This window comes from Antrostomus carolinensis, unplaced genomic scaffold (genome assembly GCF_000700745.2).
Source record: "Antrostomus carolinensis isolate BGI_N321 unplaced genomic scaffold, ASM70074v2 scaffold5623, whole genome shotgun sequence".
Taxonomy (NCBI): domain Eukaryota; kingdom Metazoa; phylum Chordata; class Aves; order Caprimulgiformes; family Caprimulgidae; genus Antrostomus; species Antrostomus carolinensis.
The window spans coordinates 1-144,179 of record NW_010303049.1 but is presented as its reverse complement, the minus strand read 5'-3'; the positions used below and the strand labels follow the sequence as shown (position 1 = coordinate 144,179).

At 36.5% G+C, this 144,179-nt stretch overlaps 1 protein-coding gene across 1 annotated transcript; it reads right to left on the bottom strand.

The window, feature by feature from the left end:
* Window positions 1-67,881: 67,881 nt before the first annotated feature.
* Window positions 67,882-139,435, bottom strand: LOC104521840 (WD repeat-containing protein 72-like; the record flags this gene model as incomplete). Its single annotated transcript, XM_010163958.1, has 7 exons — window positions 67,882-67,937; window positions 73,799-73,897; window positions 108,552-108,663; window positions 112,793-112,875; window positions 115,028-115,119; window positions 119,426-120,243; window positions 139,230-139,435. Coding segments are annotated over 7 exons (1,466 nt in total), but the record flags the coding sequence as incomplete, so codon positions are not given.
* Between the last annotated feature and the right edge of the window lie 4,744 nt (window positions 139,436-144,179).

Genomic DNA, 144,179 nt, shown 5'->3' with positions numbered 1-144,179 from the left:
AAACACATTATTAGCAATAGTCTATTGGGTTTAAAGGAAATGTTGAAAAAAGTTGATGATATGTAGAACACAGCCTCATACGCTGTTTGTGGTATAGCATAATATTTGTTGTATGAAATTGGAGAGAAAAATCTAGCCTCAAGTGGAACTGAGATAAGTTTAGACTAAAATATTTAACTGCAGAAACAACATCAGCACACATTTTCCAGAACCTGAACTTCAGTTCCTAGTACCTTTGATCAACACTAGTATTATTCTAACAGTCAAATTCTCAGCAGTAGTGTACCCAGCTCATTATTAAGAAGCCTGGTTAGATCTTGGCATTTGATGCAGCCAGGATGTAAAAACTACATTTGCAAGATGTATAAATTCAAAATACTGGACCTTAATTGGAAATGTAGCAGTCCTTTTGATGAAGATACACTGCATACAGTCTAGTAGCTTGAACAAGCTTTTAAATAGTGAACTATTGAGATACAGCTCTGAAGTTGTACCATTTCTGTAAACAGATGCTGAACGGGATTGCCTGAAACAAGTACTAATCCTTCAAGGACAACGAATGAATATGGTGGCTCTTGGAAAGCTTGATGTCAGAAGTAATGACATAATACAGGACAATATAGATAAATCAGTCTTAGCCCCACTGTGACTTTCCAGTGACATTTTTACTGCTCAGATGAACAGTAATCTGAAATGCAACAGTTAGCTGAGCAGCAAACATTCATTAACTGAAATATGAAGGTTTTCAAACAGATCCTAAAAGGTACAGAGAAAGTTAGATACAACTCATGAGTTTTAGTAGTCCTTCATATTTTACCTAGTGCATATGGTTCCTGGAGAATACTTGACTATCAAACATACTTGTATTCAGCTGTAACTCATTGTTCAGAGAGGTACACACTCATATCTAAAGGCAAGATTCCCTCCCAAGAATAAGTCCTCCAGCATACAGTAGTGAAGCAAAAGGTACTGTACCTGTATTACATAACAGAACAAACTATACTTAGTTGAACATATCTTCAGGTTAGGAGTGACACTTGTTAAGCCACTTGCCGGAAAACTCACGTCAGGCTTTTTTATTGGCAGTGTCAGCTACATTTCGTATAGTGTAATAATTTCTGCTGGTGCAGGATTGTCTTAATGTTCCACAATAGCTGTGTTTGCTTGCATAAGCACATCCCACATGAAGAGATGATAGCCAAGAAATTACTCTAAGTTAAAGATACAGAAAAAAGAAAAGCAGAAACTTTACTCCTAAAATATTCAGCTTCTCTAAAGAACTACGCAACTGAGAAAGAGGCATGCACCTCTATCTTTCCATTCTGGGACATCAAGTTAGGAAGGCCTTGGACAAAGGATGAGATACAACATGAAGCATATTTCTTACAATCTGGGAGGAGAATCAAACCAAAAACTTAACTGCAGATAGGCTTTTCAATACAGGTACAATTTAACAGTGTGTTCAGGAAAACAGGAAGTACAAGCAGATGACTGCTAAGAGCAGATTTACAATACATAAGGAAGTAAGAATATTTGTATGGCAAATTTTGGAAGAGAAATGTCACAGGATAACTGTTTCTCAGGATAGTGGTTCTTCAAGAGGAGGAAAACTTCAAACTTCAGAGAATGAAAGCTTCCTCCTGCCCCTCCTCCCCCAGTGAATTCTTATTTGCAGTCACTTTTATTTGCAGTGAATTCTTGTATTATTTTCACATCCTAACTGTTGGAAAGAGGTCAGAAAGAAGCAAGATATAACATTTAAATTAAATTTGTCACTTGAAAGAGATGTGTATAAACATTTATAAAGAAATATACATCTGCTATTTAATATTAGATAGAAACACACTAACAATTTCCTGTAAATTCAATAATTACAATGAATAACCACTATTGTGGGAAACAGATAAATATATAGCCAGAATTAGATCATTCTTAGATTGGAGATTTTTCTTGTGAATTTTAAAAAATACCTGGAATTAGTTTCTCTTTTTTTCCCTCCCCTCCATTTAATTAAAGTGTTATCTCTTGGTTTATGCAATTGGTTTACTAAAGAAAAATAGTAGTGTCTATGTAATGTAATTTAGGATAAATTAGAAACTTTGAAATATGCTTTTCTGTTGTGCAAATCATCTTAATCAAGGTTTACCACTAGTATATTGACAATAATAATGTCTGAAATGTTTTCCTGGAATGAAAGAGAAAAATTCTCATTTTGATAATGTATCATGTGACAAAAAAAAAAAAAAAAAAAAAAAAAAAGAAAAAGAAAAAAGAGATTTAATTGCACTACCATTTCTGACCATCACAGTTGTTGTTGTGACTTCTGGAGAAAGTCATCTACATTCATTAGCTTTCCAGAGGCCCTAGTTCCTGATCTCAGTAATGATTACAGTCCTGTTGCTGTGAGAAGGCTGATTAAGGAGCATTATGGAGCTCACCTGGAAGTGTCAGAGCCCCTTCCCTGTCCAGCCAGCACAGGCAGAGCCACTTGCACACTCTGAGGTTATGAGCACACGCTTTCAGAAAACCTTGTTCAAGTTTTCAAATTGGTACAATTTATAAAAGTGAGTTCCTACTCAAGGGCAGAAGAGGCACTGAGTAGCTGTCTAGCAAATAAGAGCTAAACTCAATCTTCAGAGTAACTTTTTTCCCTTAAGAATTAATTAACTTAAAACCTTGTTCCTGCAGCCAAAACTTGATACACTGATGCAGAAAGATTAATACAGCTAAGCATCATAGAGATGAGGAATTTCCTTCTAATTAAAACTTTCTGGCAAGATAGCTGAATTGCCTTTGTATTAAAGATTAATGCTTTTGATGGGTTTGATTGCTCAATATTCCCTATAAATCATAACAGAAAGATGCTTAAAGAATTGATTCAAGCTTATTAATTGCAGAAATAAATAAATATCACAGCATCTGCAGCAAGTACAAAAAGCTGAGTACTAATAATTTATTTATTTATTTATTTTAACACTGCATTAGTGGAGTAACTAAAGCATTGCTGCCTCAAGGCTGCATGTTGCAGCTTCCCCTTACATATTAGACAAACACTCATTGACCCATGTGACGTTATGGAAATGCTGTGTTTACAATAATAAGCTTCTTCCTTTCCCTTTGGCAGGTCTGCAGCTGGGCATCAATCTGTCCTTACTCAGTACAGCTCTGAGAGGGTATATGCCAACTGGAAAATCATCCTCCAGCGGGTGGTGACACAGAACCTCTCCAAGGCTAAGCCCCAAGGATCTCCTGTGCTCTCATTCCAGACTTTACTCCTTGCCCCCATTTATTTTGTATTTATGGATTTTTCTGCCAACTAACTGCTAAAAGCAAGCCCTTACCCCACATAAAGGTCCCTTTATTTGAATGTGAGCAATACAATTTATTTCAACATGAATTCAGACATTGTTAGTTTTTATATATGGCTCTGCCAGAAGCCCCATGTTAGAAGTGCTTGAGTTTGTGTTTATGTTGAGTTTTCAATGATATTGACCTTGAACTCTAAGAGACTATTGACTGGAAAATATTACACACTTTAGAGATATGTGATTGTTTTTTTTATTATTATTATTCTTCAAGACATGAATGACAAATTGGCTGAAGATCTGAGCATAATAAAATTCAAGCTAGAACTTTTTAAAAGTAATATATTTGTCATTCCCAATTTCCTGCCTCTGGACAGACTTAGTTTAAGAAACAATAGAAAGTGTAGAGTTATTATCTACCTAGGTATATTTCCAGTTCACAGTCATTAAGAAGCTTCCTAGAATTCAAACTTTTTCAACAAAGCAAGTGGAAATTTTGTCCTCCTGAAGCAGGTGGCATAGAACACTTCCAGTCTTTTACAAGTGCCACTGGCTGATTTTAGAAATTGAAATTTAATTTTAACAGGAAAGATTTTGGTATTCCCTCATATTTATCATATTTATTAAGTCTTCTCATGGAAAACTTCCAGAAGCAATGTCAGAAATACAGTAAAACAGTTCATATTTCATTACATAAACACTGCCTGGAGATATTTTTTAACCAAACTGCTTTCTGTTTATTCAGGCTCATTTTAGTACTTATTTTCTTTTCCTATTCCAGTGTGCATTATGTTTGCAGTCTTTTACATTAGTAGGCATTAGAGGTAAAATAGAGCAAGATTTAATTATGTATGCTAAAGAACAGTACAGGAGGCATTGCAAAACATTTTCTCCTGCAGGATCTGGAGAAGTGACAGTAGCTTATGTGCATCAAGTCAAATTATGATTCCACAACTCATAAGGAAACTAAAGTTGATTGCACATACAAGAACTAGCCCATCACTTTTACTTATAGAAAACCTGACTAGCTTTTGTTACTGTTTCTCCAGTTAAGTTAACACAAAGTATCTCATTTATTTGTCTGAAGAACTAGTTGCTTTATTTTAAAACTAACCAGTAATACAGAAGATAGGAAGTATTCTTGGAGTCAAGTTTCTGGTCTCTTGTTAAGAGACCTGGGGGCCTGAGACAAAGAAAACCAATGAAAGTCTTCAAAATTGAGCCCAGTAACAGGCACTGATATTTATTTGTACTGTTATTTGAGCACTTCATGTTCACGACCATTTCTACATCAGCTATTATAAGCTTGAATTTGAAGGCTGTCTGTACTTAATTGCAGAACAAACAATAACCTATAGCCTGATCCAATACAGGTGACATTTGCCCTGTTCACTAGGGAGCATCTCTTTAGTGTTTGGAGGAGCAACTGCCTCCTGCACTAATTTAATGCTTGCTTTGGAATAAATCTGCAGATACAGTTCTGTACACCCTGGTGCAGGAAAGGAAAAGAAAAAAAAAAAGTCAAGAGGTTAACACTAAACACTGAGTATGGGGAACAACAAAAGCATCTGTGTCATTGTGAAGCTGGTGTGAATGGGTCCAGTTCCCTAAAAGTTGTGCTGCAATGCTGTCTCTGCAAATGGCTCAAGGTCTTAAATATGTAAGCACAAAAAAATTGCATTAACATTTCAATTGTCATCTGAAAAGAGAGACTGCAAATAGCTTGCAGTGAATATTTTCTTACATTTTCTCTCAAATACAGATGGGATTCAGCATAGCCCACTTAAATAAAAACCCAACCCAGTCTTGTTTTTCTTTTATTTTTAAAAATTTCTGTACTTGCTTTCACATACAGGCGTCCCCAGGCACTTCAAAGGTACTGGAGAAACAGGCTACATAATTTAACTTAAAGTGAGTGAAGAACAGCTGAAAGAATCTAGAGTACTGTCTTAACTTCTGAAGTTCAGGAATACTTTCTTTAGCTTTTTAAATTTATAGGAGGCCTACCACAGCCCTTGGAGATTCAGATTCTACACTCATTGAACTGACTGAAAAAGACTATTTCCTTAGTGGTGACTGTGTATGCTTAAAACTGTGGCAAACACTACCCCAAGAGTACACCTTGCAGGACAGCTCTTATTCTAATAAGAATTTAATCTTCCTATTGCCTATTTTAAAACTGAGTTTTTCCTGTTCTGGATGTGATCATACTGCTATTACAGAGCATACCTGAAAGAACATTAAAAGTCAAAGGAGTAACTCCTACTGAATTCACTGGGCTTCAATGTCTTTACATTGATTTCAAATGGAGCTGAAAAAGGACTTGTGTGTGCTTATGAAGTTGGAACTGAGGAAGAAATATTGCATTTCCTATTATTATTAATAAGATTAACCAATTAAAACTGCATCATTTCTGCAGCCAATAGCTCAGACAGGATACTATCAGCAGAGATTTACTTATTTGAAATGTAGGTCAGCAATGAACATGTTTAGTTGTCTGAAATTCTATATTCCAAACAAATACATGTAAAGAAGAAACTGAGATTAACTTTACTGTTCATCTTTTTTTATGAGTTCAGTATTTGAATTCATTGCACGAGTTGCAGATTGTGATTATGAAGCAAGGCTTCTTGAGAACAAACTTGGTAGGGCCCTGCAGGGAGTGGGACTTTTCTCCTTGTAAAATTCTCTCTCCTGGGAGATGTTGCATGGATACGCATCACCCACTGAGAAGCAGGGAGATCATTAGAGCCAACGACATACAAGGTACCACTGCTGCCCATGCATTTGTCTAAATTTTTGCTTCTCTCTCAGTGTATTCTTAAGGAATAACAACCCTTAAGGATCTCTTATTTGGGCTGGTCCTTCTTGGGTTCAGACACCTCTCTGTTTTCTAGACATTGCCACCCTTGCATCTTTACAAACCCCTTCTTTACCATTGTCTGAAACTGCCAAATTAAAAAAGAGATTATGTATAATCACTACATTTCCTGATTTAGAGGTGTTTGTCAAAGAAGATGATAAAAACAGATGAAAGAACCTTGAAAAGTGAAGACAGTCTTTTATAATGTGATCATTAAAGAGGGAATGAGGAATACTCCTTGTTTAGTGCTTTGAATCACACAGAAGGTATCCCCAGTCTACTCATGAGGCTGAAGATTATGACAAGGATGATATGGGCTCAGCTAGGGAGCAGAGCTCAAACAGCAGGGACTATGAAGGAGAGCATTCCCCATTATCCTGGCTTTCCAAGGATGGAAAGTTTTTATAAGAAGTGAAACAGTTCTCTTAGCAACTAGGCACCAGAAAAGGTAGAAAAGCACAGTTTTCCATTTTAACAAAGTGAAACAACCAAGGCATCTCAAATTTCTTTATAATTCACAATTAGGATATAAAATTAAAAAAAAAAATATTTTCAGCAAAGTGTTCTCAATTGGTTGTAGGAATCAGAAAAGTTAGCATTGCTGCCTTTTATAGAAACACCAAGGAATGGTAAAGATTCAAGTGAAGCTCATATACTGGGCTGACAATGTTTTCTTTTAAAATATAGGCTATTCAGTCTGTAAGAATAAACCCCAGAGACTATATTATTTTGTGACAGAAGGATTATTATTGCTTCATCTTTATTTCTTTCTAGGATACAGCCAAAATTAAAGTAGTGAGGAAAAGCAGTCTGTGTCTAAAGTAGTAAGCCAAGTAAGGCAAACAGAAATCCTTACAATAAAAGTGAACTTTCCCAGACTGTAGACATGAAAGCCTTCAGTGTCTTCAGTCAGACAAAACCCTGAAGACAAGTGGCTTTAAGCCTATGGGGAATCTGGAGAGCTCTGGGGAAGCAACCAGCTTTGTAGACCGACAGCAGAGCTCTGGGGAAGCATCACTCTCCTCAGACAAGAAACTGGACCTGAGGGAATCAGCAAGATTCTACATAGGCAGAAACTTCTGTAGGCAGCTAACAAAAATCAGGTGTATATACATGAGCACACATACACAAAATCTATTGTGTGAAAAGGACTCATTAAAAATAGTATTAGTCAAAACTCTTGAAATAGGATTTTTAGATGCTTAAAAAAACCCCAATTCCCTGGAATTCTTTCCTCTGTTTTTCTTGTAAACATGTTTTTCCTTAGAAACAATTAATTCAAGGTGACTTCCTCTAGTTTCTAAAATATATCAAAGTTTCCACAGAATAAAAAGCATTATAGACTGAAATGTTCCATGTCTTCCAATTATGGTGTCCTCTGCTTATTTCTACGCTTTACTAGTATTCAATTACACACAAAAATGTAATGTTTATTTACCTATTTCAAAATTGTTCAATAGTTATGCTTGCATAGCACTGTCTCTCCAGTACTGGAGAACAATTCAGAGGCAGACAGTATGAGGATCCAACCTCCCTGGATCTCTGCTCCATGGATATTGCTAGTAAGGTACAGTTCAGTTGTTAAAAAAATAATCAACATTTCTTTTCAGATGGACTAAATTCAATAATTATATAGCAGATTTCATCTGGATTTAACACAGATTAAGAAATTGAGTTTATTAGCTAGCAATGGGTACACAGGGGCAAAATGCAACAAGGCAAATTAATGGAAGGAAAATCCATTGAGAGCTACTGAATAGAAAAGGTACCACATCAGCCTTTCTCAGCTACAAATCACAGCAGGATAGATCAATTTGGTGAAATATCACTATGTGCTTGCCCTGTTCTGGTACTATTTCTTAGGTATCTGCTTTTGGTTTCTCTCAGAGACCAGATAATTGACTCCGAATCACCTCAAGGCCATCTTGGGGTGGCCATTCTTACATTTCACCATGTTACAGTTAATCTAAATTAAATACACAAGAAAACAGTATGTTCTTTGCTTCCAGATTGCAAAGAACCATTTCTTCAGTACATAGTTGTGCAAACGAATCACTTTTGCTGGAAAAGCACTAGTAAGCTTTTTGGTATTATTCACATGACTACTATCTAAGGTGAATAATTGTGGAATTGGGCCATCTGCCAGCTGAGAAATTCTGTCACTTTTACTTTTACTGAGTATTACTTTACTTTGCAAGTTGACCTGTAATGAGATTCTGATGGGGATAGATAGAAGCTTTTCAGCCAGCATAATTCAATGATGAAAAATGATGGGTATGAAATTACATTTCTTTCCTATCATTCTTCTGCTCCTTCTACTGCATTCCTGTAGCTTTTTTTTTTTTTTTTTTTTTTTTAAGCTATAGATAAGGATTACATTGCAACTTAGGGTAATAACAAGCAGCAAAGAAATAACTAGCTAAACAATAAGACTTGTGGCACTCAATAACACAGGAAGATTCCCCTCCAAGCTTTCCTCAGAATGCATTTTCTGAAAGGGTGTTGTGTTCCATTGCCCAGAGCTTCACAAAGCTCCCTTACCCGAAGTCCTACCTGACATCACTGCCCAGTGCACAAAAAGTAGAAGCACACACAGTGAAACTCAGGGACTTTTCAGAGAAGTGCTTGTGTTGGATGCTGCCCGTTCTGTTTCTGCACAGGGTCTTGTGGATCTTGATGTACCCCAGCAACTAACACAGATCAGGATGAGCAATGTCAGATCAGCTCAGCACAAGCTTTGTGTTAGCAAGGAGTCATCTGAATAAGCACCTAACACAACTATCACACTTGCTTTCCTAAGGCACAGCTGACTCAAAGGCCAGCTACACGTTTATTGTCAAGGTGGTTTAAAACTGGGGAAGGCATTTCATTTTCAGTCGCACCACAATGTTAAGTAATGCAGAGGAGAAACATGATTATCAGCAAGAGGCCAAATTCATTTTCTTCTAACCATTACCAAGCTACAGAAGAAGTTGGCTTTGAAATGAACTGGTAATTTATTTCCAGTTCTCTCCCAAAACCTAAAATTATACATACAAACAAGAAAGTTTTATTTCCATAGATCTGAAACCCACAAATTCTATCCTTTTTCTCCTCATACGAAAAGAGAAAAGATGTACCATAGACCACAACACACAGCAGGAGATGACCTATCAGTTCTCATAAAGTACCTGCAACAAGCAGTGGTTTTTGCTGCTTTGCTGGAGTTGTGGTCAGGGCACCCTCTTTCCCGGGCAGTGTTCCCTCTACTAGAAGCTGACTAGCACAGGGAGCCATGTACCTTTCTCCTTAGGAGTCAGATTCTAAAAAACACAATAAAAAAAAGTGCAAGAAATGAATGTATCTGGTAAGAGGAAACAGGGAAGATGTTATGGAAACAAGCTTACTCAGGTACAGTTTTCCAGAAACAGGAATACAGATAATGGGTCAGTGAAGGTGCTACCATTTCCATTAATAATTGCACAAACAACAGCTACAACTGCCTGGTTGTCAACTGGGTCGTTATTAGATTTTTGTTTCAGAGCAAAGTGAGTCTCCAGAAAAGACAGAGTATGACAGCAGCGTGGCGTTTTGTAGGAGGGGAAAAACATAAGGAAATTTTGGAGAGAAGATGATTTTTTAACTGTTACTACTACTTTTTAAAAAAATAAATAGATCATCTTGGGTCCCTTGGTTATTTCAGGGTAGTTCCCATATTCCATTCTTTGTCGAAAACCCATATTTCATTCTTTGTCCAAAAGGAACTCGTTTGGGCTGGCTGCCTCTACATCTGTTCATCCTCAGCTCTGCCAAAAGTTAGTTTTGTGCTGCAAGCAATTGACCACAGAGGAATAGGCTATCAAATAATTGATTTCTCAGAGCTTGTGTGGCCTCAAACAGGTTTAGAGAGTGCTGAAGCAAGACAGAGTTTAAGGCTGTCCCTAATTCTGCAGCTCAAGTCAAGATGAGAGGCAGCTTTATGAGCATTTACAAACGTATGGCTCTGCATGCAGTCAAACGTGTGGGGACTCATAGCTGAGGCCTTGAGGAACATACTCAGTACTGTCATTCTCCACCTGTGTTGGACATAGTTTCTGGCACAACTTTTGTTGTCTGGGCATTTTCTACTTCCTTTCAAAACTGAATAAACCGCATGTTTTTTCCTACAATCTCATTTCTTTTTCAAAAGGAAGTCTGATTTTTTTAAAAACACTAATACAAAGCACATTATCATTCTGTCTCCAAGACCACTGAGTTCTGTGAATGATTTTAATTGTCTCCAGGAAAACATGACAGAGCCAGTTCTAAAAATTTCTCAGTAAAGGAAAAAGTGATAGATATCCTGACAAAGCAACTATTTTGAAATCTACCAGTTGATTTAGCTAAGTCCTTCAAAGTGTTCAGTTAAAAGCTCTGTGGTTTAAGTTGTGGATTTTTTTTGTTTGTTTTTTTTAAAAAAATCATGCCACCAGCACAATGCTGTGTTATTACACTTGCTAGCAACACTGTTAGAGGATGCTCAGACAGTACTGGCACCAATGACCTAAAGGTACATTAGCTCATGAGCTTGTCTTTACTATTCTGCACAGCAGAGGAATGCTAAAGATTCACCTAAGGAAGCATTTCTGCGTCTTGCTCAGAGGCATTTCAGAGTCCCTATCTCAGTATCTCTAGGCTCTTTTTCAGCTATTAATGATTTCAGTAAAACATGAAAAAAATCTGCAAGAGCTCAAGGCTCTTGTGATGGGTAGAAATTTTGTTAATGTACAAATTAACTATACATGTGGTTTTTAAATTCAATTTAAGACTGAAAATCTAACCTTGGGGGTTTGAAATAATGGGACATTAACTTCACTGCCTTTTACAAACTACCATGAAACATAAGTAAATGACAAAGATGAATAAAATCAGAATGATAAATGTTTCATAGTTGGTATTTTTTTAAAATAATGTTATTGCCATTGAGAACCTAAGTGAAATGAATTTGATCATTTCAGCTTAGTCCCTGGTGGACAATAGTCCACATCTCAAAAGCATCTCACATAATTTGGCAAAATTGGCAGCTTCAGCTCAGATGTGGCTTAGGGCTGAGTAAGCATGCAATTCCCCTAGTGAGAGTGCCCCGTTCCTTCAGGGTTAAGGTCAACGGCTAGTCACCGTGGGGTAGAAAGGCTGATATTGTCTGCCTGTCATCTCAACTAGACACGGAATTTCAGCTGCTGGTGATGCAGTCTTCCAGTGCCAGCAAATATATTATACTCTTCCCTTAAATATACATGCACCTTCACTCTCTTCCACTCTCCCAGATAAAACACATACCTTCCCTTTCCAGGACAGGCAGCCCTCCAGTCAGTTTTATAATCCTTGTCTTCCCCCTCCTCCCTTTCCCATTCCACAGTCATATTTCACCTTATACTAAATTTAAAAGATTGCCCATTCTTGACCCAGAATACAGCTGGGCAATATACTAGTTTAATGGCAGGAAAACAGGGGCATCAATGGAAATTATAGAAAATCAAATTGAACAGATGTCAGGAAGCACATCAGGCATTGTAAATGTGAGGGATGCCCATCAGACAAGGTTATGGAGGTGAAAAAACAGAACACGTAAAAAAAGCAGAGCAAGAACAAGAAAACCAGCCCTCCCCCCAGCTGCCCGCGACATGCTTTAACTGATGCATTGGGAAGGTTATTCTGTACCACCCTTCAAAGTGACAATGGAATCTACTGGATTATGTGATTATAAAATGAGACAAACAAGTGACTCAATAAGATACTAACGGTACAAAAAATAGTTTCAAAAAAACCTTAGTCTCATTAAAAGTTAATGGAGATTTATGCCCAACCCTAAAAGTATGAAGACATCTTAGATTTCACAGGAATTTTCTCCTGATTGTAACCTACATATTTTTATTTTTTTTTTTAAGGTATTCAGACATTTAACACAGTAGATTGTGCCCAGTGGGATTTTTAAAGTTCTAGACATGTAATTCCCATTAGTGACAGAATTTTGAAAAGCCTGCTGTCATCTCATCAGCATTCTCAGCATTTTGATAACTTTACAGTCCCAGATCAGACTGGAGATTTTTCTGCCTTTATTGCTACGTTTAAGGAAAACAGTAGAACAAGTTTTGAATGCTAGCAGGACACATGAACTTCTGCTTTCCTTCAGATCAGGCAACTCCGTTCATTGAAATAGTCCCACACAATAGGACAAGTTTTGCTTTCCTTTATCCTACTAAGTCAAACTTAACTGGAACAGTGGGGTTTTTTAGGTCTTGAGAAAGAACAAATAAACCTTGCTCTATCTTTTGAGATAACAACTCTCTCACCGAAAGGATTGTTTAATTCACAAGGTACCTTTTTTCCTAAGGTTGTCAAATCACATATTATTGTATAGAACTTTCTGTTAACACTTTTTATGCTTTTTTAAAAAGTATGCAATGCACATGAGACTATTTTATTCAGTCTGTGTCAAGAACTGCATTAATACATATATATGGCAGACAGATAATTTAGAAGTTGCTTTAACAAGAAACAATACATTGGTCAAGTAGCTTTTAAAACTTCTGTTTTAAAAGCTTCTTCTGTTTGTCCAGATATTTACTTGTCTAAAAATAAATAAATAAACATTGTAAGGTTTTCCTGCTTTGCGCTGGCTGTTAAAACCTGAACAACCTGTTCCACAGCAGTGGGCCATAAGGGACTGGGAAAGCCACCATGCCACCCCACACATGAGCCACAGAGTGACCAGCTAGAATGCAGGTAGACATGCAGAACTGATGGCCCTGATGAGCTGAAAGCAGGCAGGGTCAAGGCATCCCTCTGCCTACACAGGTCAGGGCTGTGTAAATAGATCAGAAAAATCTATGTTTATTTTAGACTAATTTTGTACCTGGAATCAGTGGCATAGAACTACCTGTTGCTTGCAATGAACTTCAGGCACAAGAGTTTAGAAGGGTCCTGTGGCACTGGGCACAGAATAAGACAAACTGTTTGAAAGCAATGTCACTTATCTACATGTGCTTAAAAACACACACAAATCATACTTCTGCCTGGAAAGGTATGGTTTATTATCAGCCACTCATTAAACTGATTACTAACACGGTTCTTATTGACTAAAGACACAACTGGACTTTATATAACAATATTACTATTGCTGAAAAGGTATTTTAGTGTCTTCACATATCGAGTAGCACTAAGTGCATGCTCCTTGTTTCCACAGCATATAGTCAGCTGCCCTTGACTGTGACTCAGACAGCTGTAACCAAGACAACAGTTCAACAAAATACATACTTACTTACTTTCAGATGTTCCAGAGTAATGAGAGAAAGAAAATTAAAGGAAAAGGAAAAACACCACAAGAAAACTTGGCCAGCAGGCTCTGAAGCCAACCATTTCAAACTTTTTATTTAAAGCCAAAACGTTTTGAAATTACTAACAAAAGTTTCCCTTAACTGAAGAGGTAAAGTCAAGTACTGTGAAACTCAGACCTCAGTAGGAAGTGATAGTGCAGAGAATATCAGAGTTTAAGTGAACGAAGTTATCCCAGAACACTTCCCTTTCTACCTGCTTGCAGCCAGAATTACCTTCTTGCTACAAATGAGACTTGCCAAAACCAGGACGTCTGACAGATCTTATCTCAGAGACCAGCTTGAGGAAAAGGATTCTCAGGAACTTAACTTTTTCTCCCTACCAGGTTCAAAATCTGCAATAACACCTGTTTACTATCACAGGGTTGAATGTTGCTATGAAACCACCTTGCCCATCATTTTGTTCATTACTTCCAGTTCTTAATTGCTTGGACCAAGCTAGGCCAGCTCATCTTTAATTGGAATAAAGAGTTAATCTTTTATACAAAGGACCCAGCTGAGTCTTTGTATGTGTTTGAATGTGTAAAGGGCTTTTGGCAGTTTAGAGTGTGTGTGGTGTTAGCAGGATTTAGCTCATTAGCAAACCACAAAGGCTCTGCTGACACTGTACTCTGGGTAAAATACATGAGGCCAGCCTACACCCTGTGGACATGTACAGCATAACTACATAATAAATAGGCATTTATTAATAATTTTGTCTGTCACACATGCAGAAGGAGAGGGTGAGAAGTCAAAAGCTGTCATATGTTGCAACTAAAGAGGCATAATTAAAATGATAAGTGTCATGTGATTATAACCCTTGAAGAATTAATCTAGCATGAAACAACAATGGTATAAATACAACAGCATATGTTCCAAAAATTAATTTCATGTAATAGGCAGCTGATGTAAGCACTTAGACCCAATTATGTATGGTCATACAATAGCAGCTGATGCATGGAAAATCCCTTCTATAGTGTACACTAGAATAATCCCATTATAAATGAATGAATAGAAAGACTCCTTTAAAGTCTTTGCACTGTGTATTTACAGACAAATTAGAATTTATGGAAATATTATGTAGCTTTAACTTCTCCACTTTTTTTTTCCACCCAAGGTTTAACTTTTCAAACCAAATATTGCCTCCTTAGTATCTCAAACCATTAGCTGTTCTGCATAAGTAGGATTTGTGGTGACAGCAGTTACAACCTACAGATTTGTTTAACCTCAATTTTAAATAATTTTTAAGGTATTTGTTTCATTTCAGAATTTCTACTTTTCTCAAATAGGACTTGATTCCTAGTATTATTCTCTCTGGTTCTCCCTCTGAAATTAAATGAAATGGAATACTGAATACTGCAGAGATCAGAATTGAAGAGATTTATCCTATAACATTCACTAGTTGTTAGTCTTGAATGTTTTGGATTTACTTATATTAACATTCATTATAATACCCTGATTAATATTTTTCTCATAGTTAAAGCGTGAATAGTTTATACATAAATGAAGCATGTTGGTGTTTCAGTATACACTGATCATGTGCACATGAGCTTTGCTCTGTTTATCTATTGACCTCAACTCTGGTTGCGTGCAACGCGATGTCACATCCCAAGTTTCAGCTTGAGAGCACAATGTGCATCCAAAATCTTAAACCTGGAAGTACTGATAAGAATTCAGATGCGCACAGATTGCCTCCTGACAATGACAGAAATAAACTTATTCTAGAAAGAAACTGCATTTATTGATTAAGGTTTGGCCCTGAAATCACTTCAGATGCTTGTAAGGTCAATCAGAATGACCTACCATATGTTTCAATAGCCTTCTGTTCTCTTTCAAATTATGTAACTTTTAGTGATGAAGCTGTGAACTTATCTTACTACTACTGACCAGTGGCACTTCATATGTTTCTGCTTAGAAAAGCTAGAAGCAAATTTCATTCACTGCATCTCTAGAGTCAATATACTAAAAAAAAAAAAAAAAAAAAAAAAAAAAAAAAAAAAAAAAAGAAAAACAATGAAAGTACTACAGCTCTGTGACAAGAAAACAATATTATCTACTCCCTGAAATTAATGTTGAACTTTAAAACAATGGTATTCTGGGTGCCATGCTAGGCAAAACAAATTCAGAGGTAGAAGCAAACATGTAATTGCCAATTCAGCTGATCACATAAAAGTATATCTGACAAAAAACATTTAATGTTTGCTGGTAGGACTTTTTACTTAGGTACATATTTTATTATTTCAGTGTGCAGAAGAATGAGAAGGAATACATACAGCTCATTAAACGGATTACTAACACAGTTCTTATGGACTAAAGACACATCTGGACTTTATATAGAAACAGCAAGAGGTGGCCAAGATTTTTAACAGCAAACAGTGTTTGTTTAGTAGACAAATTATTTTATGGCAGCAATTAACCAATAACAGAGTTACAAGTCCTTTTTGGGAAAGTAAATAAAGCGTTATCTCTGAAGAACACAATGTTTTGTTGGCATCTAATGAATTTCCAGGTGGAAGCAGCAGCCAGGACCCAGATGTGCTTTTGCCTCTTACCCAAGTAGGGCTAACCCTTAAAGTTTCACAAGGAGGAAGCAATAGCCATCGCACCCAGGGCATGCACTGCACCACAGGGGAGTGGCTTAGTAGCTTAGGGACCAGTGGATTGAGAGTGAAATGAGCAAAATGAAGTAAAACTTCACCCAAATATCATGGCTCTATTTTTTCAAACCGTTATATATTTCCTATCAGTCAGAAGAGGAACAAAACATTTTAGGGGGGTATAAAAACACCAGGAAGAAAAACAAAATTAGAGAAGGCCAACACTAGTTGCTGACTTGAAATGGGAAAGGAGAGCTTCTGTTTAAAGTTAATGCATTTACCCAGATTTTGAAATTTCACTTGACATTTAATTCCAGTCATTTGTAAACTATCGATTAAATTAAAGTTCTGAAAACATTGACACACAGGCAAATGACAAAATACTACTTTAAGAGACTACTAGTTACAAAACCAATTTTGCTTCCTGAAGGCAACCATTAGCACTACATTCTTTGGGGAAAAGCACTGTACAAATGCCACTTGCTTCCCTTATAAAACTGTTCCAACATACCACTTCTGACAAACTGTGCAAGTTACTGCAAGGCAAGAAGCCACACAAGGTCTGTACTCCAAGACAAGGTGTTCACAAAAGTAGCCCTTTAAGACTTCATTTGTCTTTGCACAGGAATAGAATGTCCCCATGAGTGAGATGAGAAAATTCACTTCAGCCAAGGATCCTTCTCAAGTTGTTCAATTTTCAGCTAGTTATAGTTCAGTAGACTCAAAATAGTTCATTACCAAAGGGCAAAGGAGTTTTTCCGATTCTACCCTGCCCTGCCCAGGATTCTATATATGCGACGGTGCACTGGATGGCTGCGTACACACAGTGCATGCAAGTGACCTGGCTATTGGTTTGATCATTTAGTGCTTCAGCTACAAAGTTAAGGAGAAACTGCACATAGGCTGTCCTGAATGAAATCTTATCTTTATCAAACAAGGCCACACGTTTAGTCCTGGAAGTAGTAACAGCTGTAACTAAGCGAATGTTATTAAGAAAGGAAATAACAAATTGGGAAGTATTTGAAGTTCTGACCTTTCACCCCCAGCACTATGACTCAAGCTAACCCTGAAGACCTGACCATGATCTATCAATGATTTCTGGTTTAGATCCCCAATAGTTAATTTGTTTCATGCTGGGAGAAGTTCCTTGATATGTTTAAAAAGTAGGCTCTTAGTAATGGTACATTACCTATTTGTGCAAAATTATGCACACAAGCTTGCTTTAAGCACTGAATAAAATAGCAATATATACACATATTACAAGATTCTGGAAACACTAAATTGAAAAACAGATTTGAATTTTGAGATTATAAATTATGCTAATTTATTTTTCTCTCAGTAAAAGTCTTGAGTGAATCAGCAACAGAGTATTACTGGACTTCATGCCATTAAAATTAAAATAATATCTGATGAATTTACAAGTACTGGATACTTCAAAGGCTACTTCATTATATCTTTCAAAAATATTGCTCCATTACAGATGCATTTCATCAGTTAGAGGGTAACATTTCTCAATATTAATGAAATATAGCAGACACCTGAGGATGCACATATCTAATTTAAAATGAAATAATTTTTTATGTTTTCATGGATAATAAAAAAATATTCCCTCTGAGTAAGGAAAAATGCTAAGGAGACAGAGGTTATGGGAGGGATATTCAGTAATGTTATAAAATCCAAGCAGCACCAAGTTGATACCAAGTAACACACCTTTCTTTCTTTCTTAATAATTGTAGAAGGGCTACACAGTAGAGCTTTATTCATGCAGTTCTCTTGATCTCCATTTAAACTGAACAGATTTTCTTCCTTGCTTTTCCTCCAGTTTTGGTGTCAAGAAAATATTTAAACTTTTCTTTGGCCTTGTCACACTAAATTCACAAAAGATCTAAACACAGAAACCAAGATGAAGGGATAATGTTTTATCAGCAGTTTTCCCCTTTTAACTGTTGTTTGAGAACAATCCTGAGATAAAAAGGAAAGGTTATTACACTCAGACAACCTTAATTCTTCAGGGTAAGATGCACAGTTTAATAACAACAGCCAGCCATCTGCTGCTCCTGAGGTTTGCATGCAGATGGAGCAGCCTTGCAATTGTATCACCCTCTGTGCCAGCTCAGAGGCAGCAGATATCCCTTCCAGGGCTGTAAAAAATCCCTGCCAGGACATAATCCCTTCTCACCAGCAGCATGAGCTCAGGAAGCAGTGGGACTCTGGGTGCCACCGCTGTGAATCCCTAGTGTTCACTTCACTAGTGTGGCTGCATCCAGGCTGTATTTTCACATTTTAAAAGTCAGAATAAATTGGATTTTCTTTTTAATGCCACGAGTTTAAAGATAAATTAACAGATTAAAGGTTCTCACTACACGTTTAAGTTTAGCAAGTAAGTGTTCACGTAGCTGAGTGCATAGTACGTAGCATGACAGCTGGGAATGGAGAGTTGCAGGAGACACATGTACCTGTTTTCCTACGATTTTATTAGTCACTACAAGGAAAGGAGGGGGCAAGCTGGAAGTCCAAACATGCTGTACAAGCACAGATCTTGGACAAGGGTCCAGGAATCGACGAGTTAACACTGTGGAGAGACATAAACATATTGGAGATAGTCCAAAGAAGGGCCACGAAGATAACTGAGGGATTAGAGCATCTCTCCTTTGAGGAAAGGCTGAAAGAGCTGGGGTTGTTTAGTCTAGAGAAGAGAATGTATATAAATACCTGAAGGGAAGGTGCAAAGAGGACTGAGCCAGGCTCTTTCAGTGGTGCCCAGTGACAGGACAAGATGCAAGGGGCACAAACAGAAACACAGGAGGTTCTGTCTGAACATCGGGAAATATTTTTTTTACTGTGAGAGTGACCAAGCACTGGCACAGATTGCCCAGGGAGGTTATGGAGTCTCCATTCTCTGAGATATTCGAAAGCCATCTAGACAGTGTCCTGGGCAACTGGCTCTAGGTGGCCTTGCTTGAGCAGGTGGGTTGGACCAGGTGACCTCCAGAGGTCTCTTCCAACCTCAACCATTCTATGATGCTAAGAGTAATAAATCAAATTGTTAAGCCAGCTTTAAGTTTAGCTTCATTAGGAAGCCTAGCCACCTATAGAACAGCAAGCACAGGGGTCCAGGGATTAACAGAGGCTAGTGAAAAGTTGCAATCAAGTGCTTCTCTAAACCCATGACAAAGCACTGGAACAGCATCTCCCTGTATAGTTAGGAAAAAACTAAATAAAACCTCTCTTCATATTGTGCTGTTGCTCTGCTACAAAGTGCTGATGATTACCATTGCCTCCTGTAGACTGGAGCATATGGAATTCAACTGACATTCTGAGATAGCTTTCTAAGTCATTTTTATCATTGAATGGGACCCATTGATCAACCAAGTGAAGCAGTAAAAAAATGGATTCCAGCTTGAGGAAAAATTCACTTGGGAAGCTGCAAGCCCAGCTTGACTTGGCTTGGCAAAGCTGAATTCTTTGCACTTTGATTAGGTTATAACTGCAGCCTGCACAGCCAAATAAACACCAGGCAATTACAGCCTAGATTAAGCAGCATGCTGCAGTTAAAACAGCTTCCAGACCAAGACTTCACTTAGTGAGGTCAGCAGATGAAGCTTGACCTGGCTTGAGCAGACTAAGACAATGACATGGTTTGATATAGTTATGTGGTGAAACAAAACCCTATTTAGTTACAGCCTTGCCAGGAACTTGACTTTCTAATGAGAGGTTGGTTGTAGCAGTACTGTTTCCCTAACCTCTCTTGCCTTTTGGCTTATCACACTTTACTGGAGAAGAATAATAGATGAGAAGGAAGGAGGGGAAAGGGTGTGAAGCAAAGGATGGGACTACATCCCAGCTGGTCCAACAGAGCTCACAGTGGCAGAAGTATCTCTGAACAAGAGCTGATCTTTGTAACAAGTAAGATCTGCCTTGCAGACAACACTGTAAAGCTTTTTATCATACCTTTATGGCACACAGATGGCTTGTTCCTTCAAGCAGCAGCGGAAAAGGTCTATAATAAATTGGCACACAAAGCCCCTTTAAGGTGAGTATGTGATAAGTATGGTGAACTAAGGCTGAATTCTGGATAACGGTAGCAAGCCAGGAAACACAAGTAATAGTTACATAGCTCAAATTATTGCATCACTTTCTGTAAACAGAAGTGCCTTATAATAATTCATTAGAAACATGGATATTTCTTTTTATTGTTTTCCTGCTGGAGCTAACTTTGAAGATGACTACTAATAACCAAGAGCTGTTCTCAGGTGAAGCTATTTATTCATATCCCACTGAAAAGCATTGTAGGCCATTTATTATCAGTTAATCAAAGGAACTTTTCTAAATCTCCTGTAATTTTAGCCCTAACTAAAAAAAAACCTCAGAAGTGTTCTACTTTTCAGCTTTCATTTGACTTCACTACACAGCAGAGGGAGATTTCAAGCATTATCAATACTGTAGGTCCCTAACTATAAGTGTTTTATCAAGATTATATCACATTAAAATCTTAGCTTTAGAAACACACAGAAAATTCAACCACAGTTTCTAATCATGATCACTGTTTTAAAGAAATTCACCAAAAATTTAACTGGCTCCTTAGAGTTAGCAGAGGTGTCCTAGATTCATCTTTAGATGTTTATTGTACTGTAATAATTGCAGTAACAATCTCTACAGAGAGGAGAGTGTTATTCACATCTACGGGCTATTTAAACATTGCCAACAGCAGATAAATGGCACTGTGTGCTCACTGCTGTACAAGAGCCCCAGCCCTACATAAGGGGCCCAAGTCCCACTGTCTAATTTGGCTTCAAGTCAAAGCGTTGCTGCACTGACTTCATCCAGAAAAATATTTAAAACACACATTTCAATTTTGGACACTTTATTCAAATCTGAAGGCAACTAGTGACAGAAACACCCTAGAAGATTGATATGGTTTGAAGCATGTTATGTATGGCTTTGCTGTTCAACTTGCAAGTAATTTGTAAAGCGGGTCTGTCCTGACTATGAAACATTGTATCAGTGTGATTGGAATCAATAGTTCCTGCACTGTCATTTGTCACATATTTACAAGCCTGAAAAATAGTTCATTTTGTCTTGATCCTATAACTCAAAAGATTGAATCAGAACCCTGGAGGGATCTTCGAGTGCGACACATTCATTACTGGTCACTAGTCTTTGGTGACGCTATGATCACCACTGCACCAAGAAGGGAACGCGACTTCAAATTAAAACAAGGGTGCTACCACATGTGTTTTCTGCTCAAATATATTTAAAACATGTTGGTAAGTTGTATCTGTGCTAATTTATTGTGGTCAACTTAAAATAAAAAAAAAACCCCACAACTTATTTGTATTGTAATTTGCCTTTCAGTTTTAATTGCCCTTTTTAGGGGAGCTGAGGAGCTGTCAGAATTTTTGCCTCAGCTTTTTAACACCTAACTACAGCAATAGATTTCAGGAACAAATTTGAGCCATGGAATTGTCAAACTCATTTACATTTTCTCTTTAGACTTCCCTTCCCCCCTTCAAATCAACTTTTATGGAAAAAATTTAGTTCAAAATCTTCTTTCTTGTAAGATTTTTACTGCAAACCATACATCTCCTCCTAATGCTGTACTCTGAAAGCATGGCCCAGCAGCTGAACTTCCCGTTACCTGTCCAAGACCAAAAATCATTTATAGCATTAAAGCAGACTGTAGTCCAAGTTAGCAGATCATTGCCATGAGGTAACACTCACTTTCCTATGGGAACAACCTCAGATTCACTTTCACAGACCATCTCTGTGCTCTATGAACTGCCAGGATCTCTACACCATAACTCTGAACAGCAGGCAGAGAGATTCCACAGCAGCCCTAGGTTAAAAAGTGAAGACAAATACCCCCTTGACCGTCTTTTCCTCCTTCTGCTGCTGCTGCTGCTGTTCAGGCCTGGAAGCCACCCTCTGCCCTCCTCTAGCCCCTGGAACAGCAGGGATGGGTAAGTGGTCCCGACACAGCTTCCCACAAGCTCCCACATTTATCCAGCTAAACCAGCATCCAGCACAGAGGAAACGGGACTCAATTTCCCCTAGTCCTCTCTCACACTGCATATTTGGCAAAATATTGCTTGTTTGGCAAAAGACCCCTCAGCATGGTCAGTAATGCTAATACCAAGGTTATCAAAGTACAAAAGGCAATACTGAGAACCTGTGCTCCACCACTGCATACACATATGGTCTGCACGTGCACAGGTGGCCCAGGGTGAAAACCCTTCACTGTTACGTAGTTTTCTGGTAAACCACTTTCTGATAAAATGGTAATTACTTTTAAAACATTTCAACGATGCTTAGTAACTTGGGTATAATGCAACAAGCCAAGGTGTCACCTATACCTAGGCAAAATGCAGAGTATTAGCTCTTGGATGAGAGATGTATCTACAAAGAATTCCGTCACAATTTCAGCAGAAAGTTCCCTTAAAACTGTTATCTCTGCAAATTAACATTTCCTCCTTCTGCTGTTTGCAGGGTATGTAGTTTTGCAGGGTATGTAAGACTTTATAAGAATCTCAGTTACAGTAATTATCTTTCTCAGCTAACGTGTCACACAAGTATGAAAAGAGGTAATATACCTGAAGAAGCTGGATTAACAGAACCAAAAATACAATTTCAGAAGAAAAAAAAAGAAAGTGTTACTTCACTTCTGACTCATGACTGACAGCCTACAAAAATGAAGCAACATTTCCAAAGGTCTCTCAGGAGAAAAAACCCTTTGATCTGATCTGTGAGCCAGGACTCCCTCATGGTCACTGCTTGGGACCTGCTCAAGTTAGGTAACACCAGGGGAGAAACCAGCCCTTTATCTTTCAGGCTGTAATTGTTAGAATACATTGAGAATTGTAGTACTTTTTAAACACTGCCTTGAAAAGGTTTGTGAATTCAGTTGTAACAATCACCCCGATTTTCAATTTTTATTTGTTGTAATCAAGGGGTACATAAAGCTGTACAACATTTTTACAGTATACTATATCCCTGTAGTAGTATTTAGAGTGCAAAAAGGAAAAAGCAGGCAGAAGTTTCCACATGAAAGCTAGCAAACAAGAGGACAACACCCCTGACGACTGCTCATACAAATTTCATTCACTTCACATTTCACAGGCACAAAAGGACTCTTCAGGGATGTGTGGAGGGGCACTGAGCAAAAGTAAAGGAGTCCAAAGAAACAAGCTTATGACTAGAGAAAGAGTGGAAAGAAGCCAGTGCAGCTCTTGGGCCCTTATCAAGTAAGACAGGCTATCCAGCCTGGGAAACAAGAGAGGAAAAGAAAGCATCAGGAAAACTGGATTTGCCATTTTACCCCCCTTTCCCTCCCATGAGGGCAGGGGAGGGTGCACTCCTCCATTTCCTCCTACCTCGGCATTTCACCCTGACCTAGCATAGTTTATTCTCTCACCAAAATATCCCTCTCCATCATATCTCAATATTTTTCATACAACAGCCCAGAATTTACTGCACCTCCAGCCCTGACACAGGGCTTCTCCCTTCCTCTCTTCTCAGCAACATTGCTGACTGATGCCAGCACTACACTGGTGCCAACTCCTTCCCAGTTTCCCCACAATAGTTACCAGCTCACTATTTGCAGCTGCCTTTTTTTCTTACCTTTACAGTCTTTATCTCCAGGCTTGGTGGACAGTAGATGAAACTCCTCTTGCCGCATATCTTCTATTTCTCTCCTTTATGTCAGGCCTTTTATCTCCAAGCACATGTGCTTGCCCATCTCCCTCCCCCAAAACTTTAGAAACTCTTTTTTCTTACAGCTCCTTCTATTTTTTGGCAAATTTCAAACAAGCTCCTCTTGTATTCACCCTCCCCTCCCCTCCCCTCTCCTCTCCTGAGGCCATCTGTGTGTTGAGCCTTCTTTTACTTTCCCCAGAAGTGATAGAGCACATTAGAGAAAAAAGGTGGGATGACCGTTACCAATGATAGTTGTAAGAGTTCTCAGATGCTAAGATGCTTCTAGCTCAATAGGGTAAAAGTGCCATTTTCAAACACAGAAATCCTTCTATTTCTGTTAGTTCTGTAAAACTTCTGCCATACTTTTATATTTTACAGTGACAACACTGCTTTCTTCAGAAACACATTATGTCCACATTATAAGTCCTTCTTTTTTTTTTTTAACATCTGAAGTAAGAACGGAGTGCCAGGACAGGGCCTATTATTTAGAAGCCATATTACCCAGGTTTACCTTTTAAGTCTGGGTTTAATTTTATCCTTGCAATGATGTTCAGGGCCCAAAATCCAAACAAGCAGCCTTGCTCTCCCTGTTTCCATGCCCCTACAAATCACATTTGTGCATATCCTTCTTGTATCACTTGTCATTCGTCAGAAACATTAATAGGGTTTAGAGTCTGTAAGCTTTACTTAATCATCACTCGTGTTAATCTGTACACTTACTAATTCTTCATCTGTAGTCCTTACACATCTGATGCAGTTTAAGTAAATCTCCACCATCTTAATTTGTAAAACTAGATGCAAAACAGTTAATATCTCTTGCTGTTTAATATCTTAACCCTTAATCTGTACCATAGCATCAACCTCTAAGAAGATCAGGAGGTTTTTTAGCATTTGTCTCCTGACTTTACAGTGAACAAGAATTCTAGCAACAGGTGAAATGCCTCACTTTAATTATACACCATTGCTTCTGAATTTCCTAGCCTTTGCTTTTCATAAACAAACATCCAAGAATGCAAAACAAAGAAACCAAAGCATGAGAATGGTAATGGAGCGAGAGATGTGGCAACAAAGTCCTGCTCCATGTATTTCCACTACATTCCCTGTATTCTTAAATATTTTCTGTCATTGCTTGCCTCCCTGCTTATAGCTTTTCACCATGGAGCTGCACAGTCCTTCAGTCCCAGGGGATTTGATTATATGAACCAAAGCAGAGGTGAGCACCCACAGCACCCAACAGGTCTCTTACCTGTGTCTCAACCACTCTCTCCAGACAGCCCAGCAGGTACTGCACACACTCCAGCTTTCAAGTGTCCTTAGGCAGTCTTCCATGGAAAGGCATAAAATGCCTCTTATCTGTCCTCTTTTGTCAGTGCAGCTCCTTGAAGTATTTCTTTTTCTGTCATGGAGTCATTATGGCCACTATTGCAAGTTCATAAGTTACACAGAGAGAGCTCTGTCTGCAGGACAGAGGAGAGAAGAGGCTGCTGCTCACTTCAGTCACAATGGTCTCACAGGGAGATGAATAACCTGGGCCCCACTGGGGCCCCATGATCTGGCAGGAGCAAGCAGGAAAAGCTGGGCTTGTACAGCCCTCCAGAGCAAGCCCTTCAGCTTATTCACCTAAGGGCACAGCAGCCACCCCTCGCTCTGGGAAACCACTGAGGCAGGACCCACACAGCTGCAGCAGCAGCCCTGCAGCGAGAGCCTGCTGCATGCTGTGCACACAAGTCATTTTTCCATGGCACAAACCAGCACCCCAAGGCCACCATCAGCCATCCTCTGGCAGCACAGCAGCACCCTCACAAATTCCAGCACCTTCAGGAGCCCACAACTCTCCTCACACCTCTGCCTCAGCCCCCTGACAGGGCTCCTCCTTGTAGCTTCCCCCAGCTGCTCAGGGGAGGCCTGACGAGGTCCATTAGCTCCTTTGCACTTCCTAACAACTTCTGCAGAAGCAGGGTGTTACCCCAGTGTCACCTGAGGGAAAGAAGGGGTTCCTGTCACTGAGAGCGATTGGGGTTTTCTGTCACAGTTCAGACAGGACTTGCTGCCGTGCTTATGCAACCTTTCTCAAATCCAGCAGCCGGCCTGGCCCTGGCATTTGGATGTTGGGATCCTTTTCTCCACGTCTGAGGTGACCTGAGGCCCGCACAGCACGCACACCAGGCAGGCACCGGATTTCACCGCAGTGGGTTGGAACTTTGTCCCCTCAGGCAAGGCTGTGTCGAGGAGGCAGCCTGAAGTTGAGGCGGGAAGGCAAGCCTGAGGGCGGCGGGAGTCTCGCGGCTGAGACGGGGCCAGGCTGCTGTGGAGCTGTGGGACCTCCTGGGCAGGGTGTGGGGAGGCCCCAGCTGGGGCTGGCTGATGCCACAGGGGCCTGATAGTGCCCTGGCACTGCTGTGCCCAAACCCCAAGGGGACTCATGACATGTTCTGGGGCAGCCCTGGGCCTCACGGTGAGCGTGGGCCTTGGTTCTGTGCCCCCAGTAACGTGTTGTAGCAGCATGTTTGTATCATGTACCAATATGACACATAAGCTCTGTTTTAGATTAACACAGTTGATTCACCAGGGAAATATTTCCATATTTGTAATAGTGACAATATATTTAGCTAACTTTAATGTATTTTTTTTTTCTAATTTTGCTTTTAAGAAATGCGTCTTTGCAAAACATTTGAAATGTAGAAGTGTGTTAATGGAGGGGCTCCAGCTGCACCTACAGGTGAGGCTGATCAGCACTTAGCAAGTGCTGGCTGTCTCACCAAGGCACACTTTATCCTGCACATACCTTTCATGATATAAAATTATCTGTTCCACCTTCCTTGAGAGTGTGAATTTTTTTAAGGCACCATTTGTCAGCATTGTAGGATAATATGAGTAGCTGTTGCAAAACCATTATAAAATTTGTTGAAGATGGTTGCTGATATTCTCCTTGCACATTCATAAATAATTTCCTTTTCCATAGATTCCTGTCTCTTATTTGAGATCACTCAATAGTACACTAAGCAAGTGGAAAAGAACATTAGATGTGTCTGAAATTGCCAAAAAGCATGGAGGCTCGTGACATGAGAAGTGGTATAATAGAGATGCACACATACACACACTCACACATATACACTCCCTAGCCCCATGACTTTATGCAGTCATGCATAAAAAATATCATCCATTCTTGACACAGGAAGTATTAGTATTGTTGGTTACAAATAGCTTCTTGGACTTATTGTAGACATAGAAATCACCTACTACATTTTTTTCTCCCGATAAAAATTGTGTTTTCACTAATGCCTGATTTGGTGTTTTGGACAGGAGATGCTTGCACCAGCGGAACAGCCTAGCAATGATCTTCTATGGCACTGATGTATCTGCATAAGATTTCATTTTATGGAGAAGTAAAGCACTCACATAATTCATCAAATCACAAATAGTTGACAGATTTTAACAATGGCAATCATACAGCCAGACAGTCAACACCTCCAAGCAAGCTAACAGCAACCTGTGAGTAAGATGTATTACTTACATTAGTGCTTTCTCTCAGTGTGAACTATTTTCATTTACTAGCTCTAACCATGACTTCCTGTTCTTCACATCTGTGGAAGATTTTACAGAATATTAAATGATATCAGAAACAGTGGCATTGCTGTCCCCTCCTCATGCTCAGTTGGGGAAGAGAGGGAGATTTTGACTAGACTGGGATGATGGGAGGAAGTTGTGACCACTCCTTCCTCAGTCCACTGTAGGCCTTCCTGACTTTAGATTCCGGTCACAAGCATCTCCTAAGGGTGCCAGCAAGGGGTATTTTGTTTGCACTTACTGAACATCCATTATTTTCTTGTGACCACAGTGGTAAAGCTGTGATCACTGTGATCATGGTGTAATTACAAATGGCATGATACATGCTATGAGATGTCTAGTATTTGCAGAGGTAAAGAAAGGGTTTTCTCAAAATGACCAGATAGGCTAAAACCAGTCCGGTGTTTTTTCTTTCTTTGTAACATCAATAAAAACAAAGCAAATGGGACTCAAAAGCTACATTTTGTAATGTGTCCCAATTAAATTACATGTTTTAATGAGTAAAGGTCATTTTCAGTAACAAAGGCCAATGCGACTGAGTGGCTTATGACTACCTGGGTAGATAAGAAGCTGTGGTCAAGGGCCATTGCCACAGTGCTAAATGGTGAAGGTGAACTTTGAGGTTTGGGAAAAGGGATAGGTAGCTCCAAGGCTCCATCCACCCTAGGTCAGAATATGCTATAAAGCTCTCGATTCAACCAGCCTAAGGAGTGGTACCTGCTGAAATATGAGGAGCATTTTCTACTTTTATCTGCCTTCCAGACAAGGCCAAGCTTCATGGCAAAGCCTCACACTATATATTGCCTTAGCACTTAACAAATTCCCAGTCACTGCTTCCAAACTGTGGATTTAATTAGAGAATACAAGCAGTCCAATGAAGGGGGCATTCTCTCTTGGGTTTTTACAGCAGGAGAGGAGGTGACTGGGTGTATGAATATCAGGACTCAGAAAGCAGTTTTTCTTCACATGTGGTAAACCAGAGGGGGAAAAAACCCCAGAGAACAAAGCAAGCAGCAGTGCACTCCACAGCAAGAACACATTTTATGAGGAGGAACCACAACACCTTGGAAAGCAAAACAGGTATGCCACCTCCTGATCATCACTCAGTAACACACATAAAATTTGTAAGACAGGTGATAGACATGAGCCAACAGGATGCTGATCACTGATTGAGAAAGGGAAAGATTTGCCTACCACACAGAGGACACAGCAAAGAATTTTATAGGTTGTTTTTGAGACTGGCATGTGCATAACCCCATTCAGCTTCTATTTACCTATTAGTAAACAGAGGTTTCCAGAGCTTAAACACTTAGTTCTTAGAAAGGTTTTTGATATGAAAAGCTCTCCAAGGAAGTAAGCAGAAAACAGAAGAAGGTATTAAGAAAAAGGGGTTCATGCAAAGTGTCATTACAGGAGCTGAATGAAAGATGGACAAAGCTTTATCAACTGTAAGAATTATTCCTACTCTTGTGGCCATCATTCTTCTATTATTTAGGGATTGCTACTTTGCAACTTGAAACAGGAAAAAGTAACTCCCTGTGGTAGGTGGGTTTATTAACTCCAAGACCTCAGGAGTAAGTTGTGTCAGAGCCAGCATTTGCATCAAGACTTGCTTAGCTCCCAAGCAATGTTTTTTTTTCTCAAGATTATGTTTCTAATGCCAGTGAAGGAAGAAAACCTGATACTTACCTTCCTGTTTCTCTCTGCTTTGCAGCCTTCTTTGGGAGTTTGCATTTCCCATGTACTCATCTCACTTGCACAGTAGCTTGCATTTTGTACAGCAGGGAGACATGAAAACTATTTTTGCAATGCTGGCAGTCTGTTAGTCAAACTGCCTCTTTGAGTCAGAACTTTGGGAAATGGTATGTCTGTTACTGATGAGACACTTCTCACAACTAGGTCAATTATGAAGGTGAGATTGATCCTTGGATTGTAAAGTTCATAATGTGAAAGAAGCCTTAGATGGAGGAGTTAATGGATTAGTTTTCATGTAGAGTTAATGCATCTGCAATACTGGGGTGTTCATTAATAACACACATTATTAGGTTTCTCCTGAATAAACAACATATGGGAGAGGTAAGGTATCTCTTCCCTTCCATGAGGTATATCTTCCCCCTACACTCTATTTAACATTCTCCAAACACATTCAAAGGGGCCTAGCACTCCTGTTTATACACAGTTCCCCACTTTAATATTTGTCACTTGACTATTCACAGTGGGGATTTTGATACAAATAGCGATGCTAAACAACACACGTGTTTTAATAGAGACGTGCTCCCAACAGAGTTGCAGCTAGGAAACTGCAGAGAGCATGTTAACTGAATTTTTATAAGCACATATCTCAGCTGAACAAAAAATACAAGGTCAGTTATCTACTGTTTCTGAATGTGCGCAGTCTTCAAGTTAACCATTTACTGCTCAGATCACAGCAGTTCCAGCATCTGTAGGCACCACAGCTATTTCTCTCCTCATGTGTATCAGATTTCAGCACAGTGATACTCATTCAACTGTGTCTTTCCACATGAAAGTGGACTAAACATTCTAATAAAAACATTCTTTCTCCTCAAAATGTGTGAAGCATTTAATGAATTTATAACAATTTTAGCAAATTAATTGGAAAGAAAAAAAATAGGTTTTGTAAAAATTAAAATGTTAAAAAACCTGAAAGCCAAATACTTCAGTTTAGATTAAAAAATATTCAGTGAGCAGAAAAGGGGCAATAGCCTGCGAATCTCCTGAATAAAAAAAGTGCTTCACGTTTTCACTGAAAAAAAAATAAAAATGTCCAAACCAGTATATCTTTTTCATCCCAATTCTTGTTTTGTTGTCTCCAGTCTACAATGATGTAACGCTTCAGTGTACTAGCTCAGTCCTGGGCCTCTCCTAATAGGAACTGCCAAATATGCCAAATAGTGGCAATTACATGATGGCTTTGTGATGTGGACCATTGCCCATTAGGGACTCATCTTTGACAACCAAACTGATTTAACTTAGGACCTGAGGATGTATTATACAGTGCTTCCAAATACAAAGGCCTCTGCTGTTAACACAGTTTAATCGCTACTATAAACATAAATACAGGTTTAAAAATGGTTTTATCTTTGTAGGGTTGATATACAGGACACAAAATATTTTGGATACCATGACTACTGGCTTATACTTGCAAAAGAACCAAACTGACTGTTAATGTTAAAATTGTTATATTTAGTAACAATGGAAAATGAATAAAAAAATGGTAAATGGGCAAGATATTTACTACTTGCCCACTTTAATCAACCTGTTATTAAAACTATAGACTTATATTTTCTTCTCACTTGCAAAACCCCTGAACATCCCAGAACTCAGCCACAGACTTCTAAATGGATGTTCCTCACAGAATGCACCCTGGGTTTTCCAGTTGTCGCATATATTTAATTTAATTACAATTAATGAGTTACGATTTACCCTAAGGGAAAACTAGCTTTTGTTGACAAAGAGGTGTTTAGTGAATGGCATTCAAATTCATGACCTAGACCTCAAATTAACAGGCTGTCCATTAAGAATGCATGAGTAGCTTTAAAGACTGCATTTGTCTGTTGTGGTCCTCTAAGTCCTCTGTGATGTCTTAAAAAAGACAATCAAAACTGCAATATTGTAAAAAAAGATTCAAACATTAATTTTGATGGTACTTTTTTCACTGCAAAATATTATTGAGTTCTGTTGGATCATAGTCCATAAAGAGACCACAGTGAATTAAGGTCTTGCTTTTAAACCCTGTTCTGCTTCTAATGCAGCACACCTAAATACTGATGCCACTTTCCTTCAATCAAGCGATAAAATATTAGGACAAAATAAATTATCAGATACACTCTTCCCTGTTACCTAAGCAGGAGGAAACTGCACTGATGTGTTTGGAAGAGAAAGTGTAGGCTCAAGTGCAATAAAAAGGAGAGTCAAATTTCACAGCTAAATTATGCAAATAGTTAAAATAACATGTCCTTGGAGACTTTCATTCTAACTACTGGACCACAAAACTATTTTCAGATCCATTTTTTTAGATGTTACCAGGTTATAAAAGGTAAGAATACCAATTCCAAATGAAATGGGAAAATGTTTTTTTCAGAAATATATATGATAAAATAAAGACGTCCAAAAGTCTTTATATGATGCAGTAAAAATTACAGTCTAGTTTTGAGAGTTCAGCTTACATTTAGCTGACCAATGCCTGTGTCATTCATGTAGTACTTTCTTATTTCAGAACTGGTTGAAGCAACCTGTAGGATCACATTCATCCTACAGAAAGGAAGCACAGCTGGAGGTACCCTCAGACTGTGTAGATAATTTCGCAAAATCTTATGGATTAAACTGTTATAAATACTAGATTAAGGTTTTTAAAATGTAGATTCATGCAGTTTAACAGAAACTGCAAAATCAGTGCAAAATGGCCAGCCATGTACCATTTTTTTTATCCCTCTAACCTATATCTAGGGCTGGCATACACTGTCAATTTTCTCAGAAACACTTATGTGTTTCTGAATTTTTTTTTAAATATTAGTTTATTAGCTTGTGCTGTTCAGTGGTTTCTCAGAGGCAAAATTTCTGACAGATTTCTGCTTCATTCTGCATCTTATTTCTCAGTCAAATACAGTAGTAATATATAAAAATAAAAATCATCCTTAACACAACACAAATACCTATGTAGATTCAAGCTGCTAATGTAGTATGGCAAATGAAAATTTCAAAGGGTTGCTGTATGTGTCCAAATTTGCCTGAATTTCCCCGAGAAAATATCCCAGACCCTGCTGGTGAGGCTCACTGTTATTTGATTGTTAGAAAACTAGAAAGTTAAGTACTGTTATAAGTAAAGGCTTGCAGGGAACAGCCATGGAGCGTTATCACCACAAGTGGGATGCACGCTTTTCCTATATCGTGCCACAAGAACAGATCCTAGCTGGTTGAACTGAGAGTGGCTTTGCTCTTTGTTTCTGCTCTTTCAAAGAATTCAAGCTGATCTGGTGCTGGGTTCTTGCCTGTGCATGCTGGCTAGGACAGGTGTCAGCAGAGGTGAGGGCAGGAGGCATCGCAAGGAGGTGGCGTGTTGACATCTCTGAGAGTAGTGTTCTGGATGGGCACTGTCCGTGTTACAACATCAACTGGACACAGATTATCACAGAGTCTTGACATGGAAGTTGTTTATTCAGTCTGGATCAGGGGTATTTCTGGAATTCAGTGACAGTAGATGTACATGTGACACAACATGCCTGATTATGCTTGGTATAAAGTTGATCCTGTATTTTCAGAAAAGAAAAAAACACTTTGGGAAGCAGATGGATCTTTTCACTGGTATTAAAGTTCCTTTAATTGGACTACTTTCAAATGGTTTTACAATTTAATAATTCAATCATGAAACTCAGATATATTCAAGTCAAATTTTCTAAACAAGGAAATCTAAGATGCTTCTATATCCAAGTGCTCAATAGAAGATAATTTTGCCCTGACTTTTATCCATAAGTATCCATAATTTTCCTTTACTTTGAAATTACTATAAGTTAACAGCATTAACTGTAAGTTAGTTTTTGGTGGTAAAAATCAGGCTAATGATGGATGAAAGTAAGAATCCAAAAACTGGAACATTTCTGAAAAATATGGTGAAGTGTAAAGCCTTAAGAGTAGAAAACAGATCTTCTATCAATATGTAGACTGACAAGTACTTTGCTAAGCCTATGTGAATGCCAGCTAATAATAATGCAGGAAAATGTAATTATAATCACCCTGGGCTAACAGGAAAGAGCCAGGCAAGAAAACAGAGCAAATGTTGATGCACAGCATCCAGGAATTCATGTTCAGCAAACTCATAAAGCTATGTCAAACCTTTCACGCTTTTGTGAACTGGAAATTACCTCGGTTTTTATTGGCTTGTTAAAATACATTCTCTGATTTGGATATTGCAGAGTATTTGGTAAAAAGTTTTAGTGAACAAAATTCCATCAGTTCACTCTTATTCCCTACATAATCTTGCTTAGAGTACTACAAATTAAAAAGGCAGATCAGAAATTGCTCAATGTGAATTTAACAATCTGCAAGAGTGTATTTTGTTTTAACCATTCCAAGAAAGCTCGGGTTAACTGTTCTCTGAAGATATCCACTAAGAATCTGTAAGTGTCTGAATGGGAGCCCTTTGCTATTTAGATAGCAAGAGATAAGATTTCTTCTTTAAATATTAGCTGTCAAACTGTGTTATGTCTTATTATGTTTCATCAGATTGGCATTCAGCATGATGAGGTTTAACAGCACATGCTGATAACGCACAAATAGTGTAACATAACTTAGGAATAAAATTAAAGGCCAGAAGACTATTTTCAGCTCAGATATCCGCTTATCAATGCTTTGAGAGAGAACACAATTCAACCACAACAGGAAATGTAATTCATGTTCACAAAACTGGCAAGTTCTTCTTTTCACAAGATAACTAAATTAGAACAGCAGCTGTGTAGACTGCAGTGGGGTTTGTGACTATTTTCAATTACCATAATATTTGCACAGTACTTTCAAGGTATGTAAGTTTTGTAGTTCCCGGAAGAAAAGAACTGCCTTTTCAGAAGTGTTCTTTGGATTACATGTTTGAGATGACTGTATAAGGGACATGTGTTCTGTGTCCAGTACAAATAACATCAGCTTGAGAAGCAGCAAAGGGCAGTTTCTGAACAGTTCAACCAGCCTACAGAATCTCTCTCTTATTAAACATGCTGAGTTCATTCTGTGCATCACAGATTACGTGCCTCCAAACCCCTTTCACCAAGAAGAAAGGTTAGCACTCCACTGAGATACCTTTTGAAAGTGAAAAAGAGACTGCTGATTTTAATAGGTTACTCAAGTATGTAGTCAAATTCTGTCACCTAAATGTGGGTTCCAGACTTGGAAGAACTCAGTTGGACTCAATTTTGAGTACGCTTCTTCCACGCAGAGTTTTATTTTCTCCTAATTTTGATTCCTAATGTATTAATGTCAGATAATTTTTTATCTCCCTCCCTTTCTCCCCTTAGCCTCAATTACAGGTTGCATTCCAAAAGATGAATATTTGTGCATGGTTGGGAATTAAAACGCTGACCTTCGGTACACTTTTTTTTCCTCAGTATTTTTCTGACTATCTGCTCTGTACCTGACAAATGAGGCAGTGAGGTCCCTCCATATTCTGTTTGGGGTCTATTGGCTGAGGAACTCTTGGTCATCCTACCTGCCTGACGTCTAGGATCATGATGAATTGTCTCCAACTCTAGCCTCAGATTGTTTTTTAACATTTAATTTAGTTTCTTCCTGTGCTTGGATGAACATGGCCATGTTATGGATTTCTGCTCTAATGTACACCAGCAGGTTGGAAGAACAAGCCTCAGCAAGCTGTGGAAATAAGAGAGGCTGGATCAATAGTCAAGGTCATGACCCTGGCTCTGATTTTGTACACTGTCCTGAGATTTTCTCCCCTTAAAAGCCTCCAACTGCTTCTAATGTGGATCCAAGTGCATATTGAGAGAGAAATTCTTAACAATCAACCCCCCCCCCCCCTCCAAAGGGTAGGTGTAGCTGGATCCTCTTACCTTTTGCATCTTACATACAGAGCTGACAAGGCAACCTTTTTGATAAAGAGATAGGACATGGAAAATTTTGTCATCTGGTGCTGTAAAAACATTCGTTCATTCCTTCATTCAGAGAGTAATTCAGACACTGCTAGAAACAATTGAAGGTAGATATTAACTTCAATATCCCATGTTAACGACGATGCATAATTGTTATACAAACTAAAGAGCAAAAAAATATTACTTTCACAAAAATACCTTGATTATAACAAGTAGAAAATGATGCCATAAAGTGTTGTGATAAAGGAACAAAGATGCCAAGTCATTTGTTGAGCCTGCCTTTGTACTGCAGATAGAGCTTTAAGTCTTCAAATATACGACTGTAATGCAACAAGGCACATTTCTGAATGGGTAGTAATTTTCCACTGCAGGATACAGTCATGCTGAGATTTAGTGCTTAAAAAAAAGGAAGGAAGAAAGAAAGAAAGGAAGAAAAAAAAATGATTGCAAAGGTATTTAATGTATCAAAACTGCCCTCCCCCCACCCCCAATCTTTGGTACAGATAAATTGTCATATCTGTTAAAACCCAGCCCACAATGATGTGCAGTCAATATAATAAACAATTCAGTCTCCAGTAGAGAGGAGCAAAATAATTTCTCACATAAAGTAGAAACCCTTTTTTTTTTTTGTTTCTGCAAAAGAGTGGAAAAAAAAACCTTTTCACTTGGCCCCTGTTTCTGGCTTTCACTTGGTAGAACAGAAAGCTGTATATCGCAAAAGACAGAGCGAGCTGAAAGTCAATCAAGAAATTCAGCTTGTTGCATCACACTGTCTTGATCTGAATCTGATCCGCAAGCTCAGCAGTGAGATGGCTGCAGAGAACTGCAACGAATATTAATAGAAAAGAAAGCATTGCTTACAAAGGTTTCCCATAATAGCTGAAATTGTTTACATGTTAAATTGGCCTCCTAATTAAGGGAACAGCAATTTGTAGTGTTTCACATTGTAAAAATCAGGAGTTTGCAAAATGTGAAAAAGAGGAAGTGAGCTGTGTGAACTGACACAATAAAGTTGTCCAGAGGTATTTAGGTGTCTCATGGGATCTTCAGTCAATGTAAATTAGATGTGCAGTGGTTTTGAAAAATCTCACTCTATGCCCATTGCATGTTTAGGTGCCAAATCGCTTCCAATAATAGTCATTGAACCCTGTTACCCATTAAAAAGTAAAGGCAGACAATTTTGCTTTAGCTTTGGAATTGTCCCTTTGGGTTCCAACCTCCGGCTTTTAATTTAGGTATTTCTCTTCTATATGATGAGGACTGAGCTATCAGACTCCTCTCTTGAATAAAAATTTGTACCTACATACCTGATGGTAGGACAACCCCTCTAAGTTCCTCAGCCAATGATCTGACATTTTACTTGCCCCAGATACGCCGTGTCTGTCTGCAATCTGTAGGACAAATATGCAATAATATTTCAGTAAATCTGATGTTACATAATTATGAGATATGGCTGGATGAGGTGACTGAGGAGAAACAGAAGAATCAGTTAAAAATAATGAAAGAAATAAAGTCTTATTCTTATAAAATGTACTAAGTTCTGCACTGTTTAAAACAGGTAAAGAAGAAAGTATATGGTATGTAGTACTACAGCAGAATACAGAGACAGAGGTATAACATTATTACTGCTATGGGGTTAAATTTTCTCTTCCATTATGTCCCATTTACACTGCTCCATCAGCAGAAAGGGCTTAGTAACCTAATAGATATTATTAGCTGAGATACAAAGGAAATAATTTACATGGGTGTGCAACACAGTGTACTGCATTGGTTCACACTTACTATATAGTACCATGATGTTCCACAACTTCCAAGAGAAGGATGAGAGGAAGGGGACCTGTGTCACAGATGGAGTACTCTACTGAAGTAAAGTACACCCCTGCCAGAGATCTGGAAAAAACTTTGCCCCAGCCTTTCAAATATTTTCTGATTTTTTTCTTGATTCTTACTTTGGCTGTGCCAACCACTTCCTCACCGTTGTTCAGGGTAGCTGTTGTGTTGCCTGATGGTTTGTTTATCATTTGCCAATGTATTTTGTTTCAGTGATTCACTTGGCTACTAAGAGAAATAATATTTTCTGGTAACATTATCCCATGCTGGTAAACTGCCCACCAAGAAATATATCTGGATGAACTGAGCATAAAACACAGAAGTAGGAAATTCTGCTCCTTGATTCTGGCTTGGATGATCTATGTTTAGTCAGACCCAAACTTTCAGAACCCTCTTGGGTGGGGCTTATTATTGCATATGCTATGTTTGATTTTCAGGACTTAATTTCCAAAATGACAGAATGCCTTGGCAGAAGGAATCTGGAAAAGATATACTGCTATCTCTTTCTAAATATATTGTTTCCCATTATGTAAGTTTAATTTAGGGAAGTAAGCCTTGCAAATAAAAAGAAAAATATTCTATCATACTAGCTAAAAGTTTTACTGTAAACGTGGCCCTGAAAATCTAGGCTATTTGCAACAAAACATTTATGTTATCAAATTTCTATATAATTTATATCAAACTTATCATAACTTTCTGGGTAAAATCTACCTCTGTATGGAGAACTGCAAGGGCCCAAGAATTACTTGCATCCTAAATAGAATTGTTTCTATATGGGGTGCTGTCTAGCTAGGTTTTTAGTGAAAAGCTGTTCAGATTTGTCATTTTCGGCTATTCTTGAAAATTTAAAAATACCTGCGGCTGTTAGTAAAGCAGTCTCAGCTGTCTGTTCATGGGTTTCTCAAAGTATCACCATGTAGGTGTGGATTTGATCCTCAATAAATAACATTTTTTATTTTGATGATGGAAAAATGTCTGAGAGAGAAAGTGGGATCTACTAAATTCGAAATCTGTAGAGATCCAGGGAAATAAACAGGAAAGGAAAGACAAGGAAGGACAAATGACAGTCTAGTAGAAATGATCCAGGATTTAAGAATGCAAATTCTCTGAGGAAAGTAGCAGGCAAATATTAAGGATTGTAATGGCAAATATTTTTACTTTCTTTCATGGAGACAGCGTAGGATGTGAACTAAAGCATTGGAAAGCAGCACTTTCACAAATAGTTTTTGCATTGATATGTAGCAAAATGGATTTTTACTTTTCCGGCATGTCCATTTCTTACCTTTTCAATTCAGACTTTTTTTTTCAATGCATTTGTCCTATTATGACTATGAATACCAGCTATTTATATCACAGTTATATTCAAAGAAACAATGCCTTTTGTCAATATTTGCTCGTTGAAATTTTGTTCCTGTAAGGGCTGTTGGAATTTGGCCAGACAAATCTGGGATCTAGGTGACTACAGGTGGTAAATTTGAGCTGAATGAGGAATAACCAAAAACCTTGTTATTATTTAATAAGGAACATATTCATCAGCTTATTTTAAAAAAAATAATCTGCTTGCTGGGTGAACCTGGGTAGTCTATAGTACTCCAAGGAACCCTAAAGAGTTGCACTTTGACAACTACATTCCCTGTCTTTTGGAAAAATCTCTAGGAAATTGTTTAATGAAGAAATGATCTGCTAAAGATCATTTCTCCAGAATCCAACTGGATCACAAACATGTTTATCGATTTCCATACACAAGGTGGTCCAGGTTGCATTCTCAGTTATGTGTGTGAGCTCATGGAAGTGAATAGAATTGCTCAGATGCAACTGATGGTAGAACCTGGCTTAGTCAGCACTGAAAACCATTTCACAATACTATATGCTATCTCAAAATGGTTTTGCATTTACACAACAAGAACAGAAGCTGCAGGAGTCTCCCTTAAAATGTTTGGGGAATAGGAGGATAGGGAGTATGGACTATGCGTAGCCATGTAACCCTGAGATTTCGGCCTCCCTGGCTCCTGTGTACTCTTTTTCTGGCTGGTTTCAGCATCCCAGCAGACACAGTTTTTCTCCCTTTTGCCATCTCATTTCCCATCATCCACTTCCACCTGTAATGGGTGATTTCTCCCAATGTACCATAGACTCTAATTCACATTTCCAAACAGTTAACTGAGAGTGGAAAAACATAGTCCACGTGAAACACATTTGCTGAAATCAAATTAGGCTGCTATTGGCTATCCAGGAACCTTCCAGTGTGTTTGAGACCTTCCTTTCTCCAAAGGAGGGCAGCAAAAGTCACCAGTATTGCCTGCTGGTATCAATGTCATCTCAGAGCCAACCTTTTTTTTTCTTGTACTATTTTCTGAAGTAATAGTTAAGAGGAGAGCTCAAGAGTATGTCTATTCTAGGAAGAAAAGGAAAAGCTTCATTCTAGCATCTGTTTCTGCCTCTTAAGTGCCTTCTTTTTATGCTACAGAGCTTGCTCTATCCGAGACGTAATGTCATATTAAACCCGTCTACCTCTCTCTTTTACTCACTCCACCAGGAAGTGTTTTTGCTTTTGATTGCACATGGTCTTTCCATTTTTATTGGTGACTCTTTGCCAACACTTCTAAACACAGTACAGAATTCTTTTTGTCCTTAAGGTGTACTTCCCTTGACTTTGTATATTCTCCACTAGTTCAGCACATGAAAATCATGCAGAGGGAAACCTGTGTGCTGTACCTCCATAAAAAAGCAAAAATCAGCAGCAACTTGTACAACTGGTACATCTATCCTCTCAGATACCATGCAGAGAACACAAAATGCAAAAGTCCTCTTATAACTAAGCCCTCCCACACTAGCTATGTAAAAGATATGGTCTTTCTTCTTTTTCAGTGCTTGCTGCAATGTAATCCACTGATGTTAAAGAAAATTAAGAGAACTATGATTTTATTAATGTGGTCTTAATCAAAAAGTACCTTCCAAGTCAAAAAGAAAGAAGAATTACTTTTCTTGGCTCAGTGAAAATTGCTGTCTCCAAAAAAAATCTCTTGTGACTTTTTTTTCAACATTACTCTTGTTTCATGATTTACTGCCTCCTGTTTATGTCCCTGGTGAAATGATCACAACCTACCCGTCTGAACTGACCTCCATCTCTCTCCCCTCTGAGTACAGAGGAAATAAGCAAAGAGATCACAAGATTAGCTCTTCTGTCAAATACACGTATTCTGGATGTTGCGAACAATACATACATAACATGCAAGGATGGGACAGACTTCCAAACCGCTATTCTCTCTAGATGTTAGCAGCACCTCAGCATCTTAATTAATTTTTGCACTCCCGTGTTCCTTATATGCTGGGTTCTGGCATATATTGTCCCTGTCTATAAGCAGAGGTGAGTCTGAAAAAAATCTGTTTTAAAAGATATCAACCACTTCAGTTTCCACCAGCTTTTGAAAACGTGGAGTATCATAAATCTATGAAGAAATGCAGTGAAGTAAAAACCATCAAGCCATCAAACTGCATAAACTCTCTCTCACTTATATGGAAGCAAGAGAAAACTTCATATTTATCTGATAGTGTGTTTCAGTCAAAATAATGGCTATTCTTTATACCTGGCTCCAGGTTCTAGACTTAGATCCGACTCATAGGGAAAGGATTGTTCACGCTTTGTGTCTTTTCAAACACTTCTTCACTGTAAATTCTGGGAAGACAGCTTTGATTGGGCACAATTCCCTTGCCACTCCACAAACCAAACTGAGATGAGGCCAATTACAGGAATCTTTCATCCTGCAGAAGTGAGGTATCAAAGAGTGTAGTTTTATAGAGGCAAAAACTTCTAGTGAGACATTATCACATGCATTATACTCACACATGGGACTATGGACATAAAAGATCAATGCAGTAAAGTATCAAAAGGTCAGTTTTCATGATTTTGTGAATATTCAAGGATTTAGTATATATTTTGTTCAGACTGTTGAACAAATCCAGGTTAAATGAAAAAACCCTGCTTGTGAACTGCCTTGTCAACTTCCCAGACCTTCTCTACTTGCCAGTGCAGAGAGTCAAAAAAGAAACAAACATTTTTAAAAAGTCTATTAGGTATTTCAAGATTTTTTTTAACAAAAAATGATAGGGCAAGGAGCAATGGGTGTAAGCTGGAACACAGGAGGTTCCGCTTAAACTTGAGAAAAAACTACTTTACAGTGAGGGTGACAGAGCCCTGGAACAGGCTGCCCAGGGAGGTTGTGGAGTCTCCTTCTCTGGAGACATTCAAGACCCACCTGGACACCTTCCTGTGTAATTTCGTTTAGGTTCCTGCTCCGGCAGGGGGATTGGACTAGATGATCTTTTGAGGTCCCTTCCAATCCCCAACATTCTGTGATTCTGTGATTCTGTGATTCTGTGAAAAGAATCAGCCTTAAGTAGCTTTTAGTCTCATCAGCCAATAGGTCCTGTATTTTACCAGTAATGGTAATTTAATAGATGTAGCTACAGGACTGCTTAAGGATAGAAGAGATCCTCCTTCAGGAAAAAAATAATTAAAAAAAAATTTAAAAAGTTATTTTTTAAATGGTGTACTGTGATTATGTCTGTTAAGAACAGAGTCATAGATTTTCCCTGAAAAAAAACACTTTTGTGTCCAGGAAGGATCTGTAGAGCAGAACTTCTTAAAGCAACTTCAGTCTTTCCAAAAGCTATTTTTTGCCTCCTTTCTCTCTCCTTTTCTCACCCCCATGTACTCCCCAGAAACACGCATATGCACAGAACAGACAGGAGAAATGTTTGCCAAAACTGCAGTTTCCGCAATCAAAAGTACAACATTTACTATGGCTTTTATCAAAGATTTCAATTCCCTCATCTTAAGGAAAATGACCCTTTTATTTTGTTGTGGACATAAAATTATGGCCCAGGGAAAATTGGAAGCATTTCTGTTGAGGGAAATCAATTTTCTCACTGCCATATATGATCAACATGTCACAGCCATCACCTAGATAATAATAGTAAAGTACAAGTAAAATGGCTGATAATACTGGCTTCAGGGAAAAAAAAAAAAAGAGCAAGATAACACCTTTTTTTTTTTCCCCCAAACATGTTTGCAATAAAAAAAAAGAAGAAAGAATGCAAAGGTTTCTCCTGTGATCGTAGCCTTTCAGAACAAGAGTGTTTTATTTTGTATATTGATAATCTGAAGTGTTGATGAAGCTGATGATAAATTTGGTCTTCCTGGAAAATAGTCAGCACTTTGTGTAAGCTGTGCTGAGTCCTTTTCAATCAGCTTGATAATGGGTGGCTAATAGTAAGGAGATGTGACCAGCCTCAGATTACCCAGGAGTATGTTTATGTAGAGGCAACACTCAGAGCACAGAAGCATCATCTTAATTTGGATACTACAAACAAAGGAAACATCAAATCTGACCTTGCTGGGGAAATGTTAATGGCTTCTACTCATCCGCCTTCTGCCACTTAGCATCTCTTTTGCCCCACCTTGGGAAGCTTCCTGGCAGAAGTGTGCATTAGCAGAACTCTACCCTTACAAAACCCTGGCCCAGACAAGGAGAAAACATTACAAGTGATTAAATGTTCTTTTGATGTTCACTTCAACAGACTTAATATGTCACCACAGTTAAGCACATCTCCAGTGATGCTACAACAGTATATACCAGGTAAATCAGGACTCTGTTAAACAAAAGGAAATTGTTTAGTTTTTCAGGCTAAAATTTAAATGGTGCCAGGAAACTACAGCTGAAATGGCTAAGGACTGCAATACTAGAAATGAAAACAGATACCAGTGCTAATTTTAATTCATTAAAGAAATCTAAATGGGATGGAATCCTTCAAGCCTTGGTAGTAAATAGTTTATAGGACATAAAACTATAATCTTCTCCAGCTGTTCGATCTCTTTTGTGCTTTGAACTTTACAAAAATTTAAAAAGGAGATGGTGTCATTCATATCATGCTGCAAGAATGGCAGTGGGCTCACAGAACAAGCTGAAAAATTAGTATAATAAGGTTTGTCTTAAGACAGAGAGGGGTCAAAAAAGAGAATTAGGGCTGCTCAATCTCCCATAGTTTTTGCTGATGCTTTTGGACTTTGCTACTGTTTCTAACTACTAAATCCTGAAAGATCATTCTTATTAACCAGTTGCCATAACATCCACACCTGGAAACTGTGTAGATGTGGTACATAGCGACATGGTTTAGCGGTGGACTTGGCAGTGCTAAGTTAACAGTTGAACTTGATCTTAAAGGTCTTTTCAAACCTAAACAATTCTATGATTCTATTCTGTATTTCTTATAATATACTTAATTATGGAAATCAACTAATCATGCCTGGAAATAAAATGCTTCCTTTGTAAGTTAAGCCATTTTCACACAACAGGATAAAATGGTAGCAATTTGGTAGGACAATTAGCAATTACTGCCATTTTTAATCCTTGCTATTGCAGTATGAGGACTCTGAGCAAGAAGTCAGTACATTGCTGATAAGGATGACTGGAGACAGCCAGTATTAACAAATTCAATTAACAACAGAACTATCACTTTCTTGCTATACCACTGAGGTTTCCCTCAATATAAGACGTAGAAGAAGAGAAACACTGCAAAACCTCATTATTCTTTTTTTTTCTTTTTAGTTGAAGAGTGGTGATTTTTTTAGAGCCTCAAAACTAGCCTCCCCCTGTATAAAACAAGCCCACGTTCCATGTGCAGAGCACTTCATAGTAACAAGGCCCTGTTCACGAACACTCAACACAAGTGAAACTTGTACTTTGGCTGTCAGATTCCCATGAGAATTCTGTGAGAGGTAGTGCGAGAAAGGACCTGATTAATGTTCTTATTAATAGCAAAAGTGAGAAAGAGACTTTCTACTTATGTTGTCAGGCCGAAAAAGCATCTAATTCACAGTCATTAATAATCTGCATAAAACAAAGAATATGTTTATATTTTTTGCAGGACTTATTGTGAATTTCATGAAAGTTCCCTATATCCTCAGTTTGGCAAAGTGTTTAAGAATATAACTAGTGTGGCTAACTAACATGCTTAAAAGCAAGTGTCTGCTTTATCAGGTGAGGAGCTCTGTGTAATAATTGATGAAGGTTAAACATTAAATTTTCCAAGCCTATCTGATCATTCTAAGAATATGCAGTGCCATGACATGTTTCAAATTTAAATACAGTCTGAAGTGTTCTTCTAAGGAGTAAAAAGTATAACTGAAATGTGCTAAAAATACAGTGAAGACCTTTCAAATCCTTTTTTAGCCTTTAATCCATTATTTAGCACTTCATTCTTTAAAAGAAACCTGCAGAGCTATATCCCCAGAAGCACAACCTTGAAACAAAGTGTTTTTAGACATGCACAGAAAGCATTAGCAGCTTTCATTGCAAAATGACACCTGTGCACCCATATGTCCTGATCCCTGAAGTCATACTTCAGAGTATAGACTTATTCATTCAAAAACACTTCATCTGATTTATATCAAAGTAACCTGCTCCTGGCTACACAAACTAAGTAAATGACCAGCTCAGACAGCAAACACTGTTGTCTTGAAATCTTTCATTCTGGTGTATTATCATGCATTTATCATTATGGTGTTTCATACCCACATACCCATAAATATTTGGTTTTGGTTGTAGGCAGACCCGAGTGTCATGGAAAGCTGACCTGCAAGTAAGTAAGAGGAAAATCTTATCTATGGCCTTGGAGAAAAGGAGATAAAAATGAAGGGAAAGTTTGAGTAGTGTGAGCAAAACTTTTTTTAAAGCTAAATTAAGTAAATGTCCTGTAGTCAGTTATTAACTTCACATGGTTAATGTGGCTGTTTGGTCTAGAAAGGTTATCTGCTGTAACATTTCTTAACATTTTCATAATGTTATCAAGAATTAAAAAGGTAACATTTATCAAACATTCACAGTGTCTGTGAGTCAGAACAAAGAACAACCACACAGTTGTGATAACATCCAAGCTGTCAGTTAGAAGCAACTCCAAATACTTTGGAGATATTTGCTTTTGGATGATGCATTCTTTGTCATGTAAAAATGTAACTTTTCAAAGTACACATGTTACTGATTAAGTTAAAGGCAGAAAATCTTATTTCCTTCTAATTATTCCTAAAGCCCTATGCAAAAGATGGAGAAGGATAATCAGTGGGATGATCCAGATAAAAGAGAGCCTTAGCATGAAGAAAAATCAAAGGGCCCAATCCTCCAAATCCTTCTATGATTAGTCTTTAATCTGCAGTGAGATTGCTAACGTGAAACAGAATTTACAGGATCAGGTCTTAAATCTCCCAGTTGCATTTTTCCTAAGAAAAGAGGTGGATTAAAATCCAGATCTAATGTCTCATTGTGTCTGGCAATGTCAGAGAAACAATGGCAGCAGCCATCGAGGCTAAAGGCTCATACCATTCCAGTGGGCTTCAATTTGATCAGCTAGGACTAATCCTCAATGCAGTGAGTGGAAAATTTTTGGTCATAGCACTTTATGTTAGATGCCTTGCCCACAAAGGAAGCATCCATACAAGTGACCATGCTAAAGGCAGCCAAGAAGCTAGGATTCCCAGACCTTTCCTCTACACCAAACAGAATAACCTCTGATTGCAGAGTTTACTATCATTTCAAAATAAGAGAAGGCAGAACAACTAGCTATCATTACTGCCAGGGTGTTAGAAGTGGCTTGGGGCTAAGACATTGTGTTCTGATTTACATGAACAATTATGTGGAGACTATCCCAAGAAACTGCAATGTGCAAGTTAGAAAATTGAGAGGCTTGGAAAAAGTGGAACTAAACAGCCTCTACTACAACCCCGATCTGTTCTATGTTGACCTCCAACCATTCATTCCCCCATTCAGATCTAGGCGGTATCTGGCACTTCTGTATTAACAGCTCTCATCTAGACTTATTTCTGGTCAATAATAGATAACTTGGGAAGAGTAAATAGGTGAATAGAATTGCTGCTTACAATCTCTAACAAATTAAAAGGCATCAAATCAATATTATGTTTCAGTGGGACTCCACACTTCCCAATTCACTCAATACTTCCTAAAATTATCATTTCAGTAGTTAATCAGGGATTATTTAAATTATGTGTTAGCTATGGCTTTGCTGTCAGTGTGTCTTCCATGAAATCCAGTAAATACTGCAACAGGAAATGGGACTGGAAGGATGAGAGGCACCTGCTTGCATTCCTGTGTGGTGGGTACCTACAAAGGCCACAGGCTGGATTTTGCACCTCTCTCCTTGGCTTGCAGCCCCTCTTACAGGAGAAGTGAATAGACAGGCTGGCTTTGCTTCTGCATCAGTGGGACAGGAGGCATGGACAAAGGGAGCAGCATAAGAAAGCTCCTCTTACTGCTCACTGTAGAGCTCCCTAGGACTCACAAATGCCTCCATTTCTCGGGAAGGAGAATGCACTTCTGTTCTACATTTTTCTTCTTTTCCAGACTTGCTAATCTCTTAATGTAAAATAGATCAAAATGATAGATGGCTCATTGTCTTCATTCTGCTTTGGAGATCATGTTATTTTGCTTTCTTATGTCCTGACTCATCTGTAGAATATAACAGGTCTTAGAAGAAACCTACTAATCATATGAGTACACACTACTGATTCTGCTTCCCTTCCTGACAAGCACTACACAAATCCCTTCTCAAAATATTCTGTGAGTTTTCTAGAAAAATGCAATAGTAGCAAAACAGCATTGTTAATTCATTGGGGGAATGCACTTGAAAATATTTGCTATTTTATGTAATATTTAATATTAACTACAACCACTGATGTTCTCCTTAGAGAGCTATGATTAGAATTACCAAGGCTTGTCCAGGATGAATAACCAATCCCAGATCAAATTCTTATCCAGGTTATAATCAACAAATACAGGATGATCTTTTGATTTCAGTGACATCGCTCTAAATTTACTCTAGTCTAACCAAGATCAGAATCAGCCTTTTTTAAAAGACATTGTTCTCTCAGATGCCTTTCCAGATTAATTGGCACAATTACATCCTTCTTTGCCTCTTCCCTCTCAGGTCGATCTATATGTCAGACACTTACAACCTCTGTTGATTCAGAGCTGAATGAGTGCTGTAGGGAAACAAGTTACAATGGTCCCCCTCGTCTCTAAAGGTCCGAACTCTTTTGGTTTTGATGTTGAAGTCACAAAAATACACTAACCTTTCTTTCACTCAGACTTCCTCTTCTTTATTTGAAAGGTAAGAGACACTTCCAGAATGCAATGGGCTGTCTCCCTTCACCTCTGAAGCACTTCATGAAACCCTTATATGCACTTATTACTTCTTCAGCTACCAGAGTAAAAGACTATTGGCATCCTCAGCCAGAAAGTAATCTTTCAACTGGAGAATTGCTAAGCCAGAGGGGATAGTTTAGTGATCTAAACATCTAGGATCAAATTAAGCCTTGGTGCAAGAGAAAGCAACTTGGCTGACTTCAATGGAACTGTGCTTATTTACATCAGAGGTGAATTTGTCCTGCAAGACTTCATGGAAACACAGATTCAAATCCCAGCAGCCAGGAATGAGTTAAGAGTGGTTTGTCAAATCAGCAATGTGAGAGAAGATTTCTCATGAATGATAGGTTAGGAAGGGCTATTGTGAATAAAAGTGGAATCCTTATTTTCCTGAAAGATATGGCACATCCAGAAATGAAGAAGCTTCACTCAGAAATGTGTTTGCAAATAAATGGCATTTCATACAGAAAAAAAAAAATCAAACCAAACCAAAACAAACACCCTCCCTCCTGCTTCCTTTAAAAAATTCTCATTTCTTTGCTTATTTCCCCCAAATATTATTTGAAGACAATTGGTTTCCAAAAATGCTCATCATGACATTTTACCAATACGTGTTCAAACATTTTTCTTTAAATAAAAAATTATTTCATCCAGTAAAAAATCCCAACTAAACAACATGAAATACAAAGAGGAGTTTACAATTTGCCATGTGTTTACCTAAGATTTAAATAGTAGCAGCCAGCAAGATGCTTCTGTTAACTTTTCCTGGAATCTGTTAGCAATGTGCTGGTGATAATAGTGTTTTGTCTTGTTCTGTCAAGGAGCTGACAAACTTTCAGCAGAAGAGAAAATGCTGCTAGACACATTTCAATTAGTTATCCCATATCCAGTATGAATAATGTCACTTAAAAATCCATTAAATAAGAATTTGTGATTTCCACCCATTTTTCTGCACTATTTCTCTGTTCTTGTTTCCATTGTGTTAAAAAAACTTTCTTCTTTTAGAAAATGGGAGAGCAATTAATACTGCATTTTCTTTTTTCCACTGCACTTTGGCTATATATTTTCATTATTTCATCAAGGTTAAATAATCAAGATTTTAATTTTAAAATAAAGACAATAATTATTATTAACATCGAAAATGACATTTGCAGACCTGCTGTATTGCACTTTCACAGGGGAAGTGGAAGGAAGTCAACAGCAGCTCCTATTCTCTCCTCTCCTGTTTATGCTTCCAGGGGAAAAGGCTGTGGGTTAGTAGCGTGCAAAGACAATTTTCGAATATTAGAAATCTCCCAACCAGAAAGTTGTATTTTGGGCTTGTGTTTCCCAGACCTCTGCAAGAGCAAAGTCCCTAAGTGCTGTTAGATGGCAATTACACCTTAAGCAAAAAGATATTGCAGATCATTGATTCCTGCAAATCTCCTCTCCTTTGAAGTAGCAGCACTTGCTTATGAATGAAGATACACACACTTTCACCTTGAAATCACATGAACTTATTTTCTCTATTTAGTCCTGGAAGCACATGAATTAGATGCTCCAAATTGGATACATCTCATCTTAAGAAAAGACATTTGATCCTGAGAGCCTTACTTCAGGCAGGCAAGATACTTATGTGAGTAGTCTCAGCGACGTGAATGGGATTATTTGTGGGAGCGAGAATTAAGAATATGAAGTTTGCAGAATGCAGTTTATGTTTGTCTTGGACCTAAACACTCATAGCTCCACTCAGGTGGGTAAGATCTAAGTCATGGTGCTACCTCCCATCTGAATGTGTGCACAAGGATTCCTTCAGGGAGGAAGGCTCGCTGAACTGCGCTGTGTGAAACTATGCAGTTGATTGGTGGAGAAAAAAATAGTAGAATTAAGCTCTTCTTTGATTTTACGGAATATTGACTTCTGCAAATGTGACCTTAAATTCAAATTGATTTGATCTTAAATACAGGAGATTTCATCTACCTTCCAGGCAAATATGCTCCATATGTTAAATACCAGTAAATATAGTTAAGTTCTCCATTGTCTATGAATGGAATACAGAACAGCTTTTCTGTAAAGACCAGATTCTCCCTTAGCAGCAGAGGATTTAAAAGGTCAGAACTAGTAATGATCAGCTGAAAACAAGAGCTTGCCTGAAAGCTGTTTGAGAGTTTGCATTTCCAGTAGGTCCTAAAGCCCATTGCTTGACAGTCATTACAGAAAAATTCAGATGAAACAGTACCTCATGGTTTGGTTTTTTTTTCTTCTGGTAATGCTTCTTTCTTTCTTTATCTTCTGATGATGAACAATTAAACTGGAATTTTATTTTTGGAAAATATAATCAACAGTCAGATAATTTCTCAGAGATATCCTGGGAAAACTGCCCCAGGTTCAGGATTTAAGCTGACCACTGCTGGGTGGGGTAAGGAAATAATATTTTCTTTTTATTAGTTATCTCATAATTGCTCACTGTAAAGTTTTAAATTTTTCTTAAGTATATTGTACTGCTCACCACCTGAAGAAGATTTCTTCAACAATTTTGGCTACTTATTTCTTATGCAGATCTCTGATATGGATCTGGATAGCCTCTATTCCTCTATTTTTGGTTCTTGGATCGTACATTCTGGGGAAGAAGAGCGATGCTATTCTCTCTCCCAAAGATAGATTGCCCCTGAGTGCCAAAAGCTGGCAAAGGAAAAGAACAAAAACAACAGCAAAGTGCTCATGGCAGAAGGCTTGATGGAAGCTTTAGGGGACTAATTCTGATATGTTTACTTTATTTTCTTTTTAATGGGTTGTCAGCTGGGGAGAACAAACAGCTCTTCCCTCATCCAGAAGCATAAGCATTTATTGGTCCAGGTAAAGCACAGAGAAGAAATATTATTCAGGGTGTACTATAAGTCATCACCATGTCTCTTCAGGTAAAATGCCAAAGTATTTCTGTTGCAGTTTTCACCGTGCTGCTCTGTGCAACACAGATTTGTAGTGGGATGTACTCATGGCCATTGGAACAGTGCAGAGTTTAATACTGAACATATTCTCTTAATTCTACCGTGTAATAGCCTTTTTAGGTAAAAGTATTTCTGTTATTATTAACAGCAAAAGCAATTCCCTGGGGAATGATATGTATGTACTTTCAGTAGAAGGGTACACACTCATATGCATGTTCTGAACCCTCCACAATTTAGGACAGGTTTGGGAAGGTTTGAAGAGTCAAGAATTGCAGTGTCCCAACTCTGATAAACATACACTGGCAATCCCTACTGTCCCTATGCTGCTTAACTAGTCCTTCTTCCTGTGCAAAGGAAGCCTGCTAGGTTTTCCTCTTAATCCACATCAAAAGAAAAGCCTTATATTTTTACATTGGCATTAGGATTAAGCAAATGGTACACACGGAAATCACTTTCACAGCTTTCAGGATATGGACCTTAGCACAAACATATGGGATTATTTTCAAAGTGCCTGGGAAAGGAAAACACATTGATACTGTTTAGACATGTTTCAGAATGTTGTCAGCATTAAGTGCAAAAATACATCTCCCTGCGCTCACACTGAAGTTGTCTGGTAAATGTACTGCTGAGCTGACATTCAGTGTCCTTGTAATGAATCAAGTCTATGTCTTTACAGAAATTGGGGTTTACAGTGGTGTGCTCTAGGTTTATAGCAGAGAATAGTCTTACAGTTCCACGTTTCCTTTATGTATTTCAAATTGCTTTAAACCAAACCTTTCTTTGCAAAAAATTCTTCATGAAGTAAACCTCCTATTTGCCCTTTATGTTCAGGATCAACCCCCTGTTAGGTTTTGTTATGACTGCATCTGTGTTGCTGTGTAAAACTGGCCAGAAGGAGACCAGAATGGCAAAGAAATCTTATTTCCCAAACAAATGTTCTTCTGGGCAACTTTGGTGTGACTCAATTGAATTGGCCAGGGAGAAAACTTGTGGGCACTGGTCCTTTTTATGACCTCTAGTATCTATCTATTTAGCATGTCAATGAGTCAAACACTCTGAGCGGCCTTTGGCTTTTTGATATGCCTTTGTGGTGACAATGACGTTACCTTCAAATGCAACAGAAAGACATTCCTAGAGAGTCACTTTTTGAGCAAAAAGGTTTTGATGGTAGCCTAAACGCATGCTGGTGCCAGGCTCTCAGAAGGAACAGTAGAGATGCCAGGTGTCAGCCCTCCGAGGTGCTCTGAAATACAGGGTGTTGCTGGAGCCCTGTCAGACACAGTGGGAATACAGCCAACAGGGATAAGCAAAACCAAAACCCAGCCCGGTAACTCTTGCATTCCACTGTTTTAAGGATGTGAGAAAACTAATGTTGCCATTTTATCATAGAATCATAGACAGCATCTCATTTATAAACTGGCATCTTACTCACTTTAAGCCAATTATTAATGGCACCATTTGTACTTTTGAAGAATCTGTGCTGCTACTGTACACATAATTCCAATCCCAGACTCTGCTCTGGCATAATCATTCATATATATAAGTTAATGACAATTTAATTGCATAACCCTATCATCATAAATACTGAAATATTTGTATGTAATAATATGTGCTAAAGAACACATTGAATTTCAGTTTGCGATTAATTTCAGTTTGCTATTTATATACAGCATATGGATTTCAACTTTTCCCTTGACACTGGCACTGTTGAAACAACCACTTGATCTATTACATTTTTTGAGTAGCTCTTTAAATTATAAATAGTGCCCAGTTGTTTATTCCAAGTGCTTTCAGTACTCCAAATGTGGTTTAATTGTATATGAAAACTGCCAAATATCAATGGAGATCAATCCTGTCCCATTGATCTGTTTATGCAGTTAAACATGTAGAATATCAGATTCAGGCTCTAACATATTTAAATACTTCTCTATTGATCAGCTGCTCCCATGATCCAGCACAGATGATGGCATAGATGATTACAGGAAACTGCCTGTTCTGCTTTGCTCAACTAATACCTCCATCTTCCAAAAGCCATCGTGGAAAAACTGATTGACAGCTAAAAACCAGAGGGTGATTCAGAGGGGCACATAAGCTTGCCATACAAAAATCTTCAATCCATGGAAAGATTTAAGTATCTGATGTGGGAAGTCACAAAACATACTGAAAGCTGTGGGAAAGTACATTAAAATTCTGCACCTTACTGCCTGAATGTGCCAAGAGGTGAGTTCAGGAGCTCAGACAACCTTTGTTCCCTCACAAAAGCAAGCAACTACTCTCCAGGGCTGTTTGTCCAGCTAAAGGATAAAAGTCTACGCTTATAACATGGAACTGTCTTCTGTAGAAGATTATGGGACAAAAATGCAGAAATATCAGATCTTGCAATGATGTTACTTTAGTGTTTTGGATTAGTATGTGGTCCTGGTTAGAGAGCTCTACAATCAAGTAAAAAATACTTGGGTTCAACACAAAACACCTATGAACAGATAAGAGTTAAATAAATGTTCATTTTATTTGGTAGATATTTTGAATATCTGTGAAAAAGCTGACCAGGAAACATCGACCTCTTGGATTTGTAGTTCAGAACTAACTGGGCACAGAGAGAGTGTACGGGGAAGGATACAGTGTTTGTTCCCAATACCATATACAGATCAGGGAGATATATCAGAGTACAATCACTCTTTTGCCAGTGATGAGGTTTCAAGGAAGCAGTTTTGTGTTGGTACCTCTCACTGAGCAGAAGGGAAAGCACCTCTCATATCCCTCAGACATCCACAGCTTAGTGAATGCAGCAAAAGGCAGAAGGAGATGAGGGTTTAGATCTTGGGAAAAGGAGTGGGATGGATTAGAGTGAAACTGCTCTAGAGGATTAGCAGGGCCTTTCTAGGTAAGGAGATAAAGAAATCCATGTGTAGTTCCAGAAAGCGCCTGATGCATGTGACAATATTGCAGAGAGGAGTGATGCAAGGAAGTGCCAGGAGTGTGGTCTTCCCACTTCTAAGCACAGGGTCTCAGAAAAACTCAGCATTGCTGTGGATGAATAAGCATACCTTCCTGCAGTTCAGTAACTCTTTCTGTGAGCTGAATGCTTTATTTCTTGGTCTTTGGAAATCCCACCTAGCTGTGTAATACTCTGGTGAAAGCCAAGAACAAATACATATAAATTGCTCTGTGGTGTTTCAGGTGAGTGAAAGCTTGGAATGCAACCACCCATCATTATTAATTTTTGTGCTTTGTCAGCTAGTAAAGGTAAGTAAGAAATTGTCCTTGTCAAGTTTTCTTCAAAACTGAACATTGCTTCAGGCCTTAAGTAAACAACCTTCTCTGGGAACTCGTGCATGTGGTACTGTCGTTATGTTATCAGATATGTACATTTTCCTGAACTGTACACAAGACAGTGTTTGAACAAAGTCTAAATGTTTTTAAGCTTTTATTCATACGCTAAAATAAGACTAACTCTATAGGCTAAGATAACCTACCTACATGTTATGAAGTCATATAAACTGCTTCTACAATTAGTTCATATGATAGTAGATTAAAAGAAAAAGACTTTTTCAATATTAGTGATAATTATAACTGTAACTATTTTTACTCACAATAATTTTTGAGGCGAATACTGCATCTGCTTTACACTCAGGACTCACTTCATAGTTGATGAGTCTCTTGGCAGGACTTGAAGATTTCAGCAGCTGCTGAAAATGAATTTTGACAGAGTATTCAGTATTTTGTACATTAAGAAATATAAAATAAGGAAAAGTAAGATTGTGTTGAGTGTAGAAGACTTCCTTCTTAGCAGGAGTCAAGCATTGCAGGTAATACTCTGCTTGTAACAGCAACTTGAACTAGCACTCATCAATATTTCTAAATTACTAAGAAGAATCTAGCTAATCATTAGTTTCTTTACACCTTCTGGCAACCTTGTAAAGATTGCTATGAGTTAATATAAATCCCATAAAGTTCACAAAATGTCCTATGACTACGGGAACTTTGTGGGAAACACTCATTTAATAACCAACCAAGAGGTTACAATACAAAACATTTGTTGAAGGTACCTTGGTATCTGAGTGTGACTGACAGTGTGATGAATGATGATTGCTGGGCTGGCTTTGAACAAGTGTTCTTCCTCCAGCAAAGTCAAACAGACCTTGCAGAGGAAGTTATGGAATTTACTTTTTGTTAAGGCAACTCAGTGATCAAAATCCACATGCCAGATCTTTAAAACTCTGAATCCAACCCCGGGAGTTGATGGTTCTTCTCAAAAGAATCTCTCTGGAGCTCTCATGTCATTGCTACATATTGGCTAAAGACTCTGATACCCCTGTGCTCACAACAGCAGAGGCTTTGCCAGCAAAGCCCAGTGCAGCATTCAGAGGACAGTGTGGTGCCCTGTCCTGTCTACCAGGGAAATTACAAAATATCTGTCCAGGGTTGGTATAAAGTATGTTTCATTGTGTGTACTCGGTAGATTCTTCGCAGAGTGCTTCAAAGCAGGCAGAGAGAACAGGAAATGTTGTCTTTGTATGTGTGAATTTGAAAGCCTTTGTTAAACTTTACCATCTACATTTAAAGGTTTAACATTCATACAATCCCTCTTCTTATCACAGACAATACACACCATAGCATTCATTCACAAATGCAAACCAGTCTCTCACATAAAGTGGAAAAAATAAGGATAGAAGAGGGTAAAATATGCAGGAAGCTATTCTATTCCCATATGGCCTGAAATTTGCTCAGGGTATTATACATGTGATTAGCAACTGTCTGTCAACTAAAGGAAAAAAAAAACTTGGAAAATTTAAGGAGGATATGGCTTTTACTCAAGATGCAGTAGTCAAACAACAGTTAAATATAAAAAGCAGAACTATAAATTTCTGCCTCAAAGATGAAGTCTGTGAAGACAAGGAAAATAAGTGGTAAGATTCTCCTATTTTTGTTTGTTGGCGTGTTTGCCAAGACCTACTTCATAACTGGTTAGCATTTCTAATGTGGAGCCAAATCTATCAGTTGTATTGTTCTGATCTGACTGTTGGGACCAAAATTAGATCTATTTATCTTTAAAATATCTTTAAGAGTGCTAAACATATGGGTTTAGTTAGTTTCTATTAAAGTATAGAAGAGTTTGATGAGGCAATATTATTGATTATAAATGGACATGGGCTAATACACACAAAGATTGGTGTGCAATACATACGTGCAGCAGGAAGAGTTAAGCGTTGCCACATCCATTCTTTCTGCAGTCCTATAGCTGACGTTTCATAATGTAACTGCAATCTTCACATTCACTTTTAAAATAGGACTCAATATGGAATATACAATAGCAGATACAAATAAATACATACACATGCACATGCACACACACATATATACACATACATACAAGACTTGAGTCAAAATACTTTAGAAACAGTGAGCCTGTTCCAGTGGGGTCACAGCAAAGAAATGTGAAGTTTTTAATATAAATTTACATACTTAATTTAATGCATTTTAAAACCTATTAAACAATTTAGCATCTCTAATAAGAGATATTTTACATTCTAACATATGTTTCAGAAACTAAATATTCATCATAAGCATATATAATTTTGTCTCTCTGGCAGTAGAATTTTTTGGATTTATGTGCAAGATAAAACTCTGATAGTGTATTTACACCATGCTTTCGTAAGATGCCACTCAGAATATCTCATGGTGGATTCAGAGTTATTGCTGTTACTTTAGGCTTCACTGTACAGTTAATCTTTATTTTAAATGTATGATGAAGCTTCTTGAGAGAAGAAAAATCACATTTAAGCACTTAATGTAATGTTTCTCTTACTTTGACAGTAATAAGTAGTTGATAACATCTAACGCTGATATTTTATCTACTTACTTACCTAGCTCCCTCCCACTATAGTATCTAACTGATTCACAAACCTTAATGAACTTACACTCACAAAACTCCCATGATGGTGGAAATTATTCCTCAGTTTATGTGGGAACAGAGACATAAAGAGATTCACATGGCTTGCCAAAGAGCAGATGAGAAGTTTGAACTTGAATCAAACTCAAGTCTTCTAAATTTCAGTTCAGAAGAGCAGCATGTATTTATAAATTGTTCTTATGCTCAGGTTACATTTAAAGTGACTTGCTACAGGACATTATATTCACTTCAGTTTTGGCCCCTTTATTGCTATGTAGCTGCCAAGTAAAAGCTGTAGTGAAACATGTATAACTTTCTCATCTGTTATTTATATAACAATATCAAGAATAAAAGGTACCTTTATCAAGTTATGGAGCACGTCCTATTGAATACAATACTTATATTTTGTCTACATTTATGTACAGAGTGAGAACTTTCATGAATCAGTTTACCTGCATTTGTTCTATTAAAGAAATATAACAACTTGTTTTAGAAAGGTCAGTAACCTCTTCTGAAACAACACTTTTGATTCTTTTCCTCATCTGTAGCAGTGGAAGAGCAGAGGCCACCATATTCTCAGTGGTAAAATGGTTCTGTCTACTTAGCTAAATTCCCCACACACTCTGTAGCTCAGTGGTGACATATGTCCAATGTTTCCCCAGGCTTAAAAGAAAACAAACTCATATTCTGACAAAGAACAGCCAAGACCATAGAGGAGATGAAATATAAGATAAAGTAGTAACACTGCAGTGGAATGAACCCATATGGGACCTTGATTTTCTAAAGTGACACATTACAGACATAAACCTGAGTTGGAAGGATCAAATCTGTATCAGCAGCAAGAGCTATGCTCTCCAGAATTCAGCAGGGTTCAGATCTCCTGCCTAGGCTTGCTCCCATCCTTCTGTGAGATGAAAATCTAATAGGAAACTCTAGCAAGAAAATGTATTTTCAGCTCCATGATTTGATTAATATTGGTAGGGCACTTTCAAGATGGCTCATACTGCAAACCCTGTGCTTCTCTTGAAGAGGATTCAATACACTTTTATACTAACTTTTATCACATCCACGAATGCACAAATACTGCACTTAACATACACCCTATTATTCTGTACATATCCTTTGTATATGTATCTGTAATTGCAAGTTAAATCTGCCTAGGACTGTTTTCTGGCAATAAAGCCAATTGCCAGAGGAAGACTGAAAAACAGGTTGAGTGAAAAACTCTTTTACCCTCCCAGAAGAGCATGGACACGTTCATAACTTGGGTCTGCTCATTTTTTTCCTACAAATTTTAAGCATTTTATTTTCATTATTACTTACTAAGGATAACTCCAGGCACTCAGGCTTACTAGTGTGATTTCATTAGTAGAACTTCATTCATTAGTAGCATTTCCACTGATAGTCATTGTCAGTAAAAGGTAAGATAAGCAACGTCAAACCTGGGCACTATCAGTATATTTGCAGCTGCTCTTCTGACCAGACACAGTGTTCTGAGAACAGAAAGAGAACAGGAGTGTGTTTGCTAGGAAGGAAGCATATGAGCCAGAGGATGAAGTATCTGCTGGTTTTTGCTCTAGATGCCAAATCAAAGCTTTAACCACTGGCTGTCACTGAGGATCCTATGATAGCTTTCACAAGAACAGTTCAATGCCTTTCACTTAGTTGTCACTTTTTTTCAAAAACACTGTTGTGCAAAGGCATTGGTGTGGAATTGAAGTTGAATTTCACCATAGAGATAGCTACATTTCAGTGGTGGGTGAAATGACCCCAGCAGACTTTGTGAAGCACTTTGGGATTCTTACAGATGAAAGGTGCTATATAAATGTCAGGTATTGTTATACAGCACTTAGGAGAAATGTTTCCATTTATTCCTCTGGATTTGCTGTTGAACGTTTAGAGATAATAATCATTGCTGATAATAGCAGTAAGAATAGCATCTTGAACGCTGTATACTGTGTAGATTGTTCTGTATTCTGCTTGTCTGTAACAGGAGGTCTCATACTGATAAGTAGGAGGAATTTTTTGACAATGCAATTATGGAGAACTAGCTATTTTTCATATTACATGGTCAAAGTGCAACTGTCAGTTATTTACATGGCTGCATAATTTACAGCCCAGGATTATTGAAAAGATTCAGCAAAAAGGTGAGCTTCTTTCATGACGATATTCAAAACAGCATAGTACGACAGCTTCCAGTAGTACAGCCATTTGTTTTACTGTATTACCTCTATATTTGTCTAAGTTCTGCTCATTCATTTTATTAATAGATTTGATGCAAATGCTCAATGGATGTTACAAACAATGCTTACCCAAGCACTAGTTAGAATGTGTTAGATTCCACTGTTTATCCTAACATGAGTGCCTTTGGATTTAGGTGTTTTGTCTGGGGGGGTGGGAGCACTTTTTTTTTAGCATAACACAGTTCCAAACACAGTCCAGCACTGATTTTAATAGGAGTGTAAAAGGCAAACTACTTTTGCCAGTGAGATGAGTAATTTCAGCTATGCTCTAACAAATCAAGTGGTCTTTATAATATTGGTAAACAATCCTGCCCCAGGAATTATCTCAAATGAATAACACCTGAATATAAAGACTCTCACATTCCTCCTTCCTCTTCTGCTTCCCAAGTCTTTACTCTCAGATTTCTGCCTTCCAGTTGGGGTATCTCATTAACCTGCAGGCTCTATCCCTGCCTCATTATCTTCTCCTGAACATCTGAGAGAGGCAGAAGCCAGGCTATATTAACCCACTGATTGCTGCTAACCAAGTGATGCCCCTGAGCCCTTTTGGAGGCAGCTTTGGCTGAATAAAACCTGCTGGAGAATGCGATCTGGGACTGAATACTGGATAAGAAAACAGGAGAAATCTACTGTGGGGATTCATTTTTGCAAAACCTTGGCAAAACCTTTGTGTGCAAGGGAGCTGAATCTACCTCTAAGAAGACATGCAAGCTTCCCTCTTATTCCCAGTGTCATTTAGTACAGAAGCTGTAAAAGCATTAAAACGTACAGACCTACCTCCTCCCCTCTCTGCTAGCCAGCAAGGCCACGTTTCTGGCTAATCCAAAAGATTACCCTCTGGAAAAAGGGCCAAATGCTTAAGAAAATTTAATGTTGCTGAGATTCATTTTATAGTCCCATCCCCCTTTCAAGAATGCCAAATGTGAACCCAGTGCAGTGGGTACTGTACCCAACACCTGCAGGATTGTGGTTATGGCTATATGTATCCTATGCAAATTCCCAGAAATTCCCAGTCTTCCTAGAGTATTGACATTTACATCTACCTTCAGCAGCTCTGTTCAGAATTACCATAAAAGAGCAGAGTGCAGCTTGGAGGTCAGTGTGATCATAATTTGGCCATGCTAGTATATTTACTCTTGCTAATAGAGTTCACTTCTTTTTATTTTTCCTTATTACTGCCTTTACCTTGTTCTCTCCCTGTGGAAGTTTAACCACTGCCTATCATGGGAGGAAGAAAAAACTCAAAATTCTGGGAAGAGTGTGATAGAATTGTCCCACACACAAGGAAGAAAAGAAACAGCCAAATAGCAGAAACATAGACAAGCATCTACAGATTTAGGCATTGTAAAAAAGTGGAGTAACACAGGGTGCTTGTGTTTTGTGGGCTAAGCAAAAAGTTAACGCCTTAAAGGACTTAATTAACAGAGAAGGCAATTTTAAATAAAAAATCTACACTGAAACTAGTGAAATACTCATGCAGGTAGTCAGAGATGTGACTTAAGACATGAGGAAAGACTGCTGAAATCTCCTACAAAAAAAAAGAACTTAAAACTAAAGTTTTACTCCAACAGTATCATAAATTCTTCTCATGCACAGGGTTAGCACAGAGGAAACTAAAAGCACGAAATGTCTTTGAAGTATCAACTCTTCTCAAGTCACATAATATTCTCAAGTATTTAGTTGAATAAACATGTAAATTCAACAAGACACATGTTCATCATATGATAGATGGTGGATCCACCTAACTCTTCCCAGATATTTCTTTATGGAAACCACCAAAGAACCTCTGTAATTTAATCACTAGCCACTGCAACTGGCTGACTGCCTGTTAATTGCTTGGACAATACCCAAATTGTCAGACCAAAAGACCACCCAGTGATTCATTGGGCTGTCACTCCATATAACTAAAGCAACAAATATAACAAACAGTGCCTGGAATGAATCTCCACTTGTGATGTCTTCTCTGATGTTTTTCTCAGTATCCAATCCATTAAAATTGTTCATCAACTTCTTTAAAGCTTGAAATCTTATTGCTGCAAATCTCAAGTTCCTAAGGAACAGTTATACTCCAAGGTAATTCTGCAAAAATAACTCAAAGGAAAGCCACATTTGGTGGTTCTCAGAGCTTCTGTATCATATTGCTCAGATAGATTTGCTGATTGAGCCTAACAAGTTTGGGCAGGGATAACAAAAATCTATCAAGCTTTTTATTATGTAATTTTGGTGGTATATTTCACTTACAAAATGCCGTGACCACCCACACAGCCCTTATTATATCCTTACAAAACTTCTCTGAGGTAGGGCATTACAAGTATTTCCATTCCACAGACAAAATACTAACACAGAGAAAGTTATTTTAAGTTTCCAAGAGCTTTAAAAATATATATTCTTTATAGGTCGTGAACAACCAGCACTAATATGAACTAATATGAACTCTGAATTTAAATGCATTTTTTGGTTGCAAGGCACAGAACTCTCCCATACCTACATTGAGTGTACTACCAGTGTGACAGAGGAAAGGTGACAAGATATTTTTATTACTTAAGTAGTGGCATCATTTTGAAAATATCACCCCCTCCCCCCCCCTAAAAAAACCCATGTCGATTTGGGTTGAAGCTGCTTGAAGCAGCTTTCTGACAAATACCTGCACGCTGGAATGGAATCTAAGATTGATTTAAGGGATGCTATGGAGACTAAAAACCACCAAATCTCCAAGACATACCCTATAAATAGTTAAAATATATTTGCTCTAGGTATGTATTTATCTGGAAGAGATTTACGAAGGGAAGTGCTTTTCCCATTAGCACTGTCCCATGTAGCAGCGGTAGCATCATAACTTAATGGTATAAGGAGACAAAAGCTGGCGTATCCCAGTGTTTTGATGGTAGGTAGCTGCTTCTCAGTCTGCAAGGAAATAAATGTGGGGACTATCCTAGTAAATCTTAACATTTTTGAACTTTCAGAAACACCCTGTGTATCCTGTTGCTGCTCTTTTCTCACTGTCATTAAATCTACGTCTACTGTTGTCACAAAATTTATCAGCCACAAATTGCTACTTTCCCTTTGTTAGTCCTTTACCTGAGGCACTAGTTAAGCAGGAGGAGTGCTATCACTCCAGGACATGTACCACAACATCTGTAATGGTTTTTTGGTCACAGATCATCCACTGAGTGCAGCTTGAAGTTGTAATGGACCCTCCAGTGTGGAATTCTGTCCTCTGAAGATCGTCTGCCTGACTACTAAAGGCTGGATGATATACTGGGTCAAGGGTTTCTACTTCATACCACATAACAAGGGCATCAGAAGAATATTGGTTCCGTTTCTCTATGAGCTTCTGCACAAGGCTAAAACAGACCTGTCCAAAATCTGCAGCAGTGGCAGTTGGATGAGGATGGTTAAGTGCCACAGTCTGCCCACTTTCCCAATTACCTTAGCCGATTCCATGTGCAGTGTGGATTAAACCTCCACCAAAGGTATCCCCAGACAGGACCCTATGGAATGAGAAATGCTGTGCAGTGGATATTTAATCCCACTGTTCCTTCAGCTGCTACTGGTTAAAAAGCATTGAGGGAGCCAGTGCTAATCTACTTTGTATGACAGTTTACTAAAACACTACCATTTGCCTCCAGCAATTAAACAGTATTTCCTAGTTCCAGGAACTACCATCACTATGCTCCTTTGAGCTAGTTTTTTGCTCTGTGCACAGTCAAGTGTGTAACACCTGCTTTTATCTCCCAGGGCCTGGAGATGATCCCACAAAGCCTCCCTAAGGTTTCAGCTGATGCTGCAGAGACTGAGGCTGCCAGACTGAGCTTTGATTCTGGGTCTCAGTTTTGTTGCTTCTCTCTCTGCTTCTTAGCCAAAGTAAATGTCAGAGTGCAGACAACTCCACAATAGGCCAAAATAAAGATACCTGGACCTTCAAAATGTTGTTTTGTTTTGGTTTTCCAGGAGAATTAATGATATTTTTTATAAAGCACTATTACTAGTAGAGATCATAGCACAAAATTCTACACTGCATATCCCACTACCTTTCTCTGTCCTTCCTCTTTGTATCATCAACAAGGATGCCCACAACCAACAGTTTTCCTGCCCACGCACCTGCTAGCTGCTTCTCAGTCTGCAAGGAAATAAATGTGGGGACTATCCTAGTAAATCTTAACATTTTTGAACTTTCAGAAACACCCTGTGTATCCTGAAATCTAGTGCAGCAGAAAAAATATTAGCAATTTAATTTACAGAAAGAAAATATGTCATAGTGGACAAAAAAAAGTGTCATCTATATTCATACAGACAGACATGACATACTGCCTTTTAAATACTAATATTATGAAGTTACAGCTTCTTTAAAGGTATATATAACTAAGCAGCTATCCACCTTTAAAGTAATCATGCTTTCAGTTCATTTTTGACAATAATCTTAAACATGGTGTTTCAGAATATACTCAAGAAAAAGCTAGAGTGAATTTCAAGGCTTGAGTGCTGCTGCCATCTACATGGCAGGAAGACTATAAACCAAAACAAACAACAAAAATATGTATGTTGCATTTAGTGGGCAAAGCTGTCTGTTTGCTAGTGTGATTATGGAAAAAAAACGTTCTGAAACTGAACAGAATCTTTTAGTACCCTGAGTTTCTGTGTGGAAATTTCATAATGACTTAGAGTACAATTTCTCCAGGTCCTTATTACCATGAAGTTCACACATTATTTACATAAAATTTGAGAATAAATAAGGAAAAGATTATCATTTTACTAGTGCTGGATATTGTTAATATTTTTCTGCAGAGTATTAAACTTGCAAATGCTTAAAAAAAAATAAATCTCAGTTGCTGTAATAATGGAGGGAGTCACATACTACTTACTCCAGTGATGTTATTTTTCACAGCGGTCTTACTGAAAGTATTGCCAGAGGAAGAAAAACAACTTTTATACTTATGTTTGCAAGACACAATGTAAATTCAGGGTGCACAACTCTCTTTGCAAGCTAAGGTTTCTAGAAATACATGAAAGAAGGTAAGTGCAATTAAATTTGTACTGTGTGAGAATTTTATTAAATGAACAACCCACTCTAAAAACCTCTGCAGATGTTTGTTAAGTTTAATAATGTTCAATATTGTTTAGCAACTTGCACTGCTTCACTTGACAGTTGTATTTGTACTTACCCACCACACCATATCCAGAACATTCAATTCATCTGAAGATGGGGAAGGTAGTCTTTATGTGACGTGACTCTGTCCAGCAGCACAGCTCTTGGACACACTTTAGACTTTCCAGCAGGTGTCATTCAAGAAACAAACTTCCCATGGTCCACAATAAGACAATCCTGGGTTATTGTGTGAATTTTATGTTACATCCAAGTTCAGTATTGCTTTTTCAAAAATAAGATTGATGAATTTTTACTTTGGGGATCTAAAAATTCAAATTATAACCTAACTCAAACTCTAGCAATAATTCTAAGAGCTTTGCCTAGCAGTTCAGACTGCATATGCTATAAGGAAAAAGGTGAAGACCAGCCCTTGAAATTCCTCCACATCCTTTTCTCATGCAAGAATTGCCTGCAAAATTCAGCAGAAATACCCATTGAGAGAAGCAGCACTTTGTCTTCACAGATGCCCCATCAGGAACATGCCAGTAATGCTATTGAGCATTGGCACGACTTTGAGGTTTGTGCTGGGGCTCACTGCCCTAGTTTGCCTTCAGAAAACATGCTCTTTCAAAAGGACTAAAAACCTGGAGAGACATAGTGCTGTTTATTGCATCTATCCCATTCTTTTCTGAATTTTCAACACTTCAGCTCAGTCTTACAAAATCTTTTCCCTTGCTAGATTTCTGGTGTTGTCTGGAGCTTATAGCCCTGTTACATAGCAGTTTTGTTGAAGTGTCTCTTTTTTAAAGAAACACTGAATCTCACATAGAGAGTTCAAGTTTCATGGCAAATTCCTTTGAGAACATCTTAGAATCATAGAATCGTTTGGGTTGGAAGGGATCTTAAAGATCATCCAGTTCCAACCCCCCTGCCATCAGCAGGGACACCTTCCACTAGACCAGGTTGCTCAAAGCCTCATCCAGCCTGGCCTTGAACACTTCCAGGGAGAGAGTGTCCACAGCTTCTCTGGGCAACCTCTTCCAGTACCTCACCACCCTCACAGTGAAGAATTTCTTCCTAATATCTAATCTAAACCTGCCCTCTTTCAGTTTAAAGCCATTTCCCCTTGTTTTGTCATTAACTGCCCTTATAAAACCCCCCTCCCCAGCTTTCTTGTGGGCCCCTTCAGGTGCTGGAAGGCCGCTATAAGGTCTCCCTGGAGCCTTCTCTTCTCCAGGCTGAACAGCCCCAACTCTCTCAGCCTGTCCTCACAGGAGAGGTGCTCCAGCCCTTGATCATCCTGGTGGCCTCCTCTGGACTTGTTCTAACCGGTCCCTGTGTTTCTTGTGTTGGGGGCTCCAGAACTGGATGCAGTACTCCAGGTGGGGCCTCAGGAGAGCGGAGTAGAGGGGGAGAATCACCTCCCTTGACCTGCTGGTCATGCTTCACTGGATTGGGGAAGAGCATTGCTCAACAAAATACAAGCCAAAAATGAAAGCAGTTGATTTCAATGATCAAATTTAAAATATGTAAATAGTGCAAGAGATTTCAAAATAGAACATTTGGATTTGGAGCCATAAATGTACAGTTCAAAGTTTAGGGATGTTTCCAAGGCAGGAATCTAGGTCAGTAACCATTTAGCAAGTATGAATCATTTGGAAAACTCAAAATCCCTCAAATCAAAAAGACGTTAATTAGTTTTGGTTACAGCTTATACTAAAGGACCAGTAACTTCCTTTTTTAAAAAAATAAATAAAATTAATAATATAAAGAATTATGCACATAATTTAAAAAATGCCTAAAGGATTTGAAAGCTGAAAATCTATGTTCAAGAAAGACCCCTGCATATAGCACCCTAAAACTCCAATTTCATGCTGGGATAATGCTGATGTCCATGTGGGTTGTCCCACACTTACATGGTATCTCTGCCTTCTTCCTACCCTGGCTTGCTTGGTGCTCCTCTGCTCTTTGCACTGAGGCCAGTGCTTCTCTTGACATGGCCTGGTCATAAGAGCACTAGTGCAAACATCAGCAAGGAGACATAGAAGCATATGGCTGGAGTGGGGAGGAATTGCCATGGCTACAAAACCACAACTGGAGCCATACAGTTCTGGATGAGAAAAAAAACCCCAAACCAAACCTTGCTACTTAAGCAGTTTAGGTATTCATGACGTTTTTACCCCACATCTAAAATTTAGAAGATTATTCTAAAATATTAGCATATTACTCCTTTTGGCAGGATTCTTTTAGTAGATCATAATAGAAAAATATATTCTTAATTACCTTGCAACTTAATTGTAAAATCAATCTCCGTAAGCATGAATACAGTGGTACATAAGGCTGCACTAGCACAGAAATGTTTCTTCAGCTATGGCTTACAAGAAACAATCGCGGGACATTAATATGTACTTATGTATATAGCTCTAAAATTCTCACTTTGATGCAAAAAGATTGTTCTAAGCAAGAGTTTGTCTTGAGCATGTAAAGTTGATTGTTTGAAAGACATCCAGACTGCATGGGAAATATATTTGCTTTACTGGGAAATAAATGTACCTAACAAAAAAAGTTCCTGCCTTACCTTACTGATAGTGTAATTATAATTAGCACAAAGCACGCATAAGCATGTGCCAAACACCAATCATCACTGCACAAACCATTCCAAAGGGCTGTCTGTATTGGCAGGCTGCTGATGTGCACTGCTCTGCAGAATTAAAGACAAGCAATCAAATATTGTGTTGCACAAATGTAATTGCAACTACAGCAGTACTGGGTGTTACGGACAATGCCAATTCCTTGAGCTATGAAAGCTCTTTGAACACATCAGTTTTTGAAATATCTAGTAGACATAGTTTTAAGGAGATTTACCTGGCACTAAGAATGGAGCTGGCCCAAGTGAGCAGATACTGAGGCAAAGCAGTAATGTGTGTTGTGAAGGAAAATGGACTTTTCAATGCCAGTGGAAGAATACTGCAGCAAACTAGAGGTGACTGTCGACAAGGATGTGTGCAAGCCAATACCAAGGTCCATCCTTTATTTGCCATTTGTTTTACTGTCTGTAAGGTTCCTGTATGTTACAAGTTCCTGTAGTCATATTTGCAATTTTATTTTTACCTTCTTGATGCTTGCAACTCTCATTTAACCATAGAAGTCAAGAAGAGGATATATGTCAGCTGAAGACATGTTCTGCTCTCAGTTGTGTTGTACAAGTATAAGTCAAAGAAATTATTCCAGACAACCAGTACAAGTAAAAGAATGAAGCCGTAACACTCAACATCCAGATTGTTTAGTCAACCTAATTCAAATACAAGCTCATATAAACAAAATATATGCTTTACATAGGAAAATGCCTTCTAAGAATAAGGAATGTTGTTTCTGAAAAATACCAAATGTGTAAAAAAGTTACTTTTCTGTTAAAAGATGTCATTTTTTCTGCATAGTATTTATAATTACAGAAAAATAACATCAAATACCTTTATCTTCTCTGGATTGTAGCCTATTTTAATGACATATTCTTTAGCTGAATAAAAACTGAAATACCACACAGAAGGCCCTTCCACTCAATGTTTCCGAAGACCTCACTGCCATACCCTGCACTTAGATGTGGATGGACCCATGGGATATAAAAAAGCAGAAGAAAGAAGGTTCCATGCCTGCTTCATGTTTAACAAATTCAAGTCGTAGTATGTCAACAGAAACTTGGTTTTGTCACTCCTGCAGCCGTAACTTTTCCCCACAAGTAAGAGATTCATTGCCAGAGAATCTTTCCACACGAAAGAAATCTTCATTCTCCTAGTTAAGGCAGCTTATGGCTAATGTGACAATTAGGAAGGATAACATCAGACCACAATTTCCACCATGAGATACAGATCCAGAAAAGAACATTCTCAGGTCTTTGTCAAACCAGCATCAATCCCCCAGAACTTTAGGTGATAAATGAGTCTAATAAGCTGCAAATATTCTCCAAACATAATGATATATTTTTAAAAGACAAAAATGTATCGCTGTTTTTCCCAATGAGCACAAACAGAAATTCAATGAAGTGTTTCATTTCAGAAGGACTCCAATGAGCTTCTGCACCTTCATATTGGTACTTCATTTCCACAGATGATGGTGATAGCAGTATTTATAGAAAAGGAAAATTTGCATCCTAGACATGACCAGACTTATAATCAATTTCCCACACTGTCCTGTGCACAAAACATTCTTTATATTTTGTTTCTAAATATTCCATGTTTAATTCAAAATGCACATTTTCCTTTAAATGCAAACAAATTTTCTAATTATTTCAAATGCATTTAGTTTTGCTCAGTATTCAAATGTTATTGGTAATAAAAGTCAGAAGCAAGGAGAGAGAAAAATTTAAATTTGATGTATGTAAAAGAATATTAAAATTGATGGAAATGTATTATGGTGAAAGTTGTAAGATTTGGAATTACTACATAAACTAGTGAAAAACATCTAAAAATGAAGAGTTTATATTTTCTATGTTAGAACTATCTAAATTTAATTGAATAAATGTAAATCTATTAGTGATGGAAGTGTGAATTGAACTTAAAAAATCAGGAAAAAGAAGCTGATGTTATGGAAGGTATTTCTTCTGAAAATGAATTGTTAAAGGTATACAATGTTAAATACAACAAGTCATTACATGTCCATGCCATATATGTCTTATTTCTTGGCTGTTCTTGTGCATCTTCTAATTCTTTCAGCTAAGCAGGGTTTTCTAACACACCTTACAGGAGCACACCTTAGATATCCAGGGATGTGGCTTCATGTCATCTGGAAAAGAAATGTATTCATATGGCTTAACTATTTTACAGTTTGAGGTAATAGGCAAGATTTTGTTTTTTGAAAGTAAGTTATTTTACAATCCTTTTATAGAATAATAAACTATAATTTTTGTAATGCAACAAAAACTTTCAGCACCAACAAAAACTTTTAACACCAGCGAGCACCAACTCGCTAGTGTTAAAAAAACATCAGAAATCTACCTCCAGAAGACTGTTTACATTATAATTGCTTTACTACAAGAGGCAATATGGAACCCAAAACAGCTCAAGATAGTGTTCCTTAACACTTTTCTCCTGAACATCCTTCTCCTCCTTCTCCCTTTTTTGTTTTAAAGGAAAACATTCCAGTGGATCAGCAGAAAGATAATTTCTGTTTTAAACTGATTGTTTATGTTTCCACTGCAAATATAATTTAAAAATTATAAGTATTCCCTTTCAGTAGAATTAATCTTGTAATAGCTATGAACACAAGCAATAGGAATTAATAATATTATTTTATATTTTAGGCATTATATTTTAATTTTGTCATGACAGAAAAACACTCTCAATCATCAGTTCTTAGCTTCATGATTTCTTCTTATTGGGTGTATGGTGATATTTACAACCTGAATTTTAAATATTACTTGTAGTAGAAACACTGCTTAAAAAGATACACCTTTCATGAGGACACGAACATCGAGAAAGCAGCACACACTATTTTTTCCCAATCTAATGGATATCTTGTATATTTATCAGATTAGCTATCATCTTTCTGTCTGTCTGTATCACAGACACAGAGATACACATTTTCTTGATATCCACTGTGTAGTCTTCTGGTTTTACAGTCTGATTTACTATTTTAAAAACCAAAACAAAACCTATGAGTCATGATACTAGTATGAATGCCAGTTCATCAGAATCCTGACAGGATGTGACATTACATCTACTGCAGTGAAATTCTTACGGATTCATCTGTGCCTACCCTGGAAATGCCAGAAATTCTTTCTGGAATAACTCCTAGGCACCAACATGTTATACACAGTTCCTGAGCAGCATGGGCTATCAGTGCCTGCCATCAGCGGGCTGCCCCTACACTGCATCCTCTTCCTGCTTTGTGCACCATCATGAACAACCTCCAATACTCCATTCTTGAATCACTCCTCATTTACTGCTACCTTTCACCATGATGCAAATACAGAAAAAGAAAATCACGCTTTTCTGGAGTGCTTCATACTTTACTGAATGTTTACTTCTACATTCTGCCTGTGTACTGATCAACAGCCATACAGGTGACACAGTGCTAATTTAAATAACATACTCTCCAGTGGGTGGAACTTGGAGCTAGTAAGTGAATGTTCGACACAGTAATTATAACTTGCCTGATAACAAGATAGTAACGATTTTAGTGTTGTATTTCTAAGCACACTGTGGCTAATAAGAATCTGTTGTTCTTGATACATGTCCTCATTCTCATTTCTATTTGCTGCAGTTCTGTCTCTCACAGACTGTATTTCAGGGACAGTCAGAGACCTTTCCCATCTCTGTGCCAAGGTCTATCTAGGACAAGCAACTAAGCAAGACTGGGAAAACTGCTCAGATTTTCACTATTGTCTGTTATATACCCAGAATTACATTCTGTCCTGAAAAGTAAAAAAATGAAGAGGGAGAAATTTAATATGGGCAATATTTTTGGAATGAAGGGATGGGAGAGATCGTGAGCTGCAGAACGGACCAGTTGACTAAGGCAGAGACGGTCTGGCTACTGGAGGCCATAAGCATATAGGGTTCTTGCCATTTACATGGTTTTCATCCAAAAGATAGAAAACACTCTGTAACTTCTGTTTACAGCTTCCAACTTAATCTTGTGTTAGGAAGGCTCAATTTCCCTCTTGCACCAAGTGAAATAATAGTCTATTGCCTAGTCTACTGTAATTTCCTCTGTTTGAGGAAATAAGAGACACGGAGCATCTGTACCTATGTTGTTTCTCCTGACTTCAGCCCAAATCTATTCTCTTCTTCTCATAAGAGCTATACTTGCAGAACCCTCCTTAGTGGGATTGCACCACATAAGAGGTGTGTCAAGTCTTGCTACATTCCTCTTAGATTTTGACTAACAAAATTTGGAGTGTCTTCAATCCCCTGAAAACCTATCTCAGGCAACTCCCTTTGGACAAGATGATATGCCCTCTGGAGGTGTGAATTTTCCATCATTGTTTGTACAAGAAAACTTGAGTGAATAGCTCAGACCTAGAAGTTTAACTTATACTTCTATGTTCACTCACTTTCAGCCTTTTTTGCAGTTTCTCTAAATGTTGAAAATTTTGCTGATAAAATGGAAAACACTGCTGGGAATATTTATTTATATTAAAGAAGCACTCTAAGGATAGTGAATTCTTTACGGGGGGTGGGGTTGATATGATTAACAGTCAAGTTCTACATAAAGCTGTTGTAATTCTTATCTGATTATTATGTTCAAGGCCACAGTAGAAACAAGTTTGAAAAGCCAAGGCGTTACATGCATGTCAAACAGAAGTAGTCCTCAGCATGTGGGGAAAATGGCAGTGATAAACCTACTATTAGGTATCTAGGAGAGAAGCCCAGCATCTCCTCTGTGTGTGGGCTAAAATAGACGTGAGCCACTATCACAGATAATGGCAGCTTGTAGGCACATGAAGGGAGCAACTAAAATCCATTTCACTTAGACAAGAAACTGCAGTCTTATATTTACCTGTGTCCATCACACATGAAAAGTGTTTGCTGTGAATTATCCAAGAGAAAAGTGCAGGTTGAGGGGTTCCATTACCTATCTGAGAGTAGTTCAGATCACACATTGAACACAAGAAATCACAGGTAAATCTCAGATTGGTGTCTTGGGTAGTCAAATGGATTCCTGCTATTCATCTGAGTATATGCCTTTTTCTACAATTGCTGGAGGCCCACATCCAGAGCAGTGAGAACATGTGCAGACGCATAGAAAATGTGAAAGGAAAATAAGCAGAGCAAGCTTTATGCGATTTTAGAAAATTAAGATCACTTTGAAAATAACTCTCAGACTAATGTCAAGGTTAGAGACCACACCTTTCACCATTAGAAAATACAATGCACAGATGTGTCTGTTAGTGGCTGCTCTATAGCCTTCCTGATTCTGGTAGAAGTTATAATAAAGAATCTTTTCTGGGTATAGTTGGAATTCCTTGCAGGTATATTGTAATATTTTCACCTTTTCCTCAACAGAAGAGATAATAAAATCAATATATTTCTCAACATCACTGTTGCACATATGACAACACATTGCAAGAGACTCTGCAAAACACATATATAGACTTTTTAATAAAAACTTCATTTATAAGTTTTTAAGTTTACCCAGACTTTGAATATGTGTGAGAGAGATTCTATGGTCACAGGTTTCACCAAACCAAATGCTGACCTCCCAGGCACTCTCGAATTCCAAGATATGACTCAAAGTTAAAACACCTGAGAAATACTAGAGAAAATCATAACCAACTCAATGTCATATTATTGTTTCAATGTTTGTTACTAAAAGTAAGTGGTAAGTTTTAAGTAAATGTATTGTGTTACCAAATCTTTCCTTTCAAACAAGCACTTCTGTCAGAAGTGTCTTAATTTCTTATCACAGAATTTCATCTGCACAAGGAGCAATAAATAATTCATGTTCCTAGCTCTTTGTTGTGTGTCCCTGAACTGCACAGAGCTGGAAGGCTGACAGCTGTGTCAGGACAAGCACCAAAGATCTGACATGACAAGTGACTAACAAGTTTCTTTCAGTCTATAGTGAAGGAAGACAATGGCATAAAGTGCAAAAACGAAATCCTGAAACAAAATGAAACTGTTTCTTTCTCTTTACCTAAGTGTTTGCTATGAGCTTATTTCCGACCCATAACCTCTGGTCATTTTATAGTACTGCCCAACCCCCTTTACTCCTCACATTCGCCTGGCCATTTACGCCTGTCCACGGATCAATATGAGCAATTCTTGGAGAAATACGATGTCTCCATGACAACCAAGCCACAAATTCTCAGTGGAAAGCAGTGAGACCAGTAGTGAAATCTCTTGAGGTTTTCAGACCTATAAGACAAGATGTCTTAAAATGCAGGAACGGACAGAAACAAAAGCCAGAGTAATTCATTGTTTATTACTAGTTTAATGATGTCAGATGGACCGAATGGAACTCAGTTTTTAAGTTTAGATGCTTTATCAACATGTATTTTTGCCAGTCAATATTCATGTCCTGACAGGCTTTTATTCTTTACCTTACTTCATATAGATATGCAGAGTGCAGAATGGGATATTCAGGTTCCCGTCCAAATGTGTACACTTTGCCACATAGAATTAATTTAAGTTTAAAATTAATTTTATCTTTAAGGTACATTAATTCTCACCTGAACAGTTTAGTGCCACCTTGTTTTAATTCTTTATCACTTCAGAACAGATCAGAACTTGGACAATCCACATTTTTGCCCACAATCATTGCTGAAGGGACTACAGGCAGTTTCTGAAGGAGGTGCCACGCACCACAGATTGTAGGTGCAGTAAGGAATTAAAACTTAGCTCCTTCCTGAGTAGATTATCTATTTCTTCCTAAATCTCATGTTGGTTTCTGCTGTACAGCATTGAGTCCAAGCCCATGTGGCTTTAAAATGAATACAGATTTACAATTCATTGGTTTCAATTATTCTAACATATACTGGTGTTCATTTCTGTGGAAAAGATGAAAAGGGAATGTAGTTCAAATCAGGTATATGACAGCAGTTGAACTCCCAAGGAATCTTGGAGGAGTAGAGTGTGCTGAAATATAATCCCCCAGACATGGGTCCTATCTAGGTTCTGAGATGACTTAGGGGACCTGACATGGATTTCAGACTGCACCCTTTGACTGAAAATTAAATCTCAGCAGTGTTCCTTGGGGAAGGATCAGGGGACTGTTGGCAGCTGCCCCCTGTCAGCACAGGCTGCAAGATTTGGAAATCTCTTAACTAAGCTGACAGGCCGCAGAGACGATGAATCAAAAATATGATACACGGATCAGCACACAAAGATGCAAGAGGGTACACAGCAACCAGATAAAGCAGGGAAGGAAAATATCAAGTGAAGAAAGATGTTTAACTCTTTCACTAATGAGGACTGCGTGCAGGTTACATATATGGTGTGTGTGGGTCAAGCTCACAGTTTGCTTAAAAGATCTTAGTATTTAGTCACACAGAATGTTTTTAATCAGCTGTGACTCGATATACTTTATATTTAATTGTTTCCCTTTGGGATTCATTTAATAAATTTTGTAGATGTTCCATAACGAGAAAGATAATGAAACTACATGAAGATAAATCTTTTAGTCACCAAAAAGAATGCACTTTATGGATGTTCCTGTATTCAGCTGAATCAATGTTAAGAGCCATTAAAATGAAATAATGATTGTGAGCTGATTTAAAGAAAAGAATCAAGCTATTTAATGCTACCAATTTGCTTTCCTCCAGAGATATAGCGTTTGAATGTCCCCCTACATTCAACTGCGGTATATACAGTCCTTCTAATTTTTCATAATCTCATGCTACATTCAAAGGGGCAGATATTGTACATATATTAAGTAAGCAGTGTAGTCCAAAACTAATTCTAATGAACTAGTAGTGGCAGCTTTCTTTTTGGTTATAAAGCCTTTATCCTTTCTGAGACCTGAATTCTTGATGAAAGAGGAAAGGATAACAGCTCCACACTGTGACCCCTGGAGGTGACCATTAATTTGACATTGCAGCTGCTAAAAAGGAAACAGCATTACCATGTGCTTTTTTTACAGACCCAAAAGCTGTGTCAGATTTATCACTTGATACTTGGTGACTGTCTTTAAATGCCTCTCACCTGGACTCTCAGACTCTTCCAAGACACATCTGTCAGGCGGATCCTCCACATCTTGGAAGTTTGCCGAGTCTGAGGTCTTGTCATGCTTCAGCGCACTGACTGGAGCAATAAAGAATAAAAAGGGAGAGGGAGGGAGAAATATAATGTATTCAGAAACAAACATCTCATGATTTTCTGTAGAGCTTTCAATGTTGAAGACATAATTTGTAAACACAAAGAAGAGACTGAAATAAAACAGAAACTCAAAGTACTTATATGCAACCATAGCAGAGTTGTAAAATCTACAGACAAGAATTCATTCGGGGAGAAGTTTGAGGCATTGGCTTAAATGTGATTCCTTTGAAGTAAAAACAAAGTTTTTTCTTACAGAATCCCAAAATAATAAAATAATTCAGAAGCCATTAAAAGTGCTTGTCTGTTTCACCAAAGAAGCCAGTAAACAATATAAAAGATCAATTCGGTGGGTTTGTAATTACTGGAGACATTCACCAGGGAGAGAAATGGTGTTTGTTTTAAGATGAAAATATGTTGTATATAACAAGTTAGAATGTGTAATAAAATTAGTGATAACTCCAAAGTGTAGTAAAAACCAGACTGAGTTGCAGTTTAGAGATTACCAAATTTGATTTCTTTTACTTAATTGCTAAAAACATTTTCATTTCAGAGCAGGAAAATATTTTCATAGAAATAATTATTTGTCTGTATATGACTTTTTAATTCACTTGGCTTTTGAACAAATCCCACATAAGTTTTCCTGAACAGAAGAGAGGTATTTCCCTTGTCAATGTCCATTTCCCTCTCTTCTGTCCTTATCTCCATTTGAAGCCACAAATATAGCTTGAGGATAAAATACAATTATTAAACAATATATCATAGAATAGCACAGTAAAGACTAGATCTTGATTTTTCAGTTCCATTAAAACCCTTAGCTGATCCCATTTCTTAGAAGAATAGTGGTGACCAGAAAGATTTTTCTAGAATCCAGAAAACTATGTAAGGTTCCAAACTTCCATGTCGATGGGGATACCAATGGCTATACACAACGTTGGTGGCGTTTTGTCCCGTTTTCAAACTGATAAATTTGTTTCCTTATAACTTTTGATTGATTATTTTTTTAACCAAATGAATATTTGCTGAAGAAATACTTAATTTAAACACTCTTTTAAATTTTCCAAAATTATAAGTGAATGAAAAAGGCCTCAGGGCATTATTCAGACAGGAAGACCTCAAAAGACATATTCCACTTCAATGCTCTGTGCTTTCCATCAGTTTGCAGCTATTGATCCCAGGTCGTCAAAAGGTTCCATCATTCTTGACTCCTGTATCTACAGAGTCCGTTTGAAGCAATCAGGGCTTCAATACGATTGTGAAATTAGATCCTTGAAAATACAATATTAAAACATAATAAATAATAAAATCTATAGCAGCGACACCATGCATTTCACCCGAAAAAAAAAAGAAAACGCACCAGTAAATTTTGCTTTAAAAATCTGCCTTGGATGGCAACTAACCAGTATATAAAACCCTGCCCAGGTAGAGCAAGAATATTGGTTAAATTTCTACGCTTACAAAAAGTCATTATAGTTGTATAAATGGTCAACTTATCCACATGAAGAGGAGTTTTAGTTCTTGTCTCTGCCATGGAAGTGTTGACATGGCAATCTGCATGAGGCGAGTTGACACTGAAGAACAACTTACAATAAATAACGAATGTTCTTGTTCACACATGAAAGTGCAGGAATATGTGCAGGAAGAAACGCCTTCAGACATATCTGTGCTTTTCTCTGATTTTTACAACATTTACATAATTTTCAAATACACTAATTGAAGACTGGTATTCCCACTTCAAAAAGAAAAATTGGGAAATGCAAGTGTGCATATTATATTAAAAAAAAAGTGTTTTGTGCCAAATGTATTAGAACTTTCTTTCTAAAACAGTTCTTCCTATTAAGCAGTCAACTCCACTGTGCTGAGTGATAGATTGAGTCATTACAGCTGCATGAATTTAAAAGTCAGAACTACTCTGAAGTAGAGCAATAGGAAAATTTCCAACAGAATATACTGTGAAAAAAGGGAGAAAACAGAAGAAAGTACGACTATGCCTGTGCAGAGAGAGAGAAAAATCACAAGAGTGGTCCTCTCTAAAAGACATAGCAGTGACCAAAAATTCAGAATCAGCCTTTCAAAACGAATGGTGTATTTTCTCCCAGTGAAGAACTCTCACAGTGAACCAAGGAGAGGAGATGCACTCACATCACCAAGCATCAGTCCCCATTAGGAGACGGCAGGTATCTCCCTTACTGGAAGTCTGTGCTGTACTTGCTCTTGAGTAGGACGAGCACAAACCTGTTCAAGTGCACTCCCCATGACCCAGACAATGTCAGAACAATTCATATAATTTAAACTAACCTGCTTGATTTTACAACAAAGCAGAGCCCAGCAGTGTTTTAGGGAAGGTACCTAAATACCTTTGGTATTCAGCTAAGATGTAAGTTGTAACACAATGAATAAAAGACAGCTAGAAGCAGGTTCATACACAGATGAGATACAGCAGAAGGAAGGTGTGAAGTGAACGAGAATAAAACCAAGACAGGCTGTTAAGATCCTTGGACAAAATAGGAGGATCTCCAGTTGATATGCTCATGTAGAGATTGCAGACATTCAGGGAGATTCAGGAGAGGATGGAGTCATTGAGAGCCAAGAAAGATATAAATGAGAACAAACCAGATCACAGACAGAGCTGATATGCCTGACAAATGACAAAAAACAATGGTGAAACACACACACTAATAGTTGGTTGCAAGGAGTCATTAGGAACAGTTTAAAGGGAATGGAAAGTATGGATGGAAAGGGTTTTCAAAGGGACAAAGAGGCAGAACTCTAGACAACTGGTGCAAAAGAGCTGTTGGAAAATGAGATTTAGCAGGAAAAAGTGAAGGAGGGAAAGTGCATGTTTCAGAAAACCAGGAGACAGGTTGGGACAGACTAGGATTGGGTCACTGGTGTGAGTAAGGGATGTGCATCTTAGCCTTGTCACTTAGAAGTACACAGACCTCCCTCGACAAAACTCTGGTAAATAAACTTCACAATACCCTAGTTTATGAAGTTACATAAGGAGTGTATGCAGGGAGCAAGAAAGGAACCTAGGCAGAGACCTTCAGATCTTTCTTTTTTAAAACACCACGTTGTATGCTCAATTTGAAGAGGAAGATTCCTTAAAAATATCATAAAAGAACAAAGGGAATTGCAAAGTTAAAAATAAGGAAAGAACAGTCTGGCCCAAATAAAGAGTGAAAGTAAAAAAATGGCATTATGTAACCAAGAAAAATATATTAAAAAAAATTTCAACACTAACACCTATTTTATTGTGTTTTCCCTTAGGGGAAAAGGATTTTACATTCAAAAGTCAATAGGGAAAATATTGTTCTGAATTGCTTATGCCTAGGATGGTGATAGAATTTAAGTTATTTAAACATAAACAATGTGATCTTTATTCATTCTGAGGATACTCAGTCCTATTTTGAGTTTACATGGACCTTACAATTATGCTTCCATTTGAAAGCTAATTTGTGTAGCCAAAGTGATGTAAATGTCTGGAGTATAAATAAGCCCGAAATCACAAGTCAGAGAAAAAGTTAAGAAATAATAATTTCTGATATAATAACTCCAATAATATTTTCTTTCTATTCAGTGCAATGTAATTTCGATTATTACATGGACAATAGAAATTACCTTTGTTAGCATGGAAGTAAGCTAAAAGGACAGATTTCATTGAGGCAAATGACCTTGAACTCAGCGTACAAAAATGACATAAATCTTCATTGTACAGGATCAATCTTGAGAATTGTGGTAATTTTTTCAGATACAACTTAATAAGCTCTTAAGAGTTGTTTACTGAACTTGATACTCATTCACTGACATTAATGAAACAGAAAAAGACATTAAAAATAGCTATGGAATTTAGAGTAGTAAAAAAATGTCATAAGATCAAGATGTTCAATGAAACATTCATGTAAATAGTTTCAAAATATTTCAAATTCCACAAAATAAAAACAAATTATTTCTGAAAAGAGGTCCCAGACTGATTGGTCATCAGTCTACGAAAGAACAGTCTATGAACTAACTGTTTAATGATAAGTTCTACTTTGTGAGTATACGCTAAACTAACTACAGCAACAACTCATCACTATCATTTATTTCTAAATGTTCTGTTTAAAATCTGGAAGTTCCACTCTGGAAATATCACACTCTGAAGTCTAAATAATGTGCTCTGCATATCAGTTTTCAGAGGGCACACACACTGGAGAAAGAAGTTTGCATAATACAGTTGAATAAACCAGTTAACATTTTTTGATAATATACCTTTTTACTGATTAGGTGGATTAGAAAATTAAAGACAGTCTGCCTGCAGAAAGAACAAGAACTTATTAGAAACAAGAGGAGAGGACAACAGAAATTAAGCTGCAAGATAGGCTATAGGTGATAAATATATTTAAGGTCCAATACAGAACAAAAAGCAACCTAAATCTAAATAAAACTGCATGAAAAAAGCTGTAAAGGAAAACAAAATGCCAGTATTTTTTTGTTTTCATAAATGAGTAAAGCAATCCTGCTGCAATGCCACTTCTGGGATGTATGGGATCTACAGGCACTTACCGTGTTATACCCAAGAAGCGTGATGGAAAGCTGGGCAGTAAACGCTTTGAGTACTATTTTAAGAAGCATATTTCGTAGATACCATAAAAAGCATAAGAACAGCTGTACTTGCCGAGACCAAATATCGTCAGTGTAAGACTCCAACAACCCTACAGTCATACTTCACCAGAAATTTCTCCTAAACTCCAATTTGAAACTTGGGGAATTCCAAGGTGGGGTTTTTTTGCCTTTTAAAAAAAAAAAAAAACCAAAACCCATTTAATAATTCACAGCAGATTTCTGTTCCACAGACTCCAGTAGGGAGCACCCATCCTGCCATTACGGTGACAGCACTCTCCACTGAGCAGTGTGCCAGCAGACAGGAGTCAGATAGGCTGGGGATGTGCCCTCGATGGCAGATGGCACCGGTGCTCAGTACAGCACAAGGATTACTTCACAGGTTTTACAGGTGACACTCCTGTTTACAGAGCCTGGTACAGCACTTGCCTTTGTTGCCACAGCATAGACACTATTGACTCATGCTCAGCTTGTGATACAGATTCTTTTCGGAGAAACTGTTACCTTGCTATTTCTTCCCCATCCTGTCTCTTCGCAGAAGATTAATCCTACCTCAGTCTAGATCCTTGCTCTCATCCTTACTGAACTGAACCCTATTTTTTTTCCAAACCATTTCTCAGGCCATATAAACCACTAATTCATCTCACTGACAGAAGGCATCAGTTGCTGGTCATTTCATAATTTTTAGTGTCATTTTAAAAAACCTGCACTGATGTATGAAGTGGTCATTTAATTGAGAATGGCTAGTTGTTATCTTCTGATGATTAAATATCACAGTGGCCCAGTTTTCATTACATTTTAATTTAAAAAGAGAGATTAAGAAATTAACCTGGAGAAACATGTTATTATTCTAAAGTGAATGCTGCAGCATATAGAAGTTGGAACCATCCTTGAAATAGGCCACTACGGAACAAGTCAAACTGGAAGCTATAGTAATTTAAATCCATTATATTGAATGCAGAAGTAGGACCTAATATTACATTGCAGAGCTCAGTTTGCAGAAATACTACCCCATGCACCTGGGGAAGCCTGAGCTTGCTCCTGCACTCTGTGAAGTTACATGCAAACAAAGCTCGTTCCACTCACTAAGTCAATTGCAACCAAAAATGTTTTTCCTTCTGCAAGTGTGAAGTTTCTTTAGAGGTTTTTATATATTCTAATTTTAAAAAACTCCTGAAACTCCATTCCTCTCTCCCCATATCTCTGAGGACAGCATTACTCCAGCCAGGAAAACTGAAATTTTCAGTGATTCTTTTCCCAATATACCTTGAAGTTTTATTCACCCAGAGGGACTTCCCTACTTCTCTCAACTAAAATATAATGGCACGTAACAAATTATGCTCTCAAAGGACATCCCATTTTTGTTTCATTAGTGCAATGAAACATTCACTCAATTTTAAAGCAGTTGTCTTGATCTTAGTTGTGATTTATAGCAGAATCTGTCCATGTATTCCATGTAGTATATATAATAAAACACCTAACTAGTTAAATTTGTCTCAGTGGGTTCTGCTACAAGAAATAAAATACTTTCCCATAAAATCCCACACAGCATTTACTGCATAGCTCTGAAGCATATGCTTCTGTAAAACTTAGGAGGATTTAAAAAAGGAAATTGTAACCCCAAACTGTCTGTAATTAATTCTTCTGTCGTTATACATTGCTTTTCTTCTCAATGTCCTCTCTGGCCAGAAAGTCTAAATTTCTTTTTTCCAATTTTCCTAAACATGTGGTAGCGTATATTTTAACCAGACATAGCATAAGAATGAATTACTTGATCAAAATTATTTATCCCTCTCTTTTTGTTTTTTTGTGGGTTTCTTTTTTGTTGTTTTGTTTTGTTAACCGGTAGTTAGGAGGCAATAGAAAAATAATTTTTACAGGAATTAGTAAAGAAGGCCAGGTTTCAGTTCTGCCAGTTACTAGATAAGTTGGTTGTTTTGTTTTGGTTTGGTTTTTTTTTAATCAAAGTATGTATCATCTCCTCACCTGTCCAATCTTCTAAAGATATCAAGCAAAATTTCCCCTGGTTTCTGCACGTTAGATCAATGGTGTGGGAGAGTACATATTGCAGATATGACTGCCTATCAGTGTATCAGTAGCTTCTATAAAAACAACAAACAAATAAATACTCTGTATTTTTACAATTGCATTATTAACAGCATTAACATTATTATTTTCATGACAGTAGATTGATTTGGTATTCAAATCTAAAATCATTAATCAGGGAATTTTCAGATGATTCTGGTTCAGTCCATTTCTACAGAGGAATTCTAGGTGTAGATTGCCTCAATTTGCTTTTAAAACCACAATGAAACAAAAGTGTGCAGCATCATTATGACACTGACATATCCCTGTGCATAATGTGAATGTTATACCTTGTGTACTCTTCCCTTCTCTCGATCAAAGCTGTCCAAGTAGCTTAATCCATGGGAAAAAAATATACACAGAGCCTCTTTATTAACCTCTTCTGGACCGATTATTGTTATTATTTTGCATTATGGCCTTAAAGATGTATTACTGATAGGGAGGTACAGCCAACTGCAGCACAGCATGACTCTGCTGAATGGCTGCTGTATGAAAGTACTTATTTCCAAGACATTTCTGTGATGCTCCCTACTGTTAAAATGTTATCTGACTTTAAAAGATTTTCAGTTCAATTGTAAGCAATAAGTAAACACAGGCAGTACAGTACTGTATACTGAAGAGTTTCACTAGCTGGTCAAACAGGCATTATTCCAAGAAACTAATGTTGTATAGGACTGCTTCCTGGTGGCTAAGACCCCTGATTGGCAAAAGACAGTGGACTTTTCAGTCAGCAAGCTAGTTACCCATGGATGTGGCTCAAGGCTGACACACAGATTGACTGGTTCACACTAATTTACTTCACACAGATTCCATTTATCTCCTAGAAGATCCCCTGGCAGCAGCTTATAATGGCATATCCTAGGATGCCTGCCTGCATGAGTTTTTAAAGCGGCAGAGCTTGATGAATCTAAGTCCAGAAAACAGTTCACAGATTGAGGACTAGGTGCAATCAAAAAACATCAAGTAGCACAGCTGGGACTTGCTAGCTTGCTTGACTGGTTTGAGCAGCTGAGCATTAACTACGCTTGCTTTCCTGCTGGCAGCCCTGTGTCACTAGGACAAATCGGAGCACTGCCCAACAGTGAAAAAGAAAAAAGAAAAGAAAAATAGAAAAGGAAAGGGAAAAAGAAAAAAGAAGAGAAAAAAGAAGAGAAAAAAGAAGAGAAAAAAGAAGAGAAAAAAGAAGAGAAAAAAGAAGAGAAAAAAGAAGAGAAAAAAGAAGAGAAAAAAGAAGAGAAAAAAGAAGAGAAAAAAGAAAGGAAAGGGAAAAAGAAAAAAGAAGAGAAAAAAGAAGAGAAAAAAGAAGAGAAAAAAGAAGAGAAAAAAGAAGAGAAAAAAGAAGAGAAAAAAGAAGAGAAAAAAGAAGAGAAAAAAGAAGAGAAAAAAGAAGAGAAAAAAGAAAAAGAAGCTGAGGAGAGAAGATTATTGCATTGCATGGATACTATTAATAGATGCAGGAAAAACTCATTAGAGCATTTAATCTTTTTGCAACTCCAGGATTACCAAACTAAATAATGCCCTGGTTAGCAAGTTTTGAGGATAGAAATCTGGAAAATTTCTTTTGGTCGAGCTAACAGTTCCTAGGAAAAAGACCTGAATAAATCTACAGCTGCTGCCTTTTCTTTCCTATTGAAAATAAAACTATATTCAATGTAGTAATACAATGAAAAATAGTTACCAATATACTGGGTTTTACGTTATAACAAGGTGAGGTACAGGTCAATGCAATTCATCGCCTCCATAGAGAACAACAGACTTCAATAGGTGCAAGCTTATAAATTGTATTTTTAAAAGGACTGAAGATATAGGCTTACACTATAGCTCTCCAAATTCAGATAGACAGAAACTATTCTTTAAAGTCCCTCTCAGAAAGGAAGCAAAAATTAGTATTATTAGACAATAACGTTTGACAGCAAATGTATTGTGAGAGATCCAAAGCACATTTAGTACTTAGGAGGTTAAAGACTCAGCTGTAGTGCTAGTTGATGAAAAAGTAGGATTAAGGCTTTAGTATGAATCTTGACATGATCATGTTGTCTGCCTGCTGTCTTAAGCTTTGAAAAACAGCTGGGATCATCTTCTTATAAGCTCCAACTCAAAGATGTTTAAGCAGTTCCCAATCCAATTAAAGAGAGGTAAATATAAGGAAGGGCCCTACTGAGCCCAATCATCTTATTTTTTTAATGAAAACCAGCATAATTGCAGGTTACACAACTCCTTAATCTCACTTTAAACCTAACAGACTGCTGCCTATAGTGCACATGGCAGGCCCAGTTAACCCAAGCATACTGCATTGGTGTGCTTAATTTTTGATCATTATCCTTTATTATGTTACTTGTAATCCTAAAAGCCTATGATTGTGTCCAGATATTTGGCAAGGATTGTACCTGGATATACAGGGATTCCTCTTCTAAGAGTAATGGATTAATTGGATAGTACTGTATGACTAGTAGATGGTTTGCAGTGAAACTGCTGTGGTTTTTAATTTGTGAAGTCCACTTCCTTCTTTTATCCCTGTCCTTTAAACTAATTGCCTTTTTGAACATTAGCAGTGCTGATCTAGTATCTCTTTATTCTCACCACTAACATGACAGCACTATAGAAATAACACTGTCCTACAGAGTGGGCTGCTTACTAAAATCCTCTTCATAAAAATTAATAGCAGATATGGAAATCATATTTTTCAGATGAAATCACATGTTCAATTTAAAAGTGGCTATCTCATGCTCCTGGTCCAATCATAGTATTATTATTTAAAGGCTGAGAGCATTAGGCCGCTTATTTTCTGTACGGTTGAAAGATTTTTGAGCTGTGCATATATGATCATATTGTGCCAAGCTATGTATTTTTAAATGATTATGGTTAATACCATTAAAACAAAAATCCACGTATGTAATCCTTCTACTTTGTCCCATAAATATGCACAAGGACATTCTCCAAGGACGTAAAAGCAAAATCTCATCAGGGGCTACTTCAAATACAGGCTCCTCATGTCTGTAAGAGCAAGAAGGAAATTTAAATGATCAGGAGAAAACTGTTTGCAGTAGCTGTGTTACATTATGCATGATTCTTGACTGCACAGGATTTAATTAATGATTTTCAGTTACATGGTTAAGATTTGTAGTGAACTGGTGTTTAGGGATGCAAACTAGCATCTGACAAATTCATATAATTTTGTATTTTTTCCCCAAACAGTAGCAGCTAGGAGTTGCTGTCCCATTTTTGTGTAGATAGAAATCTATGGACAATGATTTTGGGCTGTGTTACAGAAGCATAAATCTGGATTAACTTTAAGGCAGCTACCTCCTGATGCAGTTGAGAACAAAATCTAGACTTTGCTATTCTGTGAATTAATAAGGAATATTTGTTGATATGTGTAAGTATCAGAAAGGTGCACTGTTGAACTGATGGATAACACATAATTATATTGTAAAGAATGTGGACCATTTGTTTCAGTTACCACAAAACAGGCACAGGTTTGGGAAAAAGACTCTCCCCTTTAAGCACCAGAGGATATATCTCCAGAAAATGAAAGTGGCACTCCCTCAAATGAGCAGATAAGGAGGTGTGAAGTACTTAATGGGTAAAAGATGATCCCAGTCTAATACTGCATCTTCACTCCATTCAGCTACGCTCAACTTTATGCTTCAGGCCATCAGCAAGATGCATCTGTAAGTGGACAAAAGAGCCTGGATTCTCCACTTTGAGATGGGTCATAAACAGGTAAGAAAGGCAATACAGGGACTTTCAAGAAAAAGGGCATCTAAGGAGGTGACAGGCAAGTATCTTTGTGGTTCAGAGGCTGTGTGAAACCACATATGCGAGAAACTAAAAAGCGTGGCTCTAAAAACCGCAGGTGATCTGCTGCTGATAGGTGAAACATAGTACAAGACCATGTTCTTACTGGATTCAAGCACCACGGTGGGACAAAGAGCCAAGGAGTAACACAAGTGTGAGCTCTTCCATGCTCTCTTTGGTGCATTCAAGTGCTACACAAGAGTGTGAGGCAGAAACAATCTAGATGGAAAAGCATCAGGATTTTTCAAATTGTTAAATTCATTGCACTTCGCTTAAATAAGCTGTAGCAGGAGCAAGCTGCTCAACACAGCCAAACTTAAAAAGTCTGCAATCAGTTTTGGCACTGCCCGCTTTCAGCATAAGACTCAAGTTTTCAGAGGTATGAGGTTAAAAAAAAAAGTTTTATTCAGGTTCTTTTTCACTTGTTTTTTTTTTTAAACCTTAGTCTTTTGGGGTGTTTAGCCTTTATTCCTCAGGAGGATGTAATCTTCTCTGGGTTTATTTTGCTTTTAGTAAAAATTAATACTTTCATATTATTACTTTGCTAGAATAACTGGGACTTTCAATAAAGAAACACAAAGTACCATAAGATTTGCCATAAAATTATGAGGGTTGGTGAAACAATATTACATTCACTGGCTGTATTATCATGGTAGCCAAGTCACTGGTTAGAATTTGATTTTTTTTGTTGATGTCTGATCATTAGTTTATTGTTAATTTTGAATGCAAAAATTTCTACTGCTTCTTACAATATACCTAGTCAAAAGTACCTGAAATATCTTTATTTAGGTATTCTGAAATCTACCTGTTCCAGAGTGGTGTTTAACTGTGCACATCTCTATTCCAATTCACACATACAAAAGGTAGGCATACACTGCCTATTTGGAAACAATCAAGTTCTCAACAAGATATTCCATATGGAAGGTATTGTACCTGTCTCCTGCAGGTACTTCAAATTGTATTGCTGGTATTCTTACCTTTTACCAGTTGATTTGTTTCTGTTCCTATATGCTTTCAACTACCAGCTTGTCTGCACAATAAGAGGTGAATGTAGGGACAGTCATATATATCCCTCTACATATGGAATGATAAAAACAAATTTAGTATTTCAGGAAACAAAACTGACGGTTCAGGAGATCACTAAAGGTTGCACTCCAGCTTGTAAGATGAGTCAGGTAGAAATGCCAAAATGGCTCTTGCACAAAAAAGGTACAAATGTGCAGCAGGACCTTGACTGTAGTTTCAAAAGCACAGTGCAATGGCTGTAGCATGACTAACAGAGAACACAGCATTCTTGTAAAATAAATCACAGAACGCTCGCTCCTTACTCAGGGCGCTGAGTTAATCTGTGTTAACTACGTACACTTTTATAAAAAGCAATAGAGCTGCTCTTGATTTACCACACCCTGAGTTTGGTCAAGGTAGCTGAGATGAAGCAAGTAGTGTAGAGATTCTAATGGATATGTAAAAAAGATTAGAATAGTGATTGTAGAAGTAAGACGACTTTCCATAACTACATTCAAAGGAGCAGAAGATAGGTTTCCTTTCACCAGAATACAACTGGCACTCTAGGATCTGCCTAATCTTTTTCAAAATAATCCAAATAAACTCCCAGCTCCAAAAGAAAGCCTCAGCCTTCTTAGTCCAATGATTTGAGACTATACAGCTGTAGCACAGCAGTATTCCTGATTTCAATGATTAATTAATGCATAAAACCTACCGAAGCTTATAGGCATCCCAGCCTTTTCACATCCTTTATTACAGCCAAATGACAAATGCAGGTGAGCTGCTAGATATAAACTGCTCCCATAGCCCAGTGCTTTTTCCACAAGGGAATAGCCTACCTCTGCCAAGAGAGTTCCACTTTACGTTTTTACATTGCTACAGAATTGCAAGAATTCTTGTGGTAGTATATGAAAGAACGTCTACAGTGCATGTGGCTAATTGGACTTCAAGAGCATGCAAAGAGAGTTGTTGTTTGTGTAAGGCAATTAGTACCTAGGTGTGTTAATTAATTTAGAGACACTCTCTGTTCCTAGGAAAAACCAAAAGTCTAAAGAACAGATTAAATTAATTCTGTCAATATGAAGAGTTAAATTCAGATTTACAAAATTAGAATCACAGCAGTATTACCATATTGCATTATTATAAAACACATTACCTGTATCTGACGCTTTTATAGTTGTATTCACAGTTACCACCTCAGTTCCAGCACTTACCCCTACTTATATATAAGACATGTCAATCTCTGAGCAGTTAAATATCTGTCATAAGGAAGTTAAAACTTTTTTCACTAATCTACTTAGTACTGTTTTCTATACATTTTCTCCTCATTTAATCACTGCAGTATTATTGTACAATTGCTTTTGACTTCTAACTAGCAGTCTCGGTTGCTTTCATCTACAGCAATGGCATGCCATTCTCCACATTTCTCCAATCTAAATTTTAGAACCTTTGAAACATTTTTACGATATTATGAAACATATCCTTGATCTCTTCTGTATACACACCTCCTGCAAAGTATATTTCACAGACGTATAACATTCATAATATGAGGAAGGAGGAACGACAAATGTTTTAGGGTTTTTTTGGTGTGGTTTTTTTTTTTTTTTTTCACAAAGTACACTGGGATATGTGCTAGGGTGTTTTGCAAGTATTAAGATAGAAGGTGTTTCTAAAACCGTCACATACAGTGAATATTTATTATACTATGATTATAATAGAGTTTGTATAATACTAAAGGCTGGAGGAGGACCTGGGGTTAACTCACATGTAACAGTACATAAAGATATCTCTGAAAGATTCAGAAAGAACACTGAGAAATATTAACACAGATTGTATATACTAGATATAAATTACTTGTTTGGGAGCACGGTGTGTAGTTAAATTCTGTAATTTTCTGTACAAAATCACAGAATACCTGTAAGATACAGATGCTACTTATGAACAAGAGAAACTGTGTACATCAAACTCTGCACAAGGCTAGACACTATCCTGTAATCTTACCCCGCATTTCATTAATATCCAATAGCTTTGTTTAATTTTCAGTTTAAAAAAAGTCAACCACAAAAAACCTTAATGTAGCATCAAGACAGCTATGAAGAGTACAAGATTGTTCCTAAAGCTAAGGAATTTCTTAAAAGGACTACTACAACATGTTATAACTCTTCCCACAACAACTGGAGTCCCAGCTTTCCATACTTAGAAGAAAACACCTCACTCCAACTAAACTTCGGGTATTCCTTGACATCTTACCAGTACACAATTATTTTTCTCTGCCACTGGAAACACCAAAAGAGAATAGCTGATAACCTTACTGAATACTGATATATGACAGAGTTGTACATATAAAGATAATTGAATATAGGTATTTGAAACAGTAAAACTATTCACAACAATTTGAGTATCTCTATGAATACAGCTGTTCAGGTTTTTTTACATCATTTTAATTTGGCACCTACTTGTTTAAAGTACTTAGTTTATGTTTATATAGTTGGCAATATTTCAGATATGTATACATTCTGTTACTTAAGTAATATTTATTTTACAGCAAAATTTAACAAACCATAAATTTTCTACAGTATTACTAGAGGAAATTCATTTCTATGAAAGCTGTATACTTACAATATATTGTGGAAGTATATATTGCTGAAGTATATATTGCATTAATTCTTCACTGTGCTTATAAACGTTAATATAGGTTATTTGTTTATTACTACGTCAAGGCTATTCATCATATGCAGTGTCAGAAAGCACAAGCTGACATCTCACATTGTCTGCTTCAAGGGCAAGACCAACGTGACCTTTGGCTCCTTCTTTTAAAAAGGATGAAATCATTCCAGAGGAATAACACTGAACTGCACAGCCCCCTTTAAGAATCAATCTGCCATTTATGGTTTCCAATTTTCCATACTGTAGTATTACTTGTTAAGATCTGATGGCTAATTTTCTCTTCAAAGTTTAGTGTTCTAAAACTCCAAAAATATTTTTCTTATTATAATACCATTTATGCTTTCTGTTTACTCACTATGGAACAAAAATTTCAAATCATCAGTTCTTTGTTAATTTTGCCAGGGTGCTTCTTGATTCTGTTTGGGATCAAAATCATGCTAGCATTGATTTCCTAGATCTAGATTGCATCTGTAATCAGAAAATATTTTAAAAATATTTTGGACTCTCAGCGTTTTTTTCTTTCCAGAATTTGTTATAATCTCCAAGGAAACTGTCTTCATGTTTATAATTTTTTCTTGCTTTACAGTTGTAACTTTTCCTGTGTTCAAATGATACACATGTGCAGATGAACAGGAAGATATAGTTACTACTGAAAATATATTGAATATATAAATAGTGAAAAGGAACCTATTCAAAAGAATGGGAGTGGTAAAAATGAGATGTCATCTGTTAACTACGGAGCTCTGCCTTTAGCTATCTCAGTACCACAACAGTTGAAAGTAGATGCACAATTGGAAGGATGAATTACATGTGAAGCTAACGTGTTATTTCACAAGGATGACAAGGTATACACATGGCCTGGAAGCATACATGCAGTTGTACAGGCAACTCTTCGAACTTCATCAACCTCGAAGTGAGTACATTTTTGGAGAGAGAGGGATGAGATTCACATGAATTGGTAATTATATTATCTGTGCATGATCCTGATTTCACTACAAAATTTGACCAAGGAGAATGCAGCATTCTTTGACCTAGCTGATAAGAGGTCAGAAAGCAATTTTGAATAATAAATGAGACCTGCTGACCTCATGACCCAAGTCTGGCAGGGTCAGCAGCAGCCCTCTCACCAGATGCTGATGGCAGATATACAGACGCAGACAGCTCAACTAATGAGCTTCCTGGATAAGGGTTTTACATCCAGTGACATTTAAGTGCTATGCAGTATATAAAATAAACTTACAAATAATCTGTGCCATAAAAAATTAAAGTGATATTTACAGTGAGGTGTAATATGACATACTTTGTAATCCTCACTACAATGATTATTTTACTGCTTCTCTTAGATGACCTTTAACCACAAAATATAATACCTGACTAACATTTCCTTTAAGGTCTTTTCACACTTATATGGTTCCCATTCAGACGATGTACTTCGAAGAGATATACTTTGATAATGCATTTTTTTGGCACCTCATTTAATTCAAGTCAACAAAAAATATTTTTAAGATAAGTTTAAATATATTTTATTTACATTCAAGCCAATGTATTTCTTCCTCAGTGAGTAAAAGACAAGGCTAGAGCTTGCAATGCCAACAGCTATATTCTGCTGATCGTTTCATCAACAGTTTCACTCAAAAGGAGTTACAAAGTAGATGGTTCATGAAGAAGAGAGGGTAGTATACTAGAATTCATTCTCTCACAAACTGCCATCTCATTCCTCAGGTATGCTACAGCTGCTTGTTTGAATTTGCAGGAATACACCTACATGTTCTTTTATGCTCTGCACAAACATAACAGCTTTTTAAAGCTTTCTAAAGCTTCAGCCTTTCTGTTAAAACTCATAACAGCATGTTCTTGAATTATGGCCTTTCAATACTTAAAGAGAGACTAAGAAAGATGGGGACCAAGTTTTAGCAGGGCCTGTTGCAATAGGACAAGTGGTAACGATTTTAAACTAAAAGAGGGTAGATTTATACTAGATATAAGGAAAAAATTTTTTACAATGATGGTGGTGAAACACTGGAACAGGTTGCCCAGAGAGGTGGCAGATACCCCATCCTCAGAAACAGTGAAGGTCACGCTGGACAGGGCTCTGAGCAACCTGATCTAGTTGACGATGTTCCTGCTCACTCCAGGGGCGTTGGACAAGATGGCCTTTAAAGGTTCCTTCCAACCCGAACCAATCTATGATTCTATGAGAAAGGATAAAGAAGACTAAGAAGCTGATTTACTTTTGCCAAACAATTTGTAATTCTGTATAATTCTACAACATTCTTTCCTACTTATCTCCTCTTTAACCAGCTTTTAAAATTACACTTATATAGAAGCCTGTTAATTTTTCTTGCCTATCTTTAAGCTCATCTCTATTTATACAATATCTTTTCAGAGAGAGTCAACAGGCTAGAACAAAACCTCCCCAAAAGGCCCCACAATTGTGTGTATTATTTACACAATAAATTTGCAATATTTGCAGTGTTATTTACATTCTTCTTATACCTTCACAGTGTATCAGCTCTTCTAAGTGCCACTGTACAACTTTTGACTGAAATGTTACCCCTGACATTTATAGACGGAATTTACCTCCACAGTGGTGACTGGCATACCACTAGGGAGAGAGCATCTGTATCCTTCTGATCCAGGGGCTGCCAGGAGCCATTTAGATCTTTTTAATCAGTGCTGATTAAGGCAAGTCAGGTGACTACCCTCAAATTTATCACTACCTCTAAAGACCTTGTAGCAGCCAATAGCTACGGTAGCTAGTGCAAGAGATTGCCTTGACCACACATCCTCCCCCTCTGCACTTATGAGGACTTTGCAAGGGGAATTACACACTGTCTCTACATAATCTATCCCAGTTTTTCACTGAGTCAAGTGTGTGCCCAGAATACAATTTTAGGACTTCAGTACTGTGTGTAGATACCAATTAAACTCATTGTTAGTGAACCCAGCTTCTAAATCTTAGTGCATTCATTTAGGGAACCAGGAACAGTAACCAGCTCCTGTGCTTCCAGCCTGTGTGCAATTGAAGTAAAATTTGATTATAAATATATTAGATTATAAAAGTTGTTCAAAAATCTGCCTGTAGCTTTGGTTCATGTAGCCTCCATAAGGGAAAGAATTTTTTTACCAATGCACTGGATGCAGTAAGATGTACTTAATCTTGCTTTGATTTCTTTCCAGCCACTAGTTATTATGCATATTCTTGTGAGTCTGCTAGATTTCCTTAAGGATATTACATTCACTCTGCTTTACAATTGACATGAGCTCTATAGAGGGCAACTGATGTCTAATACACAGTTGTGCTCCTAATTTAGCTCTTTACCTACTTCCCTGTCCCAGGTAGTGCCTTGATATTCCAAAGGCACATACTTCTTCAAAAGGAATATATCTGAAATTTGTGGAAGATATAAAAGGAAAAAAAAACCAGCCAGATTATTTTATGGCTGCTCTATTTTATAGATGGGAGTGTACAAGTAATTCTGGAAGTCAACAAAGTTGTTCACAATAGCTTCATACCCATTTTTTCCCTGACAAGACCCTACAAAGCTGGGCACCAGCAGAAGCTTCTGCCTAGCAGAGTAAATTTTCTGTTACACAAATCATCTGGGCTTATGTCAATTGTTTACTGGTAAAACAGTGTGAAGCAGAACAGTGCAGTCTGAAATTAGATTCAGTTTTGAGATACATCTCTTAACCAACATTTGAAAACACTTTAATTGGAGAGAGAGTGAGGAGGAGCTCAAGAGATCCACCTAGCCAAATTCTATCTGCATACTACAGAGTGGATCTCACTATAGGCTTGCAAGGGTGTAAGTATGGGAAGGAAAAGCTAGAAAGCTAACTGTATCCAACTGGCACTGTAATAACAGGAAATAATTCTTTCACAGAAAATCATCCCAGACAGGTCCTACACTCTAAATCTGTTAAGCAAATCTCCTAACTGTGCTCTCATGTACCTTCTGCCCCTGTGCCAGTGCAATGACAGCTAATGCATGGTGGGCTGCTGTTCACCACTTGTCCTGCTTATCATGCAGTCCACCACCACCATTCCATTTTATTTTTCATTCTGCACATTTATGCAGTGACATGGGCAATGAGAATTGTCCTACTATATGTATTTTTTTACTACACCCACCAAAGGATCCATTTTTAGTATTACCTCTGTGCTCAAAATGAGGAATGTGTAAATTAGTACTGTCCACTAAGAATCAACATGCTTTCCAGAGTGTACAATATTTATTCTTCTTAACCTGGAATAGCCTATTCCCAAAAGCAATTAACAAGTCTTATGCTCTTTCTTCTTCTCCTACTAAAACCATTACAGAGAAAAGTAGAAACCAGTTCTTCATTTTGCTATCTTTTCTCTATCTTTGGGACAAACTGAAGTCCTATAGTTTACAGTTTTTAGCACAATTAGGCTTGACAGAAGCCACAGTCATACATCCTGGAACATGCTTTTATTTTCTATTAGGAAGTTATTTCATATGCCATTATTGCCCTAAAAAGATTACATTTTATTTTGATGCTCAATGCTTACTACAGTTTTGCAAGTTGCACAAACTAATCAGCTGAGAATTTTCTAAGCAGAACTTGCACATTATCACACTGATGAACATAGTGCAATCATTTACTTCTTTTTTTAATTTCAAAGGAACAGTTTCTCTGCACATAAGCTCCAAGATGCCTAACAACCCAAAACAAGGAATTTACTTGCATTCCTTATTAGGATCTTAATTTACTACAACACATTTTACATGTCTTTTGTCAAAAATCACCATACTTTCTCAATCATTAAACTGCACCTAATCTCAGTCATCTCTTTTGGATTTTGTAAGATCATAAGTTTTAAGTGCTAAAAATATGAGCTATGCAATTGCCTGTGGAGTTTGTGTCCAACTATGTAAACTCTTCTGCCTCCCCATATTTTACATATTTGTCCCCATATCCAATTTCTAACCTTTACCAACCTTGAAGTCCTTTTTTATATTGTATCAGGAGTGAAGCTCATTTGCAGACAGCTGCAATATGAGTTTCCTCACCCTGCCCTGCCATTGACCTACAACCTGATCTAAAAGAACCACCTTCTTTCAGAGTGAGAAGTTATTCATTTGCCATAATAGCTCTATTTTGGGCCTCCTCAGCAAAAACAGACAATTGTGCCCAAATAGCATAAGGTTTTGTGATACCAGCCCTGTTTTATATACACTGAAAAAACCCCACAAGAATATTTCACTTAGGACTGGCTCACAAGTCAGAGGAAATAAAATTTAGATTTTAAAATGGGCTTAAGTACTTTGCTAAAAAAACCCCAACATATTAGAAATACATACTTCTTGTTCATACAGGTTTACTTTAATTTTATTCTTTATATTCAGCTTACTCACTGAGTAAAATCTAGTTTTCTAGCAGTCAGCCCATTATATGCAGGGCAGCCTTCAAATGTTACCATTACTAGAAAATAAATGAAAAAGATAATCGGGGACTACAGAATAATAATTGGAAATAAATAAACCTTTCTGATGAAAAACAATTAGTCACAAGCATTACAAGTTGAAACTCAGTTCAGTGTTAAAGAGACAGTTTAGAAGCACATGGTACATTTATCACAGCTCCACAGACAAGTTATTGAGCTGTCTGTGAAAAACAGAGCCAAACAGGAAAGCTTTCAGCAGAAAGCAGTGGTTGAGGTCCTTGATTGATAGAGTTAGATGATGCAAAGCTGTCTGATGGCCTTTCTGCAAAATAAAGTGAAGGAACTCAAGGTCTTTCATGACGATCTCTGACCACAGATGAACAGCTACTTTATTACAGCACAGATTGAGGTTGCACCTTAGTCTATATTCTGCCACTTTTGGATGCACACGGTTAACTTTACCAACAATCCACTGTGTTTAACATAAGTGTCTGCCATCTTCACAGCATTTTAAAAGAGACAGCAGATTGCAGTTGTTAAAAGCTTTGCCTCCTTTCTGTTTAACTGAGATGACTGAAAAAAACATCTGTTTTATCACAGGCTTCTTATTGCAATGATAGGGCTGATCAGGGAGAAGTGCCTCATTTAAAAGATACAGAAAAAAAAAAAAGATAACATCCAAAATCTACCTGCTGTGCTGCTTTCCTCAGAAATTAAGTTACCTACTTTTCCTAAAATGCAGTCTCTATCTTCCTAATGACTTAGGTGTGGTTCCATTCTTCGCTGACATGATCCTATATACTTGCAAGACCTGAGGACTATTACACTGCATTTGCTTTTAGCAGAAATTGAGTGCTTATCTCCAAGCTTGTGATAACTAGGAAACATTCCTTTTAAGCAAAACAGCCAAGACAAAGCACTTACGGTCACTCAAACAATCGTGACTTGTGGGGCACTATTAAATTCAGATGGCAGCAGTGACTTCTCTTTACATTAGGAATTGAGGATATTTTGTTCAGATTTTAAAAGGTATTTAGCTGCCTGTGATTCACACTGGCTAAGGCTGTACTGCCTTTTTTGTTTGGAAGTCTCAACTCAGAGACAAACGCTATGACCCAGCCACTTCCAGATTTCTCCCGTGCAGGACATGGGTTCTCCCAGTCCAGCCCATCCTTGTCACTGTTTTCACAGAAGAGTTGTAATGTGATGCAAACATAGATCACAATGTTTAAGATCAATGCATGGGCTCAAGCTCCCTGTTATGCTCTGATGTTAACACAAGTATGATAGGAAGCTAATGTTATTTTCTTCACTGCTTAAATACCCACGCCCTGTTTACAGGGATTCTGGCCCTCTCTCTCCACAAGCTTCACTCAATACCTCAATGCAGTTTTAGGTGCTGGTTTTAACTTCTACAGGGTACCTTCCAATGAAGATGACCAGTATGTTTTCACAGTTATCCAAGTCAGAATAGTTGGAAAGAATAACTTTTGACTGTCATGAAATGACTATTTATCCTGTAGACATTTTCACATTGACTGATACTTCTGATTTAAGAAAAGCAAAGAATTCCACAAGGAGTTATTTAGAGAATAATTTTTCAGACTATATGAGTTTGACTCTGATTGTGCCCTATTTTAGTTAAAGTTCTTACTGCACACCTGGCTCATGGGGTTGCTAAAGCAACTTTCCAGAAGTTGCTCGCATTCACTCTCATAAATTCTCCTTTGAAGAAAAATGTGTTTTCAGACATTTAAAGTTCTTTTTACTTAATTATATGTGTGTGTCTCATTGACAAAGTCAAAGTAGTAGCCTGGACTAGATGATTATTGTAGGTCCCTTCAAACAGAACTACTCTAGTCTAGTGCATTTTATATCTTAAATGCTTTCAGTCATCCCTGCATTCATTTGTATAACTCAATTTGTGTTAGTCTCTCAGCCTCAGCACTCCAGTGTGAGTACAAGGGTTTAAGTGGGAGCATCCGCATATCAGAAGAAGTTACGATGTAGCTCAGGAAACATCTCCCCAGGAGCTGTCTCAGTAAGCAACCAAAGTGTCAGTAACTGCAAAAAGCACAGTTGTAACACAGACAGATTCATGTATTCAAGTGATGTCTAAAATAATTATTCTTATTGAGCTTTCCAATAAATTCTGCTCTGCAGTTAAATGATGAGCCTTACTAATATCAACACATTTCCTCCCCACCTCTTTGACAGCCTTAGTTTTAAAGTCAGTGTTAATCACTGCTCCTCAAATTCTCTTCCTCAGAATAGCTTTTTCTTTCCATTACCTTAGTTTAATATTTACTTTAGAGGCTGCTGGCTAAATTGTCTCTGGTTACGGAATTCAGCATCTCAGCTACAAAAGAACTGATAAGACAAAGCCTGTCTTGAAATTCTGACTTTGGAATGGCTAGTTTTCAAATGCTTTTTAAACTACTTTTATTAGCATTGCTCACTAACTGCACATTTCGAATATGAAAATGTACATATTTTGGTGTTAGGTCACAATCACCTAACTAGGTCAATATAACAACTGTGAAACCAGTAACTGATCAAGTAAGGCAAAGAAGTCAAGACAAAATTTTAAAAGAACAGCAGAATAGCTGCCAGAATTTAGTGCTCAAAATAGAAGTGTCTTTCACTTCAGGAAAACATTCAGTAATTCTATGAGCTATTTAATTAAAGTGCACATAGTAGCTATACTTTTTAATTAGAAAATGCATACACAAAAATGTATTCATTAATATGAGTATTTTACAGAGTTTGAATTCACAGAACTGCCTAGCTCCTTTTTCATGGTTGGTGGTATATAGATATTTTGGTCCACGTACTCAGCTTTCAACTCAGTTATTCTACACCATAAAAATACACATTTATACAATAACATACACTAGGAGCAGTTCTAAATTATAACACTTTAAACATCTCACTTGATATTATTCGGTTGGATTTATTCTGGCTGATAGCATACGTGCTGCAAGTCTTGCAGGGTTTTTATACAAAATGAGATTCAGAGAATCATCTAGGATTTTCCTCCTGTATCATATAAAAGACTCCTCACCACAGTACAACCTGACAAAAAGGAAGATGCTCTCAATTGCCTGGAATAGACACCAGTCCAATGGAGTCGGGGAAAATGAAAATGACATTGACTGCTATCAGTGGAGACAGGCATTGGGAAATGAAAAAGATTTCTCTCTTTAAACTGTTGTTGTGTGTTTCTAACCACAAAATTTTAAGCAAACTTCTAAGTATTTAAAATTATTTCAAAGTAGCATTTGTCTCTGAGTAATACTGGGAACACACTGTTTTGACACCTTAAAGGCTGAACTATGAGGATTGCATTATTACATCTTTCTGTTGCATAAGTTCAATCTTGGAATAAAAACCCTTTAAAAACAAAACATCATGTCTGGTTCATATAAATAAAGGTGTTTTAAAAACCTGTATTGACTTTTCCATGTTATTAAGCTTTTTAGATGAATCTAGTTGTTAAATGGTTGTTCTAGTAACTGGCCTGTCATCAGGAAATGTTCTTAGATTGTTTTTTTGACACAATGTCCCTGCAGAAAGTTGGGCAGTGTGACATAAAGAGCACAGGTTTGCCTATCACGCTGATTACTTGATGTAATAGTAAGCAAGCTTAAGTGAACTGTGTGTCTTCAATCTTTCCAATCACTTAGGGATGGGCACCAGAGGATACCATCCATCATCCATGGCCTGAAACATATGGTGCATCAGCAATCTTAGGCTGACCTAAATGATAGTAAAAGCTGCTACACTGTTCACAATAAGAAATTGTTGTCCACTGAATTACAGGTTTGTGATTAGATTGCTAACATGGCCAACTTGATGTATAAGTGAAGTGTCCAGGAAAGATATTCCCTAGGATCCTTTGAAGATTAATTTATACCCTTGAAATGTGCACCAATCACAAAATGAAAAAATATGTCAAGATATTTTTCTTGTGAACAAAAAAAGCACTGCAGTGGTAACAGCTATTAATTTATTTTTGGCAGTTTTAGCCAACAGAATTCAATAAACAAGGTTCGTAAAGGTTTTTGTTTTGTTGCAAGGCTTTTACTGCTTGACACCTAAAAGCACAGAGCACTACCACAGTAACTTTTCTAAGAGGGACGGCTCCCTTTCACATTTGACTGTAAAATCTCATGTATAATTAAAAATATCACACAAAGACAGCTAGAAGAATACTGAAAATTCTTAATTTTATATTATTATATTCTTATCTAATGGATCTATATATATAATACAATATTAAGTATCTACTTTTAAGACAGAAAATACATTGTAATATATCTGACAACAGATTCCAAAATTATCAGTCTTGCTTCTCCATAAAGTAGATTATGCTCATCATGCTATTCACTCATCAATTTAGGAAAAATGCATCCACATTACACAGTTAAGGTTCAAACTGCAAGATCAACTTGGGCAGGGATAGGGTGGGGGGCGGCCGGCGGGCAGTGAAGGAAGAGGGGATTTATTATTCCAGAGTAACTCTACCTCTTAAATCCTCTTGGTAGTAGAATACAAATGGTGAAAGGCACATTTTTAAGAAACACAGTCAAAGAGTGAAAAAGAACATTGCCTCATAATATCTTTGAGCTATATTAGAGCATAACTAAAAAACAGCATACATCTGTGCTGAACATTCAAGTCTTGACAAAATCCAGCTTACTACAGGCTGAGGGAAATTTCTCCCTTATAAAACATGGAACATCAGAGAAATTGTTTTGCAATAGAAGTCCTATTTTAAAACATTCCTAACCATGAACTAAACGATTACATTTCATTACAGAAAAGCACAGGTTTACACTTGATCTTTTTTTACTATTCCTTAATACAGTCTGTTGCCAGCAGTGTAATTCATATAATATACCATATATCATACCTTGACATGGATAACAATGGTGACTAGTGAAAGGGGCTCCTTTTGAACCTTCCAAGAGGCACATACTAATTAAATAATTCATTCTTTCCTGTGGGTTGAGGATGGTCTTAATCTGCTAAGACTATCTAGGACACACCTGTTTGAAAGAGCTTTCTAATTTATATAAGAAGTGCTACTCTTTCCTGAAAACACAAATTAAAACCAGTGCCTCCTTAACTTACATAACAAACAAACAAACAAAAAAATTGTCTTTGCAATCAGGACAACGATTTATGTCCATTCTCAGCATTAAACTCTCCAGTCTGGCGAGATGCAAAACCCCAACAGCACTCCATTTCCAAAAGAAACAGAAAATTTAGCAATAGAACATGATCAGTACATATAACTGAGCAGGCATGCTATACTTATGTCAGATATAATTTGTTTCTTTCTTTTAAAATTTACTGCTGGAGCCTAAGGGAAAAAGAAAAGGAAAAAGGAAATCCAAAACCTATTCTGATATAAGGGTGGTAGAGAATGAAAGAATACATGGACCAGCTATTAATTATTCTACAGAAAATACCTCCTGGGTTCAGGTTCCTACTTCACCCTCTTCACTAGGCTATCTGAGCATCTTCTAGTAGTGCAGCAGGTGATGTGACTAGCATCCATCATATCAGAACAATACAGGCCCCTGATCTTTAGGGAATTAGTGATAGGTATCTTAAGTGTGATACAAGTTGAATTTTTCCAAGAGTAGGGGAGAAAAAATATCTTCTGCTGATACACTTTGAATTTGAGAAAAATTTCCCTCAGATGTACTGGAAAGGTTTCTGCATTCATTAACATTTGAATTGCCACCTTTATTAAAACTGAAGAACTAAAATATAAAGCTGAAGCAAGATAGGATACTTGATGGATCTAATTTTAGGCCTTAAAACAAAGCATATGCTGAAACACTCAATATGAACCAGCCATGAGAGGAGAAAATACTGGACAATATACTTATTATATTAGAATTTGGAAGTCATCTTGTTCTGATTAGTTCTATGTACCATCCAAATATAAAATACAACTTCTATTAATAATGTTTACCTGCTTTGAAACAACAGTGAGCTCATTTTTATATAAAAAGTAAAATAGATTCGGAATTACATAAGAGTCATGAAATACAAATGGATGTACTAAAACTACTAAAAGTGTGTGAAGGTGCAGAAGTGCACACAGATGAACATTCTCCACCCTAAAATTTAACAGTTCTGTTGATATATGTTCCACACAGTAATGAATATATATGTATCTCCAACTGGTTCAATATTTGCTTGATAAGCTTGATAGCTTCTTTTAAGTTATTTAAATTTTTGTTTGCTGAGGCATATATCTTGCTCTCATTATTAGAGGCAAGCGCTGTTCAGTTGTGGTGCTTTGCTGGGTGAGTGAGCTCAACTTTGATACTAATAACGAAGACTTGTGTAAATAAAGTAGTTCTACCTTTCAGTGTGTTTTTCACAAAACGTATAATAGAAAATTTCCATCTTACTGAAAACTATTAGCAGTAGTTTGAAGTAATTTCTCTCTTTCTGCGGGGATTTTTTTTTTTTTAAACAAACATTATTAAAGCATTTAACTTGTCTTACTGCCAGATAATTATTGTACTACTGTTTAGTTCATTATTTGAGTTGACTTAATTTTGTAATTTCCTTTCCTATAAGTTAGGGGAGTCAGATATTCTGAAATTCAAGGACAGAAACATTTCAAATACAGTTACAGACTAGGTTCAGGAACCAATTCTGTATCTTCTAAAAGATTCAAAAATAGAAGATTCTAAATTAGGAGTTAGGTAGTCACTTGCTTCACATATACTCAAAAAAAGAAATTAAACAAATGCTATTCCAGTCACTTAAGAGAAGACTAACCAAAACTTGGGAAAAATAGTTAACAGCACACTGTAGATTGGTCTGGCTTCCCAACAGCCCAGGACAATACAAGCCATAGCTAACTGCAATCAAAACCTCTCAGCAAGATTTTATTCCCCACAATAAGCAAAAGCCAGACAACAGAGCCAAAAAAAAAAAAAAATACTGCCAAACTCTTGCAAACATTTTTCAAGCAAGGCAGCAGCTTAATCACATAATATAAGGAAGAAAACTCTTTTACCTGGGGATCATCCCCTTTATCCATCCTACTCTGAACCACTCCTTTCTCAGAAAAGCATACAGCTCTCCAGTCCTTCTAGGATAGGACCTATTTAAGTCTTTCCTGACCTTCATGTACCCATAACACTGTACATGAACACTGAACAGCAAATAAATTTTATAGGAAGAAATTAATAAAAATAGGATCAGGAGGCTGGAGATTACAGAACATCAGCACAGTCCAGAAAAATTCTAAATGCAGTATTATTATAAATATAAGCAAGTTAATTTGATATTGTTCTGCAGTATGGCTATTAGCTAAGTTTCAGTACTAATAATGGACTACATTTAGAAGTACTTTCCCCCCACCACTCAGTCTGCTTCTCATAAGAGACCCATAATAGTAAGTCTCCAGGTTTGCAAGAATTATTAACACAACAAATTCTAGAGCAAGCGTCACACCTAGAACTAGAGGTATTTTCTTTGCTGTTTTATTCACAAGCTTTTACAGAAGCTGGGTGAGTGGGGACAAATAAAGAGTGAAGCAGGGAAATACCATTAAGGCCTGAGTTACTTAACAGTGTGAACAATGGACAGGAGAGAATCTGAGCAGTTCAAGATTCTAAGTATTGCTCAGTTAAAATAGTAGAAGGACAAAATTCAAAACATAACCTAACCAGGGGGAAAAACAATAAGTTTAGCTCTCTCTACCTTTTTGGATGAAATTAAGACTCATGTTATACAAACACAGTTTGATGAAAAGGACGATGACACACAAGAAATTAAAACATTACATTGTAACTTACACAGATATTTCCCATGGTATGTTTACATCTCTTTCAGCTCTAAGGGAACATCGCGAAGCTTATTTGACACATGGCTCTGTATAATAAATTAGTCATTAAAAAGCAGGATTCCAACCAAACTATAAGGATTACAAATTATATGCTATTAGCAAGTCTGAACACTGTTTGACTAACAGTATAGGCAAGGAGACTTTCAGAATAAAGAAGCAAGATGTGACAAGGAATGTCTCTTCGAAAAAAACAAAAAACAACCCACCAAGGAAAAAAAAACAAACAAAAAACTAAAAAACAAACCAAAAAACCACCCCAAAAAACAGTAGAAGACAGGAAAGACTAGGCTTGCTCCAAAGAAGCTGGGGACAGTGCTTTAAGCATGGAGTACTTGCAGTTCCTTCACTTGTTATTTTGAAGCTCCAACTCAGAACCAGGTTTCAAATCTTTTAAAGATTTGTGTTGGACTTTGCCTGTACCAAATGAACTTCTAAATAAACAGCAGGGACTAAAGATGAACCAATGATAATTTTATACGTCTGTATTAACAGTCCAAAAAAGTCTTTAAAGATCTAAACAGAAGGTATATTAGAGATTCTTCCCATTCAGTAAACACTGAAAAAAGCACACAGAAAAAATTGTCCAAACTATACTGTGCATTTGAATTTAGAATACAAGTCATCCTCACTGCCTCCCTGACCAGTGAATCCTATCCTTCCTAATGTTTTGGAGGAGTCTGAGGTGGCGCCTGTACAATTTGATTTTGTGTAAAAATACACACCAAATCTGATTTCTGCTACATTAAGGAGTTCTCTGGTAAAATATATGACGCATGGAATGAAATAAGCTGTAGTTCTAGAATGAGTCTTTAAGCTTACTTCCTTTAGTACTTGACCACTAATATTAAAGACTACTGGATCAAAATACAGTTTTAATTGAATATATAGGACATGATACAGTGGTATAGTTAAACCACAAGTTAGATGCTAAAATATAACATTGATTTGTATTCTTTTACTGGAAATATTTGTAATGTGAAACTAGAATATAATACACATTTTTAATGCATATTCAGTACAGAGGAAAGCTACTGCTGTCACCATCTTATACTCAAAGTCCATTCATCAAACAAATGCTAGATTAATTGGTTTGCTGTTTCACGGATTAAAATGAGATTATGGATTAATCTAATTCTCATTAATAGTGATGAAATGTTGATTGTACAATCATTTCTTGTACTGCTTATTGCTAATGCACACACACACACAGAAGTGGCTTGCCAAATAATTTTTTAAAGCAATCTGAAGTCTAATAGTTTAATTTTGTTATGTGCATGAACTTGTCCAAGAGCACAAAACTTGAGTTCCACCTAAAAAAAACTTTGTTTTTATTGGATGAAATGTTTGCACTAATAGAAAGAACACAGTAGACAAAAAAGAAAATTTAATTTTGCAGATAATTTTTAATATTCTTGTTGCTCAGGAAAAATAGGAAGTGGAAGATGGGAGTGTAATGGAATAAAACAGCCTGGAAAAATCCAGGTGGAAGATGTAACATGCAACAGGAGAAGGTTAAACTGAAAAAAATATGAGAGATGCCAAATAGGAAGATATCTGAAGCCAAAAGTCAGACCAGTTGAAAAGCAAAAACTGCAAGAAAATGATTGTACTGTTTGGTCCAGACATTGCTCTAAAACTGAAGTTTGGAAATACTTCAAAGCACAGAGAGACTACACAGGAAGAGGGACAGTTTTGATCAGTTTCATTTGAAATACTACATGTTTTAATCACAGATACTGAGAGGCTGAGAAGGACATTTCAGTTTGTACATTTTGGAGGATTCATGTATGAAAAGAATTCTTGAAACAAAGATTTCTTCGTGTCAACATTCTCACTCATTTTTACCAAAATCTATGCTTATCTCATGAACAGTGACCTGAATCAGATTTCAACTTATATGAATAGGAATCTTCTTTGACCTAACCAGATCAGCTCTCACTGTTGCACTTACTTTTTGGATAGTGGAAACAAACTCTGGAGACCTACTCTAGATCTTCATATGCCAAACTGAAGGTACTCAACACTCCTAAAAAACTGAACGAGTCTGAGAAAGCAGCAGGAAGTACTATTGGTTCCTCTAAAGCAATAAAATCTTTAAACAGCCTGCAAAGGGTAAATCACCTTTGGTTCATTCCAATATATGCATATATATATAAATCAGTAACATTTGTGAGTTTAACAAATACAGTCTAAAAACTAACAGAAATCCTTCACTTGCCTTCCTTTAGGATATCTGTCATTATGAATGATGCTTCTTATTCTCTTTGGTTTTCTTCCAGACAACTGAATAGTCTTTTTTCTTTCATGTGATTTGAATTTGCTAAAAAGGGAGCATTTTTTCTTACACTCTTCAAAATCAGTGCTGCTGGGACACATGGATTCTTAGCTGCTTGTGCATTTAATGATATCTCTTCAATTTCTTTCAATCAAAAGATTATGCACACTGCCAACATTTCCTCATTTTCTAGCTCCAACTAATCTCAATAACCTTTATCATACCAGAAATGGGATCAACTTCTATTCTGGAATTCTTTTAATCAGCAACCAGTTTCCTCGTTGTGATTTCCATTGGAAAACTGGTAACCTTTTGTTCATGTTTACATTGCCATACTTCTATTATAATTTTTTTCTTCTCCATTTTCCTAGATTTTTTTTCTTTTTATTTCCAGTTCCTTTGTATGCCCATTCTCCTCTTCTCTTTAGCCTTTTCTTTTGTTTATCAGAAATCATCCCATGAGTTCCTCACCACAACCACTGACTTAATCCCTGACTGTACAAGTAGCCAATCCACAAGAGAAGAGAGATTTCCCAAGAGCTGCATTGACAACTTTCAGCGTAAGGCAAGTTTCAAATATTGAATACATTACATACGTCACAAGCCCAATTCCACACTTGAATCTAACAGAGTTAGGGAAATGTAAAAGTTATTTCCCCAGCAATCAGGCAGCCAAGGATAAGTTTTCATTGAAAACCTGTGTAATCTTTGTGATATCAGTGGTCCAAACAGACCAGCACTCAGAGTCAAGGTTGTCTTTTGGGTCATCTTTTTTTTGTTTGTTTGTTTTTGTTTAAATACAGGGTCAGAATGTGTATGTGGACAAATATGAAAAGGCAGTAGGTTACAACAAGGTGACAATATGAAAGAAAACACAGAGACAGAACCACCCTTCTCCTTATCTGCTCTTCCTTGACAAAACCTTAAGACTTTCCAGGCAGGCAAGAAAATTCATTTGCTTGAAAGACACTGACACAGAATGACTTCCTAAGAGTTGACATAAAAAAAAAGTTGTCTGCAACTGGACAGATTTCTAAAACCCAGACAATAGAAGTGTTTGAAACCCTCTGCTGCAGGTCACTACACTTTTCTAGTGAACAGAAGCTGTTATATCCTGCCTTTCATTGATTTACCATTACAGAATGGATTCCTCATTTTAACAAAACATATTGTTATATTCTAGATAAGTCTGACAATTCTTTACACTAACCTATGGAATTCAATTGCCACCATTAATTTCACTCCGGTATTTATCAGCAGAAGCTTTTTTCCTGCAAGAACCAATTTATTTAATTGAATAGTTTAAAGAGCTTCAAAACCACATACAAAAGATGAGGTTATAGCTAATAGCTTTCAAATATACTTAAAAGCTTGAATCATTAGTAGTTTCTTAAATTAGGAATTTTTCAGTGCAAACCAGAATTTATTGCAAGCTAGTCTTACTGGTGTGATTTTTCACATTTAAATTTTTCACAAATCTAAGAGGCAGTTAAAATAACATTCTGTATTAGGAAAAAAGCCTTTACTTTATGTTTTCCTTTCACATTTCCAGTGTTTGGCACTCCTGAAATATCACATATATTAGTTCCTCAATTTAATATCTGAGCATAAAGAACTTTATATTTATCCTCATAATTTTCCTAAAAGGTAAATGAATATAGTTCTTCACATTTTACAAAAAACTGAGGCATGCAATTCCAGAAGAACTTGCATGCACCAATGTTTTTTTTTGATCAGACAGTTTTGGCTCCCTATGCACTGGAAGAAATAGGCATGGCACAAAGGAAACTCCTTCAGTGCAGTAGCTAAAAGGACATCACAAGTCCTACACACAACACACACCTGGAGGTGAGGGAATCTAATTTCAAACTCTTACCCTTGCAAATATTTTGAGATGTCAATGAAAAGTGAAAAAATGTCTCTAGATGACTCACTGTAGAATGCCTTGAGGATAAGCAATGAATTACTGTTGAGGAAGACAAGGAGTTCAAATCAACTACAGGAGGGACTACCCAATTTCTTTGGGTTATTGAATGAGAACAGTGGTATATCGCCATTTTTCCTCTGATCAAAGAAGTTCTGCACATGGCTGGGATATGGAATAGGTATGTATGTTGTAAGATCAAATACTACAAATGAAAAATGAATGAAGCATACCAGCAAACTTAGTTCCTCTTAGTTTACACAAATAAGATAGATTCTCAAGATTTTTAAATCACTACCTCTGATTCATGTGGCAGTGGAAAACAATAACACATTGACAACCTGTTAAGTAGTACCATTAACCTGAGATCATCGGGAAATGCTTAGGAAACGGTAAGAAGCAATAAAGTGCAATGCACTTTTTCAGAATTATGATGAATGTAAAAAAATTAGGGAAGATCTCAGCTTCCTTGAAGAACTGAAGTAAAGCTTGCAGAAATCAATGCTAAGATTGCTATCAATGTGTTTGGAACAGGTCCAAAATTATTATCTCTGACATTAACATAAAGAATTGCAACTGTTTGCATTTATATTTACTTTTAGCAACAATAGGAGAATGTGCTAGGACAGAATACAGTTAACCCTTTTTCTGGCATGCTTTACATGAATAGCTTTTTTTAATTCCTTATCTTTGTTTCTAGAGAAGTATCTTATGATTTATTGTTTGTTTGTTTTTTAATCAATTAACAAACAATTCTATCTGTATTGAACCACAGAGAAAAATATGGCATTTTAAATCAGTCAGCAAGTGAAGCTGTTGTCTAAATGCTATCCCCCCTAACCATGAAAGTAAGGATGCAGAAGCTTCCTAAGGAGTAAGGAGCTTTCTGAAAAAACAACTATATAAAATAGTACAAATGTTAAAGATAATAAATCTGAAGGTCAAATCCTGAAAGTTCTGTTTGTCTTTTTGAAGAAAATTTCTATTGACCTCAGTGCAAATTTGTTGAGTTAAACAAGGTTAAATAACTCCAGATCAAATCTATTAATCCCAATTAAACAAAAATGCAATGCAATACAATGCTGATGGCAGCCAAGATTCAGGTACTTTTACTTTGGGTCAGAGTGCATGATCCCAATCTTGAATTACAACTGAAAAACCTGAAACAATATTTAACCTTTACCTTGATGTTGCACAAGATGACAGCTACTGTACAATCCAGAAATACAGGGTATTTAGTAAGACTAAATATCTATCAGATGAGTGACTACAACCAGATAGAATTACTTGTCTTAGTAATTACACTGGTTGTGGCCTTACTCCTGAAGGGGTTTTTAATAATTTCTGCATATCATTACATGTCACAAATAGTTTTTAACTTATTAAAAGTAACAAAAAATTTGCTCAATTCTGCATAAACCCAACAAGTTTTTCAGTGCCTATTAGAAAAACCATACAAAACAAAATAAGAGTATTTGTGCTATTTATATACTGTGATAAATAATGCAACAAGCTGAAATGTGAATGGGAATGAGAACAAAAAGAAAGCTAACATGATATTAAATACTAACAGTGTTAACATCTCTTTCCTAGTCTTTCTGTATGTTTTCTGCCTGTTCCAGAATACATTAAATTGCTGAACAATGGTATGTCAAAATATCAGCTCTGCTTTACAGACTATACATATGCAGTTCAGACCACAAAGAATAAAAAAGTCCTAGTCAGTATAAATGCATATAAATATTAGGATTAAACAACAGTTGACTAGTAGACTCTTGTAATCATTCTAGAACTCTTTACATAAGAGAAATGTTTTTCCATCTAGTATAGAAGGTTTTGAAACGAATTCAAAGACCTAAACACATCTGGAGTTTGCAGATATCTGCACTTGCAACTTCCAGTTAGTTTCACTTTTGTTGTTGCACGTGTCAAAACACCACATTGAAATACACCCTGAAAACCTATATATGAACTTTACAGCTGAGGATGTTTTAGTTACAATGCATCATGTCCCAAAACACATAAAACCAAAATGATTCAAAGCAATCTTCAGTGTAAATGAGTATAAGCTTATTTATGACAAATACTCAAAATGTTGGAGTTTCACTATATTCCAACGTCCAAATTATAGAGACATCATTTTGTTTCATGGCCTGAAGCAAGTATCACTGATCATTTTTAGTGTTCTGGAACAAGCAGATTGGTAACAAATCTTCATGACAGACACACACACTCAATGAGATTATGAATTAGTTTCTGAAGAGAAGGCTCATTAATAAGATTGGATCTAAAATTTAGGTCACCTAATTTTAAGACTCAGCTAATGGGCTAAAAAAAATGAGTATAACTTCATAACATAAATTCAGGTTCAATCTTTTTTAACTATAAACATTAGTACCATTGTAAGGTTACAAAGAGTAAGGTTCTTGTAAAATGAAATTATCTAATTGTAAAATGCATTTGATATCTCCTTGCAGGGACGTTATTTCTAAAAAGAAAAATAAAATATTCTGTATTACATTATGAACTTATAAAATTTAAGCAATTAATTTTTAGTGCTGTATATGTTCTGATGTCACTGAAAATAAAAAAATTGTAAAACTTCTTTTCAATATGATTTACTGATTCTATTTCAAACACAGTGCTTCCTTTATTTGTAAATATATTTACGATACCAGAACTCTCAGACAAGCAGAAACTTTACCTTTTCTTCTTTAATGCTCTGAGATGTTAAGAGAGTGTGAAAGTCCTTTAACTCCTTGACAATCATATGAGAAAACTCATAGCCTGATAAGGTCAGAAATAGGCCATTTGGCTTGTCTTACAAGAAATAATGTATTATGAACTCATATTCATAACTTGTTCTTAGCACCAGAGAAAGTTCTTCTAAAAGAATATACCAATATATTTTCCACCTACATGGTAAAGAAACATTTTTAATGTATTGCAAATCCCTCTCCTCACTCTTTGACAGTGTCCTCAACTTACCTTTTCCATTCTCTACTATGGCCAATGGCTCTCTGCAGATTGCTGTCTTTCTCAAGGTATTCATAGTCCTTTGAACTTCTGCCAGCAGCACTGCTTGCATTGCCTCAATAATCTGTCATAAATGCAAATTATTACTGGATGATATCATTACTTCAATTATTTATCAAAGCATTTGACAATTTTAAATAAATACTACAAAATTAAGATTGTTCCAGCGAATGTCATTAGAAAAAAAATCAACACTTGTATCTTTCAGACAGTGATAATCATGTCTCTACAAACACATTGAGAAATAAATGTTAACTGGATAGCAATAAACCAGTGCAAAATGTCAATCATGGCTGCTTCTCACTAATTAAACATTCATTTTCTTTAATCTCAAAACCAGAATCAGTCATCTATTGTCTCCTTGATTTCAAGGGGTCATGACAATATATTTTAGTGAAACACAAGGAGGTAACAGCTAATAAGACATACCTTTTTTTTTTTTTATGATGTGTACAAAAATAATTCATAGACTGAATAAGGTCCTTGTATTTTGACTTTTTAAATAATTTTTCGTGTCTAGTCTCTCTCTGAAAAGCTTAAAGAATGTTTTGCTATGAGTGGTAATCCTCTGTTCTTCTAGTTCAAACATGATAATACTGTATTTTTTGTATAATACAAACAGAAATGTCATTCCTCAAACACCTCTGATCCAAAAGGAACATCTGCTGGAATTATGAACAGCCTATAAATAGCACTTGCAACAGCTGATGCACCACATATGGGTGTTTAGACAATGCAGTGTGGAGACTGCACAATAGAGTTATTACTTTCCTTCTCTTTAGCACAGAAGCCCCTGGAGAACTGAGACAGTTTAAAGACCTAAGACATTTACAAAACACATGAAGACCTTACACAATGGACTCAAACTTTTGCAATTCTTACTTAGTCTAAATTTCAGCATGGTGCAGAATGGCAGCATGCATACCTTCTCTTCATTTGGTATTTCCTTCAGAAAAGAAATACAATTTTTGCCCCCAGAAAGGTATTCATTCTCAAGTACAAGAAATTTCCTGAAAGACAGATAGAATCTAAAGTTTCCAGGACAGTGTACTCCACCTCAACTTAAATATGAAATTAATTTGAATGTTAAAAATTAATAATGTTTATATTATAAACATTTTATACTTATATTCTATTATAAACAAGCTGTTAAAATTATTTAAGTTTAGTTTGAACTGAAGTTGATATGCATACTCCTTCAAACTGCCTGGCAGAGAGAGTTTCATCTCACTAATCAAGTACAGTGAACTTGTGGGCTGTTCTCAATCACATTTCTAGCTGCCCTTGTAAATTCAAATCATTAAGCAGAACAAAGGCTGTAGATGTCCTTTGTGACAAAATCCTTTATTGTAGACAAGCGTACTATAGTCAGGTTCGCAGTGTGAAAGTTCACAGCAAGTGAACCCAGCCCTATGTGTTTTGACATAGCACAAACCTTCATCTCGTTATAATAGCACTTTATTTTACAGGGGAAACCAAAGGCAGTTTCCAATTCCTCACATCCATACAACCCTGAGCTTTGGGGATTACAGATCCTGACTTTACAGCAGACTCCTACAATATATCTGCAATAATGAAGAGAAGAAAACACAGACATGTTGTCATTGTCCTGGGAAAATTTTTGGAAAAAATAATTTCTTATAGAGGTGCACAAAAGAATTGCACACATTATGTGTTTTTATCACCATGGTGCTGATCTGCTAAGAACCTGTCCCTAATCTGGATCAGATATTCATTACCTGTACCATTGCTGTGTATGCCAGCCAGGCAGCATTCGCAATTTCTTCTAACATCTTAAAACAAAATAAAAAACTATGTGCAAATAGCACACCATAATACTGTACAGGCACCTGTATGTCTATGCGTGCTGCTTGTCTATCACTTTGTTGAATCTGCATTTCCACAGAGCTCTATGTGGTTTCACATGCTTAGTTTTGTCCTCTCACTGTGTCTTCCCTAAGAACTCATATATCTTATCTATCATTATCACCAGGTTTAAAAATCTCCAGAAGCTTTGCCTGCTTCTAACACAAAACAAATCTATGTGAGCACCTTTCATTTTCTCTGATAGTTTCCACTTCATCTTTGGTGTCCTTCTGGATTATATATACAGCAGCTATCTTGTTGGCTACCAATATATGTGTTCATTTCCATTTTCTTTAAAATCATCTGAGGAAAAAAAAAACCTCAGAAAAATATTTTTTAAATATCCCAATTTTTAAAATGTAAGACAGAAAGAGGCCTCCCTCAGCCCTTCAACTTCAACAAGTCAGTAGACCCCTGGATCAATCACTTGCAGCAGATTTTTTTCATTTTCCTTGTTTGCACAGAATCTGTTACAGTACTGTAAGGAGATGAGGAATCAATAAATGGTAAGTCCTTTGGGTCATGTCTGAGAGTCAGTATCCTTCACTGAAGATAACAAAAAAGTTTTTAAAAGCAGGGTAACTACTGATATTTTAGGTAAATGTACATGAGTGCTTAATCAGACTCCTCAGGATTACTAAACTGGCCATAAATCTGTGTTTGTATAAAAAAAGGTTTAACAAAGCCACCCTACTATCAAGAAATCCTGTAATTTTGTATAAATCATTGATTGCTGAATACCCACACCTATCGCCTATATCATAAATTATTTTGAAAGTCAAAATGTTTACAGCAGTTTGGCTGCAAACAACTCAATCTGCACCACAAAGCAGTTAACAAAGCTTACTGCAACTCCAAAGCTGTGTCTCAATAATGTTAAAACTTGAGAAACATTGATAGCATGGTATTTGCAATACTTGACAATTTCAGTGTCTTAAATTTAAAGTCTTTTCAGATGAAAAAAAGTATAAGGCAGCTTACTCCACACCTTATCTTCCTGCACGCTAACCTCCTATGTTAGATAAGACCATTATCATTGTATAAAATGATCAGTCACTAAATTAACTGGAAAATATAAATACGTAAGTCTCACATAATCAGCTATGCTACAAATACAAGTTTCATGGCTATGAATCTCTATTCTATAAAGAGTTTCAGTATCTGACCAGGTCAGCAATAGATTGTATGGATTTCACATGACAATTGCAGCTATTGAAATTTAGGTCCTTAAATAATTTTTTTTAAATATTATTATTAAAAGGTTTCAAAAAAGAAAAAAAAATCTCACTGTAAAGAGGGAGACAGTTTGTGAGGGAAGAAGAATACTGAAATAAAATGGAAGATGCACAGACAGTGGGGATATAATAAACAAGTGGTACACTCAAGGTAAAACACTGAATTCGTTTGAATGTGAGTATTTGCAGAAACTATTACTGTCTGTCTAATAGGACAGGGGACTATCACTGCAGTACCCCTGCACACCTCAGCTCTGGAAAATATTCTTTGCACTTGAAATGCAGCACAGAGTTGTATTCAATTTTAAAAGTAACATCATAAAATAAACTTGTAACAGGTATTTCCCTTTTCTGGAGTAAAAGCCCTTGAGGTCATAGTATACTGTCTTGAGTTCTGTACTCCTGAACATTAACTCACTCAAGCAACCACACAACTTTATTTAAATGTGTATTTCCAAAATGAAAAACAGTCCCTAGATTTCACTGTTCAGACTATTCCACAGTTACCTGTCAACTCTCAAGAAACAGCAATTTATCTTTCAAGACATCAGATTCCTCACTAACAATAGGTGTGAGTTTCATCTGATCTGGGAACCCATAATTTACTTTTCTAAGTCATTCTTGAAAAGTGTTCTAATAAGTAAGGATTTTAGATTAATTATTTATCCCTTTAAGAAGGTATTTCCTGTTTTTTCTATAATAACACATTGGTATATGACACTGCCCTTATTTTGGCCTTTATTTTTCTGGAGTGTAAAATAGTTTTTGTAAAGTAAGTTATATCTAGTTGATAGCGAACAGGTAACTCACTTTCTAAACACATGCTATGAACAAGATCACCTAGATTAAAGAGTAGTAGGACAGTTACTTTCCCATGTTTAAACACATACTTTAAGGCAAAATAGTTTCATAAACAGCATACCTCATACTGAAATAATCCTCTGTTTTCCATAGATCTGAATGGCATGGTTTATGTAATAATTTCACTATAAATCCATAACTATTATGTCACATTACAGATGCCAAATACTAAATTACAGCCAATGTTACTTAAGGGTTACATTGCAACAACTGACACAGGCTATTTCTTACCTTTATAGATTGTTCTCTCCAACAACAAATGAGTTTCAGCAAAGAAACACTCCCAAAATCCAGGGCATGATATCTGCTTTTACCTGAAAAACATAATTTATGTACTGACACTATACATAGAAGTACAAAAATTGAAAGATAAAATTTAACATTTTCAAGTTTTCACTTCAGCAATAAACCTGAAAAGATCTGCAAAAGCGTAATTTAGATTATGCTTTCATCTGATGCAATAAGCACGAAGTGTTCAGGCAATATATTGTTTGAACATTTATTCTCTGCAGGTTTAGCCCACTCCTTCCTCATTTGGGCTTCAATAGACAAATGTGACCTCTCAGTACTTTCCTACAATGTTTGTTGCCAGACATACAAGTCGGGTAAATGGGTTGTATGATCCTTTGAGTCCACACAAGAATCTCTGATTGCTAGTACCATATAAAGCCTTGGGAATAAGAAACTGAGTTGTAAGTAGCAACCATAAATATAAATATACAAAAAGATATGACAAAATGAGAGCGGCAGAATTGATCATACAAAGGTAAACATCTCATCTTTTAATTTGAATGGTATGCGATTTCTTTACATATATCAGGATGAATTTTGCTTTTTTTCCCCTAACATTTTGGAACATTTTGGTAACTTTGCTGTGTCAAAGGTCAATGTTGTTATTTCAGACCTTCCCCCCAGTTTGCAACTAATTTCTTTAGCATGAACCCATGGAGTTTGTAGTTGAGTACCCCTATAGGGAAACACTGTGGGATAGAATGAGTTTTCCAAAATCTTGGATGTGAGGAAAGACTCCAACAATACTGATTTGAATTAATACCTTTCATATTTCTTATTGACTCAAGAGCTACCCTGAGACTACTCTAGTCTAAACACTAAAAAGCCTTTCAGAAGTGTCCTCATTGATCAAGAATAATGTAGCCAATATGGTACCCATCACCTAGCCTCATCCTCTGTTGCAGTACTTTGGTTTCATGTCCATATAAGCAAAAAAGCATTAAAGACTCCTTTGTAAATTTGGTTTTGTTCCCATCTCTTTGCACACATGTAAATATATACAGGAAGTCCAGAAACATCAGTAGATTCAAGATTTAACATTGCCCATTCTGCTGTCCAGTGTGCCCTTGATGCTAAAGAAATGGTTATTCCTAAAGTGTCTGAGATCTACAAGTCTCAGATCCAAGATTTTAATTTGCAAATCCAAACAACTGTGTGAACTAGGAGATATGGGATACGAGTTAGATTGCTAAAATATCCTGAAGTTTTAGGTCACTCAGTAAAACTAAAAGTAGTTTTACTGTCCACAAATATTTTAGCAATCTCTACACCATTTCCCTGCTTTTCATCTACTTATTTTGTTTTCTCTTGATTTTATATTCCATTTCTTTCTTCAAACAGGCATTTCTGCTGTCATCACAAGTTCTACAGTTATGTCACATATAAGAGTCAGAGAATGAAAGGTACATTAAAACTGGTTTTAGATGGGGATATTAAGGCTTACTTACATAGCAGAGGGCTAAGATGTAATTTGAAAGAATCTGTATTATCAGTCTAGACAGGATTTAAGTCTATAACAGGAACATCAGATTTGTTAAGTAATGTATACTGTCAAATACCTATATTCTGTTTAGGTTTCTACTTAAACATTCTTTGATTAGTTGCATACTGTAAAAATAAGCTTAGACTAGCTTGCAAAGCCAAGATTGGCGAACAACTGCCTATGGGACATTAATGTGAAGAGATTAGTATATTCTGCCCTAAAAGTCTAAGGGCATTATTAAACAGTCAAGATTACTCTTATATTACTAAGGCAACAGTTCGCTTGAAGGGCTTTATATATTATTGGGCAGGCATGTATTGGTGATGAGGGAAATGGGGGAGGGGGAAGATGATGGTGTATGTCTTACTACATTTCTGGTTTTCAGATTGATAGAAAATGTCTTTAGAAACTCAGCTGAATGTTTTGCCATCACAGAAAAAATATCCTTGATTCCAGTATTACTTAACAATCAACATTTTGTTTACAGGCTTTTGTGATATTCACAAAAGAAAACAGAATAATTCAGTTTCTGTCTTTGCAAACTAGACCTGCTCGAAGCTAAAGAACAGATTTTTTTTTTTTTAATTACTGAAGTTAAATGATGTATTTTAGCAAAAAAACAAAAACAAAAACAAACCCCAACATGTAAAAAACATTTAAAAGCTAATATTGCCACTCTTCCTTTTACTTACTACTTGGTAACTCTCCATAAAACCTGGAGAATGAAGGTGTTACCACTTCTACATTTCGCCATTTGTCCTGTACAGATTCCGATTTCTGTGGACTAAAAGAATACAAAACTATTAAACAAAATCTGAACACACTTACAAAAATCTTATGTCTTAAGGTAGATACTCTGTTATCAACTACTATTAACCACAATTTAGCTTCGATTCCAAAGTCACACACATTCTTTCACCCACAACCTGGTATTGAAACATTCACACGTGCACAAATTCTGAAAAGTATCATCCATACACAGGAACTTTACATTTGGCTCAAAACTTATAATAGTTAACTTTTATGTTGCATTAAAGAAACAAAGTTGTATGTGAAGAACTCAATCAAAATATCATTTTCACAAAGCACTTGTGCTATTTTTTCTATTACATACCAAAAAGTCCAAGGGTAACTAGCAGCTTTCTTTTACAGGTTTACTTTTTTCAGTGTTAAATAATTTAGAATATTATTGCAATACTTGGGATTTGGGTAGATGGCCACAGTTTAGGAGACTAGGGTCTACTGTGCTTTAGTACTTTGTTATTAACTAACTCAATCTAACTCTTGAAGACAAATGATATGGAGGGAGGGAAAAGTAAGTGAAAAACCTCTCCAAACCCTTGCAGTATTTTAAAGAATTTTAAATACATTACTATGGTGACTCTGCACCAACTGTATTTAGGTGTGAATTAAAAAGAATATATTTCACTACAATCAATACTGAGTCATGATATTTCAGAAGACTTGCAACTAAACAACTCTGAAAGCTTTCATCCTGACAGCGTTAACTTACAGATACAAATCTCAAAAGGCAGGAGAAAACGAGTTCTTTGAAGATATTTTCTTACTCGCTTCTTGCTGTTTCTGTCCCACTTTTACAATCTGACACATTTTACTGCAGTTTCCTTTATTTTTACAGGCTTGGTCAGGTTGCAAAAAACCAACAGATATACAAATGCATTTATGAACAAGAGCTTATAGACTCAGGTCCAAGCTCGTCCAAAGCCATGTTTTGCTTAGTTAATTATTTTTTGGATAATGATCTTTTTTTGATGAAAAGTTCAAATTATGTTAAAAATACTGATTAAAAAAAAACCAAAAAAACCCCAAACAAACAAAACCCTCCAAAACAGGTTAGTTCTGGTCTGATAATGTATGTGTAAAGCATATCATTCCCTATTCGTTATTTTCACATTCCACAAATTTCATTTATCCAATCAAATAGCTAATTGTTCACAGAAATATTATAACCTGAAAACCACTGATCCAAAACATGAGCTGAAAATTTATGATAGCAACTAGTCAACAGATTTTCAACCAAATATTTTTGGTTGGGGAAATGATGATCTGTCAAACCCATGGTTTAGGCAGAGACATATATATACACATACTGACAAAGACAGAATTTGTGCTCATATATGAGAATAGTAACCTCATCCAAGTATACCAAATAGCCTATGAATTGACCAAATGCATTTTTCCAGTTTTAACTCTCCAGATTAAAAGTATGTATATATACACGTGTATTTTATCTAAAAAAGAAATTCCTTTCACTCTCCCATAACAGCAAAATCATCGGATATGCCAAAGAACCAGGATTTACTCTGAATACAGAGTAAGTGATGAATAAGGATAAATCATATAAAAATATTTAATCAATGAATGAACACAGATTACAGTAGTTTATTCAGACTCCAATTATTTGCAAGAGGAAGAGGTGAAATGAAGGTTGCACCCTAAGATTGTGGCAAACAGGCCAAGTCATCTTCAAGCTATGCTTATTACTGGGCAGGGAGGAGGAAGTAAGAGAAAAAGGGAATTTCACAGGAAAGGGGTTTTTTTCTCTAGGTGGAGAGGGGGAGATAACTTTGTATACAGATAAATGGTTTATGAGGCAATACAATAAGTATAGATATATTCGAATAGCAAAACTATGCCTATAATATTCAGATTACAAAGGTAACAATCACATGAAAGTACAGAATGCATGGAATCAGATGGTTTGGGGGGTTTTTTTGTGTTTTGATTTGTTTTTTAAAAAAGACTTGTCTGAAGCATGGAATTCCTTCCCCTGGCTCTAATCCACTTCTCCCACTAATACTGACACAGTAACATTGTCTCATTGGTTCCACGCACATGTGAAGACGATGGTTCTTAACTGCAGTGGGATGTCATTTACAGTTTTACAGAGGTTAGGAAACAGCACAAAATCCTTTACGTATCTCAACTGCTGTTATCTTTATTGGGGAAAAAAATAAGAAGTAAATTATGACAGACATCTAAAGTTCTGAAATAGTTCTTAGAAGGCAGGGGAAAAGATATCAGCTCTGTGCTATTATGGGATATAGCCACAATGAGAATAAAATTTCTTGTCACTAGCAGTAAAAAGGAAAATGTCCAGGTGACTAAAGCTTCCAAGATCTGTGTGGATGAAAATGCAGCGAGTACAGTCTAGTTCTCGTAAAGTTCCCTAAGAAAGAACACACTCTCCTTCAGTAGCACAGAAAAATTGTGGCTCTCTCTTTTCTGAATGTGTAAGAGAGCAAGAACAAAGAAGGCACATCCTCAAAGGTAGGTAGGAGTGTGCAAGTACAGCCATGAGAAAGAATTGTGTGTTGTCTCTGTACAGACCCATAGCACTTGCATTTGCTACTTAGGAACTCAAAAGGAAAATATGGAGCTCAGGAAAAAAAAAAAACCGCCACCACCACAAAAAACCCCCAAATCCCCAAAAGACACAAAGAAAACAAAACAAAAGTCCAAGAAAATAATTGAATGGATACAACTCAAATGCTCTTATCCAGATGAGGCCATTGGGAGGCAACAGTCCATGTTAGAGTATCACAAGTGGGACCAAAATAAAACTTAGCTACAAGACAGCTACAAATGTGCATACTATTCAGCTCTGGAAAAAGAGGTAATCCAAACCATGTCAAAATCACAAATGAAACATTTCAGAGCCTTTGAATAAAAGTCATAACTTCCTTGTAACCAAAGTTTTTAGCAATTTTTGTCCCGTTTTGTAAAAAAACCCCAAAACAACAAAAACAAACAAACCCAAAAAAACCACACCAACAAAAAACCCCAAACAACCCCACTTCTTTCTACAAGAGGTGCTAGCTTTTATGGCTTTACATTTCCTGAAGAAAACTTTAAATTATCTTGTGTATTTTTCACAAAAAAAAAAAAAAAAAAAAAAAATTGTGCATTTTTTTCTTGTGACAACTTTAATACTTAATTTTATGATCGATATGTTCCAAAGCCAGGATGTGTGTGTGTGGGGGAAAAATGTTTGATTTTGGTATGATGACTAACTTAAATTACACAATATATTTCCAACATACTCTAAGACAAGCATAAAGTCCTTTATTGCATGGAAAAGAATTAATGTTCAAGCTGGAATCCTGGAAACAACCTTTCATATAAGAGCTTGTGTTGAATATGAACCAGTAGGCAATGTGATTAGCAGTAAAAGTAACTAAGAAATGTGTGTTTGTCCTGCAGGATTGTGCATATCTCCTGAGATGTGCTGAATGCCTAGAGCTTTGTGGAAGATGCACAGATATTTGCAGCATCAGGATCAATATTTTTTGGCCTCCCTTCTTGCCTCTGGGCCATAGCATCACCAATCCTGAAGTCAATTGTCCCTAAAATGCTAAATACAGACCAACCTAGGCTTGCTGAATAACAAAAGTCTGTGGACAATATCCATTGCCTAATTAGTATGCTCTATTTGGCTTAGTCAAATAATGTCAAGTATGCTATTTTTCCTTTAATGCTGAAAAAGCATTTAGTCAATAAATTTGTTTTGAGTAACATAAATGTTATTTGGGGATGGTTCTCACAGCATAAGGTCTGACGAGGCATTCATTCCCAGTAGCTGCCATTATTACTGGGGGCTTGTACTTTAGATAACATAAATAGGACAGACTGTTCCTGTCTCTCATGTTTTATTTATCTGTGGAGCCAAGGGTTTTATAGTAAAGGAACTATATTGCTTACAGGGAGTGGAAGTTGAAACAACACAAACGTGCTAATGCACGTCTCAAAATGTGCCTGAAGAGACCTCATTATTCTATTTAGTTTAAACTGCAAGAAAAAGAGTGATCTCTGGAAAAACAGGGTGCAAAACTGGATAATTTAATTTCTTGTTCTGTTGAAAAAAATTTATTGGATCTCTTCACATCTACTAAATAGAAAAATATAAAGAACTTTACCCCAATCTCCTTTTGTTCAGAGAATATCCTATAAAAACAGGTCTAGAGAAAGAATGTAAACTCTATTGCAAAAGTCTATATTTAAGAAAAGTGTCTGTTTCATATTTTTCACTTTTTAGCCACTATAAAGGAAGAAAATGAAAAGGGTCTTACCTTTCAATTTCACCTGTAACTGCTGAAGGTATGTTAATTATCCTGTTGATTAAAACTATTCTGCTAAATAGGAAGAATACTGCTTCCAATCCCTTTATTCCATAAACATTATTCTCTGGTCCATCCTTCTTTCCAGTTTGCTTTTCAGTTGAAGCAAGGTACTTGTTTGATAAATCAAGCACTCTTTTTGAAAATAAGTTGATTACGGTATGTTCTTCTAGCACACCACAATCAGTACATTTCCATCCTGGCAACATTAGTGATAGGTGGTTTTCATTTGATACAAGTCCAAAAGAAACAGGACACTGAAGCCTCAAGATATCTAAATGTCTAACACAAAGATTGTCTATTTCTTTATCTACACCCCATGGTAAGAGACATGACAAGAGCAGTTTAGCTGTATCAGTGGTGACGTTCACATCAATGTTTCCCAATGGCTGCATTCTAATCTTTCTGGAACTCTTCATTTTTTTCTGTCTTTTCATGCCATTGCTTTCTTCCAAAGGTCTAGCTGCACTATTGTCCCCACAGACCTGGTTTGAACAAACAGTATCTACTTGCCCATCCACTGGAGATACGGAGCCAGCAGTTTTATTTCTTTTTAATGTCAGTGCTCTTTTCTCAGTAGTACTTTTGGTTCTTTCTAGAATGTCATAGTTGCAGGATGAATTCGACGACTGTAATCCATCGAATTGAGATGACAGCAGAAGTTCAAGTTTATCCAGATCAAATAAGAGAATATGAAAGTTTGCATTGTTCCATTTTGTGTTAACTGGTAAAATAGTAAAGGGTTGTTGGATGCAGCTGGTATCAGTTAACTGAAAGAAAAATATATAGTGTCCAAACAAATCTGTAGTATTTTGTATTTTTCAAGATATCAGTGTAGAATCCCATAGGGAATAGGCCAAATATATTAACTCCATTAAGTTCAACTTAATTATATTTATCCACTTCTTATTAAGGAAAAACAATTTTCTTCTAAGTAGCTTAAGATGCACAAAGACATATGCATGTAAATACTAGAATACAGGCTTCCGAACATCTACAATTATACAGCCACACTATAGATTGCACACCTCTGTCAAAGCTCTAGGCTGGTATTTCTTCTGTTAGGTCTCATTTCAGGCTGAAAGGCTTTAAGGAAAGTTTTAAATATAGCTTTTTTTTTAAAAAAAATAAAGCTAGGGAAATAAATCCTACGTTGTTGAAAAAAATCTTGCAAACCTTGAGCATCCGTATGCCTTGCAGCAATTTGATATATGTCCGAAATAAAGACCATGCCTTTTACCATTTCTGAACATTCTAAACTACCTTAAAGCTACTTAATTCTGAGTTAAGTTGCACATATTTTATCAGCAACAATAAAAAACTTATCTAATTAAATCTCCAGATATAAAATTAGTTGTCTGAGATGAAAATAATTCAGAGAAAAAGGATACAGAGCTACTACAAGTTTGCGAATATCTGACTTCTCCTTGTGCCACCTTATTTCCAACCTGGATGGTTTCTAAAATTCCCCATATTTCATCACCAACTTTAAAGGCCATTCACAGCAATGGATTTACAGAGCATAATTTCAGTTCCACATACTAAAGTGATAAATGTGCTGGTATAAATACATGTTTGATCACTGTTGTTAAATACCCAAAGAAAATTGTTTATAAAATCTAGCAGAAATTCAGATTTGAGAACAGCTACAGTTACTCACAACTCTGGACTGACATGTTAAACTATTATAACAGTAACCTAATGATGATGAACTGTAATAGTGTCAGCTGAACGTGAGGAAGTGTTCAAAATAATCTTAAAAAAATGTTTAAAACTCAGTTTTATTCTTGTAGTTTCATTATTTAAATGATAAACCATAATTAAAAGTTTACATATTTTGGAATTAATTTTTATTTTGCCAGTGTACTTAACCGCTATAGATTAGATACTGAGGAGAACATGAGGAGAGAAGGAAAGAGCAAGAATAAACACAAGAATGAAGGAGAATATTTATATAAAGCCACGTGAATGGTGCATATATGCAGGCAGGAATAAGATACTACGGAAGAACAAAGTCAAAATTCCAAAATTTGTCCAGTAGCCCTTAGGATATTTCTATATATGGCAAATATTTCACACTCGCTTTTCCCTCCCTCCCAATTTCCCATGAGTACTTCAGGAAAGATGCCCTGTCTTGGGCTTCTGTGCTAGCTAATTTCTGAGTCTTTAAAGAGTGGAAACACAGCAAGTTACCTCAGATCCTATATACCAATCAAGGTCCCCTTACAAGATTGGATTTCCTGTCTTACATATCTGCAAATTCAGAAGAAAAACATTTCATGTTCCTGCTGCCCTTTTCCCCATACATCTTTCTGTGCCTGTGAATTCCCAGCATGACAGAAATTTTATGACAGAGCTTCTGCAAGCTTCGGAAAGCAGAAAAAAACCCAACTTACTAATGGAGGCACAGAAGAAATTTTGAAAGAATTATCTTAATGTTTCAATAAAACCGATTTTCCTCCTCAATTTTAGTTTTAACCTGCATTCTAAAACATAAAATAAAGTCTGAAATAATAATTTCTTTAGAGCAAAAAATTGAAATATTTTGTAAATATTGACTCCAGGCATTATGAATTTTTCAATTCCCCCCGTAGGAAAGAGGAAATGCAATATTACATAGAATGATAGAATTACAGAAACATTTACTGGAAGGAATGTCTGTAGGTCATCTCATCAAACCTCCTGCTCTACAGACTCACGTCACTGATACTTTTATGAAACTGCTGGTATTTCACAATTCATTTTCTGATGCAAAAACCCACAATAAATATCCAATTGTTATTTGGAGCAAAAATTAAATTACTTCCACATGCAACTAAAAAACATATCAGAAACTGAACTAAATGAAACAGAGTTGAATCTTTAAGAATACTCCAAATAAATTTCTATTACATAAACAATACTCTAAATTTTTGTCTGAGAGACTCTAGATGAGTTTGTAGAAGAGCAACTACTTTATTTCACAGAAATCATCATGCTGCACTATCAAGCAGCATTCCATGAAGGTACTGGAAGGATCATCCAATGGGTTAAGTTATGAGATTGTGACACAACTTTTTATATCAGAATCTTGCTGTATCTATTATAGAGGTATCTTTTGCCTTCAGGGGAACAGCAGACATGAAGTGTAAATTCCTTGTTGGTGTTTTTGCCCTTTTCTTTAAGCGCTTATGACTTATGTTTTTATTTTCCTGCACAAGCCTATGCTCTCAGCACTGCACTCAGTCTAGCTATTTCACCTTTACAAGCAAGCATGTACAAGCAGAAAGATATCATCAAGAAACAACTTTTCAGCCCAGTGATACTTTTGCAAACAATCACGCCAGCTCCATATCATAAGTGATACTGACTTTTCTAGATCACTATGGTCAATTTTAATTTTCTTGCGATAATTAGAAATATAAACAGTTGTTTCTGTTGAAAATAGCTTAATCTTAAAAGAAACCATCAAGCGTTAGTAAACAGGACAACAGCTGGCTTGAACTCGAATGCAATGTTGATTAACTCATCTTTCTCAAGACCACTTCTTACTTAACTCCTTTTACATTACGAACTAGGATTAGGTATTTTTGAACTGTTAATATTGTTGTTAAGAATACCACAAGGAAAAAAATTGACTCTCTATAGTTTGTAAATTATTTCACTATTCAGTTTTGGGTAATAATATAATTTGTCTTTCTAATTTAGAGAATGATGCTTGCACCAGATGAGGATGCATTCTAAATACATAATCTTATTTAAAGATCTCCATAGGGAGTCATAAGAAAGATTATAACTGCTTGTTCAGATTTTTTTTTTTATCCCTTTCCTTTTTAAAAAATTATACATTGTAGTTAAGTACTAGGATTATTTTAATCTTCAGTTATGCTGTTTCCTAATGCATAGGAAGAACCTCATGGAATGCAAACACTGGAATTCACAAGTTAGCTTTGATATTAACAGAACCTATTATTATTTGGCCTATTATTTTCATTTACTTTGTTCCATACATTTATATATGGTTAATTAACATTTAGAAACCTTTAGGAAAATCACCATCCAAACAAAGGAAAATACTGTGACTATGTCAATCTGTTGAGGCATATAGTGATGCTACTGTGTGTGAAGTCACAATGTATGTTTATTGTCACTATGAAAGCTTATTGACATTAATCCTAAAAGCATCTACTGAGTTATCTTAGCTCTCTGCCATAAGCACTTCATTCCAATGAAAGAAGGTGGACATCTAAAGCTTTAGGCATAAAACACTATTTAGGAAATATGTAAAAGCTATTCTCTGTAACAAAAGATGACAGAAAACGGAAGGAAACCCATAAAACTAACTATGAACTAGAGAGTTGGGAATAGCATCCAATGATGGAGATTGAAAAGCAGATTAACAGGTATTTACATTCTGTACTGTACTCTTCTTGAAGTTTCAGAATTATTTCACAAAAATAAATTCTACTACATTCGGATAAATACTGCCATTATCTTTTTTTTTCATATGTACACTTTAAGAGTTTAGTAACTCAAGTGTCAAAAAATAGGCTAAAACCAATAATAATAACAAAGCATGACTTGTCTCTGAACCACACAGTCCAACTTTGAGGCCTCCCTCTTGCCAACACACAGGTTTCAGTAATTAAAAGATCCCTTTTTCTTTCTTCTCTGACAATTTTTGCTCAACTCTGTCTCAGTTATCATGGGATAGATAGTACTGCATATCAAGCCATTCAAACCTTACTATACTCCCAATGTATTTCAGATGATCACATCAAAAAATAATTAATTTAGTAATATAGAAGCTTCCTTCAATTCTGCAAGTTAAATGACCACCACACTATGATGTACTGAACATAACCTAGAGATTCCTATGATTTTGAAAATCATCATTTTGAAAGACAGTACAGAGGTTTTTTTTAAGGTTTACCATTGCTAGTTACAAATTTTATTTTTTATATTGCCAACTTTCTGATTCCCTATTTACAGGTCTCCCCTGACCAACGTTCCATCTACATTTATTATTTAGCTGAAAAATTGGTAAGATTTTTTAAATTTTTTATTTTAAAAATCTTCTGGAAGCTATTACAGAGAGGGCAAACTGTATGACTTTTCACAGCTTTAATCACTGTCCAAATGTATGAATGTAAAATAATCATGTTTCCCACTGTAGTTCAGTTGTGAAAATTAGTAGAATGTGCTACCTCTTTTTTTGTGCATCACTAGCAGGAAGACTAACAAGGAGTTACTCCAAAGGAGTTGTTAGTCAAGAAAGAAAACTTTAGTAATAAGAAGTCATATTTTCATAAATTGTAAAAATTACCATGCTCAGGGCTAAACCCAGGTTTTTATTGTCATGATACAGCTTACCACTTATTTTTATTGGAAACTGAGAACAGGATGCACTTTTAAATTTTATTTTGTGCATGTATGTGTTATCTCAAAATTAATCTAAAGCACCTAGTTAAATAGTTAAAATATTGGCTAGTCCCTAACAAAAACTGATTAAGTATGTCAAGAAGCTTCTATAATTAGCTATCAGATCTTAATTTAAATATTTCCAATTCCCAAACTAAAATAATTTTTTTTTTTTTTTTTTTAATTAACAAATCACTGTTTGAAGCTGAATAGTTTAGCAATGAGGCTAGACCTACTTTGTTGAAAATAAAGCCATTTGTGTGCTGATCACATTCCTTTTTTTTTCTGCTTAACAACTGGAACTTGGAACATTTTTACAGCTTGGAGAGATCTGCATCACTTGATAAGGCTCCCTGGGAAGCAAGAAGTCTGGCTACAGACCAAAATATTGTTCTGAGTCATGAACCTTTTGTGCATTATCTCTGACTGAACCACAGCAGAACAAGCTTTCTACACCCAGGAAAGAGCAGGATTCAGGGAGGCTTTGAAATGGGAAGCAACATTCCATGCATGGCAACAATCACCTCTGTTAATAGCTCCCTCCTTTGCCACTGAAAACATTTGAGCCAGGGCAAGACAAGAGCTGGGGTAACAAACTTTGCAGACTCACTTTAATTCATTTCTTCTGGCCTGGAATCCATCCCTGCTCTACAATTTACAGGCCCGTTTTTCTACCTCTTTTCTGCTCCCTTTACACATCTTTACCAAAGCACCTTAGCACCCAAGGAATCTGCCCGTGTCTACAGGAAGGAGGCAGCAGGGGGCTATCCTTACTGTTGCCCCCAAATACATCAATACATGCCATTATCTTTAACAGGTTTAAGACAGACACACCACATAAAAATTTCATGGGAAGTACAATTCAAGTGTTCTTTTACCTAGCTACCTTCTCAACTCTAAAGGCCTTTTTCCACTGGGATACAATTGTTCTAGGAACGCTATTCCACTTAAAATACACACTTCCATTAGCTGGCAGGGATTCCCATACTGTTTCAACTCCTCATATATGAACTTTCTCCGCATACCAGCTTTCTTTATCAGATGCATTCTATTGTGGGTTTTGTGCTAAAAGCAGATTTGACAAAAATGGTCTTGATGTTCATTTTACATAAAGGAAATAAAGTGGCAAAATCACATGGTAGATTTTTAGAAGGCAAACCAGACTCAAAATATACTTAGATGTCACTTTGATACCACTGAAAAGAAATCGCTCAGTTCTCACAGCATGGGAAGTAGTATCAGTTTCTATATAAAACATGCCCTAAACTATTAAACATTACTTTCTTACAGACTTTTGGCCTTCTTTATCCATCCACTGCGCTCTCACTTTATCCTAAACATACCAGGGTAAAAGTAACAGAAAAATGGCCTCAAAGTTCCCAGTGCCTGCATAATGAATTATGCTGTATAAAGCACAAATGTGAGCTATTCTGCTGATTCTAATAAGTTTTTTAATTATGTAATATTCAAGAAGTTTAACTGTGTTCCTTTGAGATTTCTCTTGCGAGAGAGTATATTTTGATCCATTAATATTAAACAAGTCAGAAAAAAGATCAGTCTCCTCTTTTATCTACTACTTGCTGCCTGCAAAGGCTCAAGAAAATATTAAACAGAAAATAAACAACTTATTTTTAGCTTAAATTTTAGTTGGATTTGGGGGTGTAGGAGATATGGGTGAGCCTAATTATTGTCAAAGGAGACTAGAAGATTCTTTTATTAACAGAAGATGTACTGCTTTTGATTTTTTGGGGGGTGAAGGATTTTCTCTCTCATTTGTCTGAGGGGTTTTTTGGTGGATTTTTACTTTTCTATTTTGACAGTCAGACTATCATCTTTTAATACACACCCAATACAACAGCATACTTAAGTACTTTATAAAAGTCTGTCAGATAAGCAAGACTTCCTCTTTAAAATAGCAATTATTTCATTATTAAATATACTTAAAGAAATTTGTTCATTTAATCAGTAAAATACCACTATCCTACGCTCTGCTCACGTGTATTCAATTAAGACATCCTATGAGCAAAATACATGTGCTTCACCCTTTCAAACAAGTACTCTCAAGCAAAACCTAATATAGAATCAGTAAAACTACCACACCTTACAAGTCTTGAAGAAGTTTCTTGATATGATAATTTCTGAAATATCACAATGAAGTTTGAGAATACAATATCAATATGCTTATTTCAACTAAATTAACACTTATTTCTGTCATCTGACCTTAAATTACACTACAAAGACTACAGAAACTTTAAAGAAGAGTATTTACAGGTTTGAATCACTTACTGTTCATTACCTCTGTGGCAATCAATAATATTGACAATAAATAGGATTATTTGTTTGTTTTAATAAAATGTGAAGCAGCTCAGTTACAGAAATGAAAGAGGAAGGCTGGGAAGTAGAACTTGCCAAACAAAATATATTAAGGGCTAAGAATTTTCTGTGTTTTAATCATGCCCGTCACTGGGATGTCAATAGAAGTTCAGAGCTCCTAACTTTTGTCAGAATCCCATCTTATCCTTGGTCTGGCTCTAGGCTCACAGAAAATAAGCACATCACACCGTTGCTTGTAAAAGTTATTTAGCTACTTCTACCCTGTCTCTTAAATTTGTACCTCATGGAGCTGGAAGAACCGTTTTAACTGAAGCATGGCTACCATACCTAGGGGTCTTAAACATAAACTTATATTGCCAATAACATCTCTAGTCTCTTCTCCATGATGCTTTATCCTTGATGGTACGAAACAATAACTGTGTTTGGTTTTGTTTGGTTTGGGTTTGCTTTTATGTTGGGTTTGGTTTTTGTTTTGTTTCTTAAATACAGAATAGCTTAGTAAATGTCTACTTGCACAGACTTTTTTTTTTCCCAACCTTTTTAATGAAAATAGTAGCATTACATATAACATACATAAGAGAAAGAATTATGTTTTGGGGACGTTTGCAGGTGCTATCTCACGCACAGTTTTGCAAAATAGGAAACCTGTAATTGTCTCATAAAACAAACACATAAACAATGCACAAAATGGCTGGCACACCGTAAATTAAAGCATTAAATTCATTTCTAAATCCTCTGAGCCCTCAGTTGCTCGAGATGGTAGTCGATAGTAGTAAAAAAAATTGCCTCCTTGAAATGTGCTTGGTGGACAGCAGCTTGATGATTGGCAGCACAAATAGAAGACAAACGAGAAAGCCTTCAATCTGCAGCTGATGCACAGGAAGAACATGGGGAGCTGAGTTTACAATAGAGAAAACATTACCAAGCTAATGGCACAGGCAATCATTTGACCACCATGCATCTCTGATAGCAGCAGGGCATCCATTTTCAGTTAAGTGTTAGAGTACCTTTTTGCTTTCTCTGACCACTGCAGGGGTAAAACAACCTAGTGTGTGAAACCCACTGACTGGTAATAAATTACTATATTGGATACTTTTTGTTTTCTTTCAGCAATGACTTTCCTGTGTATTCCTGCTATCATTACCAATTAAAGTGGAGATCGCGTTAGCAAGCTATATCTAACTGTATATCAGTCCCTACGCTCCAATTGCTTTGGCAAGTATCACAGGGTCAAGAGGCTTCTTTGACCTTTATCAGCTAAGTCTCTCTGACCACTCAGTATTTGAAGCAATCTCAGCTGAACAGATGGACACTTTTGCAGACTCTATAAAGCTTAGAATATAAAGATAAATGAAATTGTGTTTGGGGCTTCAAACCAGTTTATGAGCATAAAATATTGTTAGCAAGTTCCACAAAAATCTCAGATTTCAAATAGCACACCTTAAACCTATACCAGGAACACAACCCCTGTTTATCTACTAGGAAATTGTATTTTTTTGCAGTAGCTTCTACAGATAAAACTAAAAATTTGATATAACGTACATGTCTAGTTAGTACAAGGTCACTTCTGAATTTAGAAAGCCTAATTTAATTACTTTAATCATTAAAAGACAAGCAAGAAGAAAACTTAATATAGCCTTTTACCAAGACAGTCAGTTAGAACAGCATATAGCACATGATCAAACAGATAATTCAGTGGAAGAACACTAAAACAGTTGGATGCTACAGAGCATTCAGAGAAAACCTGGACCTTCATTCCAAATTCCCCCATCTTAAGTTTCTTAAAAGCCTTTACTCTTTGAATTACTGCACCAAAATTTTACTTGTACAAGACACAAGAGAAAGCTTCAATTTCCCTAGGTGATGCTTGAAGAACTGGTAATAATTAGATATAAATGTGGTCTTCCAATCACGTACTTATGTATTTGTAACTAAAAAATAATCTGTTGTTCAACAATAACATTGAACAGCCTTTTGTTTGAGCTAAATCACATCAGCAAACCTGCCTTGTTAAGTTCACAACCTTAAGTAAAAATTGTTATACAGGCTTAACCAGATTTAGTGTTGAAAATTTCTTAAACTGGATAAAACCATGGGATACTTTTTTTTTTTTCTGAAGCCTGGCTTGGTTTTCAGAAGAATAGATTCCCAAGAGGTAAAGTTCTGACCTGCACCTTTCTGCAGGATGTCACGGATGTTGCATAAGAATACCTCCCCAAAACATTTTTTAGTCCTTCCTTCTAATATCATCCCAATTCAACCAACAATTCAAAACAGTCTTACTAACAAAGAGCCCACTTGTCATTTGCAAATACACAGCTGTCTTATTTTCTTGCTCAGTTGAAAGATGAACAACCCAGGATATGTGCAAAGATGTATTTCGTTAAAAATAGTTACAAACAGCAGGTATATAACTGAAATAGCTCTTAAATATACATCATACACGATCTCTAAAAGAACCTGCATAGGCAGAAAGGATGCAAGTTATCAGCTACACTTTCATCTCCACATAAAGACCATATGCACCTTCTAATCCAATATAGCTCCTGTCAGCAATTCACACATGCACATTCCTATGTCTAACCCTGCCTACCTCCTGGAGCTTTGAATGTAGGGAGCATGTGAACAGTTTCTGTCACTAAAAGCATCCATACCCTTCCAAAGTGGGCAGACAGGTCAGGCCTACCCTCTCCAAAGCAATGCTGGCCAATGCACATAGGGTGAGGACCATACAGAGTAAAGGTGTTACTATACCAAGGTTATTCATATTGCTCATCTTCAGACACTTCACTTCATCATCCTAGGACAGAGGATCCTGTTGGGGACACACACACACACGACATTTTTTTTCTTATTAATTTACTCTTTTTAAACCTCAGTACTTGCATATAAAGAACTAAGTGTAAAAAGCCTAGAGTCAATAGGGGTGCCCCAGTTTGCTTTCACATGCAGTCTATGCTTGACCTGAGGCTTTATCATTTGGACAATGCAGTCCCCAAACAAAGGTGTCAATTCATGATGAATTTTCCCATATGAACTAGTTTAAATAAACTGCTTTAAAAGTAATAACTGCTTTATATTACTTTTCTTATATTATTCATTACAATGACTCTAGTCATATTACTGAGGATGCCCAGATCCTCCTAATAATCCATCTCCCACACAGAAAAGGCTACAAAGATTTTTTTAATTTTACATCACAGCAATGTTTGTCTATGAATTTAAACTGCAACATAAGCAGAATCAGCCTCTTTCCTTCCAACACTATAATCGTTCTCTGTCCTTTTTTTTTTTTAATCCCAGTGGAGAATGTTACTATCTTTGCAGCACTTTGAACAGTAATTGTGGCATCACTCCTGATGAATCTGTGGCACAATGCAAGTAATTAAGCCAAGGAGTCTTCAAGCTCAAGCTGTGTGATGAATAGACTAAGCAACTGGATAAACGCCCCTTTTTATCATGTATGGAAGGACCACCATCAGGCAGATTGTTGGCCAGATGGATCTACTGGGCACAACAATTTTTAATTGTTCAGGGAAAACTGCTAACACATCTATTGCTTGCTGTAGAGACCTGGTATGAAAACGAATGTTTCTCATATTTTGTCTTCATATTCACACTGTCTGTCTGTCTCCACCACAAACACTTGATTTTTTCATCAGATTTAATACAAATGTATATATAAAAGTGATACTCATAACGTGATACCAAAGAATAACTTAGTAAAGCACACACACAGAATATTCTTCACATTAGTTTGCAACAGCAGGAAACAAATCTACATGTTGTTTTCAGGAAAATATTTGAAGAAATATATATGATATATATAGATATAAAACTTTATACAGACAACTTTTACTTTGCTCTAGAATTCATATCACTACCTGTCTGGGCACACTCCATCAGAAAGGCAATTCTAAACACAATACCTTTGACAAAGTCTCTTATAACATTTTTATTATAGAAAGAATGTAAAAATGAACTGGAGATGCACTCATCACAAAATAAGATCTGTCTGACATGGACAGTCCCTACACTATGAAAAGTTTAGATGGCAGGGAAGGGATAAGGTGTTTTTAAATTAAGTCTTATTAATCTACGTATTCAAAATCCGTATACCCTGCCTATATCTTAATATATTAACTTATCTTGAATGTAGAAGTAAATTCCCTAATCATATATTTAGAAATACATAGGGCTTTGTGATGGATAGCAGCCAAAACATTTTCAGCCTTACTCAGCACTTAGGAAGAAAAGCTGTAAGATGGAACATCTCCCATGTTTCTTAGATCATCAACTGGACAAATGGTGCAATCCACAAAACACAGACTACTGGCTCATGGACCTAGAAATTATACCGAACAGTTTTTGGATAAGAGAACATTCAAATATCTGTGATAATAATGTTGAACACAGAGATACTGCCAACATGACCTTAGGAGGAGGGTAAAAGCATGAGAATATTGCTTTGCCCTAAGAAGCATTAACATACATAAAAAGTAAGTTACTAACAAATGGCTGGTTGCCAACTCCAACTGAAACAACATATCTGCCCTGGGCTACTCTGATAGTGCATTTCTCATATTGGATTATAAGGGTTCCAACCATAAAAATCTATCTATGTTAAAAAGTACTAGATCAAATTGTAGTCAAGTGACTTTTTACTAAAGAAAAAGAACAACAACAAAAAATTAGTATGAAATTCTTAAATATTAATATCCTGTCTATCCTAGAAAATGCCATTTTTGAAAACTCAGGAATAGACAAACTGGACTTTCTTCAGATCCTATATCATTCTAGGATGTATCAGGACACCACCTAAGTCTCTGTACCCATAGATTTCATACAGCTCTTTCCTTGAGAGCTGTTCAATCTCACTGAAGGCAGTAGAGCTACACTGGCTTCCAAGAGGACAACATTTGCAAACATTCCCAGACATATCCAATTGGCTGATTCAAATTTCCCATAAGTATTGCAAGAACCAAATCTGACTGATAGAACAAAGTAAGGTTTCAGTATTAATATGTAGAAAAACAAGAGAATGGAAATGTAACCACTGCTGTTGCTATGTTTTAAATTGAACCATGGTTCAGCTTAGTATTTTGCTTCTGCTGTTTAACTGAGACTAGATTCAATTAGCTATCAGAAGGAAGCTGGCAGACAGCAAGTCTTGCTTTTGCAGAGAAAGGTTTGGTGTTTCAAGTTCTAGTTCTATAATTGTATTTAAGGTGCCAATGGCACTGTGCTCTCTCTTTTTTTTTTTTTTTTAATAGGTGTGTGAGGCAGAAACCTAGGAGAGTCTCACAGATCTGAACTCCTGTGGATACTTTTCCTCACTAAAATAATACTAATTAAACTATAGGAGGCCAGGAACCTAATGTTTAGAATAGAAAAGCCGATTATCACAAGTGTAAAGATTCTACCATCCTCCTGCCACGAATGGTGCAGAATTCTCAAGAACATCACTGGACAATGTGAAAATACAAAGGTTGTGACAAAGATGATGTAACTTATTTTAGAATTACTGGAATTAGGTAGAGGACTTACAAGGAAATTAATTAGGCTGATCTACAGAAGAAATCACATTTCAGGCACTAGAAAGTAGTAAAGGGAAAACATAACATATGAAACTGTCTATGACTCCACACCCAGAACTAAAAGAAACAATCATGTGTGGAGAATAAGATATCATAAAAAGCATTTCAGTAGGACAGAAACACAGTTTCTACCCATAAAGATATATCCTTAAAATACAAACTCTGCTACAGTTTCCAAGGGACAGAGAAGTGAATTGCAGCATGACAGCTGAGATATGGGAGAAGATGAAAAAGAGGAAAACAGCAACAGCCAAGTGAGCTTCAATAAATGGTCCTTCAACGTGAAATACTTCACAAGGACTATTGATATTGACATTAGAATTATTTCTAGTAGGACACTGTAGCATCTTCTTTAGCTTTAGCTCAGGGTCCAATTAGTTGTCTAGCCAGGGAAAACAAAAGTTTAAGTTCATCACCTTCAGTATAATAACAGAAAAAAGTTTGCAGAAGTATATAGAAGCAGTGTCCAAAGTGTTGAATAAATAGTTAAGGCTTAGTCTCAGATTTCTGTCCGCCTATGTTCCTTATGATGCACACCTGCAAGAGTAAAACGTGCTACAGTATCACAATGGCAGCTTTTTGCTTTCATTTTGCTTTCAGGTAATCTATGGAGAGAACACTGAAATCAACAAATTCTTGATCTGGTAGACCAATTCAGAAAACTGTAGTTACTTTCAGCAAAGCTGACGCGTGGTCCAAATTATCAGTATCTCTCAGGATCATTATGCCCTTTAACTGGCACCAATTTAATCTCATAACTCTGAAGCTATTACTTCACTGTACTTATGTTGCTACCTTAATCCCTTCATAAAATACTTAACTGTGACATTTCACAGGAAATGTAGTACTCAAATGCTTTGCATCTGAATTATGGGGAAAAATATTTTAGACCTTCATTTCTTCACTCATTTTCCTATTATGTTTAATTAGTATACTACTAAATATAGCTTCTGAACAGCAATCCCAGTTAAAAAAACAAAAAACCAAAACAACACCAACCCCCCCCACCCAAACCAACCTGGCAGCAACATAAATGTTACCAACTTTAAGAAGAAATGTTCTTTCAGTTTTGCTTTGTTCTTAATAGTCCACTTCATACAAATGATAAAGATGTGTGATCCCTCATAATAATACTCTAAATATTACAAAATGAAAGAAATAAAGGAATCCATGTCTAACATATCACTGTTTATGGTACTACTCTTGATTTTGTATTTAGTAAGTATTATTTGGCATTTGTGCTTGTAACTTATTTCCATTTTTCTATCAATTTTTCCATCAGTAAGATTTCACTAGTAGTGATTTTCCAGGCTTTCAATAACAATTTTATTTTCAAATTGCATCCTCTATTATACTAAAACAAATAACTGCTATTGTCCCACCATCTTAATTTGTCTTTTACTTATTCTGTGTGGCAACATAACAAAGTACATATTTACTTTATTATTTATAATTTCTTTGCATTCTTGTTTCTTGTTTTAAGGAACTATAAAAATATAAACTTTGAATTTTCTACTAAGAAAATACGTCTGTTTCAGAAGCATTGTGCCTTTACATATTTTGTTCAGAGCAGAATAATAAGTTCTTTAGAACGACTAATATTAAGTATGTCAATTTATAATGTGTAAAATGTATTTACAAGTGTTACACTAACTGGTACCTAACTACTCTGCTCATAATTATTTCTAATAACTGTATAAATCAAAATGAATTTTTATAGATCTTATATAAACCCTTAGTTAGATATTTTGACTCTACTTTCTGCACCATACATCAATGCTCAAACAATAGTATTTTAAGAAATTTTCAAGTGAATATATATCAAGCAACAAATACACCTAACATTCCTATAAAAGTTCATATGTAAATAAATACATTTTTTTCCCCTCATCTTTGTCTTATCTTAAACATACAGTAAAAATTTCCCTTTGCTGGTCTAGCTCTTCAGTAGCATAGTTCAGCAGTCCAACGTTTAGCAATTATTACACAAATTTTAGAAGCTGCTTTTCCTACAACATTTTTACCCAGAAGAATCTTGAATTACATTATTGAAATTAGTAAAAATATCAGTGCGTGGTAAACACAGGTTTATATCCAAATCATTTAAGATGAAAAGCTGGGAAACTTTCTAAGATGAAAGGTTTTTGGAACATCTGGAAAACAATTCCCAGACATATCCAGCTTTTTATGTGCATCAATGAAATCTTCATACAATGCACTGAAGCATTTTAATTTTTTTTAAAACTAGTTTTTCACACAGCTCCAATTTTCAGATGTAACTATGATTCAAAGGTATAATGAGAGCTAGTTCCATATAAACACCAAGAGCAAACAATCTCGTGGGTAGTCTATTGTAATTAAGACCAGTGATTCAATACCTATTGCTACTGGCCAGGTATCATAGCAACCTTGTGTCACTGAATACTGCTGGAAAACTGTTCATCACCAGCAAGACTATGCTTCAGGAAAATCTACAATGGCACTACAGATTGTCAACATCTGTGGGGGTTGTTACAGGGAAAACAACAAAGAAATCTATTTTAAAAAACCCTATCCTTAAAAAATTGACAGGGATACTACTGTAGCCCTACAAAAAGGAAAAAAAAAAACAAAACAGAGAGGAAGGGAAGATCATTTTTTTTGTCATTAGTTACATAACTTATGCACCCACATCCTAATATCTATCCATATAAGCTGAGAGTTGAAAAAATGCTGCATTACCACATTGTTACTGTATTTTTCTTTTTTTTTTAAAAAACAAGCATAATTTATCACCAACATTAACCAAAAATAAAGCAGACCCTCTTTAAAAATAATATTTAAACTTCCACAAATGAACTCTAGATAGTCTTGTATAAATCTGCAAAAAAAGAAAAAACAGGTTACTATGAACAAGAACCCAATATTGATTTTTCTGTGGTGCAGTAAAGCATCTCCATTCTATTTGGCTGCTGTCAAAGCCACTCTTTAACAGCTGGAGTCAAATTGCACTATTTACAGCAAGAGCCCTTGTCAAGTGGACCATAAGTATTCTAACAATACACTATTCAAATGGCACTTTGCCACACAAATTGCTGACTTGATGAATACCCTATGTCAATGACTAAGGCCAATATAAAAGTTTCATTTTTATGAGAGGTTTTACATTCACATATTAAGTAAAGCTTTCTTGAAGAACTATTAAGCTATATTTTTTGGGTCTTTTGACACTGAAAATAATTAAAATCTATTTAAATATATCAAGGGGATTTGACAACATTAATATGGATCTTGTGTTAACTGCATTTGTCACACTCATCTGTTATTGGTACTCCCACTGGCACGTGCAGCACAATAAAAGAATTAAAATGGTCAAAACACCATGAAATCAAAGCATTCTGCTTTTGTATCTGTGATTTACATGATGACAAATGTTCTGAAAGAAAGCCTTTGAAGCTGGACTGCTATACGAGGATATTTTTCTTCTTTGTTCTTAGGATGGAGTAAAGAGAGACTATTACTTTGCAAATGTTGTTTAGTCTTAAATATAATATTAGTGATGAAACAATATAATAGTAAACATTTAGAAAAATGCTGCATCTTACTTGCAATCTTCAAGTGGATCATCTCATTGTACAAAATAAGGATCCCTCAAGTATAATACCAACAGGACAGAAAACCTAGCCCTCATTTTTTGTCACATAAATCTTCTGAAATTGAATTCTTAAAGAAGAGGTTAAAATTGACTGTGTTGTTTTTAAAATAGAAATGTTATTATCAATTTAATGTGTTGCTAAATTTCTGACGCACAATTTGCCAAAGAAACAAATTGATAATAAATACTCATTGTATACATGCATTCTAAAGCCTTTTGATAATTTGAAAGTTTCATGATAGTTTCACCTGTGTGGTCCACTTATTAATATGGTATGAAACATTGAACTTTGATATCCACAAAACTCTCACTAATTTCATGGGTTCTGGATTTCAGGAGACTATTTCAAGATGCTAAAATACAATGACCCAAACCAGTTAATACAGCACTTTTTGAAAAACCTAAAAAAAGTTTCCTGCATAAGAACTAAGAAAAACAGCAGAGTTCATAACAATCGTTCGCTTCAGCAGTATCAAAACAGCATTAAAAAAGCCAGAGCTTCAAGCTGCTTTTGTGTAGCTTGCATTGGGTTTCTCGAACAGCATTAAGGGTATCTCCATTGTTATATTCTTCCCAGGTTCAGCTCCACCCTATACATTTAGCCTCCAGCATCTCCCACATCAGTCTACAGAATCTGCTCTAAATGGGGGTGGAGGTGGGAAGAAGCACTGGACATAACAGATGACAGATTTTTGATGAATTAAAAGTAGTTTCCCAAGTATAGAACTTAATTTGTTAGAAAATTAGACTAAAATAACACGATCGTAATGACAAAAAGATGTTGAAATAAAAAACATATTTTGACAGTTACAGGGAAGTCTAAGAGACATCAATAATCTCTCAATGAAAAGTTTTCATTAGGACAAGATAATAAGTTTGAACAAGAAAATGGAATATTTTATTGCAAAATCAGAGCAGCCAAGATGTATGTCTGACCAAGAAAAGTGCTGTAAATTATTATTATTATTACAACTCACTGCTGCCTATTGTGATAGTACTTCCAATGTAAGATCATGGTAATCCCCAAAGCACGTTGAACTCCACACTTTAAAATTTACCAAAAACTATTACCCCACATTCCATGAGCAGCATATTTTCTTTCCAGTCACTTTGTTAAATCCAGGCAATTTTCAATTTAATAGATACGAGCAAAAGTACACTCCAAACACTACTGTAACTTTTTCTGCTGTTCCTCTTTAAAAAGGCAACAAGAAACTATCCCTTTTGAAAAACTAACAGTGAGATCCAATTCTATGTCAATGGCCAACTAGTGCACCATCTGCCCCACAACATGCCCAGCAGGATTATGCTCTAATAAGACTTCAGAAAATGGGATCAAAAAGAACTTGAGAAATCAGACTAAGGTTAGTAAAAGGTCAAAGAAATATTAGGAGTTAAACAACAACCATTATAAACTCAAGAGTTTTATGTAAATTCATAGGTACAATAAAGAAAAAGACCAGAAAAAAATTCAAGAATGAGGACTTAGATTAAGCTGTTCTTTATCAGACAGAATTTTGGAAGATCCCGTATTTCATTTAACAGAATTAATAAATACAGAAGGTCAGAGACCATTCTGAAGGCTGTTTCCATATGTGAGTTGAGGAAAAGCATTTTTCACCTTTCCATATTTGTGGGAAGATTATTTTTAATCTACATTCAGAGCTGAGGAACAACAGATGTGACTTTCTCTGTTTATTGCAGAGAATGGAACTCCCAAAACCCATTAATTAAAAAGCGGTAAACATGAACAAACAACATTAAGTCTCTATTCTTGAGATGCACCTGTATCAGGAGCTCAGTGAATATATTTACTTCTGATGTACAGTTTTCAGAAAGGTGTATGAACCATTATCTTCCAACTTGAATAAGGTAACACCTACTTCATTGAATTTGACATTGTATTAAATTTGAGACAGTTTTAATAACTGGTTTTACTTTTAGCAAATATAGGCTTTTTAAATATCTACAAATAACTGATAAAAATATAGATATATCTAGGCCACAAGCAAATAGAATGACTATTGCATTTTCAACCTTACTTCTCATTATATGGTGTCTCTGTACTTATTTTCTCAGCTTTAACAGCACATAAACACCAGTTTCAGTATGCTATTTCTTTCTATTATTTTTTCAAAAGAGCACATCTTTTCCATCAGTCGCATTTGGTTTAACAAGTTCTGTAAAATACTGATAGATAAAACTAACTACAGTGCCTGGCCAAATCTCTCCCGAAGACTGTCATACCTATTTGCACCCCAGTATCTCACAACATTGCCATCCTCTTTTTAACCAACGAGGTGCCAAATTTAACTGCACTAATACAAACGTAAGGCACTTGCACTGTGTTCTGTGATGTTAACAGGAAACAAATGCCCAATAAAAACTAGCATTGAATGACAACAAGAATATGTGGTTTCATAACCAATAACAGAAAGGCCAGTAGCATTATGCCATGATGTACTTTTTCCTCAAGACATATACATCCAAACTGGTAGGTTCAATTGTTCTGAGGGTACATAAGGAAATAGGGTCTAACTATGAGTGCTAAGCCTCTGAGAAAATCCTTCTGAGATGATCTTGCTTAAGGCACTCCTCCCCATCCTCTCCACTTATTCTATGAAATGGAGTTGAAGGCATAAAAACTGAGGCAGTTGGAACAAGGATTTATAAACTTAAAACCAATCCTCCACATCACTTCTACAGGATGGCACACCAGTGAAGGTGAACGGGTAAAGAATTTGGATCACAACTCATTGCTCTTGAGAAATGCTCTACTCTTCATTCTTACCTTATCTGAAGATTTTTCTGTATGAGTAAGATTGTAAGAGACCATGCCATGCTTGTAAGAGCTAGAGGGTTTGTATCCAGCATTTTTATTTCGTTTTGACTCTTGAGATACAGGAAGTAGAGTATCTGCCATAAAGTATTCTGAATCTTCAATAGAAGTAAGAATTGCTTTTGCTGTTTCACCCGTTTCATGTCTTTCCAGCGTGCCTAGAGGAAAACAACAGAAGCTGTATTTTTTTCAGGGAACAACAGAAGCTGTAATTTTTTCTTTCGTATTTCAGCATAAGTATCATAATATTAGCATAGTACATTTCAAGTGAGCAGATAAATCATGAAGCTTTTACAGATAAGCCAAGTAATAATTCCTCGTTTCTGGACCTTAAAAATGTAATTTTACACAAGAGTATTCTACACCATTGCTATGTTAAAAAAATAAAGCTTAATTTCTAAATAATCACTGCAGAAAATACCTTAGATTCAGACCACAAGAAACAAGATATTTTGTATAATGTAGAAAGTCAGATGCAGTTTTCAAAAGGAGCAGAGGCAATTCAGAAGAATACCACTTGCCCTAACTCTGTTCAAAACAGTGTCATTTGTTTTCTTCTCACAAAGCCCTCACAGAGCATCTACATCATTAACAGTGTAAACAATAACACATTTATGTAATATTTTAGTGCTGTCCTCTAGTGTTCTAGATTACAAATAGCAAGGGAAAGCTCAAATTTTTCCTTCCATTCCTAGAAACCACCTTTACTTCTAACACTGTGTAAACACCCGAATATACCACATGTAGCTTAGTAGTCAGGAATATGAATACGATGTTTCAGAGACTATTTCATCACTTGTGTGGCAATCTGATTCCTTTAACTGTTATACGCAGTTATATTATTTTAGCAATAGTTTTAGTAATAATAATTTATAACTAACATTAGATATCTAAACTGAGCTTAAATGTATTTGAAATGAGCTCGTATTATACACTACACATTCCCTATAGGAATTAAACTCATAAAAACCTGCTGAAATACCATGTTTCCTATAAATATCAAAGACATGAAAGATTTAAAAAGTATTAAATATCTGCTATAACGTGAAATGTTTTTTCCCTTAAGTTTGAATTCTTTGTAGCCTCAAGTAATACAACATGAATTTTCCCTTTCATTGCTACTAGAAAAAAATCTGTAACATTGAAGTTCTACCAGGAACACCTGCTAAAAATATTGGACTGGGATTGAGGGATCTCATATGATAAGTGTTTGTGTGTGTATAAAATCTCTTTATCTGAAATTATTTCTCTTAAACTCATCCATTTCGGTTCACTCTAATATCACCTCTGTTACTTACATGGCCAAGAATCTTTGAATTCAGAGCAGAAAGTAATGCAACTAGTTCTTTGTGCCCTACAAAATCAGTTGAATAACAGATTAATACTGCACTGAAAAAATAAGGATCAATCCCAGTCGTTTTTAACACGTCACTTTCTTCATCCCTCCCCATAATTTGCAGCTAGTGTCAGGGATTATTACAGAACTGAATATTTACTGGAAGGAAAGCAAGTTGCTCAAAGATCTTTACAGTTGGACTGTGTACAAACACTTCACAACAATACTGGCTACAAAGCTCCCAATATTGCGACATTTCAGGAACACAAACAGAGGCCTACAAGGAAGGATTATACAATTCATACCAGACACATGAGCAAACACACATTCTTAAAAGTATTACTGGCGTTTGCAAAGTTAAGAAGTTTGGAAATAATACAGTCACTCGGCTAATATTATTTTGGCCTCTTTATATATGCAATGTAGTCTTTCAAGCTATAAGCATGTTGCATTTCCCCATGGAACTCCCTGCCTCATTCCGAGCAAAAGATGGACAAAAGTCACCAAGGAAGTAGTTACTGTCCTTTATGTTAAGTGTGAAGGACCAAACTTTCTCTACTACCTTCTATGGCAAGTCCACTATGCAGGGAATGTTCATATGTATACACACACACACACATATATATCCATCCTTGTTTTCTGTATCACTTTTGTCTGTGCAATTCACTACTAGAGTACTCGAGTACTCCACTGCTTCAGAGAGAATATTATTGTAATACCCCTGTGAAATTACTGGGTATCATAATGTTATTTTTATGGGCAAGCAACTAAGGCAGAGATTACAATAAATTGTTAATAAATCCAAGAATTTTGAAGGCATGGTATTAAATTTCAAAGACTTGATCATACACACTCGTTAGCATCACACAGAACTTCAAAAATTCAAAACAGGTTTTGTTAGCTCCAGATGCATCTGTGAGTGCCTCGCCACTAGCCATCCCTCAGAGCCAGACTATTCTGTGGAATATACAAAGAATATGTATATCCATATTCTATGGATATACAATAGAATACAATCATTTAGCTAAGGCTATAATTCTACAGTGGTAAAAAAGGACAAAACCATGTTTCCAACAAAAACCAAGGTCCGAGTTGCCTGACTTTTTACCCTCCTATACATGCATACACACTCAGGAGTAAGATTTGTGTTATTTTCTCTATATTAAGAGCTTCTTCCCTGGCAACAGCTTCAGAGCCAAGTTTTCAACTTCTGGTTGAAGGAAAAAATTTTAGTTGAAAGAAAAACAGACCAGAGGAAATGGTAAAAATTACAGACGATGGAGACAGCATCATTTCACCTTTGAAGACCTTGGCCTGAATGGAATGAACAGGCAGTCTTGATGTACATGAAAGTAAACTGATACTTCATATATTTTACACACACAGACATAAATATATATTTATATCCCTCATTTTCAACTGCTGACAGATGTGCTTCTACATATTACAAACATGGATGCAAACTGAGAAACCACTGAACAGGTTGTTGGGTTTCTGATCACCCCTGCTACCTACAAAACTCAAGTGTCAGGATCATACCACAGCAAGTATACCATTTTGTATGTGTAATTTGGAGGAGAGAAAATTAACTTCTTATCAACTGAAAAAATCCCTTCAGAGTTCATACTAGGCAACAAATATGACGCAGTCTCTCACATAGAGAGGTTACAACTTTAAAAAAAAAACAACAAAAAACAACAAACCCTAAACACATTTATAGACAGGAACATTGAATAGAAAACAATGCCCTGGACAACCAGCTTAGTTTCTTCCTGATGATATCATAAAACTAATTTCAAAAATTAAAAGAGTTCCACCTTTAAATAATTTATATAGCATTAACAAGAGGTATCAAATGCCTTATAAACAGCACCTTCTAGAAGATGGTTCCTTTCTTAAAAACATTCTTGCTTGCAGATACTTAATCACAGATCTCTGTACATGTGTACATACGTATGTACAGATTTGCGTGTACATCTGGAGCTGCAATAAAAGGGCACAAAGTGCATAGGGAAAGTGAGTGTGATGGAAGGGGGTGAGTGATCATGAAAGTATTACAAAAGCATTTATTTTATCCAGTGTACTTTACACTTCTGAAGAGCCCAAAATACTCATTTGTGGAGTGAGTAGGTGGCAGAGAGAAAATAAAGGAATAGATCTGTATTCTGAAATTCCTGAATACATCTTTAAGACAAACAAATGGGGGGGAGGGGAGCAGAGGATGGACAAACCTGTATATGTGACAAAGACATTCACACCACTGCAAACAGTCAAAAGAATACTAGGGCAGGGTGGTTATTGTTCCAGAAACAGTTACTTGTTAGGAATACGTTGTCTCTGATTTTAAAGGAAAATAAAAACAAAAAGAGTATGAAAAGACACAGCCTGTACATGGGAATACAGGAAAGAGGACAGAAATAAAGGCAATTCTAAAAACTGAAGTATTTTAAACACAAATTACCCCAAAAGCTTTTTTTTGGGGAGCATAAAATAACAATGGATGAAAGGGAAAAGATACGGTTTTCTATGTAGCAGCAACACCACTATGACCCCCTACTATACATACAAAATACAGGAAAAGAAAGTCTTTATCTCTCTAAAGCTGTGACCATGGCAACCAAGTCTCAGGAACAGACAAGAGTGGAATATTTCACTCTCCTGGGCAGCTTTGGACCACCAGATGCGACTAGCTAGAGACTGTTACAACATCTTATTCTTCTTCTGGACCAAGTACTACAAATTGTGTCTCTTGGTGTTAGCGCTGTCCACACAGTTCTCTGCATTCTGCTCTTACTGCAGGATGCATTTTTACCAGGGAGGTCACACATATTATCCTGCCTCAAGATGAGGTATTCACTGACATCACATGACCTGTCATATCATCAGCCTCCAGTGCTTTCTGCTTGCTGTCACAGCTAAAGTATTGAAAATCCTCAATATTGCAGTGCTGCTGTGACCTAGTAACGCAACTGAATCTTACAGTGTAAGAGTGATCAGTGAATGAAAAATGGTTTCAGAATATATTTTATTTAAAAAAACACCTGGTCAAGAACAAATCCTTTTCTTTACTAGTAGCCAAAACAAACAAACAAAAAATCACCTTTCAGAACAAGTATCATCTGTAATATTAGCTGGTTTATTCTTTGTCAAGATCTGTTTTATTTTCTGTTATGATCTTCCTTTCTGTAAATACCTATTTCATGTGAAAAGAAACTCCCACCCAATTTCTTCTACGCTAGTAGAGTCAGGCAAACAGAAATTTTATGTTCCTCAGTAGATGTCTGAATTTTACAAGCCTACCATCCTGCTCCAAGACAGTAGTCAAGCACTTTGCTTGAAAAATTTCTAACTGCTACTGCTACCATTCTAATATCAAATGGCCCAAAACAGATGGAACAAACTTTGCATTAAGTAAGCATATATATTTCCAACCAATAGAAAGACTAAAGTAAATGCAATCTAACAAATGGAAATAGAATCATTCAAACAAAACCCTGCCTATTAAAATCTAATAATCTTTAAAAGAATATTTTATATATAGTTAATATATAGTTTATATATAGTTT